At 38.3% G+C, this 144,179-nt stretch overlaps 2 protein-coding genes and 1 pseudogene across 3 annotated transcripts in view; 2 read left to right on the forward strand and 1 right to left on the reverse strand.

Moving 5' to 3' along the window:
* Positions 1-33,763: 33,763 nt before the first annotated feature.
* Positions 33,764-104,554, reverse strand: CCDC50 (coiled-coil domain containing 50). Of its 2 annotated transcripts, XM_011229395.3 has the most exons (12): positions 104,075-104,554; positions 76,763-76,825; positions 75,814-75,940; positions 70,738-70,828; positions 62,420-62,537; positions 57,458-57,985; positions 50,511-50,626; positions 50,045-50,089; positions 49,831-49,935; positions 47,717-47,796; positions 41,638-41,744; positions 33,764-40,136 (listed from the first exon to the last, which is right to left on the reverse strand). In XM_011229395.3, the coding sequence occupies exons 1-12, from the start codon at positions 104,121-104,123 to the stop codon at positions 40,117-40,119; spliced, it is 1,449 nt and encodes a 482-aa protein (XP_011227697.1). In that variant the 5' UTR covers positions 104,124-104,554; the 3' UTR covers positions 33,764-40,116. The 2 variants fall into 2 exon arrangements, with proteins under 2 accessions (XP_011227697.1, XP_011227698.1); XM_011229396.3 differs by lacking the exon at positions 57,458-57,985 and having other exon boundaries at positions 104,075-104,514.
* Positions 104,555-127,834: 23,280 nt separating this feature from the next.
* Positions 127,835-128,656, forward strand: LOC100471451 (annotated as a pseudogene).
* A 2,241-nt stretch (positions 128,657-130,897) lies between these two features.
* Positions 130,898-144,179, forward strand: part of UTS2B (urotensin 2B) — a 16,958-nt gene continuing 3,676 nt past the window's right edge. The window contains exons 1-4 of the mRNA XM_002922828.4: positions 130,898-131,000; positions 135,217-135,315; positions 136,894-136,931; positions 138,181-138,274. Of these exons, the coding sequence (XP_002922874.1) occupies positions 130,898-131,000; positions 135,217-135,315; positions 136,894-136,931; positions 138,181-138,274 (334 nt within the window). The remainder of the gene's footprint in view (positions 131,001-135,216; positions 135,316-136,893; positions 136,932-138,180; positions 138,275-144,179) is intronic.

Genomic DNA, 144,179 nt, shown 5'->3' on the forward strand with positions numbered 1-144,179 from the left:
TCTTTTAGCTACATGCTATTTGCTGTTCTGTGTTGCTGTGAGGCTGTGTAGCTGTGCTCGTTACTCCGTAATGCCAGTAGCGCTTTCTCTTGCCCCCATTCCCTCCTCATTGGTAGTGCCCTTGAATTCAGATGCGGGCATTTCCTAGTGTTCATGGCCTAACCATTTAGTGTGTCAAAACTTCAGTTTCCTCATCTGTAAAGTGGGCATGGGGACAAATAATAGTACAGTACCCAACAATCCAACTAGTATATCGTACCCAATAGTACCCAATAAGAGTGCCAACAAGTATTGTTTGTTGGAAAATTAAATGAGTTGCCACACGTGAATGTAGTTTTCAAATTATGAAACAATATGCAAATTATTTAATTCTTTTCAATTCTAAAGTTGTTTCTTTTAATAAGCTATGGCTTTAAAAACCAGATAAATATACTAAGCATAATTAAGGGTGAAAATAAAATCTAGTAAATGAGCTTTAGTGTTGCCAGGGTCTGAACTAAAGATATTAAGTTTCATCTATACAAAGACATATATATTTTTCCACGGTCAACATTTCTAAATTTGGGGTGTGTCCTTAACTGATGGTCTCTTGTAATGCTGCCACCAAGTGGCATTGGGAATGTGTTCATTGTCTGCCCAAGTGCATGCATCAAAAGTAACCACATTCAACCTCGCAGAACGGTGGTCTGCAGCTCTGAAGAAAGTCCTAGAGTGAAGGGTGAAGCACTCTGAAGAAATGACGCAACAATTCTCCTAACGTTACAGAAGCTGATATTGAGTGAGAAACATCATGGACGTGGATGACTTTGAGTCCGAACACGATCCAGACAAGTCAAACTCCAAATGTGGAGAAGCTTCAGGAAAACTTAACCAATTATCTTATTTATGTTTTCATTTTTTAGGTATGTACAAAGTGATATACAATTTTATAAACTGCCACAAAGACTTAAAAACCTCCAACAATAAATATAAAAAAATGCGTGGTATGAAGGCATGTATTATTTTTTGGCAATATTTTTCTGTTAGTTATTAAACGATAACGAAGCATCTTAACAATCAATGGTGTCCAGATACAATGAAATTGGGTGAATATCCAGTTGTTCTGTTTTGTTTTATTCACTCTCCTGTTACCGTAAATACTTCAGCAGGCTGTCTTAAGAATAAGGCATTCTCTAATAAAATTGTGGCACTATTACCACACCTCAGAAAACGAACACCACTTCCATAATGCCATCTAATATCCAGTGCATATTGAAACTTCTCCAACTGTTCGTTTCTTAAGTTTTTTTTTTTAAACCAGCATTCAATCAAGTTTCATGACTTACCTTTGACTAAAATTGTTATTATTATTAGTACTGTGTACCAACTACTCAGGACAAATTTATTTTTGTTTTAACCTCCAACTCCACTCCCCACCTCCCATCTCCATCTTTTGAGGCATCACTGTTCATTTTGTTTCATCCTGTTTTTATCGTATGGAATTCTTTAAGATATGAAATACTTAGAAGACTTACCAAAAGACTTGTCTCCTGGAATCTGTATTATTCTTTGACTGAGTTTCTTAATCTTTCAGAGGTAAGAATAAATAGAAGATCAGTTCTGAACTGAACTTTGGGATTGCAGCAGGACTAGGTTGCTGTTAAGGAACCAACACAATTGCTCTCTGGAGTGATACATGCATACACCAGAACTTCCAGACATATGCAGAAGCACTGCCTTTTGAAAATTCACAGTGATGTCCCATGAGTGTTTCAAGTTCAGCTAACTGTGTAACCTCCTTATTTTGATGAAATATTCCAATCTTCTTTACTGCCACATTAAAAATGGCTCCCTTCAAATTTTCTTTAGATAGGAATTGGTACTTTGAACATGATGTTCGCATTTTGGAAAAACAGCATTTCCTGATGATTTTTTTTTTGACAAAGAATTTGCTTTTCCATTACTGTATAAAATGATTTACTGCTGGTGTGAAAAAAAATAAACACAGACTTGAGGGAAGCGTATGGACTAAAGAACAAAACAAATTGAATGTTTAAGACAGTATGAAGTGAGCATAGCACATTGGTTATTATGCTTTTATTTATGTTGAAGCCAAAAAAATGAGATGGGGGGAGGACAGCCGAAAGCCACATAATCTAATACCCAAACTAAAGTACAGTGGAAATTATCAAAGTTACCATACTATTTATTATTGGCTGAATAATTTTCTATCAAGTGTGCCAGAACATTTAAATAAAATTGTCTGGCAACGCCCCTGCTGAAAGTCTGTTGAACAGACATCCAAAGAAGGCATTCAGATGGCCAACAGGCATGTGAAAAGATGTTCAAAATCACTTATCATCAGGGAAAGCCAAATCAAAAATCAAAACCACAGTGAAATATCACCTCACACCAGTTGTATACTTCTATTTTAAGGTGTTTCAAAGGAATATTTTTGTCTGCTTCTAGCTCTCAGTAGGATTTTCCATGAGACAGCTAGACAGCTGACTTTTGTATGAGTATTTTTCTGCATATAAAAAAAATAACTTCTCGTTCAGCTGATAGTAAACAATAAGCTAACCCAGAAATATGCAACAGGTAATAATGTCTAAGCGTTGATTTAGCATAATGCCTCTGTTAGATGTTTATACAGGTTTACTATGATAGTTGATGTTTATACAGGTTTACTATGATAGTTTCACAATTCAATTGATATGTTATTAAATAAATGGATAAATTCCATCAACAAACATTCTCTTTTCTTCTGCTTTTACTAGGCACCCAAAATAATAATTTAAAAAATTCAAATATATGATCCTGGAATGGAAGCTTTTTCAGTTATGCTTCTAAGAGCCAATCTTACTACCTAAGCACCAGGGTACCTCAGTGAGCAAGTCAAGTCAAGGCCATTTCTATTTTCTGAGGTTCTCAGTTGCAGAATTTAAAAAATGCCAAAATATGGCATCATTAACAAATTATGTTTATGCTCTAGAAAATTCAATCATATACATGTGATATCTTTGAGATAACATCAAAAATATGTTTTTGAGGCCCAACATTACCAGAGACCATGGATTCTCCAGTCACTCTTCAACTGCCAATGTCTCAAAACTCCTGCCAGACACACATTCATTTCATTAAATACGTTGATTTTTGATTCCCCATCATCTTTTCCTCTGATATAAACTATTCTCATACTTACTGTATGTAACTTTTGTGTCAGTTTCCATGTAAACGCATATCACAGTAAAGTACCAAACGGTGGTGTAATAACATCCACGGCATTAAAAAATCATTGAAATGTATGCATCAGTATCTTGCGCCACACAACTTTTGATAGGACAAATCATTTTATTTATTTATTCATTTATTTGAGAGAGAGAGAACATGAGCAGTGGGGGGAGGGGCAGAGGAAGAGGGAGAAGCAGACTCCCTGCTGAACAGGGAGTTGACATATGGGGCTCCATCCCAGGACCCCAAGATCATGACCTGAGCTGAAGGTGGACGCTTAACCATCTGAGCCACCCAGGCAACCCAGGACAAGTCGTTTTATATCTTTAGTATACCATTTCAATTTTGTGGAGACCACTGGAATTCATAGGAAAATAAACTAGAGTTTGAAAATCCACAAAAACACTGACATTTCATCATTTTTTTTAATTCACAAAAGAAATGTCTCTTACTTCACAAGGTATAGGTCATGATCCAATTTCCTTCTTTGAGCCCATCCCTGTCCATCTATAAACAGCTGATCCCCACTCACTCTTATCTCTCTTCAGCCTCACAAGAAAGTTTATATCAAGTCTAAACATAATCCTTCAAACTGTGCCTTAAATCTTACTCTCCTTCTTTAGAAACCTCACATCATCTTTCTTTTCTGCATCAACAGCAGAGCTGCTTCCTTTCTCTTCACATGTAAATACGTATAAAATCTCTCTCTCTTCTATTATTAGAAAATAAATGTTCTAATTTTCAGGGTTTTCTATCATCCTCTAATCTCCCTGATTTCCTCTGTAACCAACTTCTTTATAAGTAGCTGACATTTTCTCTTTCCCGTTCTGCCCTTACTCCACTGCTATATGAGCCTGTCCCCATCTCTCCGGGGAAATTTTTCTCACAAGGGTGATCAGTTACCCCATCATTCCTAATAAAAAGGAACACATTTCAGCCTTGATCTTACTTTATTTTTCTGAGGTATGATAGAAGTCTGGATCAAACTTCTCATGAAATTGTCTCCTGGAAGTTTCCCACGACACAATTCTTGCCTATTTTTCCATCCACATCTGTGGCTACTTGTCAACCTCCTGCCAGGATTTGACTTCTCAGAGCTACCCCTTGAAAGACAGTGTTTCTCAGACTTCCACCTTTGTTCCTCTTTTCCTCTTACAGTATTTGATCCTCCTGGGTGGCCCCATCTACTCTTTCGATTTTAGTTAACATTGTGCTGACAAAGCACAGATCTATTCTTCTAACCTAGATATCTCTCCAGGGTACCTGGCCCCACCAAATGCCCTTCATAACCTCTCTCTCTACTTATTCAGGGACCACATGTTAGGTACCCCACAGGGTCACTCAATATTTTTTACCATCTCTCCAAACCTCCTCCCTTTTCAGTCAATAGAACCAACACCTCATCTAACCCATAATTCACAAGAATTATGCTTGATACTTCCCTCTTCCTTACCCCTCACTTGACTGGTCATCAAGTCCTGCAGAGTCTCTCCACGAAAGGTCTCCCAGTTCTGTCAGATGCTATTCCCCTGCACAGTCCCTGAAGCTTCAGAACCTTGCCATTTACACTCCCTGCCCAGCTCTTCTTCCTGCCCACAGTTTATATTTACCTTTAATATTTCTACAGCAACACTACTAGGATGATCTTTCTAAAATGCAGAGTTCATCAAGCTATTTCTCATTTCCACTAGTGCTTAAAACAGCTCATTGGCTTCCTTCAGTCTTCAAAATAAAAATATCAACTCCTGGGCATGGCCCTCCACAGTCTGGCACTGCCAATCTCTGCATTCTTGTCTTTTACCACATTTGCCTTGCAGCCTACGTTTTATCCTCCTGAAATGTATATACCAAATACTGACATTTCAATCATATTGAAATAAATGCTCTGAATGAATCCCTGAAAAACTATGCTCTTTCAAACATTTGCACCTCTGCACATCCTTCTCTCCTGACTCAGCCTCAGCATCACCCAGGAAGCTTTGTTCTCTCCTAAGGGACTGGGGAAATTCTCCTGTTGTGTATTCTCATAGCTCATTGAACTAATCTTAGCTATAAGATCATCTTATTGTTTTATGAGAGTATATGTATTTATGGTGCAGTCTCTAGGCAGGTTGATTGGGTGTACCTGGAGGGCATGGATCCTATCTTCTTCATATCTCCATCTTTCTCAATGACTGGCACATATTATGTACTCCATCACTGTTGAACAAATGAATATAAGCACTACTTACTAATACTCCTTTGTAGTCACTCATATGATAAATACATATTATCTACCTAGCCACACAAATATTTTACTTCCTATGGATGTATAGATAGATGTATAAATGAAAAATAAATCAGGGACTTTGTAGACTGGTCTTTCCTACTGTAGACATTAACATCTTTGTCCATAATTTTCTACGTGTGCCCATAAACAGACACCCATGCAGAAAAGTTTCTTACTCTGTAGAAATACAAAATATTATTTTAGGAAGCTCTGACAAAATTATTAAAATGCTTTATGAACCGGAAAGACAGTTATTCTAACTAGGCTCATGGAACATGTGGAACACAGAGATAAAAAATTCTTATGTAAGTAAATGGTACTCAACTGACATTTTTAGATTACAATTCCTTTTTAAATAATACTCTTGTAAAGAGAAACATTACATATATGTCTCTTTAAGACATTATTTTAAAAACCAATATATCTTTGAAGCTTCAAAGAATACAAGAATTAATATTGAGATTCAGTGAAAAATATCTTGCATAAAATCATATAGCCTGTAAACGGAAAAGTCGTAAGATATTAAAATTTTAAAAATTAAGTATATCTCACTCCGTAATTGGGAGTAAGTTTAACTTAATATATTGTAGCCTCTAGGGTCTTTTCTGTCATTTTAAAGCTTCACTTAGACTTGTAAGACAAAATAAAAAGAATAGGGATTCTATGTGGTACCCATTCACGATGGGACTTGTTTATGTTACTGTAATGGGTTTCACAGGGGCAGTTTACACCTCATCTGCTCCCAGCATTAAACTCCTGTCAAGTAGAATCCCAGGGAATACAACTTATGTGCCATTAAGCCATCAGGGTCCCTTAATAAAGTAGCAACCTACAGCTAGATAATGCCAGCCATGGCTTAACCATTCTGAGGAGAACTAAACCACCAGGTCACAGGAAAAAGTACCCAGAAAAGCAAAGGCTCCACTTGCATGTCTCACCCCGCCACTATGAGGGCTCTTTACTCCCAGTAACCTGGTGACACCACATCTGCCACACAGAAGCTGGGCCAAGAGACAGTAAGAAGATGACACGGATGTGTCTACAGCAGGACTACTGACCCCTACTACACCGTGCTGCGTTAGAGTTTCTTGCACTCCCATCAATTCAACGCCTACGATGCTCATTCTTCATAAGAAATGAGACAGTATACAATGAGCAATACATGAAACATTTTAGATTAAGTTCCCTGACTCAGGTCACTAAGTGTTCTTAATTGTCGGAAATGTGTCATACTCCAAGAGAAATTTGATGCTCATGTTTAAATATGATTTTACATTCTAAGGATTCTTATTTATTCATGATAATAAAACAACATCGATAACTTAACTAATTCAATATACAGTTCATAAAACGCTCCCATATATGTTTCATTGATCTCCACAGTCATGTAGGGTTTTTTTTAGATTTTTTTTTTTATTTTAGAATTGTATTAGGGTAAGCGATATCACATTAATTTGAAAGTTCACATACAAACTAACTGGTAGATCCTAAAATTGATCGCATGAGTTTGGGCACCAAGTCCAATGTTCTTCCCACGACTTAATTCTGCAATGTTGTTAATGACACAATATTAGAAAGACAGTAATGGTTTTTTTTTCTTCAACAAAAGTATTCAGAGTAACTATATCGGTTTAGGGTTTCTAAAGATTTATTTATTTATGAGAGAGAGAGAGAGAGAGCGAGCACGCGTGGAAGGGCAGAGGGAGAGGGAGACAGAAGACCAGGAGTCGGATGCTTAACCAACTGCGTCACGCAGGGGCCCCCAGTTTAAGGTTTCAATTGTATTTGCCTTGTCAAAATATGCCTCCATTCCACGAAGAGCACTCAAACTTTTGATGCTGTAAATAAAAAGTAGAAACCACTATTAAAGCATAAATATGTTGAAGAGATGAAGGAAGGGAAGGAGGAAGGAAGGTGGGGGAGGGGAGATCAGGTATTTCATTTTCAAGAAAAGAAATGGTGCGCTAGATATATAAAACAATCTACCTTTAAAAACCTTTAGCTCTTAGCAAATTCTAGGTACAATTCTTTGTATGCAAATATGCTTTCGTCTATTGCAGCCCACTGAAGAATCATCGATGACATATCCTTGAATAAGAAACTATTTATGTAGGAGACAGAAAATAACAGGGCAAAATGATCTAGGGGTAAGAAGAAGCAACTGAATAAAGCAAAAGGAATTTTGGAGGGGTTTATGGAACTCATGGAATCTGCATTGGGCCTTGAAAGATAGGGTGAATTTTGTTTGATGGGAAGGGGAAAGAGAAGGTATTTCCTGCCAAGAGAAAGGTAGGAGCAAACACACACACACACACACACACACACACACACACACACACGTTTGGCAGATGCAGATGCTGCCGCCTAACTAGATTTTAGATTGTGCTTAAGGATTCAGGGGGGTCTGAGTGCTAAATGAGGAGGCACTGAGCAGAAAGCAAATGCCTTTTCTCCTTTGGAAAGCAGTTTTTGTTATCTTCAGCAAGAAAAGCAACACCAGAACATTTGAGCTACAAAAGATCATTGGTTTTCCTGTCTTTATTTTACAGAGAAGAAACTTAAACCTGCTTTCCGGCTCTGGCCTTTCTCTCAGCTCTACATGAAGGCTGGGCCATAGTTACATTCCATTTTAGAAATCCTCCGTAAGAACTTGTGCTTCCTGCCTCCCTGTCATAAACAGTCTGGTCGTTTCCTCCACTGAAGAAATCCAATACTTTCACCTACGTATGTAGGTAGAGCACACCTCAAAGCATATTTGGTTTTTGTTTAGTGTGGGTTCTAATTATATCTCTCTGAACGAGATGAGTTAACGTGCTGATTTCATCCACTCTCATTTCTCTGAGTACTGTTTACGCATCCATTCCCGAAACATTTTCAATGCATGCAGTTCAAGAAAACTGAGTAAATAAAGTCATGTGTGTCAAGAATAAATTTAATTTTTATCTTTTTCATTAGTGTCTTAGTCCAGCACTAAAATCTTTAAGGGAAGAATTGACTATTGTGTAGAAATCATTTTAGAAACTTTAAGTTCCGTTCATTAGATGAGTTCTGAAGTCCTTCTCTAAAAATTCTGCTTTACGTTCCCAAATTTTTCTTTAGAGAAAAATAATTCTCGTAATTGTATCCTAGGCTATTAGTTACTGTGTGGTTCCACCTTATACAGGGATTAACTAAGTTCTAAAAGCAGCACAGAAGGTGAAAACCTCGTATTCCAAATTACTCTGTACGTGTGTATATGTATGTATAAATATTGTATAGGGATGAACTAAGTTCCCAAATCAGCACAGAAGGTGAAAATCCCACATTCCAAATTACCCTATATGTGCGTATATGTCTGTGTAAGTATTTGTCATACTGTGGTAATTTAAAATAGTGCTTACCAAAGACACAGGGAGACAGACAGAAACTCATGAATTATAGAATGAAGAACATATACAGTTTAAAATTAGACATTTAAAATGTCATTTGATGAAACTTTGTTATATATTTAATTATAGAACCCTGCAGTGACAGTACATTAATAAGGAGATAGTACACTGAGAAATTCCTTTCTTTGTATTAAAATTTATTGTGATTAGGCTGATTCGTTTTCCATCGGCTTCTACCTCCTGATTCTATACTCTATTCTGAGACACTGGGGTTCAAAATACACAAACTTTCTTACCCAGACTCCCATGTCAGCTGGCTGACTGAGAAGTTCTGCCAATAGGCAGCACTCAGTGATACTGGAAGGGGTGCAGGTGGAGAGAGACCTTCCTGCCTCACCTCCAACCCGGCCCCATTAGCAGTGATGACGCCTGGTCAAGCCCACAGCTTCTTGCTGCGTTCCCCAAGGCAGCCATGCACACCGTGTCCCTTATCTTCTCCGTTTCCTCTTCATCGCTGGCTCTTGCTGCAGCTCATATTCTAGGCCACCAGTCCTCCCTTTTTGCTCTCTCGGCTCTTCAATGACTGTGTAATGATCTCCTGAATCAAGCAGACTCTATTTGAAATGATTAACATGGTTTCCATTTCCCATCAGGATTCTGACTGATGCTATAAAGGATTCCAATGGAATGCCAGTCTGTAGACACTTTGCCACATGACCACAGAATGGGTATGATGAGAAGAGTGAAAAAAAAGCCCAATGACAGTGTCCTGCCCTTTGGAGCAAGACAATTGTACAGATGCAAACGTGTGCCCAAGCCAGTATGCAAAAGCTTTATTCTCTGAAGTTATCCAGGGAAAAACAAAATTCCCTACGCATCAGTCACTCAGAAAAGAGGAAGTGAAAAAGCAGCAATTTTAGAAGAGCTTTCCACTAGAAACTGGGCCAAAAAAAAAAAAAAAAAAACCAAGGAGGGGGCGTTGAGGAACGATTTTATCCTCGCTTTGAGGGTTTCAACATCATTTTATGCTTTTCAGCTTCAAAAACCACCTTGTTCATTAAAGTTTTATGAGTAATTTAGGTGTTTTCTGCAAAAAGTTACAGAATCTACGATGAGTTTCTGGGTTCAGGGGTTTCCTCCATTAGCAGCCACTTTCCGATTCCTCTCAAAGGGCTCCCCAGAAATGTAGGTCTCTTTCAGCTACTCACACTCTCATTCAGTGAAGAATTAAATGAAAACTGAACACCATGATTTTAATGTTACCTTAAGGATAAAGGCAATGCTATTTTAAATGTTAAATATTTTGGTTCCAGAAAACAGCATGGTACTTAAATGTCTTTTAGAAAGAAAGAAAGAAATAGTACTAATAGCCACCCAGTAAGGTATACTGGAGACAAAATTTTATGGCTACACTCAGTTTAAGCCTTTGATATGTGAATCCTAACAGAATTGTTCTAAGGATTCCAATAAGCAGAGTCATATTGAAACCCCACTGAGTGTTGCCAGCAGAAGTAACATATAACGGATTAAAAGTAATCAAGTATAGTCAAGACCTCGGAAATGGGGGAACATGCGTGGCCCACAGGTGTTAAGAATGTTAGCAGAGCTTTCCCACTCATTGGTGAGTATTCCAATAGGACTAATAGTTCATTATATTGATGTTTCTAGAGGAAGATGATTTATCCTAACAAAATATTTCAGCCTTCTAAAAATACAATAATGCCATTTCACAGTTACAGACGAATGTATGAATCCTTGTCACGTCTCTTATCGAATCTGATCCACATAGAAGCATCACTCTGACTTGACAAATGAAAAACATGAATGCTCCAAGAAGTCTGGACTCAGCAGTCAGAAATATCGGAAAGCTGGGAAATGTGGTCCTCAGTATTCCTAAACACAGAGGGCATACTCAGGTTTAAATTCAGTTCTTTTCAAAGGAAAAAAAAAATGGTGTTTTATTTCAGATCTGTTCCAGAGATGTCAGAGGATAAATTACTTCAGCCATACCCAAGCAAGCTGCTGTCCTGTATCCACAGGAAAATAAAACCAAATTATTGAGTTACATGCATTCCTTTGGAGCTAAAGTCTTCGTTTTGAAAGACTTGAAAAAAATGAATATTTCTATCTAACACGACCTAGAACTATTCTTAGATTACTCACGTGTATATAATAATACAAAAGATGTTGAGGGCACTCTACAAGCTAAAAAGCAATATAAACTTCTAACACATAGCTATAGCAGATGAGCTTCCAAAGGTTTCCAAAACCTTGCCATAGTCTAGAGCAGTAGTTTTCAAAATATGGTCCCTGGACCAAGACCATCAATATCAGCTGAGAACTTGTTAGAAAAGCAAATTTGGGGGCCTCGCTGAATCATACACATCCGGAAATGTGTCTTGTACAAACACATTTCTCCAGGTAATTCTGATGCATGCTAAAGTTCCAGAACCTCAGAGCTAACGGAGGAAGTATATTTAAGGTCAAATTTGAACTTGTACAGATTTGGCTCTCTACTGTGTCACTGAGGCTAAATGATTTAATTTCTCACAGCCTAAATGTATTTTCCAACAAAATTAAAATAACACCGCCTTGCTGTATTATTTTAGAATTTGAAATAATCATAATAGCCAGTGTTCTCATGCTGAAACATGAGCCCAGATATACCCTAATAAAAGAAGAGAACCAAACCACCACTCCCCAAGGAAGTTACTACAAAAATAAAATTCCATGGACACCTGCTTCACCTTGAGCAATGCTGGGGTCATAAAAGTTTAAAAACCACAGAGGGTGCCAAAGACTCCACATGGAGAAGACCATTCTGTAAGAATGCTGAGCATGGTTTATGCATTGAGGCAGAACTCAGTCCTCATCCATTTTGCATTAGTCCTTTGAAGGGTGAATGTACAAGATTTCAGACCATAAATAATTTACCTAAATACCCACGGATCTTCTAAGTATTAGGGTTGTCCTTTTAAATAGGCCAAACCCTGTGAAAATTTGCCAAAGAAAGACAGCCAAGCCCAGCAGCAAAAGTTGTTCCTTACTGAGAGCCAGTAATGGAATGGCAGACATTCGAGGACTAATCTCATCCGTGGAAATGGGGGATTTTCTTATTCTCCTCCCACTGCGTCTGAAGGGCCTCGGAACCTCACCATGGGTTTTCCCAATTGCTTCCAGAACAGACCTAATTTAGGTAGTGTCTAGCTTTACAGATCTAGCTTTTCAGAACCTAATGCTCACAATTTCCACTAGTCATCCTGACCCCACAGGGTTGAGTTTAAGCGCTTTTTCTTACCACAGCGGGGGTGGGGAACGCAGATCCTTTTTCTAGACTGGGGATCTCCTGGTTTGATGGCTCCCAAGAGGTCAAGTGGCTGAAAGAAGGAGCTTTCTCCTCTTCTATGAAGATGCCAGTGGGTTCTTATAAACACTCTGCTTTCATTTAGAGTTCGCTAACCCTAAGACTGCCCTCTCTGTCCTTAAAAGGAATTAGGGCTACAGAATCTAGCTGTAGCGTCCTCAAAGGTCCCAGAAACTGGACATCTGCTTGGAAGTTCCTCAGACCATCTCTGAAAAGCCCCGAAGTTATGGAATTCCAGATAACGTGTAAACCGTGAGGGAGCAAAGAACTCTTTCTATAGTTCACAGTAGGTGTGAAAACACCCAATGATTATCCTAGACCCTTCTGTGGAAGCCAGGTTAGCCAAAAACCCTATGATTCCCTGCCTGATGCCACAGTAGTATATGTTCCTATGGAGGTAGATCTTGGCACATAAAGTACTTCCAGGTCCAGCGAGGATGCCCAGGCTGCCCATTGAGCTGACTATGCCCTGGTAACCCCCAGAAATCTTTTTGCTGACTTTCTCATGAAACAAAGCCCCAGTAAGAACAGAGCCCTAAAGGCCACTGGGAGCGCTGGAGTCCAAGATAAAGGGCACAAAGCTCTCTTAGATCTTCTGGAGCATTGGGGGATGTCATTTGTCCTCTCAACTTAGAGCAAAAGCCAGCAGTCATTAGTGAGTATTCCAGATGCAGCCTGCTGAGAACTTATCTGAGCTGACTGTGAAGTTCTCAACGTGAGCACCAGGAACCACCAGTTAACTCTGGGGAGGTCGATGCCATCAAGAACTGGGCTTAAACCTGTGGTTAGAGATCACATTTTGGTCACAGCTAGAGGACCTCAATTCTGAGACCTCTGGAAACTTATCCTACATGTGGACAGTTACTATTGCTGTACCAGAGAAGCCTTCCAGGGGAACTTGACCAGAGTCTTGGGGAATGTCGACTTCACATGGAGAGACGTGATATAACTGAATATCTATCTCAGTCTCAGGAGCTTGAAGTTAGAAATTTTACTACTCAAAAAACCTCAGGCTAATCCAAGTGTTTTCGAGCCCAGTTAGTTACCGGGGAAGTCTGACAGTTACTGGAAAATCTTATTCTCCTGGAAGTGAGGCACCTGTAGAGGAAATAATTCTGCAAGGCACAGAAACCCCATAATTGCACCAATGACTTTCATTTAGTAAGACCCAAATATCCTCTGAGAACCTGGGACTCTGCTGAGCCATCCTGTGGTCACTTTCACAGATCATTAGTCTTTGGGTCAGACTTAGCATTAACTGATACGGTTACTTCCTTAACAAAGTTCCTGAAACCACCTACTTTGTCAAATAAAACCCCAAAGTAATACATGTTTGCTGTAACAATTGAAAGCAAATTGCAAGAGCTTATAAAGTAAAATTAAGTTTCTTCCTTCTTCCAGTTTTTCTGGAACAATCTGGTATGCATGTATTCATACTCTTCCTATGATATATATATATTTAATTGCTAATTAAATCCTTCTTGTGAAACTAACAACTGGAATTATAGCTATAGCAGATCCAAGATAAATAATAAGCAGCTGGAGGACAATGTACTGGACTAAGCACCTGCACATTATCACCAAGACGATTTTCCAAGTATTAAGTAAATGATATAGATGAGATGCTGCTGTACCAGAGGTACAATTAGCAAGGTATGTGGAACTGTGGAGAATCCCGGGCTGATGGCGTCCAAGAGCTCAGCTTTGTTCATTGTTACCACACCTGTCCTGAGTGTGTAATGACTGGGAGACTTCACAAGGTGTGCCTAATAGTCAAAAGACTCCACTCTATTGGTGTCATGCATGATTTGTGGTTGCCTTTAATTTATCCTGTCATTAAGTGAAATGAACCGGTGCTGAGTAAAGTCTATTCTTTCCCTCATGAGTTTATCAATCAAACCTAAGATCAATTGCCACTGGTCAAGCAGAGTGGGCACTGCAGTATTCATTTGCATTTTCCTGACTACCATTAGGTTTCCCATCTGCATATCTTCTCTGAACAATCTGTTTGTATGTTTTACACTTTTTTCTATGGGTTGTTTGTGTTTTTCTTATTACTTTGCTGGAAGACTTTACATATTAGGTATAGTACCTAATTTACACACAAAAAATCCTTTATTTTCTTCTCACAGTCATATTTTACATTTGTGACATAATTTGATTTTTTTTCATTTAGACTGCAATGTACCATTATGTCTTGTATACCTGTCTTGATTTCTTTCAAAGGAAAGTCGGTTATCCCGTTACCATTTATTAAATAATCCATCATTTTCCTTTTCCCCCTGAGCTAAAATGCAGCCTACTCAGATACTAAGAAAATATACATTTACATTTATATTCAATTGTTTCCTTCTACTCTCTACTCTGATCTACTTATATATTTGTCTATTCCTGTTGTTTCTTTTCAAAATAATAACAGCATTATAGTAAGTTTTACTACCTGGTATGCCGGTATTCCTCCATATTTATTTGTGAAACGCGTCCTCAGTTTCTGTTGGATAATGATGCAAGAGCTTACACCGGGTTCACAAGAACATAATTTTGAGCAAGTCATTTACTCTCTTTGGAACTCAGAAAACTAGATGAGTAGTTCTCAGCGTGTTCCACAGCAGTTCAGGTACTTACACCCTCGTCTTCAGTTCTCTCCTTAGCGTTCCTGGAGATTTCCGACTTCATAACTGATGTCCTGTTGAAACCTTAGTTGCGCTTTCAGTAGAGTCTCGATTATATTTCACCCAGCATCCCAAGTAGCTGTGCGCCTGCGTGCGGAGGGTTGCGGGGAGGGTTCTGATCAGCCAGTAGGCCAAACAGGTAAATACCACAGAGGTTCCCCGTATTTCTAAGTCCCTAGTAAATACAGGGGTTGAGCCAGATTTTGCTTCTTAGCGTGCTCCCTACAGCAGAAGCGTGGCCATCTCTTGGGAGATTATTGGAAGTGCAGAACCTAAAAGAAAAAAAAAAGAAGTGCAGAACCTAAATCCTCACACCAGACCCGCATTTTTAACCAGACCCTTAGGTGATTCATTTGCATATACAAGCTGGAAAAGCACAGAACTAGGTGTTCTCATATATCCCTATAACTCGAACCTTTCAGAAGTCAATAATTAAGTTATAATCCTGGTTTTCCTGATTTTTCCTATATGTCCAACTGAATTAAATCCGGGAACATTCTCCAAGTTAAGCTGAAGACCTTTCTAAAGAGTTAGTAAGAAGGAAGGAGAAAAACAATGATCAGGCTGTCTTGTAATTTTCCTGGTCCATGATAAATAACATATGGCTTATCTCTCTCATTTGCCTGATTATATGCCTTCTACCTGATCTTCCTGCTTCCAGCGTTTTGTCCCTTCTACTCTTTTCTGCAAATTTCTACTCCCCTGCTCAAAAATCTTTAGCTAACTTTTGTCCTCCAGCTCCCACAGCCCTGTTTGAACCTGTACGGTTAAACCTTACCTATTTTACATATAGTTTGCTTCTAAGACTGCATTTGAAAATAGGTTCCCTGTTTAAAAAAGGGGGGGGGGAGAAAAAGAAAATGAGCTCATTAACTTGTGGCATTCTCATGTTTTAGTATTAGTTAGAAAATGAAAGATGGTTTACAGAACTATAAATAGCCGATCAGCATAGGAAAAAAGGTTACTCTCTCTAGTAATCATAAATTGTGACTTAGAACAGATAGTATTTAATTGGACAGCCACATGCAGAGAATGAAACTGGACCACTTTCTTACACCATACACAGAAATAAACCCAAAACGGATGAGAAACCTAAATGTGAAACAGGCATCCATCAAAATCCTAGAAGAGAACACAGGCAGTAACTTCCTTGACCTCAGCCACAGAAGCTTCTTGGTAGACACATCTTCAGAGGCAAGGGAAGCCAAAGCAAAACTGAACTATTGGAACTTCATCAAGATAAAAATCTTTTGCACAACAAAGGAAATAATCAATGAAACTAAAAGGCAACCTATGGAATGGGAGAAGATATTTGCAAATGACTTATCAGATAAAGGGCTAGTATTCAAAATCTATAAAGAACTTATCAAAATCAGCACCTAAAAAATAAAAAATCCAGCCAACAAATGGGCAGAAGACATGAAAAGACATTTCTCCAAAGAAAACATACAAATGGGCAACAGATGCATGAAAAAATGCTCAACATCACTGGGTATCAGGGAAACACAAATCAAAACCAAAATGAGATACCACCTCACACCAGTCAGAATGGCTAAAATTAACAAGTCAGGAGATGAGAGATGTTGGCAAGGGTGTAGAGAAAGGGAAACCTCTCACACTGTTGGTGGGAACGCAAAATCCTCCAGCCACTCTGGAAAACAGTATGGAGGTTCCTCAAAAAATTAAAAACAGAGCTACCCTATGACCCAGCAATTGCACTACTAGCTATTTATCCAAAGAATACAAACATAGTGATTTGAAGGGGCATCTGCACCCCAATGTTTTGGCAGCAATATCCACAATAGCCAAACTATGGAAAGAGCCCAGATATCAATCAACAGATCAATGGGTAAAGAAGATGTGGTATATATACATACAATGGAATATTACTCAACCATCAAAGGGAATGAAATATTGTCATTTGCTACAAGGTGATTGGAACTAGAGGGTATTATGCTAAGCCAAATAAGTCAGTCAGAGAAAGACAAATCCATAAGATTTCACTCATATGTGGAATTTAAGAAATAAAGCTGAACGTAGGAAAAGGGAATAAAAAATAAAATATGATGAGAACAGAGAAACTCTTTAGAGAACAAACTGAGGGTTGCTGGAGGGGAGGTTGGTGGGGGGATGGGGTAATTGGGTAATGGACATTATGGAGGGCACATGATGTAATGAGCATTGGGTGTTATATACAACTGATGAATCACTAAATTCTACCCCTGAAATTAACAATATGGTATATATTAAGTAAATTGAATTTAAATTTTAAAAAAAGAAAAAAAAGGAACAGATAGTATTTTTCAGCAACCAGGCTGACCAGATTAAAAATAATGTCCAGGGTTATGCAGGATAAACGTGTCTCTCAAAGTGGGAGTATACACCATTGCCCCCATTCTGAAGGAAGAAACAGTTATCAAAATTCTTTTAAAATTCATAGTAATTATATTTCCAGGAATTTGTCCTAAGAAAATATTTAATAATGTACACAGATATATAGCTACAGGGATAGTCACCAAAATGTTGTCTCTAGGAAAGAAAAAAATTGAATTGACATAAATATCAAATAAATATGAACTAGTTTAAATTGTTTATGGCAAAATCATATAGTGGAACATTTACATGGAAAGATATTCACAAAATTAAATTTTAAAGAATATGTTACAAAATAATATCACATTTTAGTAAAATAAATATGTGCATTTAGGTGTGTATTTGGCTTGAGAAGAATGTAGATGAGTTGTTATTTTTTGCTCTGGAATTACAAGACATTCCCCCTTCTGTTTTCTTTTCTGTATTTTCTAACTTATCTATATTTTTGTCTTTTAACTAGAAAAAATTAAGGGAAAAAAAAGTATTGTTGGGACACCTGGGTGGCGCAGTCGGTTGGTTAAGTGTCCAACTCTTGGTTTTGGCTCAGGTCCTGATCTCAGAGTCCTGAGATCAAGCCACGCCTTGGGCATCATGTTGAGCAGGGAGTCTGCTTGAGATTCTCTCTTCCTCTCCCTCTTGCCTCTCCTGCTCGTGCATTCTTTCTCAAATAAATTAATCTTTTTTAAAAAAAAGTATTTTAAAAAAATAAGTCTTTAAAAAATAAATCTAAAAAAAAGACAAAATAAATCTTTTAAAAAATCTTCAAAAAGACAGGGTCTTTCTCTCAAGGCTGATGATAGAAGTAAAGCCTAAGAAAAAAGTCACCTTGCCTTTTGCAATTCTATAATTGTTGTTTTTAGATGAAAACTCTAACCTAGCAAATCGCCTTTTCATGCACAGTGATTATCCTGTTGTGGGCGAGCTCAATTATTTGGGGATTAATTTTCATTTAATAAATATGTAACTACTCACGCCCCTTTAAATAAAGACAGAATATAGGGCATTTGTTTCCTTAGAGTTTCCCTGTGCCTGATTTTTGTTCTTTCTGGCACTTTCTAGAACCTTCATCCATGGGTTTCAGGCAACTGTATGTATGCTTTATTCAAACCACTCAGTTTACCCATTTTTAGCAACTACAGTTGAAATTCCAGTGTTAAAGTAGGTGAGAACTATTGGTTAAAGTTGAGAAAGAAGAGGTGTTTTTTTTCATTTTTTTTCTACGTTAACAACCAAGAGAAACCAAATTCAAGGAAAACCACTTCAATTTGCAAGTATAATAATTTTTGTTTTCTCATGTTAACAAATAATACAGTCATTTGAATAAATTAAGAAAAATACAAGTAAAAGGAAAATATATTAAAATTACCCATAATGCCACTGCTAAGGAATGACATCTTTAACATTTATAAGGTTATTGTTCCAGTCTATTTTTTATTCTAAAATGTGCATGTACACGTGGCTTATATAACTTGAATCACAGTGTGCCTATTATTTGATGAGCCTTCATCTTAGTCAAAAGTGAGTCAGGAAGATATTTCATGGATTACTATCTTATAGCGTAAATTTAACGGCAGCAGGATGATCTGCATGACAAGTTGACAAAATTTTATATTTCTTTTGAAAATTTAGACTCACAGAATGGTTGCAGTAATAGTACAAAGAAACCCTAAAATCCTTTCACCTAAATTCCCTAAATGTTCACATTTTACCGCATGCGTTTACCTGTGTTTGTGTTTCTCTTTCACCCTTTCTCTGTTTATGTGTGTGTGTATTACACTTTTTTTTTCAAAACCATTTAAAAGTAAGCTGCAGAGGGGCGCCTGGGTGGCATAGTGGTTGAGCGTCTGCCTTCGGCTCAGGGCATGATCCCGACGTTATGGGATCGAGCCCCACATCAGGCTCCTCTGCTATGAGACTGCTTCTTCCTCTCCCACTCCCCCTGCTTGTGTTCCCTCTCTCGCTGGCTGTCTCTATCTCTGTCAAATAAATAAATAAATAAATAAATAAATAAATAAATAAACATCTTAAAAAAAATAGAATAAATAAATAAATAAAATGCAGATTCTGCTTCCATGGGTTTGGGATGGGGTCTAGGATTCTGCATTTTAACATTCTGCCCCCAGGGGGGTATCCATTCCACTGTTCTCATACCACATTCTGAATAAACAGAATGTAGAAATCATCTATTGCTTATCACTGGATCATAGGTTTTTATTTGAAAATAGAGGTGGAACTGTGGGAGAAGAATCAAGATAAGGAATCTAAGACCTATTTGCCACCAACAAACTGGGTGACTCTGGGCGGTTCCCAGAGCCTCAGTTTCCACAATGTGGACATCAGCTACAGAAGAGTGAGTTCTTTTTCTAGAACATAAGGTATGTTTCTAAAACAAATTTAGCAAAATTCCCCTCCCGCTACTCGTGCTTGCTTGAGTGCTCTCTCTCTCAAAAATAAATAAATAAAATCTTTAAAAAAAAAAAAAAAGGTGGGGCCGCCTGGGTGGCTCAGTTGGTTAAGTGCCTGCCTTTGGCTTAGGTCACGATCCCAGGGTCCAGGGGATCCAATCCCAGAGTCCCACGTTGGGCTCCCTGCTCAGTGGGGAGTCTGCTTCTCCCTCTCCCTCTGCCCCTCCCCCAACTCATGCTCACTCGCTCTGTGCTTTCTCAAAAATAAATAAATAAAATCTTTTTTAAAAAGTTTAGCAAAATTCAAACCTTCAGAATGAACAAGCTCAAGTTGGTCTAATTGCAGTAAACATATTTACTTAAAAATGTTAAATGTTATCCTGCTGAGAGTGCAATCCCAAGTAGCTATCATGTGACTATAAAGAAAATGAAAGCAAAATTACCTTCCTGAGAAAGTGACCCTTTCTCTTTATGAAGTCATGGGCCGAATGAGACAGTAAACACAGAATGTGGCCAGAGTGTCATGATTCAGGAGATTAAAATACCCCTTCTCATACAGAAATGGATACACTACTTTTCTGCCTCAGGCATGGCTTTCAGCAAAATAGACGCTTTGAATTTGGAATGAAGCAGTTTTTCATTTCATTTCCACATCTGGCTCTGAAATGAGGGAAGGCGAAGAAACATCTCTTGCTTGAAGAAGCGCTCAGATTAGTCGTGGCAGAGTTCCCCAACAAATAAATGGGATCCAGCCGGAACGCCCCAAATTCCAAAATGTATAGACGTTGTACAGAATATTATTTCTTAATAATCTGCAAGTGGTAAACTGGAAAAGATGGATTTTTAAAAACAGGAGAGAGAAAGAGAGAGAAAGTGGCTGAGAGGTCATTTAACTCGCCAGAGCCTTCTTCATTCACCTTCACAGTCTTTGGGATCAGCTGTGCTTTTGGAGCAGCTGTCTCTCCAGGGGTCACCTTTTGCCAGCTGCCTGAGTCCTGCTGCTTGGGATCATTCTCCCTGGCAGATGTGGCGGGATTCTTTCTGGCAGATGTGGCGGGATTCTTTCTGCCAGCTCGCTCCTGGGATGGGCTCCCTCCGCGGGCCCTGCTCTCGTCTCACTGGCGCGGCTGCCTCTGGGCCAGAGCGCTCAGTCCTGCCAGAGGCCAGCGTCCCTCGGCACGGCAGGCCCCTGCCATCTCCTGACAGCCCCGATCCCCGTGGCGGCCGCAGCCCTCCCTCCGGTCCTGGTGTCAGATTCAAAGTCCTGACCCGCTTCCATCAGCGCAAACTGCCTCTTAATTGCTCTGGATCAAAAAGCGCTGAGCATGTCAGTTACAACAGAGCGGAAGAGGGCCGAGGAAGGTAGGAGAGATCTTGGCATTTCCCGACGTAACCCATTTCGGGCTGGGCGGATGGCTTTCTTCACGCCTCACGGTCCTACGTGATGAATGGGCAGGTCATTTCCCCACCAGCACCAAGAACACAGCAACCGATTTCAGGGCCTGGCTTATTTATCTTCCCTGATGACTTTTTTCTTTCCTATCATCCATTCCCTTCTGTAGCGAAAGGGTTTGTCCCTAGAACTACCACATATTCCCATTAGACGAGAACCCCTGCAGGCCGCACACCCAGATGTGAAGGAAGTGGCCTCATTTCTCCTCATTCACCTATTATCAGTCCTTTCGTACTTTCCTATTATATCCCAACAACATGGCTAAAAACGGAATTTTCAGAGGTGGAACAGGGCTTCACTACATAGGCTGCTAGCTGAGTGAGTTAGGGCCCAGAGAGGGGAAGTGACTTGCCCAAAGCTAGGCAGAAGCTCTACTTACTAATTCACTTTCTAGCTGATGCCCGCTTCCATTGCACAGCTATGCGGCTAACCAGCCATAGTTCGAGAACGCGATCTAAGACCCAGAGAGGCAATGACCAGGCAACACGCGGGTTAGAGGCCAAGCCTCGCTGGCTCTGCCGCCTGCAGACTCCTGCGTAGCGTGGGAATTCACGGTCTGCATGGAATTGCTGGGAGCGGTAGGACTGTTCCTGTTGGCAAGGCTCTCTTATCCTCACCACAGTGAGGCCTCGTTTATGGACTATTTCTTAAGGAGAAATTAGTGTTCAGAGGAAGCCGATGGGTTCAGGAAGCGCTACCCCCCAGAATATAGCCCCTCGGCATATTGAATATTTTCAGCAGGAGCAGTCTGAGAAAACGGCAGAAATAGGACGTTCACTCTGACCTCCTCTCTTGCCTCCCTTCCCTGAGACGGGTCAGGAGACTGCCATGCGAAAGGTACTCTCCCCGATGAGAAGGAAGGGGGCTGTTCTTATCACTCATGATGGGGAGTTTGGGGTGGAGAGATCTGTACAAACCAACCTTGTTAAACTAGCCCTGATCTTTCTAGTTACCGCTTCACCATTCATTCACTATGCTTTTGTAGCTTAACCCTCTGTCTTGTCGATTCTTCACAGATGTATTATTTCTTTGTCTAAAAGGCATAAAAGCTTCCTGCTCTGATCATTTCTTCAGGTCTTCATACTCTTGCGAAGGCTTCCAAGTACATGTAAAAATTCAGTAAAATTTTATGTTTTTCTCCTGCTAAATCTATCTTTTTAGACCCAGGGAGGGACCCTATTAGAAGGTCAAGGGTAACTTTTTCCTTCCTTACAGAGTAAAACATTTATTGTTCATTACATTTATTTAATGTATTTAAATAACTTAGAGAACAATGGTCCCTAATTTGGTAGATCAGCAGATTGCCAAATTTTGTTTTTCAAGTAAGCAAATTAAAAAAAAAAAAAATCCACTTAACCAGCACATCTTTCTTGTAAACTAAAGAACACTAAATTCATAGTAGAAAGGGTATCATTTGAAAAGTAAAAAATAATCTTTCTCAAAGAGGAACAATAATTTTGCTTCTGATGAGAAAAATGCTGGCATGGGCCAGAGTCAGTACAAATGCTGCAGTCTGCAAGCACTTTGTCTCCAGCTCATCTTCTCCAAGGAAGAAGCAGCTTCCAGAAGCTGTGTGGGGCCCCCTTCCCTCCTGCCTTCCCACGTGAGCTGGGAGAGGCAAGGATCGGGGGCCTTAAACGTGAAGATAATTTCCAAGTCTCTCTGCAAGGCAGCTGCCAAGCTCCCAAGTCTTAACCAGTGTTCTTCAAATCTACCTGCAAATCCAATTTTCCAGAATCAGGATCCCCTCCCCCAACATCATCAAAGGTAGACAATAGGCAAATCTACCAAATGAAATTCAACCTGGAAAAAGAACCAGTCTTGCCCTTTGTTGCAAAAAAAGGGCATTTCTGGGGAAGTCCGTAAGCGTGGCGCACGAGGAAACAGATGGAAAGCTTAACAGAAGATCTATGTGGGCTCTAATTGCATGAACTGTGCCCAAACTTAGGATGGTGACGGCCCTGCTCAGTTCTGTGGAATTCAGGTGGTGCCTGGAGGTGAGTTGCCAGGAGGGACAGAGACGGATGAAAACAGGCAGAGGGGCAATGGGAAGTGCAAAGGCCTGGCCGTGTTTTGAAAGGACACTGATTACCTGGGGGTGTCCAGGTTAGTGGAGTGGAAAGTCAGGGGAGACAAAGTCACTGGCTTCAAATGTCTGAAGAGCTGTCACATCCAAGAGAAAACAGAATTGCCAGAGGGCATAAGAAAGTCAAATGATGGGAAACAAACAGATTTATGCTACAAAGAAGAAAAACTCTTTAACTCTTAATGCCGCCAAGAGAAAATTAGAGAGAGAGGAGAGGAAAGAAAAAGAGCAGCTATTTGTGAGCGGTGGCGATTTCCCTACACTGAGAAATATTCAAAGAGAAGCGAGGTAAGGACTAAGGCCAGATAGTGTAACAAAAGGAAAGAAGAGGATGCTATGGGTTCTAGCCAGGAGTTAGAGATCCTGATAACCCTGCCAGATGACCTTGAACAGCTCCTGGCTTCTTTCTCTGTCTCCCTGGGCCCACCACTGAAGCTTGATATATGATAAACTCAGAGGATCCATCTAGTTTAAATGTTCTGGGTTCTATCAGTAAACACACCTGGTTTTTCTTAATTTTGATTATGGTAACTGTCACTTACTGAATATTTTCTATGAAAAAGGCACTATAAAATTTTGAAGTAGATTATATTATTATCGCCATTTTATAGACAGGGAAATTAAGTTTCAGAGCTGATATGTATTTTGGCCAAGCCCCACAGCCAGCAAGAGTGTCAAAAACCTATTTCAAACCCAAATCTGTCCAATGCTCTTGAACCCCAGGGTGCATGGCCTGAAAACAGTCCAAATTTACTATCTCGAAAGTATTCTTATTTTATTCTAGCAGCCTTGGTTTCGTTGCCAAGTCCTATGCCTAGAAATTGACACAAATTCCTGGTTACCCAAGGATTACCTTGGAGATCAGCATCATAAAATTGTCCTTCCAGAGCTGTTTTCTTTGCTATTAAAGCAAACCTCCGTGACAGCCCCTTCTTTCACGTTCTGGGACTCAGTACCTATGTAAATAACACTTCAGACAACCTAGGATCCCATGTCCTTCACCCCACACTGCAGTCATTTTTCTTTGTACTCCACTTCAATCATTTATTCCTTGGGCTTAAGTCCTTTTCTATATCTAAGATATCCTCCTTCTGACCAAAACAGTTCATCCTTTACAATCCCCCATTTCCCGACCCCGGCACTCTGGTCCCTGTGATGTGTAGGAGAGTTCTTCCCTCTTCTCGCAGATTGTCACTTCCCTGCCCCGGGGCCTTATTCCAAGATCTCATGCTGCCTCACCTCAACCGCTTTCCTTCTGGCCCTTTGACGTTGCTGCACAGGACAGGTACACGTCAACAATGGATCACTTCCAACCAGCCCTGTCTTCTGCTTCCACACATAAGCCACATACCAAGTAGCCATGACAACTGACGCTGCCATAAACGTGTAGAACCCAGTCACGGCTGCCCGCACCATCTACGGTGCTCAGTGCTTCCTAGTCAGTCCTTCCATCCTGTCCCTCAGGCATTTTTCCAGACCCTCACATTTTCCATAAGCATCTAAATCCCACTCCCTGGTGCAGAATAGAACTTGCATCTTATTTCATATGCCTCAAGCTTCCAACCTTGCCCCCTCATTCTCAGCACAGACAATCAATCCCCTTCTAGGACACAAAAGAAAGAAATTACAGAAATTCCATCCACGTCGCACCACCAGATCCAGGTCATCTGCCAAGCTTTCCTTCTGCCATCGTATCACACGTGGTCATGCATGAATAGGTCACACAGAAGAGGTCATTCTCTGATGTGATCTACACGGCCAACCCCTCCTGTGTGTATGTCTGTTTCACATATAGCATGTGGATGGCCTCGTGTTTGGCTCCTCTCGTGAACAGGAACTTTATTCTATCAGTAGTCAATTTCTCTCCATGGTCAAGCTCTTCTCTCTAGTCCATCATTCCCAACAGCATTTAAAATGCTCAAAGATCCCCGAACCCCACATTCCCTTTACTATGACTATGATTACATGGAATTAAATCCTCTGTACAGAAAAGGGCTTGGAACAGAACGTGGCGAAAAGGGTTTGTAATTGTGTTTCGGTGGGTCTGTGGGTGATGTTAATTGATTTAAATTGTACTTACCAATATCCCAAAAATTTCTTTAATTATCATCTAATACTTTTATAGGTAAAGCGTTGTTTTTGTAAAAGTATGATTTTTCCTAACTGAAACAGTGCATCGGTTTTTATATCCAGCCAGTCTAGTTGGAAAAGTGCCCTGTACTGCAAAGTTTAGGCTGTCTTGCCAGCTCTGAGTACCCTCTGCTGGCGAAAGTGGGTATAACATAAAGACAGTTTTGGTGAGTTAAAAAAATGCTTCATATTTATCAATCACTTTGCAGTTTGTTTTCACTTCCATTATTGTACAATGGCTAGTTAACATGTTACAAATAAGACTCTACCTATCTCCATTTGAGCTGTATATAATAGTTCTGTGCTGTCTAAAACAGGAGCCTTTGCCACAGGTGACTCCTGAGCACTTGAAATATACCTCCTTTGAATTGACGGGTCTTGTAAGTGTAAAATACACACCACAGTTCAAGAGTTATAATGGGAAAAAAAGAATTTAAAACATCTAAATAATAATTACAGTGATTACTTGTTGAAACGATAATATTTTGGATGTATTGGGTTAAATAAAATATCTTTTGAAAATTAATTACACCTCTTCATTTTTCACCTTTTTGTATATGGTTATGAGAAACTTTAAAATTATGTATTTGGTTTGCATTGTATTTCTACTTTACAACATGCCATAGATGCTTCATTCTAAAGCTAAAGTACCATTCATAAACATCAAAGTAGGTGGCTAAAAAATGGTTCATGACTCAGCTCATGAAATCATCACGCATACTGCAAGGGGGCATACAAAGACTGGGAAAGTAAAGACGGGAGGAGAGTTTGCTGAGATTTTTTTTTTATCAATTTTGGGTAGAATTATTGATGTGTTAAGTACCGGGAACCACCAGCTTCCCCCACCCCCCACCCCACCCNGGAAGTGCCTGTGCCCCAGTTCAGCATACTGAGAGAAGTCAGTTGCAGCACTGAGAGAGCTTCCCCTAGAGCCTGGCCATGGGGCCCGAGGAAGCAGAGAAAGAGGTCTGTGACTAGGAAAGCAGCTGTGCTTTCAGACTCTGTCAGAGTTAAGAAGGCCTCTTTCCCCAGGCTAGGTGTGGACTAGTGTGTCACGGCCACCGTGTGTGGTTTCAGCTTCTCCAAGAGGGCCCCTGGAGGGTGAGAGGGAGTTGGAGTTGGGCTTATGACAGCTGGGAATTCAATATGAGTAAAGGGTAGTGATGGGGGTGAAAGGAGAGGGGAGCACACCTGCCATGTGACACTCACTGCCCTTCTGAATGGGCCCACTCTCCCCCACTTGCTGCCTTAACAAAAACTGCAAAAACATATGAGACCTTTTTCACAAATCTCTGAACATGAGATGTGTGGCATTCATTTGAAATATTCATTTCTGCAAACATCATCTATAAGCAACTGATAGGTCAAAACACTTATCATCAGGGAAATACAATGAGATACCATCTTACACCAGTCAGAATGGCTAACATTAACAAGTCAGGGAACAACAGATGTTGGCGAGGATGTGGAGAAATGGGAACCCTCTTACACCGTTGGGGGAATGCAAGCTGGTGCAGCCACTGTGGAAAACAGTATTGAGGTTCCTCAAGACATTAGAAATAGAGCTACCCTATGACCCATCAATTGTACTACTAGGTATTTACCCCAAACATACTGATGCAGTGAAAAGAAGGGGCACATGCACCCAATGTTCATAGCAGCAATGTCCACAATAGCCAAACTGTAGAAGGAGTAGAGATGTCCTTCAACAGATGACTGGATAAAGAAGATGTGGTTCATACATCCAACGGAATATTACTCAGTCTTCAGAAAGGTTGAGTACCTACCATTTACATCGACATGGATGGAACTGGAGGGTATTATGCTAAGGGCAGCTAATGAAATTGTTGAACACTACATCAAAAACTAATGATGTACTTATATGTTGGCTAATTGAACATAATAATAAAACAAACACACACACTGACCAAGTGGCCTCTCTGATCTTTATGCTCGACTCTTCCTAATATTAATTTATGCTAAGACTCTTGTCTTGTTGAAATAACTATCTAGGCCCCAGATGGAGCTGTGCCTGCCCTGGACGCCATGTCAGCAAACCAAAATGTAGATAACGTTCACGTCCAGTAAATGCTCCACTTGATCAGAAACGCAGCCAATCCCCAGATGCCAAGCTAACTGTACACTCTGTACTCATTTCCTTGTTCCTTTTCACCACAAATATACACTTTCCATTTATATTCATTCTTTTTTGTATTTCTGACCTTTCATCCATGATCATTTTCCTTTTGCCTGAAGAACACATACATATTTAGAGTGTGACTTTCCATAGAAGTTTTAGTTTGAAAAGTTTATCTCTCAGTCATTTAAAAAACTTTACTAATGGACATTTTCGAACATATATGAGCAGGGAGAACGTTATAATACACCTGACTTACCCATTCCTAATGACTGATGTACGGCTGATCTTTTCTTACCTCTGCCTCATGCACTGCCTACCCCCTGATGTCATATCATTTCAATCAGTGTGTATCCCTGAAACAGAGGGGCTCTGTTTGCAGTCTGATTCCAACATCATCACGCCTAAAAAATCAACACTAAGTCCTCAGTATCAAATATCCAGCCAGTGTGCACATCCCCCCCATCACCTTATGAATTCTATTCTCAGTCTATTTGCAATTAGTTAAAATGGTGTTTGCATCTTCTTCTCTCCTTTCCTCACAAATATACTTCATTTTGGAGAATTTTTGTTATTTGTGTTATAAAGTTTCTCACAGTCTGATTTTGTAGATTGCAACCTTATTTGCTATTTAAAATGTTCTTTAATGCCCTTTACTTCCTAGAGTTTGGTAGACAAATCTAGAAACTTGGTAATTTTTTTGTATTATTACTTCCATTTAGAGGTATATAATACCCAATTCTCTCTCCTTTTATGACACCAAATGTTGGTGTCATTACCTACATCTATTAATTCTTTGAGGGTTGCAAAATGATCATAATCTCATTTTATCATTTTTTTATTTGACTACTAGTTAAAATGTTCTATAAGGGAAATGTATCCTCATGGACTATTCATTTATTCATCAATCAAGCACAGATCTTATGTTAAAAAAAAAACAGGCAGGATAAACGCCCAATTATTCCCCTTATTCACCAGTTTTCATAATGAGTTGGCTTATAACATCTGCCATAGGGAAGCAGTAAGGGTTATTTTAAGAGGATAAAAATGCTTATAAAGACATGGATTTAAACATATTTGATACGCTTTATTCACTTGTTTTTATCTTTATTGACTCACAACCTCTTATCTCTGGCTGGTTAGAGACATTTGACATGACCTTACTAGTCTTTGATAACTTCTTTGCTATCTGGTAAGAAAGATATTCCAATTTTATCTTGTAAATTTAAACTCATACTTAAAACTACTATATCTGTATGAAAGTCTGCTTTCTTTTGGTAGGAAATATTTCAAGACCACAATTTGAGTATGAAAAAATGTTCATTGCTACTAGGGTGTCCATTCTTTCTAGGTTTCTTGGCCCAGAAAAATGGTGGAAAATATTGTTAAAAATATGTATGTGTGGGGGCGCTTGAATGGCTCAGTTGGATAAGCGTCCGACTCTTGATTTCAGCTCAGGTCATGATCGCAGGGTTGTGAGATCGAGCCCCATGTTAGGCTCTGTGCTGGGCATGGAGCCTGCTTAAGATTCTCTTTCTCCCTGTCCCTCTGCCCCTCAGCCCCTCCCTCTGTAAAAAAAAATATGTATATGTGTGTGTGTATGGAAAGAGAAAGAGAGAAGGAGATACAAATTCATATATAGAGAAAATCATTTGAAATAGTTCCCTCTGTGTAATTATATATCAACTGGGTATAATTAGTTAAGTTCATTGTTTCATTTTACTTTGACTTTTAAAGTTTCCTTTTTTATGTATAAAATTTCATTTCAAAATTACTTGAAGTATCTGGTTCTAACATCAGATCTAAGGTATATGCCACTGTGCCTGGGTTCTACACCTCTCCTAGATACGTATTTTTCCTCCCTCCTTAGAGCTAACTTCAAAAATGTTGACATTCCATTTTACTTGTTATAAAAAATGCATACATGGTAGCATCATCATTCCCCCCCCCCAGCCCTTTTCCAGCTACATGGTAGAAAACTTTAATGTTTTCTCTAGCTTGCTTTTTTCATTTAAAAATATACCCTGGAGATCAGGCAATGGCTGAGATTTCCCTCATTCCTTTTGCCGGCTAACTAGTGCTCCATAATTCATTAGTCCCTAGTTATTTATGAAAATAAAAGGAAATAAATTTTCCAATATTGATCTATAAAATGACTCAGCTTTTTAAGAAATTGCCAAGAGTGACATCAGCAAAGTGACCAAGGACACAGTGCCAAGCTCCCATTCCACCACAGAAATATCAAATACACAAGCAGAAATGGTCAGAACCAACATTGTCAGAACTCTGAAAATTAATCAAAGGCTTATACTAACCAAGTGAACATAGATTCGAGAAAACTTAACTTAAAAAAAGTAGGAAAGCATTCGGTATTTTACTTGCCTTTGCCCTATCCCCTATCTGGCTGGGCAGCAGTCTTGAAGACAGCAGCCTGCATATCCAGTGGGGGAACCTATTCCTGGTTCCAGAGGAAACAGAAAAGAATTCATTTGCAAATTATTGGGTATGTCTGTTCTAACCTGACTGGGGGACTGGCTGAAGATGCTTATTTCTGTTTTCTCTAACTTGGAACTCACTGAGGACAGACAAGCAGTGGGTATTATTTGAAAACATTGCAAAAGTGAAAGGACAATTTGCAGACACCTGAGGCAAGACATTACAGTTGAGACATATAATAGACTGCTTACGGATGTCTTAGGGGGAAAACTTGGAGAAAGTTTCTTTGTGAAACAGGAACAATAAAAAAAATACCCATATTTATGGGGGAATTTAAAAAGCCAAGCACAAGTCTGAAGCAAAAAAATACTCAGAAAAGATCTCAGAAGACCTTAAGCTTTGACCTCAGATGGACCTTAGGCTCAGTGTGAATCGAGCTAAGTGTTAAAGGAAGGCTTCAGAACAGAGCTAATCTGCAAAGACCAAAAGAGATTCTTTTTCTTACCTCATGTGTTCAAGAAAATCTCCATCAAACACAAGATGAACAAAAGCTAAGAGAGACTATCGAGACCACAAATGAAAGGAATACAAATTCTGCAGAAAAAAAAAACAACTGGAAAAGTCACTAACAAATTTACTACAACCGTCACCAATCAAAATGAAAAATAAAAACAAAAGCCCTGGGGAAAAGGAAGAACTTGACCTCCAGGGTTACCATATCATAGTTTTCAACTGTCCCGTTTTCACAAGACATACAAACTCACAAGAAACTACATGCTATCGACAAGAGACTCCCTGTAAATATAATGGCCCGAATAGGTTAAAAGTGAAAAGATGGGGGAAAATGAGCTGAGGGGTATACTAATGCCAGAAAAAATAGACTTTCAGTCAAAAACTGCTACAAGAGACAAAGAAGGACATTACACACAAGGGTCAATTTCATCAAGAAAACACAACATTTTTATAAACACATGTGCACCAAACAGAGCTTCAAAATAAATACAGCAAACATTAACATAATTGAAGGGGAAATATATAGTTGGAGACTTCAATACACCACTTTTAATAATGAATACGACACCTAGACCTAGACGATCAATAAGGACAGAGTGCACTTGCACAACGCTGTAAACCAATTAGACCTAACAAATATACAGAACACTCAGGCCAACAACCAAATACCGCTCTTCTCACGTGCACATGGAATGCTGTCCAAGGGAGACTCTATGTTAGACCATAAACAGGCTACATAAATTTTAAAAGATTGAAATCGCACAAAGTATTTTCTCTGATCGCAAAGTAATAAAGCTAGAAATCAAGAGAAGAAACTGAGAGTATTTACAAATATGTGGAAATTAAGCAACACATCTTTAGACAACCAATGGGTCAAAACAAAAATCAAAAGGGAAATTAGAATATACTTAGGGAGAAAAGAAAAAAAAGCAGCAAAAAACACAACATATCAAAACTTATGGGATGCAACAAAGGCAATATTCAGAGGGAAATTTATAACTGTAAATGCACATATTAAAAAGAAAGCTCTCAAATCAATAACCTAACTTTACATCTTGTGGAACTAGGGGGATAAAAAGAAAAAACTACTACAGTGAAAATTATTAGAAGAAAATAATAAAGATTAGAATGTAAATAAATGAAATAGAGAACAGAAAGACAATAGAATCAACAAAACCACAATTGGTTCTTGGCAATCTGCTGGGTGTGGAGCTTCGAGCAGCAGGATAGTGCAGCCAAGAGCCCATGGTCGGCAAAGGGTATAAACTTTCAGTTGTAAGTTTGAGGGGATCTAATATGCAGCCTGGTGACTACGGTTAATCCTTGTGTATTATATACTGGAAATTTTCTAAGAGTGGATCTCAAGCACTCTCACCACACACACACACGGGCCCAGGAAAGCTACCGATGAGGGAGGCGATGGAGGTGTTAGTTTCACCGTGGTATCATTTCACAATGTATACATACATCAAAACGTCACATGGTACACAATACAGTTTTGTCAAAAATAAACAAAAAAAATTCTTTAAAAAACACATGATCAGGAATGAGGCCTTTCCAGTGTCTAGAAAGCCTTTGTGACTTTCCAGACCCCCAGGACTATATGAGGTTCCTCTCCTTCTGGGGCATCTTAAACGAACCTAGCAGCCGTTGACAGCAGGAATTCTAGAAGGTTAGACCTGAAAGAGTACTTAGAGATCACCAACTCCCCTGTGATGTGCTTATTACTATATATAAAAAAATTGAGTTAGAGAGGATAAGAGGTGTCCCAAGGTCCTGAAGCAAGTTCAAAGCCAGGACTAGCTCCCAGGTCTCCTTATTCCTATTGATGTATTTAGTACACTCTGTTGCAGCTTTTGTGTCTTTAAGCGTGTAACCCAGATAGAATGGGGAGACAAAAAACAATCTTCAAATCCTTACCCCTACCCTGTGACTTGTAGTAATCCAAAGACTTCGTAAAGATTTCACCCAATTTCCAAGGTGTGAGGTCAATGTTCTCCTGGCTGCCTTTAAGTGGCTTTCTAGGGGCGCCTGGGTGGCTGTTAAGTGTCTGCCTACAGCTCAGGTCATGATCTCAGGGTCCTGGGATCAAGTCCCGCATCAGGCTCTCTGCTCAGCTGGGAGTCTGCTTCTCTCTTTCTCTCTCACATAAATAAAATCTTTAAAAAAAGGAGGGGAGACTTTCGAGTGTGCCCCTGCTCTCCACACCACATGGCCACGGTTTAACATCAGACTCAGCCACATTACACAAAATCCACACAATCATACCAGGTACCTCCTACCACAGAGTAAAGGGAGCTACTTTAATTGCATATTTAATTTTTTTTAATTGGCCTACAGATATGTCTACTTCTTTCACTGTCAACTTTCATCCAGTAATTCTTTAGAAAAAGAAGGCTGAAATCAACATACCAACTTTCTTCAACACTGCACATCACTGGCATGCCTTATGCATCTGGTAGTGATATCAGTATAGATAGATATATCACAGAGATCATTAAGATTTCCTATTATATTTGACAGAGAAGAAACTAAGGCCTAGAGAATGTGCTCCAGGGAAGCTAGTTCTCTCTTTAAAAATTGCTTAGTAGTCATGAAAAATGGGATCTTATTTTCAAGATACCTCCTAATTTCTGCAGCATCAGTTTCCATATCACAGTTAATCTATCAAAAAAAAAAAAAAAAGAAGAAGAAGAAGAAACAAACTTATAAAAAGTTTAGGGATGCCTGGATGGCACAGTTGGTTAAATGCCTACATTAGGCTCAGGTCATGATCCCAGGGTCCTGGGATCGAGCCCCACATCAGGCTCCTTGCTCAGCAGGGAGTCTGCTTCTCCCTCTGCTTGTACTCTCTCTCTCTGACAAATAAATAAAATCTTAAAAAAAAAATTAGTGGTAGTTGTTATTAATATCTATTTTCTCAGAATCCACGGAGTACCAGGTATAGTGCAGACTTGAGTTGTTGTACTCATGGAGTTTTCAATCATTCGGATTATTCTGTGAGCATCCACTTACCTGTTTTTCTCCCGCATACATCAAACTAAGTCACCAACCCCCACACACAAAGCAAAGCCATTTCCTGAGCATCTTTAGATTTAGGAGTATTTGTTGAGGACTTCAATGTTGTAAGTATCAGCATCAGATTTGGGAAGTATTTGTTGACAATTTCAATGTACTACATACCATCATCAGTGGTTACTGAATGTGGACGGAACTGGAAGAAGAGAAAATTCTACTGTTATTAAACAAATACATATTAGGGTTACTTTACAAAGAAAAAAAAATACTCCTCCTTCCAGAACTTTCCGAGTCCTTGAATGCAGTAAAGAAAACATGAGACCACTGACTTAACAAACGGATGACTTTATTAAGAGAGAAGGACAAGGCTGGTGTTTGCCTCAAACCATCCAGGAAAACAAGCACAGACATATACATACTTTGGTTTAAAAATTATTCATAATATTAATGTTAAACCTGATATTTAAAGAATCAAATGGGACAAAGTGTAGAAAACAAACCATAAAAACATAAGCTTGCATAGGTGAGTTAATGCAGATGTAGAACTGGCATTTAAGGGAGGCATGAGCACTGGAGAGTGCTGACGACATGACCACCTCAACCTCCCAAGACACGCGAAGTCACCAGCACCATGTTTCTCATGTTCCTCAAGGAGGTCACGAGCAGGAACGACTTGGGCTGTGTGAAGGTGAACGAAAATAGACGGTTTCCGTCAGTCCAGTCCAGATGGGTGTGCGCGTACCCACCAGTACTCAACACCAGTCACCTTTAAGGCATCCACAGAGTGTCCCTCACAGTTTCATCTAATCTCTAAATAGGCATGTGGTCTGAGGTGGCCTCTTTGTTTTCTGTCCTCAGACAGACCACTGGATTCCATTAAGGTTCTGTTCAGTTCCATGAAGTAGCTATTTCAAAGCTGCCTTTCCTTCTGGGGCTTGGCTACAAGTTGATAAGCACTTGGGTTAATATCTCACTCATTTTTTAAACATATCCACATTCCAGATGCCAAAGGGCTTCTTACCAAAGAGTGTGAAACTGCCTGGACACTATGCAATTTCTCTCTCAGGAAAGCACTTTTCCAAATTGTAAGACAAATGACAGCACCACCTCTCATTTCCTGAGCAACTTGATTGATATGAGCATACTCTTGTACTTCATAATCCAGCACCTTTTCAAGATATAATATTGTTCCGGGATGGATTCTTCCTAAGGAAAACCTCATTATAGAGAATCCTCATGGTGGAACACCATTTTTATATGCTATCTTCCCACTGTATCTCCTCCTTATCTATAATACTTCATGAAACAAAGATTGGGCTGCCTTTAAGAGGCAGGTGAAAAATATAGCTACATCTGAAAAAAGGGCATTTGGCTTTCAGGTTATAGCAAGAGCTGAAGTTACAGCCTACAGTGATTTCAGGGGCTAATTCAAACAGAAATAAAAAAAATATCTGACATCAATAACCCTCTTACTAAATTTAGTAGCTAGAAACTATTTTAGCAATTATGGTCTGAAATTCAGTGCAACAAAAATATAGCCTAAGTATGCAATGTGTAACGGTATATTCTCTTAGCTGTCTTTTTACTGCTCTTAGTCCTTGCTCTTTTGTGAAGGACATGTCCCTCAAATACCCTGTCTTTCAATTGTCCTGTTCTTTATATATGAACCTCAGCAATGAATAATGGGGCACTAAGATGCACAATTAATTCTGTCCTCATCTGAAACGCTGAAAGCAACACAGCGCCGCCTATCAAGAGATATTCAGAAGGAGAAACCCACCCTCCAATGTGCTGAGAATAAACAACAGCCTATGAAATGCAGTAGGACATGTTCCTAGGCAGTAGTCACAGATACAGAAGGGAAGACGGCGGTTTCCAGCACTAGGTATTTCTACAAATCAACATGATTATGTAGATGATTCTGTCAAATTTATGGCATCAAACACAACCTTATAAAAACACTCTGGTGTCTTCCTTCCCACAGCAAAAGTTCTCCTGGTTAATTTTCTCCTAAAAGTAATAAAATAGAAACATTCTTCACATCAAAGACTCTCCCATTTCAAGTAAAAGTCTCTGTTTTGTTTGGTTTTCTTTCTTTTTTTTTTTTTTTGTCAATGATATGCATTTAAAAACACAAGAGTGTTGGTGAAATCCTCACAAAACAGTAAGTGACTTTGCTACACAATACCACCTTTAGAAGTACCTTCTACATAGTCACTATTGAACAGAAAGACAGTCAACTCTCAATTATGCAGGGAGTGATAGCCCGGAGAATCCGGAGAGGGAACTGAATTCTCACTCTCCTTCCGCCAGCCTGTTTAGGTCATGCCACTGCTCGTTCACAGACTGAGAGGAACTCAATGAAATGATGACTCTCTCAGTGTATAGGTCAGCCATAGCTCAGTGGGAGGAAATCCAGAGTTTCTGATGGCAAGGGTGTCTGGGGATCACCTATGAATTTAAAATGATCTCAATGGAGAGTTGACAGTCATTCACGTAAAGGAAGTACAGTACACTGACCTCGGTCAGAATCAAACTGATTTAAGGCAACACTGCTCCTCGAGACATTGCTTGCAAAAAGTGCAAGCCTCATCAGAAAAGTGACTCTGTAAGAAGTGAAATTTTCCCAGATGACCCCTTGCTTTTTGACTTCTCTGGAACTAAATTTTAGTGTTTCTAACAACAATTAAATGGCAGGAGGAACAACAGCCTTGACTCTTCCCTTTAATAATCCTAAGTATCACCAGGGATAAATGAGACTCTCCGGCCAGGAATCTGGGTGACACTGAGCCCCGTGCAACATTATCAGGATAGCCTCCAGTTTGCGCCTCCCTGACCACGTTCCCTGTTATAAGCTAAAGGAGAAAAATAGGATTCTATCAACAGTACTTTAAGCAGTTATGGCTTTAAGACTAACAGGCACCACCAGCTATGAGGAGAAAATAGGACCACTTTTTCTAGTCGCTTCTCTAACTATGAACAGTAAATAAGGGACAAAGTACTTTAAAAATCTGTTTTTTCCTTTTGGCTGAAAGAACAGGTTTTGGTTATTTTATGACTGTTGCTAAAAAGCCAGTGTTATGAGAATATGGCGCACTACCTGCGGTGAAATCTACCTGAACAGTGTTCCCTTTCACACAAATACTCTTCTCCCAAAAGGGAAAAAAGCCTTTCAGTGCAAGTTCTATTCTGTTCTCAGTCCCTCGGAAAGCTGATTACACCACGGTCTCACTCCCTTTATCTAGAGGGAAGATCTTACATGTAGTCACCAGTTATCTTTCAAGAAAATCACTGAATAAATCAATTATCCTGATATTCCCCAAAGTGATTTTTATACAAAGGCAATACCCATTAAAAATCAAGGCCCTAAGATGTTAACCACTGATGTGGTAAACTGAATGCACCATATTATATAGCAGGTGTTTCCAAAGAATAATTTGGCACCAGACAAAAATTAGAGAATATTTGACAGTATTGAAGAAAAATAATTATCCATTAAAAGTTAATTATATTTATACTGAAAAGTCCGGACATTGATCGAAAGGTGTGGACAGTGTCAGCAATGAGTTTATTCACCATCCAGTTCAGCTGCAGACCACAGCAGAGAAGAAAAGGGGAAAATGGGTCCGGTTCACAATTTTCTAGAGTGAGTTCAGTGGAACACAAGGCCCAAGGTCACACACCCTGGAATATGTTGGTCGAGATCCAAGCGGCCACTGCAAATCTGAAAAGGTTTTCCTCCTGGGAAACATCTATCCGTAGCTTTCTTTTCTAATTTAGATGTTTCTCTATGATCAAAAACCGTGTCTTTTTTGCAGTTCATTAGTCTGTTGCTGGTTGTTGTAAAGTCACTCGAGAAAAAGTAATTCAAAGGTATGCAAAGTCACTTTCTAAAAATCTCAGTGTTCTTTTAAAGCGTATGCACCAACTGTCCAGTCTCTGGCAAAATTATTACATCTAACAACGGTTTCATACTACAAATTGTTTTCAACTCAGAACACTTAATGTGACCCTTGTCTGACCTTGCTTCCAGGCAATGAGTTACAGAAAGTTAGGCTGGGGACAGAGGGTGTACACATCCTGTCACCTTATGATGAGGCTCCATACCATGCTGTGCTCACTCAGCAACACTAGCGTTAATGGGGCCTCCAGAGAAAAGTACAGAAACAAAGATTTCCAAGGCCAGGATGTTAGTTTACATCACAACATGAAAGCATAATACACTGTGGGCCTAAAAATTAAATTGCATGTGTTCCAGTGGTAGAAAGAAGAACAACATGTTTCCACATTTATATAAATATAACAAAGTGAAAAGCAGAGAATACAGTGAGGAATGTTTGGCGGTTCCTTTTAATATAGTTGTTAGTTACTTCTATAGTCTTAAAAGATAATAACTATATTATTTGAATGAGAATAAGAGGATTTAACTAATAAAAGAATTACTCTGATACTCTTTAAAAGTGTTTGCTTTACAAAAAAATAAAAAATATTTTAAAATTCTAATTTTTAAAAAACCTAAAAAAAAAAAAAGTAATGAATTTTCAATACAGCTGTTGAACTGGGTGTCACAGGGAACTATCACCTCTGGCCGCTCACTAAAACAGCTGAAACACTAACATCCAAGGGTTAAATGTTAAGTGGCCTAACATCTTTTTGAACAAGAATATCTCCAGATAGCATTTTACAGTAATAAATATGATTGGATAAAGTACATGAGAAGCAAGACAAATGCAGAATTTTTAAAGTAAATCTGATCATTGTACGAGATAGAATAATAAACATTTATGAAATAAAAATATGGCAAATGATGTTGCCCATTTGCCTATCAAAATAAAAAATACATTGTGTTTTCTGTTCTTTAAGGTTACCACAAAAAAAACTTTTTAAAACATGAAGCAAAATCACAGGGCAGACAAAGAAAAATATAGCATTACTAGAAGTCAACAAGACCTAAGTTTTGGATACTGAAAGCACCCTCTAGAATTTGACTAAGGCTAGGAACTCCATTTCGTCCGCCCTTGCCTATTTAATTCAAGACTCTGCTTTACTGATTTCATCAGGGTCATTCAAAGTCTGGTTTGTTTGTTTTTCTCTTTCCCCACTTCTCAAAAATGACTCATCTTTTAGGGTTTCTTTCTTTCTAGATTATCATTTCCCTAAAACTTGACTCTCAGCTACCTTTCACTCAAGTTTCCGCAATCCAAAAACTTCATGAAGAAAGATCTTTCTCCTTATGAAAGGACCCAAATCCACTGTGAGAAACAATTCTAAATAGCTTCCTGAATATTGCCTGACTTGAAAGACTATCCGGAAAGATACGGCAAACAATAGGCAGTTCCCAGTGAGAAAAGAATGGATTAACATCTTTTCTCTAGTCATCTACGTATTTCTTTCCTAAACAAACACTATACTGGAATGTCAAAAATGTCAGATTCATACAATGAAAAATAATGGAAAGTCAAGCTGAAGGGAAATTTATATATATACACACACACATATATATGTATGTGTATATATACAGCATGATTGCCATTTATGTTAACTAACTAGTATGGGAGAATAAGCATTTCCACAAGGTTAGGAGCTGGACAATGACTAGATCTGTCAAAGATGGCTTTAAAGGTCTTGGTACAAAGGAGTCCAATGCCATGTATCAGTAACGAATATGTAGAGCCAAATACCGGGATAAAGAACCATTTTATCTACTTCAACTTCACATGGAATTAATCTGATTACTGACAGATCGATAAAATATTTTTTGGGAGATTGCCAACAAATACCATTGTTTTTAAGCAAGAGGAAAACTTGTCAATCTATGTCCAGAAAGAATGATGGCATCACCACTTATATAAATATTTTTCCAATTCCACTTTCCTTGGCTCTATATGTAAATGTAAAAGAAGAGAAGGGATACAAAGTTTTTCACTTTTTCACTTTCAGTTGACTTTGCACAGACCTGAGTTAAAATTTCATAGAATTAAACTTTTGCCAATAAATACCAATAAATAGTCCAATGCCCAAAGGCCTCAGAAAGACCTATTAAGCAGAAGCAGAGAAAGTGTCAGAGAATGACATCTGGGCCAATTCTCCCAGATGCAAAACTGCTACAGTCCTGGTGGTCAAAGTAACATGTTCTGACTGTTCCAGGTTTTGGTCGTTTTTCGTTTTTTTTTTTTAAATACTTTATGGTTGTTATTTTTTTTTTTAATTTTCCTGAAGAATACAAAAAGCAAAATATTCTTTCTTCAATATACCATACACTAATGCACGAGAAAAAGCTATTTCTTATATTCTTTTATTCTGTATTGCATCCAAACATTGTTATACTCTGATCATAAGCTCCACAAAATTCTAACTGCTAAATAAAGCCTAGTCTCTAGATACCAGTACTCCATACCTAACAAAAATGACGTTTTACAGACCTTTTAGATACTATATCCCAAGAAGCATATGCAGCAGAGAGGTGGCCAATATTCAGAAGCTAGATTTTCTTGTACTGCCCAAGTGATCAGGAATAACCAAAATGTTTTAAATGAATTAAAATTATTTATAGTCAGAAGAACACTTGAAGATAAATCCCAGAATACAAACACAGGAGGGAAAAATGAGTGTGGAACGCATTCTGTATTATCCAGTAATGCTTGCTACAGTGAGTCCGTTCTCAAGGCAGATTCCTAGGGTTTTACTGCTTATGATGAAAACCTTGGAAAGGAGGAAAAAAGAAGAAACACCATTAAGAAAAAAACCTCAGAAACGCTCTGCTTTCTCCCTGCTCAGGCAAAATCATTTATCTTTATTTCTAGGCATGTTTTCTTTGCTCTTGATTGTAAAACATTTACATACAGAGTGGATGTGTTATTTTAGTATTATATATCAAATGTATGTCAAGGACAAGAAGGCCTCCCCTCCTAAAAAGAAGTGCATTAATTTGAGGGGAAAAAAAATTATGAGCTACTTCCAGTTCAGCCAGCCCTGGTGGGAAGTCGCCAACTGATGGAAAATGCAGTGTATGGGGTTGCTCTGATAATGTCCAACTAATTCCATCTTTCACATAATGTCTTTTGTCTGATCAACACTGGATGAATGTCTGAATGGAGAGGGTTGGGGTAAGGAGAGCTTTCTAAGGCAACCGCCCTCCCCTGGAAATTCTGATTTAATTAGTCTGGAGCAGCACCTGTACATTGATATTTTGTAACGACCACTGGGAAAAAAAATTAAAGAAGTCTGGGAAGGCGATCATTAGATTTGAAAAAGGATAATGAAAACATGACCTAAGAAATTTTAAAAATATGTTAACAAATTACAGACATCAATTAACAGTACCTAATATCTATAAAGTCTATTGCAATGTGCTTTCATGTATTTTATTTATATGATCCTGACAACACTGACACTATTAAAATCACTTCCATTTTTAGATGAGAAAATTAATACAAGAATCACACCTTTTCATTATTTCATTTTATGAGTATCAAAAATACACATAAGTGAATGTGTATGCTTGGAAGAACAGGTACATGCAACTATTCCTTCATTTTAAAGATATGGTACAGAAATAAATTAATTAAAAAAATAAAGATCTAGTACAACTTAGACCTCATATTCTTTCTTCATTTCTTCTGCCCTGATTTTCTTTTGTGTGATGAAAGTTTTGTGTGAATCGTCTATGTATGGGTGTACTCTACTTTTTATTTCTTTTAACTTTTTATCTAAATTCCAGTTAGTTAATGTACAATGCAATATTAGTTTCAGGTGTACAGTATAGGGATTCAACACTTCCATGCAACACCTGGTGCTCATCACAAGTGCCCTCCTTAATCCCTATCACCTATTTCACCCATCCCCCCCTTGCCGATAACCATCACTTTGTTCTCTACAGTTAACAGTCTGTTTTCTTGGTTTGTCTCTCTTTCTTTTTCTTTTCCCTTTGCTCCTTTGTTTTGTTTATAGTCACCCTTTAACAATCTGATGAAAGCAACAAATTCTCCCTGGAGGAAAATGTACATACAAAGACAATCTTGCATTCAACTTAAGGTGTTTTTTCTGTTTTTTCACAAATGAAGAATACTATAATGATTTCCCAAAAGGAAGGATAACTTATTTTGCCACTGTAGCAATCTATAAGACATCATTTGATTTTTTCCACCATAGTATGAAGATTATAAAAAAAAAACCTAAGCTTGATCATACATATGTTTCTTACCTTTATGAGAGGATTCTGATTTTGAAAAATGACGTGTGGAATTATGCTGGTTTGTAAAATGAGTGTAATCCAAATCTTCAGCCTCTGTCATGGTAGGTGGTGGTGGCCTGAAGGGAAGTCAGAATTTAAAGAGATATTCTAATTAATGGTGACTACAACGCCACCTCTCATTGGAATACATGGTAAAAACAATTCAGTAGAAATGCAAAACCACAATGTAGAATTCTCATCTTAGTTCCTCACCTGTTACATAACCTAGGATAAATTATTTTATCTTACTGTTCCTTTACTTTGATATACATAATTCAATAAAAACAACTATTTTCTCACACCTATTTATGAGGCACTGTGCTAAGGACTAGAGAAATAAAGATTAATGAGATACGTGACCACTGCCATTAATGAGAAATTGACTGTGTTTTGGTAGGTTTTATGAAGAAAAAAAAGAAAAAAGGAAAGGATAGAAGGGAAGTAATAAAGAAAGTTAAGAAAGGAGAAAGAAAAAGGGAGAGAGGGTGAGGTTGTCAGGTAAGGAGGAAGGACAGGAAAAAAGGAAAGGGGAGGGAGAGGACACGGGTCAGCATATAAATTCTAGAGCAAAGTCCCTTGATCCACTAGGTGGCAAAGCAGAGCTTAGAGGACAGGACAGTCATATATCGGCAACTTTTCATGCCAAAAGACAAAATGTAAAATACCGGGGAACTTTTGCTAGTCTAAAATTTTAATTATTTAAAAATCATCTTACACAGATTTTTTGCAAACATTTGGCACTGATGAAGAACAAAATCTCTCCTTTTTTTTGGCTGTTGTTTCTCAGGGGAGTACTTAAATGCTGCCTTAAAGCACAGAACCAGATGAGGTAACAGAATATGTCAAATACATAACCATGTTGTAGGATTTTTTTTGTTTGTTTCTTTTTAAGATTTTATTTGTTTATTGGACAGAGAGAGAGAGACAGCCAGCGAGAGAGGGAACACAAGCAGGGGGAGTGGGAGAGGAAGAGGCAGGCTCCTAGCAGAGGAGCCCGATGTGGGGCTCGATCCCAGAACGCTGGTATCACCCCTGAGCCGAAGGCAGACGCTTAACGGCTGAGCCACCCAGGCGCCCCTGTAGGATGTTTTTTGTAACCATATATGCAATCTGGAAGGCATAAGTATACTGCAGTTCAGAAAGTTATGATGAGTTTGGTACAGAGGGTTCTGTCACATACAAGAATAAAGACAAGTGTTCTTGCTGGGTATTCCGAGTCGGCCACAGGTCAGCACAGGCTGTAAACTTGTGTACATGCTGAGGACTGTGCTGGGGTTCTACTCAGATGATCTGAGTTAACTTTCAGGACAAGTCTGCAGGGTGGCTATCACACACATATTCTGGAGTTAGATTAGGTTGGCTGAGGTAAGTGATCCGTCCAAGCTCACACAGTTGTTAAGTGGCAGGGGTGGGGCTCAAACTCAACCGCACTTCAAAATCAGTGTGCTCTTTACTCTACTCTGCTGTGCTACACTGGTGTGTATTTTTATCAGCAGCAGGGCCTGCATTCTAGACTACACACACACACACACACACACACACACGTATGTATCTTATACTTTCAAATGGTATTTGGCTTATATTTTTATATTTTCGTGCTTTTGTTATACATATATAATTAATATATAATTAATGTGAGCATTAACAAATGATATGGTATTTTTGACTTTTCGTATTTTTCACTCTGAACTACTTGTTTTCAAATACTAGAAATTAAATACAGTGTTTCTCTTTCATTTTTGACTAACATTTGTAACATGTACCTTAAAAAAGTAGTGTTAGGAGTTAGCAGGAAGGGTTGAGACATACTATCTGACTCTAGAATTAAGAAACTCAACTTCAAAAAGAAGGTGGTTAAAGAAGTAACTTAGCCCCGGGTTGCCTGGGTGGCTCAGTTGGTTAAGCCTCTGCCTTTGGCTCAGGTCATGACCCCAGGGTCCTGGAATCGAGCCTCGCATCAGGCTCCTCGATCAGCAAGGCGCCTGCTTCTCCCTCCGCTTGCTGCTTCCCTGCTTGTGCTCTCTCTCTGACAAATAAATATATTAAAAAAAGAAGAAGAAGTAGTAGTAGTAGTAACTTAGGCCCAAGAAAACAGGATTGGTAAACAGGACGGCGGAGCTTTGTCTTCATTCTTTCATTAAACTCGTATATTAGGTGATCAAAACCCCCCCAAAAAACAAAAGCCAAATGGGACTCTCAAAAACAAAATACTACACCAAACACAAACAAACAAAAACCCATGATTACTGCCCCATCATCAACTCCTCAAGAAAAAGGATACTAAAGTGTGAAACAACACACAGACCTTCCACAAATCCACTAGGGTCTCCACAAGCTAAACAAATCAACCTAGAATGTTCTCAGTTCTCTTCCTTTCCTGCCTGCTTAGTTTTTTTGGTTTTGTCTTTTTTTTTTTTTTAAAGATTTTAGAGAGAGACAGAGCACGTGCACACAAGCAGGGGAAGGGCTGAGGGAGAGACAGACTCCCCAACAGACTCCCCACTCAGCGCAGAACCAAAGTCCAAGGCTTAATAGACCGAGCCGCCCCGGCTTCCTGTGTCTGCTGAGTTTTGATTACACAGCAAACAAATCTTGGCTTATAGCTTCCGGTGGTCCTATCAAGCTATTTGTTGCACTGGAGACAGTTGTTTTAAAGCTAAGGATATTCACATTCAAAATCAGAAAAAGCTTGCTAACCAATAGTTTATTTCATAGTTTTGGATATGTTAGGAATCAACATGGACGGGACTGGAGGAGATTACGCTACGTGAAATAAGTCAAGCAGAGAAAGACAATTATTATATGGTTTCACTCATTTATGGAACATAAGAAATCGTAGGAAGATTGGTAGGAGAAGGAAGGGAAGAATGAAGGAGGGCAAACAGAAGGGGGAATGAACCATGAGACACTATGGACTCTGGTAAACAAACAGGGCTTCAGAGGGGAGGGGGGTGGGGAATTGGGATAGGCTGGTGATGGGTAGTAAGGAGGGCACGTATTGCATGGACCACTGGGTGTTATATGCAAACAATGAATCATGGAACATTACATCAAAAACTAAGGATGTACTGTATGGCGACTAACATAACATAACAAAAAATTAAAAAAAAAAAAAGAATACCTGTTTCCTATTGTTCTCACGGAATGATTTATATGTTTAATTCAGCAATACAGCCAAATACCTTTCAGAATTCACTCAAATGTCATTTCTTGGGGCGCCTGGGTGGCTCCGTCTGTTAAGCATCCAATTCTTGGTTTCAGCTCAGGTTATGATCCCAGGGTCCTGGGATCAAGCCTGGCATAGGGTTCCCTGCTCAGCGGGGAGTCTGCTTCTCCCTCTCCGTCTCTCCCCACCTCCACCCCCCCACTCATGCTCTCTCACTTTTTCAAATAAATAAAATTAAATAAAATAAGTCATTTAAGAGGCCCTCCTAGATACCCAGACCACGCTATTTATTCTCTTAAAAATCCATGAACTTTTCATCCAAAGCATTAACATACTAACAGTTATTTATACAATTGTTTAGAATGATAAATTTCATTAAAACAAGAAACAGTTCTTTCTTGTTAACTGCTGCTTACTCTAACTATGGGCAATTTTTAGGACTCTCAATAAATATCTGATGAATGACTAAGTAGAGATATATTTCACACTCATAAGAATGCTGTAGGAACTAAATGAGATTTTTTTAAATGCTTATGTTTTTCTAAGGGAAAAATGCAAATAAAGTACCAGGAGTATTATCAGTATAAAATCCTACACTTAAAAGATTTTGGAACTTGGATGAAACTTTTCTCATTTGTAAGTGTCGAAGTTAATTCAGATCACCAACTGACTCCGCATTTCCTTAGACAGGGTAGAAAATCTTGTAATGGACAAAGAAACTGATTTTTGACCATGAATGTTACAAGCTCTACATGATAATTTGTTTTCCCTCTACTACTACTATCACTACACTGAAGTAAATTTCGAGACCTAGGAAGCTCCATGATTTTCAGTCCTTAAATCCAACTCTTTCTGTAAAAAAAGGTAACTAAATCCACCATAATTATAAAATGTGAAGAAAGAAAAAGAAAATGTGAAAGAGGAAACTATAGACTAACCAGAAAGCACATATTCTAATACTAGTTGTACAAAATCTGTAATAATAGGCTTAATTTTTTAACCATGAAATACAGATTTCATAAAATTCTCATTTTTGTTTTCTCACCTATATCTAGATCTGTATCTATACATATAATCTTTCTGTAACTGATACTTAAAGACAAATGTTCCCCTCAAGTCAAAAAAAACTTCGGTTCTACCAGTCATAGGTCACTTTCACTCATTTATGATAGCTATTTTTAATATAGGATCATTTGATTATTCATTCTTCAAAATGCCAAATATTTTTAAAGTAACTGTGACATTTCAGAAACTTGTTTTCAACTTTAATACATCTTTTTAAATAGACATTCCAGATTGGTCTATCATATCTGACATCAAAATTATTAGCATTCTAAAGAGCCCCAAAATTTGGAAGACTGCAGAAAAACCCAAAAGATTATTTTAATTCATTGACTAAAGAAAACATAATAAACTATGCCTATTTACCTACTGAGAAGAGATTAATTACTTCTTATTTTACTTGGATATTACAGGGGTGAAAATAAAGTCTGCCTTAAAAAACCTTTGACATGTGCTTAACTAAAAGTTACAAGAAGAATCAACTTTAAACAATTGATAGAATAGACGACAGTTGCCCTAAGAGCCTTACAAACCTGATGTAGTTTTCTGAAGGATATTTATCTTCTAAAAGCTCAAGGGTTTAAAAATAGAATATAGTTTTGCTTTTTTTTCTTTTTTTTTAAGTAGGTGGGCATGGAGCCAACCTGGGGCTTGAACTCATGACCCTGAGATCAAGACCTGAGCTGAGATCAACAGTCAGGTGTTTAACTGACTGAGCCATCAAGGCATCCCAAATGAATGTGGCCTTTCAAGCACACTAAATATATTCACTTTAAGTCAACAAATCTAGCAGCTTAAGTGTGGTCAGCAAGTGGCAACAGCAGTGTATATTTTTCAATGAGATAAAAGTTAATACATATATTAATAATTAGGACCAATATTCAAAGTTTTAAAAGAGTTTTCAAAATGTTAGATTTAGTGTTACTTTTGTCTTTTTGTATATAATATTCTATTCCAATCAAGTTTTGTTTTGAAAAGCAATGGAAAGCAATAAAGGACAAAAAGAAAAAAAAAAAAGGTTGCTACCCCAGAGACTTAACTATTGCCAACCTGAGGGATGAGGTAGAGAGACAGCAACTGCTCCATTAACTATGACCCAAGACTGTTTAAGAGGAGTCCTAAAGTACATACACCATAGCCACAGCTGTTTGATCTAGTGGGATTCAGAAGAGTTGCCATGTCTCAAGTAAGTGTTTGCCAAGACTTTGAGACTCACGCAGAAATGAATTTAAGCACATGTAAATGTCACACACTCACCATGAAACTCAGTGAAACTTCAAAACCTGATATTTTACTAAGAAAATGGTTAAGCTTATCCCTTCTTAGCTGAGGGCAGTGAATCCAAAGACAAGAACTGGTCCTAACAAAAAACGCATCACTCTTTATACACCCTAGTTTCTGTAAAATTACGATCTTCCTGATTTGACTTGTTCAACCCAATTTAAGAATGGAAATAGGGGCGCCTGGGTGGCACAGCGGTTAAGCGTCTGCCTTCGGCTCAGGGCGTGATCCCGGCATTGCGGGATCGAGCCCCACGTCGGGCTCCTCTGCTGGGAGCCTGCTTCTTCCTCTCCCACTCCCCCTGCTTGTGTTCCCTCTCGCTGGCTGTCTCTATCTCTGTCAAATAAATAAATAAAATCTTTAAAAAAAAAAAAAAAGAATGGAAATAAAGTTTGAGAATAATTCTGCAAGACTTGATACCACCTCACAACTGCCAATTTCTTGATCTCCTCTCCAAAGAACACTCTTCTCAGATAATCCACGTCTCCTTACTCACCCCAAAGTCAAGTTCCTCACTCCCCTTTTCAGGGGGCATCTTACCGTGCTGGCCTGTCATTCTTAGGACGGTGAAGATCATCACTGTCTTTTGACTTTGAGTGTGCCGACTTAGTTGTTTTTGGCTATGGACAGAAAAGAAAAAAAAAAAGGAAAAGAGAAAGAAAAACACACAGAGAAAACAGCAAACGGAAAGACTGTTAGGTTCAGAAAATATCTAAATCATGTCAAACTCTAGTAATTTCAACTTACTTATATTCAGTTGAACAACAATAAGATATTTTTACATATGGCCACTGAGAGATTAAAAAATTAGTCACAAACGTATGTTGCAAGCGGTCAGCGCAGCCAGATGAGTGGGCTAACTACACGTGAACATGCCCCCCGACAGCAGTGTGCCTGGCTACCCATTATGAACATAATAGCTACACAGCAGCTGACGAGAGCATCCAGAGTCTATGGAATATATGTCTGTACTCTTAAAATTACTTCTGAACATCTGACTTGGGGATGGTGATTTTCAAGCCAGGAAACTAAGGAACATTCAATCCAACCTTTTGTGTGTGTGTGTGTGTGTGTGTGTGTGTGTGTGTGTGTGTATGTGTATATAAAGATTTTATTTATCTATTTGACAAAGACAGAGCCAGTGAGACAGGGAACACGAGCAGGGGGAGTGGGAGAGGAAGAAGCAGCCTCCCAGCAGAGGAGCCCGACGCAGGGCTCGATCCCAGAACGCCGGGATCACGCCCTGAGCCGAAGGCAGACGCCCAACGACTGAGCCACCCAGGCGCCCCTCAATCCAACCTTTCTAAGAGAAGAACTATACCAGCACCAATGACAGAATCTAGAAATTAAAGAAGTCCTGATACTTGTTAGAAACGTGGCTTTCCTTTTTCACTTGCCTGACTTGCAATTCTTAAAAATACGTACTTCTTCATGGTTGACCTAACAAAGAATCTGCGTAATTCCCAGGCAATTATTTGTAGCTGAAGGTACACAGCAGAAGCATCTGAGAGCCCCTGTACTAAAATGAAATACATTTGTTAAGAAAAATCCTGAAGTACTAAGAGGGTAAAAGAAGGAGAGACCTATGCATAATTAATAATGCTTCCATTTGTTTTCAGACTTGACAACTGTCTGAGCAACAGAAAACAGCAGAGCAATGCTATTATCATGGTTTCTACATCCTCTTTTTCCCTCTAATCAGTGCTGAGACTGAGACAGAACCAGAGACCCAAGGGAGGAATTTGTTTGAGAGAGAGAGAGAACAGTGCTAAACATCACTATGCATGGATACACACCCTAGCTGCACCCTCCCAGACCTAGCACGAACTCCCTCCCTGAAAAACCTTTACTTTAGGAATCTCCTTCCTCCCTGCAACTCTGCTGTTCTTCAGCCAGCTTGACCTTGTACTTGTTAGCTGCCTACACCGTCCTGTTTGTCCTCCTAAATTATACAGTATTATGAGGAAAATGTATCTTCGTCCTTCCCTGTTAAGTCCAGAGTGCTGCACTGCCCAGAGTAACTAATGAGCAAAGTCTGTGAAACTGGAGTTGCAACCATCACGTACAACAATGACATTACTTTGCAGCAGAATAAACTGCAGTCACTAACTATTTTGTCTAGTGTTTCTGATTAACGAGGGGAAGACGACAGTCCAAGCTCATGCTAGACAGTTACTACACTCTGACATAAGCAGTGGTTGCTGGTGGTATCTGTCGGTCTGCCATGGATCAAGTTAGGTCAGGGAAAGAGAAATAATGGGCACATGATCACGGACGGACAATACAAGCACACAGAGAAAGTAGAGCGAGAAAGAAAAGGCCACTGGGGAAACAGGAAAGAAAGCATGTGAAAATACTACATTCTCCTTTAAGGTAAATATCAGTAAAACTAAGATTGCTCATGACCAGAGGCTCAACTCTGATTGCTCAACCTCAACTGATCTTAAAATGAATGGAATGAGTTTTTCAATCTTAGCAGTTACCTTTTCATAGTTACTTTGAAGAATTAAGATTTTATGTAATGAAATCACTTTTGCAAATTAGATCTGTATATGCAATACAGATAATTTGCATATCCTAAACACAGTTGCAGAACTTACCCCGAAAGCAAAGTCCCTGCTGCAAAAATCAGAAAAACAATAAACAGAACTTACCTTCCAATCAGGGTCATGTTTTCTTTTGTCCAAAGATGATTTCTCCCGCTCCTTGGCCTTCTTGTAAGCTTTCTTTTCTTCAGCCATGAGAAGTCTAGCGATTTCCTAAAGAAAATCCAGTCAATACCATTAATTGCAGAGTTGTGGGCAAAAACTACTGGGACATTTCTAAAGAGTACTGGCTGAACAGACTCATTAACCAATATGAACTCACCTCATCCTGGGCTACCTGAGCTGCTCTCATGTCCACCTGGGTAGCCTAAGGTATAGAAAATACACAAAAGGGTAATTTGAGTCTATGTTGTCCATTTTAAAAAATCTTCCATAAAAATAAACTGGTACTTCAAACCAGTTGTAAATTAACATCCCCAAAGTTTAGTTGGTATACTTTCACCAGCCAGAGCAGGGGCTATTTTTATCAAATTCCATAGCAGATTACTAAAGGATTATCTCAACTCAGTAACAGAGAGACAGGGATATAGAATTCTGTTGCTAATGCTTATTCAGTAAGTAACACTGGACAGTCTATTCCCATTGTCTTGATTTTTCCACCCATAAAAAAAGGTTATCAGTTTATCAACTCAGAGAGGTTCATTATACCTATTATATAATCTCAATAATGATTCAATTCAAGAAAACCTAGTGATTACCACCTAAACTTCTGCATGAAATTTGCTCACCAATATTTCTTCTTCTTGCAGTTTTCTGGCAATTTCAGCATCATACCATTCCTGATCTCTGTGGGCCACTCGCGACGGAGTAGAGACAGCTTCTTTCATCCCTCTTGGCTTCATTCCTGGAACAACTCAATGTAATAAGGCAACTGCACTTGTTTTCTGGAAAGGTGCAAAACTTAAGTTTTTCTTTCGTATCTAACACTGACAATACTGCCACCACTACAGACATTCAGTGCAGGGTGCACCTGCAGTAACGTTTTCCCCTAGGATGAGAAGTGGCAATGCAGATTATCCACACATCAGAACAAAGTTACCCACACAAAACTGCCAGGCAAAAAACTCCCCTTTCACATAGTTTCTTCAACAGCAGAAAATCACGCAATGAACTGTACGTGAGGCTTTTGCAAAAACAGCAAGTGGGAAAAAAGGTGAAGTCATTGAAATTAAAAAAAAAAAAAAAAGTAAAGAAAGTTACAGAGTTGGGAGTTTTAAAAAGGTTAAGCTGTCGAGACTGGAGGAAACAAGGGTCTTCCTTCTACTTAACTCAGCCTTGCATACTTTACTTCAGAGGGAACAGAAATAGTATCACCTGGAGTTATGTGACGGTACCTGTGAGCCGACCAGTGGCTCTACCATAGCTTCGGCTCTGATGGTCAACAAACCCATTTGCTTTAGATCTTTCCTTTAGCTTTGATTAGTTCAATGTTGTTGCTAAATTTTAGGGAAGATATAAGGGGAATACCAGGGAACATAATGAATGACCTTCGATTTCTATTCCTCTGAGGGAAAAGGAACAGGGGGGACTGATGGGGAATTTTGGCACTTTACTTTGAAATTTTATAAGCAACATATATTCCTTTTATAACTTTTAATCAAGTGGTAACTGCTAATGTTTATTTCAAAATTGCAGATATTCCTCCTTTTGTATCCTGTATAAATTACAATTATTCAACAATGTGAATGTATTCTTTTCAGAAATAATAAAAATTTTTAATGTCATGAACAAGATTAACCATCTAGAAATAGTGACTTCCAGTAAATGGACTATTGAAGGGAGAAAGAAAATGTACTCCTGATTGCCTACTTCTTTGTATGAGCGGCTGTCAACTCTAGCCATATATTAAACTCACTTGGGTTGCTTTAAAAAATAAACATAAAAATCTTTGACTCAAACCTCAAAGATTCTAATTTAAGTAGCATGGATGAGATCTGGCCTTCGGTAGTTTGGTTGATTGTTTTAAATCCTAACAGTTGATGCTTGCTTGAAATTGGCATTGAAACTCTTAGTTTACTGTATTATATCCATCAGAATAACCATACATTAAAACAATTTTTATCAAAAGGCCTCATTACACGTGAAAAAAGGAAAGAAAAAAATACAACTAAATTCTGAGCACACGAAAGGAATTTAAGTTATCTGGTGAAGTCATTCTTTGTAGAGCTTCACACCTAGCTTTGTGGTTAATCCAAAAGCCACCAACTCATTTGTCTTCCCCGCAAATACAGACTATTAAACTTGGCTTTCTTAGCTTCAGGCCTATTAGCACCTGTTTATGCAGAATACAGAATCTACTTCAATTTCTCATCATCTCTAGAGCTATTGAATCTTATATTGCTGGGCTGGCCTGGGCTGCTTTAACCCAGATTTCTGAGTGGTTTGGGACAGTCAGGAAACAGAAATATTCCCAAGAGTAGACCATATTTAAATGAAATATAAACCTCCCTGAGTTATCATTAGTTTGGTCTTGACTAGAAAATGATATTTCAAGGAAAATAAATGAAATTAGATAGGGAGCTGGAATTGGACAACGTTGGTGGAAAAGAGGTTGTGATACTATTCTATCTATAGAAAACTGATACTTCTATAAGCAGCTCAAACCCTTACTGAGTCTCACAGGAAAGAGGACACTTAGGCCTTGCTCCTTCCATTTTGCCACCAGTGAGAGAAACAACAGAGTGGGTTGTGCTCAGATTTCAACACACTAAACCTTTTCCACTCTTTTTTTTTTTTTTTAAGATTTGTATTTATTTATTCAACAGAGATAGAGACAGCCAGCGAGAGAGGGAACACAAGCAGGGGGAGTGGGAGAGGAAGAAGCAGGCTCATAGCGGAGGAGCCTGATGTGGGGCTCCATCCCATAACACCGGGATCACACCCTGAGCTGAAGGCAGACACTTAACTGCTGTGCCACCCAGGAGCCCCAAACCACCTCCACTCTTACTCTGCACCGCAGATTCACGGAGAAAATATTTTGTTTTAGTATCTTTCAAAGACACTTAGAAGACATTCAAATGAAACAAATGAACAGACTTAATTGGTTTGAGAGGGTGATAAGACTGTCACATCCGAGCAGTTTAAAAGGAAATAACACATAGATCAATGGAACAGAATAGAGAGCCCAGAAATAAATCTGTGCATATATGTCCAATTAATCTATGACAAAGAAGCCAAGAATATACAATGGGGAAAAGGTAGTCTCTTCAATAAATAGTACTGGGAAAACTGGACAGCTACATGCAAAAGAATGAAACTGGACTTACACTACATAAAAAAATTAACTCAAATGGGTTACAGACCTGAACATAAGTCCTGAAACCATAAAATTCTTAGAAGAAAACATAAGCTCTTAGAAATGATTTTTTTTTTTTTTTGGATTTGACACTACAGGTAAAGGTGACAAGAGCAAAACTAAACAGTGGGACCACATCAAACTAAAACGTTTCTACACAGCAAAAGAAACCATTAACAAAAGGAAAAGACAACCTATGGGAGAAAATATTTACAAATTTGAAAAGAGGTTAATATCCAAAAAAATATAAAGAACTCATACAACTCAATAGCAAAAAACAATCTGATTTAAAAATGGGCAGAGGTTCTGAATAAATATTTTTCCAAAGAAGACATACAGATGGCCAACAGGTACATGAAAAGGTACTCCACATCACTAATCATCAGGGAAATGCAAATCAAACCCACAATGAGATATCACTTTGCACCTGTTAGAATGACTATTATCAAAAAGACAAGAAATACTGAGTATTGGTGAGGATGTGGAGAAAAGGGAACCCTTGTGCACTGTTGGTGAGAATGCAAACTGGTGCAGCCACTATGGAAAGCGATATGAAGGTTTCTCAAAAAATTAAAAATAGGACTACCATGTGATCCAGCAATTCCACTTTTGGGTATTTTTCTGAAAGAAACAATAACACTAACTCAAAAAGATACACGTACCCTCATGTTCACTGCAGCATTATTTGCAAAAGCTAAAACATGGGAACAACCCAAGTGTCCATCAACATATTAATGGATAAAGAAAATGAGGAATATATACAATGGAATATTATTGTTATAAAAAAGGACATCTTGCCATTTGTAAGAACATGGAGGGAAACTGACAGCATTATGCTAAGTGAACTAAATCAGCCAGAAAGAAACAAATACCTTATGACCTCATGTATATAGAGACTCATAAAAAAACAAAATAAAATAAAGGAAAGCACTCATAGATACATAGAACAGACTGGGAGTTGCCAGAGGCAGAGGGGAGGGAGTAGGCAAAATGGGTGAAGGGCGTGAAAAGGCACAAACTTCCAGTTATAAAATAAATAAGCATGGTAACTATAGTTAGTAATACTGTACTGCATATCTGAAAGTTGTTAGGAGAGTACACCTTAAAGTTCTCATCACAAGAAAAAAAAATTGTGCCTGGATATGGTGACGAATGTTAACTAGACTTACTGTGACATTCTGCAATACATACAAATATCAAATCATTGTTTTACACCTGAAACTAATATAATGTTATATGTTAACTATACCTCAGTATGAATGAATGAACGAATGAATGAATGAATGGTTAATGAGTATTTGAGGCAATACCGCTCTAAGTCCCAAATATCTAGTGGGGAAATAGTTTATTTGAACTACTGACATATCACTGGAATTCACATGTCTCACAAGCAAAAAATCTCAATACTAGATTTCTGGACTGGCAGGACTGCTCACTAAACATAGTATGGTCTGCACCAGAGGCAGGAAGAGCTTGTGTAAGTATGTAAGAAGAACTTCAGATACTACATTGGAAGGCTGTACATTTCATTACAGAAAACAGAGATGCTTTAGAAATTTTAAAAGCAGTTAATTGAAGGAAATTAATAGAATGGCTGCCCTTATCTCAGTAGCCTAACCAATCAAAAAACTAGCTTTCAAAAGACCAGGTGAGGGCCGCCTGGGTGGCTCAGTCCCTTAAGCGTCTGCCTTCAGCTCAGGTCATGATCCCAGGGTCCTAGGATCGAGCCCTGAGTCAGGCTCCCTGCTCAGTGGGGAGTTGGCTTCTCCCTCTGCCCCCCACTCTGCTCTCTTGCTGTCCCTCACTCTCTCTCTCTCAAATAAATAAAATCTTAAAAAAAAAAAAAGATCAGGTGAGCCACACTTAAAAGCTGCACATTCAACTCTTTTATTTTCTTTTAGAGAGAGAGAGAGAGAGAGAGAAGGGGGAAGAGAATCCTAAGCAGGCTCCACACTCAGCACAGAGCCCAACGGAGGACTCGATCTCATGACCCTGAGATCATGACCAGAGCCGAAATCAAGTGTTGGACACCTAACTGACAGAGCCACCTAAGCGCCCCTCCACATTCAATTCTTAATCTAATCCTTGTTTGTCTTCTTTTGTTCATCATTCTCCAGTTTAAAACACAAAACCCCCACCAAAAAACACAAATAAAGCTTACCTTTAAATTCTGACAGAATAAGCTAAAAGAAGTACTAATATTGAAGACACACCGATCCCAAGCTTGGGATAAGGTAAAATGCGGACTGATAGATTCTTGGATATCATGCAAGAGTATTTTTTAATAAGCCAGTCTAAAGCTTGGGGCATGTGACAGCAGACAGGTACAAATGCTCTGTGGCCCTGAGAGGCTGGAAGTTAACCTACAGGAAGTAATAAGCTGCTATGATTTACTAGCTCATTAGAGACATTACCCTCAAAGGATAGGATTTTACTGTCCTTTAGAAAGTTAACTGATCTTGTATTTAACTTAGCAATTGTGTTTTGCATTCCTTTTTCAACTGACTATGCAAATTCTGTTAGAACTAGTTTTTTTGTCACCCTGTTAGTTTCTTCATTACTAAAATAAAACTTTGGCCTATGCTAACAACTTTAAGAACTGTGCTTTTACAAAAACAAGAACAGACACCAGTATTTAGCAACTGCATTTTAATGTAATCTTCTCTTCTAGGGGGTCACAAAATCAAATGCCTAAAGTCTCTAGGAAGATAAAATTTGTGAAGTTGAAAACAGAATGACAGGTTAGCAGCACTGTAGCCATTTTAGTACCTGCCTAGCCACACTGTTTTTTAAACCACTGTGGGGGGTGCGGGGCAGAGGGAGTTTACCCCCAATTCCAGTAGGAGGGTTGGGAATCAGTATTTCATTTCATATTAGTTATACTCTTCCTAAGCCTGTTTAAGAAAGCCTCAAGTATAACTAAAAGCCATAAAGATTAACCGGCCCTCAGAGCATACTTCAAAAGTCAGAATCACAGAATCAGAAATGTAGAGGTAGGAGCATACCCTCCCCCATGTTAGGACTCCAACATATCTTCCTACATTTGGATAAGGAGAGTACAACTTATGATATAGATTATATTACTGCTTCCTCTACTCCCCCACAGCTCTTTGTTCAAAGTACATTTAATTTGCAATTGTTTGTTTACATTCATTCTACTTTCTGGCTTCAACTCTGAGCATATATCCCCAAACATAAAGCCCAAGGGAGGAATATTTTCGGCAGATACTCAATACAGTTGCTGAACTAATTTTATGACCAACATCAGAGGAAGAAATAACATGATAGAAGAAACCAACCAAATCAACCTGAATCTGCAACCTAGATACCAGTTCCCAGACCTAGAAGTAGAGGCAGGCTGGGCAGTGATAAGGAAGAAAGTAAGAACAGATGTCTCCATGGTACTCCCCAATAACTCTCATGTCTCCGTAAAACTTCAGGAAGAGTAAAATAGAACCAGGGAGAGGAGTATGGTCTAAGTACAACTTACAGTGGTAGAACCACAAGGAAAACATCACGACAGCAGTTTCCAGATAAGAACAGAGAGAACCATTACTGTGTCAATGAAGGACATCAGAGTTAAGCCTCAGAGACGCCAGAAATTTGAGGCTCAAGTCTTACAGTCACCTCATTCCAAACAAACTCCAAGAACGTACCTGATACTGACGTTTCAGAACAGCAACTGCAGCCTTAGAGTCGAAGACGGTTACAGCTTAGAAAGGAACTTAAGGCAATGGTCTTCCAACTTTAAGTACAGGTCTAAAACAAGTCCAAATCACCAGGAGAAACTACAGAAGTGATCATATGAGATCCAGAAAGCTGCCTCTTTGGGAAACAGCCCAGCTGATTCTGACAAAAATAGCCTTAGGCCCACAATTAGAAATATGCTGTTATAAGAGACTGCCTATTTAATCTCTCACTTCACAAATGGGCAAGATGAGATTAAAAGAAGCTGGTACTTCCAGGCTGGCTGGTTTTCTAGTTAGGCAACTACTACGAAGACAGTGTCAACACATCTGACTTACAACCAGAAATTCAGGAGCTTTGATTTGGTATCTGATTCTTTGGTAGACAGTCTCAGCAAATGAAGAGCTGTATCTGAGATAGGCACCTCCACTGCAATCTGGGGCTGAAAGGACTTTGTAAGGAATTGGTGTATTTTCTTAGAAGGCAGTAGGAGAAAGGTACACACACTTTTCCTCCGAGTATAAACTTGATATTAAGTAGATACCTTTTATAATATTTGGCTCCAGGATTTATTTTAAAGCCATGAGTACAAACTAGAGAGAAAGAATAGGTTGCTTAAGATGCTTATTAAATACATCCGCTTGTATGCATATACATAATACTAGGGCTTTTGAGGTGACTGTCCTTTATTACCTGTGTCATGGAGCTGGAGCCGTTCCTCACTCTCTGAGAAGGGAGGAGTCCTGGGCCTGTGTTTCCTTTCTCTGTGCTCACCTTGCCCATGGTCCCTCCCATATACAGCTTCCTTGCAATGAAGCCCTGCTTTCAGTGAAGACTTGGGTGAAAGTCGGTCTTGGTGTCTGGACTGTTTTTCCCAATTCCGAGTCCGATGGCTACTGTTAGCTTCCCCATCATCAAATCCAGTACTCAGAAACACCTCACCACTGATCTTGGGAAGTGGAGGTCTCCAAAGTCTCTCAGGATCAGATCGTTTCCTTTCACGCTGCTCAGTGTCAATTTGGGAACTGGCCCTCACTTTGCCCAAGCTACAGGATGACAGAAATTTCCCTGATGAACAATGATCTTCTAGTTCTTCCGAGTTCTCCACTGGATGTTTGGGTTTCTTGTTCCTTTGCTTCACAGTGTTTCCATCACTTTGGAGTCTACATGACCTTGAGACTCCAGAACCCAATTCCCTTGCCCTCCTTGACTGTGGCTGGTCTGAGTGGAAGTGGAGGGATGTGAAAAATAGAAATGCAGGTTAACTTAATGAGAGTATGAACTCACTATGCAGGAAAGACAGGGCCCAAGTTTAACGTATTTTAAAATGGAGAAGACTACTTTTTCAACTTAAACTGCAAAGAGGGGACAGGCATTAATTGGATTGGTCCGTGCATACATGAAGGATTCTGGGTACCCAGTCAAAAGCGTAAAAGACTAAAACAAAATTATGTGAAATAAATCTTGATTGATTTGAGCTTGATCATGATTAGGGAGTTAATATAGTACTTCAATATTTGCCAATAACAAAAACCATAGCCACTCAATGTTAAATCCTATTTATAAAACCAATTTGAAACTACTATGGGGAGAAAATAGGGCTTGAGGGAGTCTTATAAAACAGAAAACAACTAAGCCTGGTAATAACTAAGTTTTCTAGGATGAGGCTTTCAAATATTCTTATTGGAAATGACAATAAATCTTTACCAGAATGTTGCTAGTTTCCATTTAGTTTGGAGAAATGACCCAGGTTTTTTAGTATTTCCCTACTCTCTCCCAGAGCCATGCAGTTCAATGTGGAAGAGGACGGAACAGAAAATTTTAAGTGAGTAAATGACACTGCTATCTTTAGATAACTCTGCTCCCAAACTTCCTTAACTTTAGCAGAGGAAAAAATTAAAAAGGGATGCCAAACCAGAATACAGGAAAAGGAAGCACTTCCATCCCTACATTCATTTCAAAAAACTTTATGATACGGTATTCTTTGTATAAAAATACAGTGTGCGCTAACTATACAAGTTCCTAAACGTCACACAAAACAGCACAAAGAAGGGTGCTTTCGTTAGGTTTCACTGAGGCACGAGCATACTATGAAAACGAAGGAAGGACATTACTATGCACTTGCAAGGCATATTTATTTCAACATTTTCTAAGACTCCTAGTACATTCCATAATAAAAACACATCTTAATGCCACAGAAAACTCCTAAGTTAGCTAAGATACGTTCCCTGTTGAAATTACCCAATTGCTGAATTGCACTTGAAACAGCTACCCCAATTTGATGGGATGTAAAGGAAATAATGGACTATACATTTTCTTAATTTTTAGGGGTTTTGTTTCATTTTTTCTTAAGTTTGTTACTGTTAATTGAATAAAGGAACAGAGGAAGGGGAGATATGTGCTAAACGTATCACTGATGTCGTAAGATTTCTCAAAAACTTCAAACTGTTTCCTCTTGAGCTTTCCAGAAGAAAAGGCAATTTGCTCAAAGATGACATCTAAATTAAAATCTGTCTTCTAAAAAGTTTACAAAATTATCCTGCAGAATTTTTGATTAAATTTATTTTTTACGTAAGAGTGAAACAGAATAATTACTCTCTATGATAAAGAAGTACCTATTCTTTTACCAAACTATTAAGTATATCTTGACAATTGAGAAAGAATCAATTGACTACTACTGTGAATTATTAATATAATATTGACTCGCTACTTAAATCTTCACCACATCCAGGAAACAATGGTTTAGTGTTAATACCAGTGTTCCCCCAGAGAGCTGCATGAATGAAGTCTGATTTCCAGCCCCCAAAAAACAAGAAGGGCTTTGTTTCTGACATGGATATGTGAGGCTATGATTAAGTTTTGTTGTTGTTTTTAATTCTTTCTAAAAAGTTAACTGATATTAGTACTTCTACTTTATGTAAGTGTGCTCCAAGAATTAGAACAGAGCTGTCACTATATTTCCACAGAGTTGACAGAAAAAAATATATATGTTGTCTAGTTCACTTGTGATATCTTTAAACCTGGGGAAAAAAAAAGACTGGGATACGGGAATCTGAATCCTTTGAAACCCTATCCAGTTAAGGACTGAGACTTGTATGTTTCTTCAGACCAAGTTATTTGGCAAATATAATTAACTTACTTATAGCCAATGCATATACATGTATATGCACACATACACATATATATACACATTTTATTTGTGTGCTTCCATGTTTGTCTTTCAAAATACGATGGTTTTTGTATAGATATGCAAGATATTGTTATACACACATAAGACTGATATATGTATAAATAATAGTACTTTAGAGTTTAAGTCCTCACCAAAATTACATTATTTGATCTTCTCAACATCCACGTGAAGGATGTATTTTTAAGCTCTCCATTTTACAGATGAGAAAAAGGTTTAGTGTGATTACAGTAGATAACTTCCCAACATTCCAATTGTTCTAAGGAAGGGATGGAACTTGAACTAAGGTCTTACAACTCCAAAGACCATGACTTAAAAAAAAAAAATTATTAATATGCCTATGATACAGGTATGGCACTGAAAGAAAAACACGGATTCACAAATGAACAAAACATACACCACTTCGGCTGATATAAATCTGACGTATGTTTTAGATAATTTCAGATTTGCAGAAAATCTATAAATCATCATTTTTAAGATTTAACCTTAAGTAAAATAAAAGCTAAAGAGAAAACCACTTCTATAATGACCTACTTTAATTATTATGTAATTAAGGCAAAATCATAGTATACACAAATACAGAGAAGTACAATTAGATAATATCCCTATGTGTTGGGAAAAGACCACTGCAAAGGACACAAGGATTACACTTTGTGCATATAAGCTGAATTATAATGTGGTTTCTATGGAACTCAACTTGGTCTCACTCAAAGGCAAATGAATGAGGATCACACATGTTCAGCAATCTACAAACTCTCAACAACAACACAACTGAAGAAGAATTCTAATACTTATATGCATATGCTCAGGGGGTCCCAACTTCACGATTTTTTTTTTTACTTTAAGGTGTCCCTGAAAAGCCACTGAATTCTTAACATATTCTCCTGCCCCAGAGGATGACAGTACTCTGGCTAAAACAACCAGATTTGAGTCCCTATTGAAATCAGTCTAAGGTTTTAACAAAGGAAGGCCAAAATTAATACTTTAGTATACTTAATTACTTGCCATCCTAATGTTTTCATAGATATAGTTTTAAACAGTTACTTTTATTTGCAGTGAACATGATTCCAGAGCAGAAATAAAAATGAAAACAAATGAAAAACACCAGAGCACATTTCTAAGCTTTTAATTAAAGCTGAAGAATAAACTCTTTACCTTCTGGTCTCTAGCAAAGAAAATATATGGCAATATATATATATTTTTTTCTTTTTAAATGATGTAATACATGATTTCATTAGAAAAACCAGCATAAGGAAAATGGCTATCAAAAAAAAGCTGAGCATTTTACATATGCAAGAAGAGCACAAACAAATACAGAATCAACCTGCTTCTTAATTCAATAGAGCTGAGCTCTACTGATAATAAATTTAGAGCATGACTGGTCAAGATTGTACTCAACTATAATAATCCTAGCATCTATACATGCATTCCTTTCCTTCTACTCATCAAAGACAAATACCTACTTCCCTTTACAATGAAATTATAGAGAAGTAATTGATAATTAGCTCATAAGGGACTTGTGGATCATTGACCTTAATAATCTTTACTCTCTAGAAGATGGTTTAGGCTTTATTTAGTTGTTATCCTAAGTCTGGTCTCCAAGCTGAACTACAATAACACTGATACTAGAATTATAAGAAATGTCTTTCCTTTGACACATCTTTAAAAAAGATGGAACAATACTTGCAAATACTCATTTCCCAACACACTTTTAAGATAAAGAATCACCAGCACCACAATTGCCACCACAATGCCATCACCACCACCACACTGCAAAAGCAGGCACTAGAGAAGAGAAATTCAGAAGGGACTTCTCGCCCTCAGGAATTTTTCCATATGGCAATCGAATAGCAAGAAAGCATCAAGGACAAATAATGAACACAGTATCTCAGAATTAATTTTGTCATCAGCACACATACTCATTGGCCTATGTTTGAAACACAAGAAGCACGGAAAGAAGCTTTGTTACCCAACTGACGTATGATGTACCATCTTCATTATTCATGGCACTCTGCTGCTTCGGACACTCCGCCCAAACTCCTTGAGAAAGATCAAGCCCAGAGACTCACCCCCACTTTCTACACCCCAGTTTATGTGCTTAGAATGTAGTACAGCATTCCAAGTGGTTTCAGCACAACAGAATGCATGTCAAATCTTACAAAACCATAGTTGTTTTAACAGCCATAAAGATAGCTCTGGTCATTTAACTAAGGAACAGATGAATTCATTAGATTCTGGGAGAATTTGGCCACAAATCTACACAGGCCCTGAGGTGGATGAATTCATTAGATTCTGGGAGAATTTGGCCACAAATCTACACAGGCCTTGAGGTGGATGAATTCATTAGATTCTGGGAGAATTTGGTCACAAATCCACACAGGCCCTGAGGTCACTGTACAGACAAATTTAAAGGGGTGTCTTATGGTTGAGTCTGAGGACAGAGTAAATCATAATATAGCCATTGTTACCTCCATTTTCATAATAGTAACTATCTCCATAAGCACTGGATCCAGAGGACTCTGGAAAGTGTTTCTTTCGCTTTTTCTCTTCCTGTAACTCCTTTTCTTGCAAAAGACGAGCTATGTCCTGCAAGTAGAGAGAGAATGCTAATCATTATTACCAGAGAATGAACAAACCTTTTACAATGAAACAGATTCCATCCAGTAGCCCTACAAGTCAGTGATTTGATATTCCACTGCCAAGCTTTTGAGGGCTCTGTCCATAGCTTTCCAGACTTTCTGGCATTAAGCTCACACTATTCAAATGCCACACATAATTGCTTACCAGGAGTGGCTCAAGATCCAGATGAACAAAAAAGGGTTTTTTTTTTTAATTAAAATTTAAATCTAACTCAATCTGGAGACATACAAACCTAGTATTCCTAAAGCTGGTCATACAACAGAATTTTTTAAATACTTATTTGGGGGCCCTTTTTCCAAGATGATGATTCAGTAAGTCTGGATGGAGAAGAGTGTAGTAATCTATGAAACTTTATAAATTGTATGTATAATTTAATTTTAAAACTTTATAAAAGAATTCTTCAGCTGATTCTGATTTAGCTTTGCATTAGAGTACCACTGTCTTAAATGAAAAAGAGAACACAGTATTCTTTCTCTCTCCCCCTTGCTCCACCTCAAGGCAGGTTTTTAGCAGTTGCTGAGTGAGGAATAACATGCTGATTCTGCCCCCTAAAAGACTGCCATCATCGTATGAAAACAAAGGTATGTGCAAGTAACTATAATACAATTCAATCATAAATGCCTCAATAAGAGGGTAAAAGTGTCAATGTGAGTACAGAAAGGGCAAATCTTATTTCTGCTTAAGTGAATTAGTACAAGTGTTCGCATTGAGTTAGGTTTTGAATAAAGAACTGGATTCCAATAGGCAAAGTAAGGAGGGAGAACCACCTCAGAAATAATATGAATGTTTTAATGGGCAACAACCAACAGTCCATTAGAACACAGGAGGTGGGGTGTTACAGAGAAAGGTGAGGCTAGAAAAACACTCTGAGACTGGATCATAGGCACTCCTTACACACAATCTCAACAATTCTGCAGTCTACAGTGGAAGGGATGAAGGGTTACTAAAGATTTTGAGCTAGACAGTGACAGTATTCTGAATCTGAAGCTTATTTCCATGACAGACCCACAAAACAGCACATAAACTTTGTTCCATGTACACTTTTTTGGAAAAAAGGTCCCTAGGTATCACCAGATTCTTAAAGACCAAATAGGCAACAGCATTTACTGGTGAAAAAAAACAATCAAAGGTAGTTTGAGGTGCTTACTTTATATTTATAATAAGGAATACAAGAACTGCTTAGATGCTGATATAAATTTTGAAGCAAGAATTCATTACTACTCTCCCTTTTGTAATTTTCCAAATAAATCAAAATAAAGAATATACTAAGGCTGGAAGGCAAACTTCAAAAAAAATTCATCTGAATGAATCAATTACTTTCATGTCAGTGTAGAAACATGACGGATGACACAGCTAGGTAAATCAGCAATGATTATCCACACACTCAGCTTTTAATGTTCACCAAAATGGCCTTACAAATCTGACCTTATGTTAAATGAATACCTAAATTCAAACTTATGAATATACTATTAACAGTCTTTGACTGATTTCTATGCTGGAAGCTTCTCATAAATTTCTGTGAAACGTATGCATACTTTTCTACCTATCAACTACTCAATCGTCTCTCTCTATATATGTACATGTACATACATACACACATACACACACATACATATCTGTAGAGATACACATCTATAGCTACATACACATATCTATTTATACACACATATTACTAGTCAATCTTAAAGTCAAACGTCTTGATTCCTTAATGCATAATTTTAATCAATCTATTACCAGGTATAGCCCTGTGCCAGGTTCATCATATTTGATGCCTTATAAAGTAATGTATCAACCAGTTCAAGAGGGAGAAGTAGGTAACCTGTTCACCCAAAGCTATATTATTATAGTAGAGTTTCCCAAATCCCCATACTTCTTATTGCAGAATAGGAAGAAAATGCAAAACTTCCCTGAGTTGTCATGTTTACTAAGCACTAACACTATAAATGGTTTACTTTACGGGAAACAAGAAATTTCCCTTGCTGTAATGGAGTAAAAATATAAAGGAAAATAACCAGGTCCAACTGCCAGCAGAAATGGTTAAATTAAACTATGCTTTAGAGACCTTATACTTGCTTTCCCGCTACTGAATTTTGTCCTAATGAATACACAGTAACAAGCCGTGTTCTCAGTGTGAAGAACCAGGAAAGAAACAAGGATGATGCCCCTTCTTGACTATGCATTAGCGAGTCAAAGAAAGTGCTTTTCATCAAGGAAAATACCAGTCATGCACCTTAGCACCCAAACCTGTTGCTCTGTTAAGCTCTCAGCTCTTTTTGAGTAAGCTGCCACTGGCTGAGAGGAAAGGCCCCGGAGTCTTGATGAGGGCAAGGATCAGGGCCTCACTGACAAGTGGCTGCTGTGTTAGGGCCATGGCTTCGCCCAAGTGCGTGCCCCTCCCCACTTTGCAGCATTCCTGTGCACTGCCTTCGCGGAGGTGATTTCAGGAGAAAGAACTTCCCCTGAAACAAACTGAAGACGGCAATTAGTCACGATGCTGGGTGCAGCTTAGTCACCCGCGACATAAACAACCTCCTTGGTCCTCTTCAGCTTCCTTCCTGTTAAAGGTTAGTCTAGAATAGCGTTTCCAAAGCTCTGTTCCTGAGAATGCTAGCTCTAAAGGTTCTTCAAAAACACAAAGCACTCAGTGGAAAGCATGTATCACATCTAACTCTTAAAATGCACATTAGCCTAATTTAAAACTTTGGTAGAAGAAAACTCCTATACCCTATATATACTCAAATTTATTTTGAGAAAGAAGCTTCTTACACAAAAAGTATAAACCTTATGGAATTACTGTTTCACAAAACATAACTTGAGAAAACAAATCTAAAAGAACTCATAAGCCCTTCTGAAGTCATTTTCAATTATTTTTTAATTAATCATATTAATCAGGTAGGCTTACTTTGGGCTCATGTGTTAAAAAATAAAAAACAAAAAAGAAAAACTGCTCCATACTTAGAAGACTCTCTGGTAAATACATTTATCAGAATGAAAATTCATCACTGTATCCAAATCTTGAAAATTTGAAACTGTGAGCGTAAGACAGAACACTGTTAAGGATCTCTAGATGCTAGGGAAAAAATCATTATAATAAAAACATAGTTTTATTGATTGCCTTCAACAGGCCAAACACTCTCCTGTAGAGAAACAGGATACATGGTCAATATTCTCAAAGTTCTTACCTATTAAGTTTTAGAAGCAAAATGATTAGCATAATTTAAGACATGCAAAGGTGAGTGCTCTGAAAGAGGTATTATCACAAATAAAGCGCAATGGAGCCCAGAGGAGCCTAACACATCATTCCTGAGTAGATGACAAATTACTAAGCTCCTGGGGCGCCTGGGTGACTCAGTGGGTTGAGTGTCCAACTCTTGATTTCAGCTCAGGTCATGATCTTGGGGTCCTGGGACTGACCCCTGCACCAGGCTCCACACTCAGTGAGGAGTCTGCTTGGGGTTCTCTCTCTCCCTTCCCTCTGCCCCACCCCCTGCTCGTACTATGTCTATCTCTCTCTCTTTCAAATAAATAAGTAAATTTTTTTAAAAAAAAATTAGTACTATTATGTTGGATTCCTTAGGCTATTTTTTTGGTTTATATGATTTTTATATCAGGGTTACTTCTCCCTGAAAGTTTCCACTTCTATTCCTCAATGGTAGTGGAAATGAGGAAATCTTTGGCATAAAAACAATTGAGGAAATCTAAAAATGTGATTGTCAAATGACTATTGGAAAGAAAAAAAAAAAAAGAAAGCCATTCCATTAGAGTGCTACACTTCTTTATCAACTAGCAATTAACATCTAATTCAGTAGGGAACTCATAACAGGTATAATCTTCAGAGGGTTGTAAGACCAGAAAACATACATCTATGGATGTAAAAACATCAATACGACTAAGGTAAGAAGAGAGAATTTTCTCAACCAAAACCCTTCCACTCATTTCCCCTTTCTGGCCATATATATATAATCTTATTTTTAAAGTACCAAAACATAGGGCATTTTTTTTAGTAGCTAAAATGTACTGCTATTTGAGCTATGGTCTAAGTATTACCAACTTACATAAATATTCTTTTAGAACATGAAATTCTAATCACTTTAAGAATGTTATGAAAAAGTACTACGATTCACACTAGATTAATTTTTAATGTAAACTGGTTACTAAGTCTATCCCTGAACAGTTCATATTATAAATGGCTTCAAACTGTTGGACTAGTGCCACAGACTTTTCATAACATGGTCATGCTAATGTTTACTTAAGCAAAAAAAAAGAAAAAAGAAAGAAAAAGAAAGAAAGAAAGAAAGAAAGAAAGAAAGAAAGAAAGAAAGAAAGAAAGAAAGAAAGAAAGTTAGTTTTGCCCTAAAATAGTTGCACATTCACATATATTTGGACCTAGGTTCAAATGACACAAATGTGTATCTACAGAATATTCACACATACACAAACACACACACATATGCTCAAGAGTTTTATTTAAAAATAACTTCAATCAACTAAATACACATTCCTGAGCTTTATGAAACAACAATGATAAATGCTTATGCTGTACCAAAGAAAATGATCCCAATGGAATTAGCCCACTTTTCTTAGTTACAAACTCATGCAGTCCAGTATTCCCAAAGGCTACAACCCTGCTTCAACATGAGCCTAGAGAGAAATGTAACTACTATAGTCACACTATGTAAAAAAGTTAAAAAAAAAAAGAAGAAGAAGAAGAAGAAAGGGGGAAAGGAAGGAAGAAAGGGAGGGAGGGAAGAAAGATGGGGAAAAAATAAGAAAAAAGAAAGAGGAGGGGGAAAGTAGGAGAGAAGCAGGAGAGGGGAGGCTACAATGCTGGTAAGAATATTAAAGATCTTTCTTTCTCTTTCCTTCCCTTTTTTTTTTTTTTTAAACTTTTCTACATCTGTCTCCCTGCATGGAAATGCTAATTTCCTTACATCTGTACTCTGTTAGAAAGCACAATAAAATTGCACCATAACAAAACCAGAAATGGTAATTCACCCACACAGAGTTGTATAACTTCTCACGTACTATGTTGTTCAGGAAAAATACTCTGCCCCAAGAGGAGAGAGGCCTTGGATTCTACATCTGGTTGTTTGGGGGGTTATAAACTACTGAAGAGAGTTGACCCAAAAAATCTTTGAAAATGAGATCTGGGTGAAAATCCAGAAAGGAATTTTCCACAGCCCTGCTGTTCAGTAAGAACTTATTAGCTAAGCAGACTCCACAAGGAAAAAGAAGAGCACAGACAGAGAAAAATTTAAAAAAGAATTAGGACAGTTCATGAGTAACAGGCAATGTTTTTTTTAAGAGTTGGCCAGAAAAACTTCCACTATTATCTCATCTCAGTCTCAGTCTCCTCTGAGAGGCACAGGTACTAAAATAAACAAATATGCATTATCACACATTCTTCGATGACAAGCTCTACTACTGCAAATTTTGTTCATTTAATATTAATAACATTACCAGTCAGCTGAGAGCCCTATCTTTTGTTTTTTTTTTTGTTTTTTTTTTTTTTAAAGATTTTATTTATTTATTTGACAGAGATAGAAACAGCCAGCGAGAGAGGGAACACAAGCAGGGGGAGTGGGAGAAGAAGAAGCAGGCTCATAGCAGAGGAGCCTGATGTGGGGCTCGATCCCGTAACGCCGGGATCACGCCCTGAGCCGAAGGCAGACGCTTAACCGCTGTGCCACCCAGGCGCCCCCCTATCTTTTGATAAGAGAGTATCTCAGCACGTAGGCATCTTCTCATCTAAGGCATCAGCTGGAAAGTCAAAGAGTCTGAATGGAGTTTTTAAGGCTAGTCTCAGGAAATCTCATCAACTGGATTTCTCCTTTAATCTCTCCACTGCACTGGGGAATGGGGCCATCAGAGCAGGTCAAACAGTACTGGAGGGCAAACTAGCTGGGAGGCCTGTAAAGTTAAGGCAATGCTTGAGGACTGCTCAGATCACACCAGACTGGAATACACTTAAGCCTGTTTATTTTCCGCCTTTCTAATTCAGCACACATCTCTTTCTATAAGAGAAATCAGAGCTGTTATAAAGGGCCAAATGGTGTGGAAACAACTGGCAAGAAAATAAAAAAGAAAGAGAAATTATTAACTTAATACATCCCAGAGGCCATACATACATGATCTCACTTAAACCTCACAACAGCCCTCCAGGGTATGTACAATTATCCCGGCTTTTCCAATTTGGAACCTGAGGCTCTACAGGGTTAAGTGAGATGCTGAAAGTCACAGCTAAAAGTTAAAGAGCTACGATTCAAACCCAGAGCGCTCTAACTCCCAAGCTGACATGTTTTCTGTTGTGTCAGAAGCAGTCAGTCAGGGGACCTGAACTGTACAGACATTTCTTTAGCATCTTGTTATAGACTGACTTCTCAAGTCTTAATTTCTTCATCTGAAAAACAGTTAATCATTAAACTGCTTACTTTATCTAGTATTACCATGAGACTACCTATTGTGATTGCTGTTTAGCCTCTACTTGCCTAAATAAAGTGTTTTGGTTTCTCTTGCTTTCCTATTTTTACTGAATGGGGGGGGGGGGATCACAGGACACCAGTAGCATTTATAAGAAGCCAACTTCATTATTCTGTTATTTTTAAAAGAAAAGCTTTCCTGTTTAGAAAATATAATCACTTCTTTCAGTTCCCAGTTTCATCCCCAAAGCAAAGTCTTGACTACAGAGAGGCAACACATCCTGTAGTGAGAAAGAGTTCCTGTGTTGATAGCAGGAAGGATAAAAAGCAATCCCTAATTCTTACTTGGCAGTTCTGGTTATCACAAACTCAGGGTTTGTTTCATAAAGAAACAGCTAAATACACACATACCAGGTGTCTCACGCTCACCTGGCATAGCACAAGGAGTCTCCCGGGAACAAGGATGGCTCTGTGGGAGCAGCAGTACATGCAGGCTACTCTACTGATGGCCCTCGTCCCACCTATTTAACAAGGCCATCACGGGTGCTGGTACCCAGGACAGGCCCAGTTTATGTAATTATTAGTGCCGCCTTTTCGCCCAGAAAGTATTTGAGTATACATACAATAAATCATACGGCCATTCTACTATTAAAATTATAAATCATTTTCTTCCTCAATATAACCTTAATCTGTAGCCAAGAACAGCACAGTTGGTTTCAAACAAGGCAGACAAAGAATCAATACACACTGAAAAGGAACTGTTTGTAAGAAATGCTAAAAGTCCAACACAAAGGCAAGTAAGAGTTAATTGCGAATTCAAGTCTTCTTACCAAAAAAATGCTATTGCTACTTTTAGTCATTTTCAGCTTTAAAAACAAAACAATTTAAAAATATCTACAGAATCAAACAGATGAGTTAGTTCTTTGAGGAAGTGCCCACAGGAGAGTGAAGAAATGAACAACGAAGAGTGAGAGCGATGGTGGCTCCTGGCTTCTCGCTATGGGACCCCTGACTCGTGTTCAGCCTATACTCAGGTCTGCTCTCTCTCAAGACTGTAGGAATAACCCATAGACATACAGCCTGTACGGGGATGAACAGTGTCCCCAAAAAATTCATTTCTACCAAGAACCTCAAAATAGGACCTTATTCGGAAATAGGGTTTTCACAGATGTAATTAGTTAAGAGAAGGTCGTACTAGACTAGGGAGGGTCCTCAAGCCAATGACTGGTTCCCTTATAAGAAAACAAGAGGATACGAAGATACAAGGAAGAAGGCCATGTGACAAGAGAGGCAGAGACTGAAGAGATGCACTGACACGTCAAGGAATGCCAATGACCGTCAGGAGCCACCAGAAGCTAGGAAGAGGCGAAGGAGCACCCTTCCTAGAAGGTAGCAGGGCCCCACCAAAACCTTGATTTCGGATTTCTGGCCTCCAGAACTGTGAGAGAATATATTCCTCCTATCGTAAGCCATCAAGTTTCTGGTAATTTGTTAAAGCAGTCCCAGGAAACTAATTCACATCTTATGTTGAATTATCATCAATTTTTAAGATTTCACTTAGGTTATCCAGGCACAATAAACAGTGGTCCATGGAAGGCAATACTTGGACTATGCACCCCCAAAGACGAGAGCTCTGCCGCCCAGCTGGCAACCCTACCCTGAGCCCGTGAATACTGAAAGCAGCCCTTCCCCTGGACCGGTGTGGAGGGGCGTTATCTAAGTCATACCTCATCCTTCTTCTCCTGAATGCGTCGTCTCTCTGCCTCGATAGCCAGCTTCTCCTGGATCTCCTGAGCAATTTCACAGTCTTGTTGTTCACTAAAAACCAAAAGTGAAAACAGTATGAATAAAGAAAATAAGGAATAATTTTTTCCTAAAAATAACACAACTTACTAAATACTATGAACCCATGCACATTTTTTATCTCACTTAATCCTCACAAGCATGATGCAGAGAGGTTGATATTATCACATCTTATAGATAAAAAAGCTGGGGCCCAGAGTAGTGAAACCATTTCCCTAAGATCACAAAGAAAATAAGTGGCAGAACCAGAATCCGATCCCCAGACATTACAATGGAAAGTCCCATGCTTTTTCTACACTCCTAAGTCACCTCACCATACTGGGGCCACTCTACAGAGAGGCCTGTTTTCTCAAGAATATGCAAAGGAGACACACTATGAGATTAATGTCCACAAATATCCAAATACAGATATGGAATACACAGAAAAAAATTAGGAGAGAGCTCACTAAATGTCACTGTGGTCACCTAGAGGTGCTGGTATGACTTTTAAATGATTGCCATAAATTTTTAAATTAGATGTATTTTTCAGTTTCACTAATATTTAAATCCTTCCCCAGCTTCAGTTCCCAATAGACACCTCTCTGGCTGATGCCAGTTTTCTTAATCCTCAAGCCCCTAAGAAAATCAAATGTTGTAATACTGCGGCCAGCACAATTTGTTTTGTTTGGGCATTTGCGCATGCAACAAAGATTTAAATAACACCTACTGTGGTCCAGGCACTATGCTCAACATTGAGGATACAAACATGAGGAAATCTTCACTCTGCACTTAGAGGCTCACCATACATTTTGGTGGAAGAAACAAGAGAACAATTTTGTTTGGAGAAACAGATCCTTTAAAACAGCACCTCTAAAACAGCAGTTCAAACACAAAATAGGGCTTGGATCTTTCAGAGGTGGCTACAAGTACACATGTCTTCTGGCTTCAGGTTTCAAGAAAAGTCAATGGACAGCTCAAACTCCCAAATGTGATAGCTCTGGAGAGCCAAGCTTTACACAAAACTGTTAGCTAGGAATGAAAGCCAGAAACATGCAAGGAGTTTACTATTTAAAAAGATGCTGGAATAAAATCACATTTGTGACTTATGGATACAGTTTGCTTCCTCAACAAATATATCCTCTCAAAATCCCCCTGCCAAGTGAACTTAAAACACTCAGTAGGGGTGTTTGGGTGGCTCAGTCGGTTAAGTGTCTGACTCTCGATCTCAACTCAGGTCTTGATCTCGGGGTCCTGAGTTCAAGCCCCACATTGGGCTCCATGCTGGGTGTGGAGTCTACTTAAAAAAAAGAAAAATACTCAGTGAATCTCAGTTTTGTACTCAGTGAATCTCAGTTTTGGTGGTGTATTCCATGTTTAACAAACAGCATTTTATAATTCAAAAGTGCTGTAAAGGACGATAATCCTAACTGCGATTCAGGAATTAAAACCCACATCCTCTATTCTGACAAAACTGAAAGGATAAAAATTATTCTAATTCTAATTATTCTCTACAGAAATGAGTCACTTGCAACATGCTTGGAAATAGGCAGGTGCAGGTGAAAGAGGTTGTGCATACACGTGGGTGTGTACACATGTGTGACGCACACACAAGACAGAAAGGCAGGAGGAGAAAGTAAGATGGCACAAGGAAGGGACGGGAATATTCTCAGCATCAGTAGGAAAACCGCCAGAAGGCAGCTGCAGACGTGATTTCTGGTCCTGCCGCTGAGAGCCAGTGAGCCGTGCCCTCTCGTGGCAATTTATCAGCTCTAAAAGTATTTGGACTTAACAACTTCATCTTACACATCTCATATTTTAGGATTCTTAACCACTCAAACCAAAGAACTGAAAAGAAACAAAAATCTACTCAGAACAATTTTTATTTATATATCCCCTTTCATTCACTCACTTTTAATAATTAAGAATTATATACAAAATCATGGTCTTAGTTTTTAAAGACTCTCTACTTAGATCTCCCAAACTCATGTAAAATCTGTACAGGAGTTAGCAACTATTAATTATATGCAGATGATAACAGATGGGAAGAAAGCAGAAGCTCAACAGAGAAGACGAGTCCAAATCAAATGTTAAAGGTCACAAGTGACATAGATGTACCTCCTAGTATAGACAACAGCCAAAATATGAAAGAGCCCAGATGTCCAGGGACAGATGAATGGATAAAGAAGATGTGGTATATATACACAATGGAACACTACTCAGCCATCAAAAAGAATGAAATCTTGCCATTTGCAATGATTTGGATGGAACTAGAGGGTATTATGCTAAGCAAATAAGTCAGAGAAAGACAAATACCACAGGATTTCACTCATATGTGAAATTTAAGAAACAAAACAGCTGAACACAGAGAAAGGGAAGAGAAAATAAGATGAAAACAGCAACGGAGCCAAACCATAAGGGACTCTTAACTCTAGGAAACAAACTGAGGGTTGCTGGAGGGGAGGTGGGTGGGGGGATGGGGTAACTGGGGGATGGGCATTAAGGAGGGCACTTGATGGAATGAGCACTGGGTGTTAAACACAACTGATGAATCACTAAATTCTACCCCTGAAACTAATAATACACTATATGCTAACTAAATTGAATTTAAATAATTTTTTTAAAAGAATAAAAAAAAATAAAGAAGTGAGGTTTAAGCTGAGCTTAATAACTTCAAATCATACTTCCATGAAGGACCATATCCAGTTCACTCAGCCAATTATACAGAATCCTGAGGAAGAAAAATCAAGTGAGAAAGGAATAGTCAACAACTGGCAAATGTGACATTGGACAAGGGCCCCAGGATGCAGGCGGCAAAATGAGAGGCTCCAGTTCATTAATATTTACAGCATTTCACCCACCCAGTGATGTGCAAATATCAAAATTACCAGGGTGTGAAAATCTGAAAAACTTTCTTTCTAACTTACTTACTTCAGCTAGGAATACCTCCAAAACCCTGAAGTCCGAGGCAGAAATATAATACCTGGCTCTCCTCTAATTTAAGACCTATAATCCATCACTCTCCAAATCCTCATTTATATTTAGTGTTTTATCTCGATAATCTCTGAATAATCTCTTTATGCTCACTATCATTACCCTAATTTAGGATCTTAAACCTCAGCACCAGCCTCAGAGCTGCCCTTCAGAGTAAAGCACTGTGAATCCTGTAAAGGGCATTAACTGAGAACTCTAGAATATTATTCTAGCTCTGGTTCTGATCTTCCCTCTACTTGTGACCCTGAACCTCCACACATCTCAAATCTCTTTCTTCTTTTTTTTTTTTTTAAATAGATGTATTTATTTATTTTAGAGAGAGAGAGCACGAGAGAGCGGGGAGGGGAGGGCAGAGGGAGAGAGAGACTCAAGCAGACTCTGCCCTAAGCACAGAGCCCAATGCGGGGCTCAATCTCATGACCCTGGGATCAGGGTCTGAGCTGAAATCAAGTCGGTTGCTTAACCGATTGCTTAAGCAGTGGTCAATTGAAGAGGTGACAAGGCTTGATCTGAGGGTAATGGCAACAGAGTTAGAAGAGAGAGATTTGACGGGTGCCCGGGTGGCTCTCTCTCTAAAATAAATAAATACATCTTTTTAAAAAAATCTTTCACCTATCCAGCCCCCAGAGAAGGCCCCAAAATGAAACCCCCAACAGGTTCTCTGTCGTTTATAATATAAAATCTACAAAATGTGAATTCCTAAAAACGTAACTTACGTAACCTTTTGGTCTAGCTTTTGACTACTTTTCTGGCCTCATGCCCTACCCATGCCCTTAATCACACCCTGTAGTCCCGCAATACTGAACATCATGTAGCTACCATGAGATTCCAGGCTCTTTTACCTCCTACCTTCCCTTTTACTTCCTCTGGCTAGAATCATTTTCCCCAGCTATGACTACACACTTCTAATTAACCATCAGGGTTCAGATAATTGACTGTCTGCATTGGAATGGTTTTCCCAGTCTCTCCCCTCTTCATAGGCATGAAATGTATTCTCCAATTCCCCGTGGCTTGCGCAGGTATCTGTAGATTTACAACCCTCAGAGTTTTATTCTGAGGCCCTTAAAGGCAGTGGCTACATTGATTCCTATCAGTGGTCTCAGGTGCCTTTCATGGTGACAGGTATAGCAAGAGTCAGTAAGAGTGTTTATTTCCAAAATAAGGAAGCTGAACAAACTGATGACTAAAATTCTATGAATAATAGAACAGAAGGACAAACCCTTCCTGAAAGACAGCAAAAATGATACGTTTTCCTGTTTCTTTCAACATGAACTACAGTAAATTGAGGGTCCCTTGAGTTCTTCCTTTACGTTTTCCTCCTCAAAACAATACGTGTGGTAAAATCCACCATTTGAGGTTTAGGGATAGGGCCCACTCTCAAGTAAGAAATGCACTCTGTGCATTTAAAACACTGGGGGAAAAAAAAAACAGTCATTGTGCTGGAAGAGACCTTAGATGTGATCTTTCCATTTGTCTATTATAGAAGGAGACTGAGAAAGAACATTTGTTAGATGAGGAAGTTATAAGAGAACAGAGGGTGTAATTCAGAGCTTTCCAGAAGATTCTGCTTCTCCCTGAAAAGCAAGAGGTTCAAGGAAAGTAAGAGCAGCAAACACTACCAGGAAAGAGTAAAGGAATCCAATACAACTCATAAAGTTCTTTGATAGCCTGTATTTCACTGGATTCCCCCAAACAACCTATGAGGCAAAAGGAACAGAGATTATTTTCCACATGCTATAGAGAAGGAATATAGATTCAGACAGGTGGATCAAATGCCTCAAAGTCATAAAGTTACAAGTGTTAAGAATTCATACCAGAATCCACATGTCCCAAAACCTAGAAAATGTTCCAACAATGAACAAAAGTTTTCAAATCAAAGAAAACTATTGGAGAGCCACTACAGGATTTATAATCAAATAGCAAAAGGCATGGGAGGGACAGACACAAGAACCTTCTTCTCTGCCCTGGTTGCTCACTCCACAGAGAAAACCAGTCCCCACATGACTCCTTCCCAACCCCCAAATCCTCACAGGTCTTTGTAGCGCTTCTGGAGCTGAGCCTGAGCTTTCAGATCTTCCTCCTGAAGCTGCTTAGCCACCTGGAGATCATGTTGGACCAAACGGTTCCGCTGAATGTTCGATGCCAAATGATGCTCAACTGGACAGAAAGATTGAAGAGAAGAATGACAATGTTGTGCTGTTTTGGGCTTATTAATACTATGCCTCAGAATCACTTAAGAAGAGCTTTTCCATTAAAAAGCTTCACATCCATGACTTAATTGTATGCTCTCAATAATGCTATATAACAGGTAGCAGAGGAATTACTCTTCTTACCTTTCCATTAAGTAAAGTGAGGATCAGAAAGGTTAAGTAATTTGCCCTTGGTCACATGGAAAAACAGTGGTAGTACCAGGACTTCCATACAAATACTTTAAGGCCAAGGCCATGGCTCCTTCTGCTCCACAGCTGTCACTCTCTTTATAAACTACATTTTTCAATACTTAATTTTTATATTGACAACATGAATTAATGATTCTCAAATTACATATTCATAAATATGTACTTTTGTATTACACACATAACTTAGATTTAGCTTCCAGAATTACATACATAAATATTAAGAAAAATCCACAATCTAGACACCGTCAATGCCTGGGAAGATGTTCAGGCCCCTCTTCTAGGGGAATGAACAGATGCCAGACAGTGTCTCCCTCCTGTAATACTAGGGCAAGAGAAGAGGTTCAAGTCCCTCTTTTCCTTCCACATACCCACCAGTCTCTTCATCCCTTGCAGCAGTCATACTTCAAAATAACCAAAACTTCATTCTCCACCCAGGTGACATTTGCCTAGATAAATTCCTTAGGATGGATGGACAGTGTGGCCTGGGGACTCTGTTCTCTCCTGCCTCGCCCTAAGAAACCTGCCTCAAGCTACCACTAAAAAAGAAAACAGAAGGAACATAATGAGCGCCGTTACTCACTCTCTTGTTCCTGCAGGCTGTGGGCCAGGGTGTGGTCCTCTAAGACAGCAAAATCTCGGCACACTGCAGAGGGTGAAGGAAGAAAAGCAAACAAGAAGGCTCATTCGTAATATTTTAATATATTAAAAAAAAAAAAAAGAACTGTGTTTACTTCAAAAGTCAATTCAAATATTTTAGGATGATCAACTTTATAACACGCAATGCTAAACAGGGCCTAGTTAGTATAAAGTCTTCATTCACAAAATCCACACAGTACCTGCTCAGCCAAGCACAGGGTGCCACAAAATAACGGTTAGCTCTGGTCCCTGGCCTAACTATATTAACCACAGATCAGAACCCAGAGGTCCAGAAATTCTAATCCACATTGTTAAGAGAGGGCAAGAACTGCTACCATAATATAAGAGACAAGAACGTTCTGCATACTGCAGCTGAGAGAAAACGGAGTTCCTGCATGGTCAGAGGAGTTAAGAGCCATCTCGCCTTGGCCCCAGTCATCTGGGGTCGAGGGGATCCTCTCCCAGAGACTGACAGCTATCCTGGTGTTCCTAAGGAAAAACATACCTTTGTTAGTCCCTCGGGTAGGAACAGATCGCTACATCAAGGATAATCACATTCTTTAATGGGTCCACACCCTCAGACATGAGTCAGAACTGGCTCCCTAGGTCTCTCTAAATGTAGAGCTTCCTAAAATGAATCTGCACACCAAAAGAAAACGGGAACCTTAGAACATACAGAAATCTGCCCCTAATGTTGCCCTGATTTGGAGATGCAGGCAGGAGCACTCACTGGCCTATCTTTTCAGAAGCAAATGGGAAGAGATGGTCTCCAAGGTCCATTCTACCCGAAATTGCAATTTAAAATAAAAAAAAATAAACTCCTGTTTCCACACAAGCGTAAACATAAAACAATACTTACGAAGGACTCTTATAGTATAATGTGCTTTTTATTTGTTTGCTTAAAGGACATGTAGTTTAGGGTGATAACCTTCTTACTCTATTCCAAACATGTAACTCACATTAAAAAGGGAAATCCCTCAAAGCCACTATAATGTATAGGACTCAGAAACCTGTACCATAGGAGTACCAGAGGTTATAGATTTCTTTCTGGAGCTTTGGATTTGCCTATGAGGACATTTAACTACAATGGAATAAAACACGTCTTTGCCATTCTTAGCACTTACACATGCTAACATATACATTCATGTAGCCCTGTCCCTGAGAAATAATGCAATAAAAAAGTAGGTAGACCTTCGACATTAAGGTTACTCCAAAATGGTTTTTACGAATCATTTCTGCTTGAGAACCATATAAACTATACATGACCTGCTTACCCCTTGTTCAAATGCAACTGTGAAACTAGCAATTCCATAGAAAGTCCTGTTCTCTTACATCAGATATATTCTTAGCAAATTCTTACAACTGTGACCTAGATCCTCGTCTGTATTTCACAGAAAGAAAGTGCTTTCAAAATGAGGTAGTTAACCCTTTTGATTAATAGGTGAGGAAAATGAGCCAGCAGGAACAAAGGACTTATTAAGGCTATATGTAGTTTGTTGGTTACAAGGCCAGAAGTCAGTGTCTGAGCCAACAAGAGCTCTTTCCTTTCCTGACACTATGACAGCCCTCCTGGACTTCAGGCAAACCAGGAGGCTGGAACAGACTGAAGAAGGTATTTGATATTGACCAACACGCATTCCTTAAAATGCTTAGCAATTAATATTAATTGATTAAATAGCTAAGACACGTATGATTTAATTCACACCAAACAAATATTCAGAATCAATTAGCCAAAATGAATGTAATAAAATCTTGTACAAAAGAATGCTATTTTAATATGTTGCCTTACTATCTGAAATGCTTTTATTATACTATAAAAGTTTATGTCTGTATACCTAAGTCAGTATTAATTTTAGATTAAGATTAGATTAATTGTTGAGATTAATATTTTTCAAATCATGGATGGCAACCTATTATTAGGTCATAAAATCAATCTACTAAGTCTAGAACAAGGATTTAAAAATGAATAGGCTAGAAAATAGAGTATAACATACACAGTGGAGGAAACTATGGTATGGAGAAACTTTTTCAGTTTCACATACATACACACACATACAGACACACACACAGGTATATATGATATATATCAGGTCACAATGTAAAACATACATCATCCTGTAGGTTACAGTCAAAAAAACTTAAAAGTCACTTCAATTTATATTATCAGGACAGAAAGTTATGTCAAACAATATATTTTATATATTTTTAATGTCATGCTGAATAAAATTTAAAAATTATAAAATCATTGCAGTTTTCCATGTGGATAACCATGTGAAGAACTGCAATAATTTTATAGGTTTTCTTTTAGTCAGTACATTAAAAACATAAGGTTTATGGATATAAACACCGGTAGTAGAAATATACGTTTTTAATATATAGCACTGACACAAACTGAATTTAGAATCGTGCTCATCTACAGAGAGGGGCAAAGGGCAGGAGTGTCTTTGCTATATCAGATGGAGTTCTATTGCTTTACGAACACAACAGAGAAGACTAAAGCAAATAAGGCGAATACTAACATCTATTAAATCTGACCAGTAAGTTTGTGGGTTTCTGTTTTGCTTTTTGTAATTTTATATATATTACATTTTAAACTCTATAATTAAATAAACTTTTTAAAAATCTACATCTTTAATTCCATCAACAGCATATACTGCTAAATCATAAACATGAAGATACTGACATATCATAACAGGTACAAGGAGCTTATGAATTACTGGTTACCGTTAACAACAACTCTTCTCAAAGATTTCTTAATATTTAAACAACAAGAACAAAGTATATTCAACTATTGTGATTTGATCCTAAATCTTCTTACAGCATATATGGGTTAGGGCTTGAGTTAGAAGAGAAATCTGGAAGATCTTCAATGACTACAAGAAGTGCACACACTCATACACAGAGTTGTACTCTCAGTACACTGAGTTAGCACCTCAGAGTTTACTAAGAACTTCCAAATACATAATCTCATTTATACCAAGTATTATGTGTTCAATCCAGTTTCTTCTGCGTCCACTCTAGTTCCCTTCAAGATGTGCCTCTATATTCTCTGCAGCATGCCTCTACTACAAGCTGGAAAAACAATCACACATCCAGCCACCTTTGTAATTCTGTAAAAAGAGTGGCAATTACAGAAAAATTTCACAGCCAAGGCAAGTTCACAGCCTAGATCTTTGCTCCTTCCCGACTCTACTTTCAAATAAACAGTATAAACCGTATTGAGGGTAAACAGCATAAATTCACCACACCACACCTGCCCTGCAGGCACATTTAAAATATATCTATCACTGGACCCTGAATTCTTATCCTCCAACTTCTCAAACTTTCTCTCTCCTATGTTCGTTCACTTTCACTCACCCAAATTTCAGGCTGATCTTACCATTAAGCCACCATCACTCCCCTTCACTCCTATTCAGACCTCAAAGGTCCTGTAGCCTCTTCCCTAAAACCCCAAACATCTTCCCCACAATTAGGGCGCGGTAGCTAAATCCCTTTTGAAAACTAATAACCACGCAACTCTGCCTCCTTGCTTCTGAAGAGGATCAACAGAAACACACACATTTATCCTTCAACTCGAATACACAACTGCCTCGCCAAGCAGCCGCAAACTCTTCAGGGCAGGGACTTGCGGGACGAATCTCCGCACTTTCCACACAATTAGCACTAGATGTAACATGTAGTAACACTTCAAGAGATATTAACAGAAAAAAAAATGAAGCAACACTGATCAACAGAGTCAAAAACCAGTAAAAGTTCCATACACAAAAGAAGAAAATAATTTTATGAACAGAATTAAGCTTGTTGTTATGACAGCATCACAGAGACTTAAAAAATTTTCAAGTATTATTTAAATAAAAACTAGAAACCTTTCCCATTCCCATTAAATGAAATAGAGTGTTAGTGATTTTTTTTAATCCAGATATATATAAGTATATAATGAATTAGTTTACATTAAGCCAAGCAAATCTCAGAAATAAGTGGGGTTTTTATATACATATATATATATATATAAATACACACACACATACACACACTCCCCCATCCATTTTCAAGAAAAAGATGATTTTCATTCATTTATGATCTCCCTAAATAAATAAATGACATAGCATGTATCTAGTAAACACATTCATTTGACAAACATTTGCTGAGCTCTCTTTTAGGATAAATAAATCATCTCCAAGCCATCAAGAAGGTAGAGATGACAGAAAGGTACATAAACGTAATATAATTTAATAAATGTTATAAAGGCCTATAGAATATTCTTTGAAGGCATAAATAATGGAGGAGTTATGCTTCTTGAGAATTGGAGGTAAGTATAAGGAATGGGAGTGACTCAAAGGTATCAAGAAACCTTAAAGTAGCTAACATACAAAGCCAATTTCAAAGGAAGGTTAAAATTCTTAAGGGGAAAAGGGATAGGCATTCTCAGTGGAGAGGCCAATTAACTCTTACAAACCAGAAAAAGAGTGAAGAAGCCATTCCCCTTCCGTCCTCTTACTCACACCCCAAAACTTTCTGAAAAAAACAAATCCAGTGAGTCAATCTTTACAAGCTTCCACCCACATACAGATGCCTGGATTAATAATACATTCACTGGAAACTATTTCTTTCAACTATGTCTGTATTGCCTTTTATGTTCTGGTATAGCTTGTGAATTATTCTATTTTTGCGTAAGTGCTATTAGCAGCAGATGGAATACATACTCATTAGGTGAGAGCAGGGATGATATCTGTTTTCCTTTGTTCTGTACACATGAAAACAGCCTCTATGAATGAGGATGATATCCCAGACACACATTTTGTCTTGAAAGTTTGGTAATGACAGGCAGCCAAAGCTGATGCTGATGGAGTGCTCTGCTGGTAACAATGCACTTTCATATTTATTCCTCCTAACCGTCTGAAGGTAAGGCTTTATCAATGTTCCCATTTTATTTATGAGGAAACTAAGGCTCAGAGAAGACTTGGCCAAGATAGCCCAACAAATAAACAAATGAATTGGAAACCAAACCAAGCTCTTCTGACCCCAAATATTTCTGCTCAAAGAACTCCTGGAAGTAATGAGTCTATATTTCATTATGTCAGAAAAGAGCGATATTATTAAATAGTAAGTAAATAAGACAAATCTGCTTAGGTTCTCTGAAGTCACGGATACAAAAGAATTTAGGTAAGGCCGGTACATGTACTCAGAAGGTGGATTCCAGGTCCCAAAATAGAGCAATAAAAATGGGACATCACTTATTTTGTCTCATTATCTCCCAAAAATAAGTCTCTAGCAATCAGTCTGTGTTCACTTCTGAAAAACAAGAGCAATAAAAACTTCTTTTCATTTACAGTGTTTCATGGGTGATCTACAAGAAAATCCCTCAGCTATGAGTATGGTGGGAAATTCTGAGGAAAATCTCCCTTTGGGATCTAACCACCTCCCCCCACTCTCCATTCAACATCAATGAGTCTTCCCTCCCTTTGCAAAGATGGTACTAATGAATTTCAGACTAATGTGTCCAAGAGATGTTGAAGACAATTCGAATGAAGAAATAACATATGTAAACCCTTACGCCTTTGTTTGTTGCCCTACAAAAGGAAAGTCTCCCTTATTTATTAAAGAAGAGACTCTTTCTTTATTTAAAGCTCTAATAAAATTGCCTGAGTAAAAGAAACATGGGATGCAGGAAAAACTGTAAACAGTTATCATCCTAATGACAAGTCCTCGACACTTTCATCCCCAACAAAGTTTATATACGTAAAGACTAAGAGTATACCAATATCACCACCACTAATACCAATACCAAAATGAAACCCTACCCCCAGGACCACCACCATCAGCCTGGGAGCTTCTTAGCGATGCCCACATAGGGACTGTGGACACTCTCTTAACCATCTTCCCCAATACTGAGTCCCAAAATAGTAGACATAGCTTTGAGTCACGGACCACTTTGACAACTGAAACTTCCCTTTCAAGCAGAAGGTTGAAACAAGGAAAATAAGATCTCACTGATGTTTGAGCAATTAATTTACCAGAGAATAAAGGGTAACTGAAACCTTTGTTCCATCTGACTTTTAGTGTCCTAGATGTCCATCCTGTTAAAATTAACAAAATCTAAGTACTGTATGACAGAAGGAGGAGAGTGGCACATAATTTTGGCTGATGCAAAACTGGTAAACGACACTGGCATTCCATCCTCACTTACTTTGTTCCTAGTCAGAGTAGCCAATGGCAGGCCTACTCTTCTGATCAAGTCTCCAAATCCCATATACTATGGTTATTCCATCTGTCTGGAAGGCAGAGGATCCTTCTGAGAAGAGACCCATAATATAATTAAGTCAGATTCACTTTTCTGTAATATTTATCCTTGGTATAACTGCCCCCCTTACTAAACAACTTGCAAAGTGCACATAGATTTCTGTAATTTCTTTATGAAAGAAAGACTTTCATCCACATTTTGTACAAATGGTTGAGTCAAGTACTATTAACCAGTGTTTCAACTGTTTGGGGATTTTTACGGTTGTTGGTTTGGGTTTATGTTTTAGTTGGTTGGTGTGGGTGTGGAACACAGAGAACGGGAGAGTCTTGCAAGTCTGAAGGAAGCTTAGTCACCATAACACAGATTGTGTATGTCTGCCTGAGGCACCTTCATTGCCTAAAAAATTCATCATCAACTTTCAAAACCCTCATTCAAATGTCATTTCTCTATTTACCCAGTTGTATAGAATAAAACCAAAACCATCACAACTGACTCTCACACACCCAGCAGATTCACTTATGCTTTTCTCCCCCCTGGTGATTTCACAGCATATAGTAAATATAGTACTATAGCCCTAATCATATTATAATTACCTTTACCCATCTGTTTCCCCAGCGTATATTCAAGATCTTGCCAGGCAGGAAAAATATTATGGATTATTTTCTCTCCAACATTTATCACAATGCCTGAGATCATGATTTTTAAATAAATACTTGTGGAAATGAGGGCTCCCAAGAAAAATGATGACTAATATAAATAATGATGTACAATGAAATATTGCATTTTTTGCAGGTATGAGCCATCCTCACCTTCCGGCTCACCTGAAACAAGGTTGGGGAGCTACGTGTCTACCCACATTACTGAAAATGACAGTAAAGGGGGGGTACATGGGTGGCTCAGTCAGTTAAGTGTCTGACTCTTGATTTCGGCTAAGGTCATGATCTCAGGGGTCGTGAGATCAAGCCCATGTCAGACTCCCCACTGAGTGGGGAGTCTGATTCTCTCCCTCTCCCTCTTCTCTCACTGCCCTCTCTCTAAAATAAATAAACCTTAAAAATAAAGTAACAGTAAAGGGTTTCTGCTTCCATCACCCAAATTTCGGATATATTATACATATTATAATGGATAGAAGCTGATAGAATCCTAGAATATCTAAAAAGGTAATACACTCAGACAGATGGTCAATTGTTGGTCTCTTCAGAGCACAATTAAACACATAATTCAACTAATGAAGAAATGATGGCTCTGAGAGTTGGAATAATAATGCCAAGGATCACACAAATAAGTGGTATTTCTAAGATGAGACCCCCAGACTATGAAAAAATGTGTCTATACATGAGGATATATGTCAACCTAAATAACCCAACAGGATGTATAGGACGTACACGGCATTTTGAAGCAGAGAATGCAATCTGTACTAAAGTGCTGTAAGGAATTTTCAGAATCTTGGAGCTAGTGTCCTGAGTCATTTGAGAAAAACTTCCTCATGTCTTCAGAAATCCTGTACAGTAGCAGACTGCCAAACAGTCCTGAAAATTAGAAAATGTTAGGAAATCAAGGTAAATGAAAAACAGGTCAAGGTTGCAAGAAGCAAAAAAAAAGGGGGGGGAGGAATCTTGAGGGATCTTTGTAACAGGAAAACGTCTTCCCGGTGAATTACCCTGCCACAAACATTACTGAAAGATAGAAAGCTACGCTTTTCATAAAAAGCTCTGCAAGGACCAGAACAGTGTAACTGAAGATCTACTGCAAAGTTCTACCAAATACGTGGCCTGCTAAAGCCACCGTTTTGGTGAGAGCACCGAACTGTTTTAGAGTGTCAAGAATCTTAATCTCATGTGAATATCTCTAAGAATAATAAAGGCCCTGGATGACAGGCTAGGTTCTCTTAGTTTCTTCAAATATTTTTACACTTCAATCACTGTTCATAAAAATGGGCTGATCCATCACTTTCTTAAAATTATGAAACTGATTATCAGAAAGGACTTCAGCAGTTGTCAAGCCCAGTCTTATCCTGTCCAAATAACCATCCTCTTAAATATTTCAGCCCCAGGAAGCCCATTTCCTTTCAATGCAGTCCCCCTGTAAATAACTATAAGTAAAATGGTCTTCAGAAGGACAAAACCTGCCAATCTATAGAGCTTATCCACGGATCCTATTTCCAGCCTTGAGTAGATGGGGGTGTTTTGTATAAACAATGGCACTCTGAAATCTGTTGTTTTATACATCCTGTAGATGGCTATCCATGTGGCTTATCATACGAACTAGGCACAAGTAAAGGTACTCTCCATTATATGGGCTGATCTTGTGAGACTTTCTGACTACAGGTGACATACCTGGACTCTTCAACTCCATAAAATATTAGGAAGGATAAACATCAAAATCCTAATACTGATTATGTACTAAAGAGTTACAATGTCACTCATTTTCCTTTTTAAGCATTTCTATATTCTCCACTTTATCTACCATGAAGGGTAGTCTTATTATTTATAATCCTTTTAATAATATTTTATAATAAAATATGTTTTTAATCTAATTTTCACATCTAAACAATGAAACAACAAATACTAGGAAAAAATGAGCTGCACTAGCAATGTTTCCTTGATTCAGTTTAATTATACTGTTTCCTTAAGGTTACAGATCAGTGTTTTTTTTGTTATTGTTAAGAAAAAAAGTATGCTAGCAAATGTAAAGTCTACATAAGGCCCCAAATTTGTATCTGATCTCTCTGAGAACCAAAGCAAGTAGGGAAATACGAAAGTTGCTCAGTTTTCATTGTCTAAAAAAGACAGAATACCAGTTCTTCACTGAATAGAAATGTTTTACTAGCAGCAAACATGAAACTAAATTGTTATAATGCTAGAACTTAAATAGGAAGCACTAAGTTATATAATGGACATCATCAATAGTTCAAGCATGAGTTTTAAACACGTGCCTACACACACACACACACACACACACACACACACCCCTTCAACAAAAACACAAGACTAAGCACACTAAAGAGACATTATAAAAAGTAAAACAACTGATTTAATCCCAACATTTCACTCTGTTGCAATTAAAATCGGTTTCTGAGTTATTTTTTTTTCCCTAACCCCCCAAATTCAAAGTTAAATGAAAACACCGGTAACCCAAACCACTTGTTTGGCAAGTAGATATATTATAGTTGACCACAGACACATTAGATTGCAGGCAAGTGGGTTTTGAAAATGCTGAGATAATGTAAGTCCTCAAATCAGAAGTACTACTTTAATATCACAAACCATCTACATCATTATCAGAGACCACAGAGTAACTGGGTAACTTATTGGAAAAGTGAAAATGGCTGAGTCAGAAATTTCCATCTGACAGAGCAAAAGACTGAGGGTGAGAGGAATAGTGAGAAAGGGGGAGGGATGGTAGGGGAGAAACAGAGCAGTATTTACCCATCCTGGTAGAACTGTCAGATAAGACTTCCCATAAGGAAATATCTGACTCGAGTTATCATAAAGGATAAAAAATACCCACAAACACAAACAACCTCACAAGCTTCCTGTATTTGCAGGCATCAACTTTATGGACTGGTACTCTAAAGCCAAACTCTTGTGTTGGCAGTAACAAAAAAAGCTACTCAAGAAAAGTTACAACTCAGACCTTGCCTATTTTCAGAAAAAGCCAATCTAGATACTAACGCAAATCACTGAAACTGAGCTTCCTTTCTTCTCAAGAAGCATCCCATAATCTCAAAATGAGCTCATCCTAGTGGTCATTTGGTCTGTCTTCCCAACAAACTGGTGCTTGGGTTCTGTCCTTACATTCCCACCAAGTGATCATGAGTGAGGCTCTCTTCAAAACCCCGTATGATGTACATCCACACTATCCAATGTTGGAACAGATGTTAGAAAGATCTTCTTAAACTAGACCAAATCTGTATGTTCTATTAATCCATCATTAATCTATCCACTAGGGTCACAATGTTTTCCCCACAGTGTACATGATAGCCACTACTCACATGTATCTATTTCTTCAACTTAACTAAAATTAAATTTTAAAAATTCAGTTCCTCAGTCTCACTGGCAACATTTTCAGTGCTAAATAACTATGTGGGGCTGATGCCTACCACTTTGGACAGTGTGGAACATAGAACATTTCTACCATCACACCAAGCTCTACTGGACAGCACTACTCTAAACAATAATCACAGTGTGATGGATAGGTTACTGTTAACTTAGACAACTGCACCACTCAGTAGCATTTGAAGCCACGTTCGTTAATCTTTCGTGGTATGTGGACACAGACATGTGCATATGTACTTATATTTTAACCAACAGATGTAACTCACTTTACCAGTATGGACAACGAAGGGTTTTGAATATGTTATTGGTTTTGTGTTAGCCACTGATCTATCTTCGAAGTTCTTGTATAGTATTTCTCGTTTCTTTTACTTCAACTATAAAGTGATGGTAGTTTTGCTAACTTCAGCAGAGTGAAAAAATCAAAAGTTGCTCTACATTTATCAAACAACTACTTTACAGATACATGTCACAGAAACAAAGCGAGCAAATCTCCACTTAGAAAGGAAAGTGAACAGATTTTTAAAACAGTTAAAGGAATTCAATTCTGGGAAACACACCTGCTACTGAATAAATCCACCAGATCACTGATACTTGCTTAGCAAACACTTACTGAAGAACTCTGCATTCTGATTAGCAAATGTACATCTGTGAGTCTCAAAAGACCTTGAAAATTAAACTGATCAAAGGTGAAGATTCTCCTAAGTTTACTGTGCTTGGTGCACTCCTTAGAGAACAATTACATTTTACGCGGATACTCCACTTCAGAACAATTCAGAAATATATGAATTTACACAGCAGCTAAATAAGTAATTACTTTTAACATCATAAAAATGATTTAAAAGAAATCACTTCTGCTTTAAAATGATTCACTTTATTTTTTAAATGGATTTAATTTCCTAACTGAACATAAAAAGATGACTATCAAAATTACACTTAGAGGGGCACCTGGGTGGCTCAGTCCATTAAGCTTCAGACTCTTGGTTTTACCTCAGGTCATGACCTCAGTGTCCTGGGATCCAGCAGCGCATTGGGCATTATGTTCAGCGTGGAGTCTGCTTGCCCTCTCCCTCCCTTTTTGCTCCCCTGCCTCAAATAAATAAAATATTTTTAAAAAATTACATTTAGAAAATATGAAACTCTTTACACAGTGTTTTCTGCAATACACAATCCAGAGCACTTGTATTCAGTGAATACTCACTGCATAAGGATGCAGTATAGTGTAACTAAGTACTCTTACTCTGATTACAGTCCTGGTTCTAACACTCACTAGATGAACAATCTTGAACAAATTAATATAATTTACCTTTGGTCACCTGAAATATGGGCATGATAGCAACCACTGTAAGTACCTGAGCACGGCAGGAAATCTGTATTTTTTTTTTAAGTATTCACAAAATATTCTGATGGAGATAGTCAGACTTTCTATGTAGAAAACAAAAGACCCTTGATAACCATAAGCAGTACTCAAAATGTCCAAAATACTTAAATACCCTTAGATAAGCAGTAGCAGACAGAATTTTCAAAGCGGTTTTTCACGAAGAATATCCAAACCGTAAGAATTTATTGCTCTTATTTTGATTGCATGTATCCCTACAGAAACTCCAACCTTCTGCTGTTCCACTATTTGAATGGCACTTTTCCTGGCACTTAAACAAGCCCTCAAATGGTTTGGCAGTCCTCAGATGGTTTTGGTTTCTCTGTTTGCCTTAGCCTAGAAAGAAAAGCCATCCATCTCCTTAAACCCCTGTAGGATAAACCCAGTCATGCCCATTAAAACCCAAAAGATCACATCCAACCCAACTTAAGTACAAGTTTACACCAAGGAAAGAAACCATTTTGGTTTATTGGCTTCATATGACAAGAGAGTTTCCTTAAGTACTAGCTACTGCAAATTCTATTTACCCTGAGTCAGATATTTCCACTTTCAACTTCTCTTCTGCAAGGAGATACTACAGCTAGCACTTTCTTTCCTATTCAGATTAGTAAACACATTTCAATTTCAGAAAATCAAGAGTAAGGGGTGCCTGGGTGGCTCAGTTGGTTAACCGCCTGACTCTTGATTTCGGCTCAGGTCATGATCTCAAATTATGAGATCAAGCCCCAAGTCAGGCTCTGCTCAGCATGCAGTCTGCTTCAGATTCTCTTCTTTTCCCTCTGCCCCTCTCCCCTCTCACTCTATCTCTAAAACAAATAAATAATTTTTTTTAAAAAATGAAGAATAATACTCAAAACTTCCCCCCAAAATTTTGTTTCAAATAGCAGTCATGGGATAAGCAGGCATGGTAAAAAGATTCTCTTAGAATCTTGCCCCCATAAAGCAAATTGTACTACTCACAGTTCCACTTTGGTAACCATTTGTCAGAACTCTACACAAAATTCCAGTAATCTTAGATCATATAAATCTAAAAGTAAGAACAAAAAACAATGGGTAAATCTTGAGATTTGGGGAATTTTACTCTGATACGCAGCTATATGCTCAAAAATTGGTCATGTTTACTGACCAGAAATGTGTTTTTCTACAAGATATCTTGAGACCATGGGTACATTCTTAGAAGTTAGGGGAATGCCTCCCCAGAAGATCAAGAGAATTATCTTCCTAATTATAATACAAGTAGGCTTACGTTTAAATCAGATTTCCTAGAAATACCGTCTATACAGAAGGAAGCAACCCAACAGTAAACTGAAAGAAGTTAGCCTACACTTCAAAGCACACCTAGAAAATCCCTACCCTGATAACAGGGAGCTGTGCCAAGAGTTTAAAAAGTTATTCTGTCAACCACTTTGGCTTCCTCTGTAGTTCATCAGAAGGGATATTTATTTGAAGATTTATTTATTTATTTTAGAGAGTGTGCACACAAGCAGAGGGAGAGGGACAGAGAATCTCAAGCAGACTCCACACAGCACAGAGCCTGATGCAGGGCTTGATCTCAAGACCCTGAGCTGAAATCAAGAATCCAACATTTAACCAACTGTGCCACCTAAGAGCCCCTATTATTATTATTATTATTACTATTATTATTTTATTATTGAGAAAAATCTGTATTCACTTTAGTGGTATTTAAAAGACAGATGTGCACTTTTGATGGTTCCCTATTCCTAAAGAAAGCTGGAAACAGAGCTACTGCTATGGGAAGAAAGAAGCAAAACCTGAAGCATAGAGGCAAATTCCAATAAGGAGAAAGCGGAGATTTCTTCAATAATACAAAAACAAAGAATATATAAAGTAGCAACATTATTCTCTTTTGGACTTTTCCTACTGTGTGAAGAGTATTTCAGAGGGGAAAAAAAAACCCAAAAAACTCTGGAGTGATACAGATCAGGATTCAAATATTGCTTACTTGACAGCTGTAAGACCCCCCGGCAAGTTATTTAATCTCTTTAAGCCTCAGGTTCCTCCTCTGTAAAATGAGAATAAATGTTTTGAGAACTAAATTAGATAACTGAAGGGCCAAGGAATACACCCGTCACTCAATAAAAGGAAACTCAATAAATGAAACCTATTGTTACTGGCAGCATCAGAATTAAGGAATTCTTAGGTCCCACAGTTATGTCCCATTAAGTATTTCTTCCAATCAGGTCCCTTAACTAAGTCACTGATTAACACAGATCTAGTCACTTCTCAGGCATAGAATGTATAATAGAATATGCAATCACTGCTTCGTCTTATGATGTGTAGAAATGTTTCCTGGCAAGGAATTAAACTGTAATCAACAGCTTACTACATTTCTATAGCTCTTTCTAACCTATGTCCAACTGAAGGAGAATGCTTCCTACACATAGTATGGGCCTGAGTCAAAGGAAAATCAGTATGCCTAAAATGTTTAATAAGCTCCAGCACTTCAAACTTTTTTTTTTCAATTGAATGTCCAGAGTTAGAAAGCAAAGTAGGATTATATAAGAAAGTCATATAATTAATAGTTTAATCAACATCAAGAATGATAGAAGGGTAAACTGTTGAGTATAGGTATAGCTGGACAAAATATAAACCCACTAACGTAAATTAAAAACAGTGCATGCCTAAAACTAGATGGATTTTCCTAATTTCTATTCTTTGAGTTGCTCTAGTGAAGGCCTTCTGCCAAATCCACATGCCATTCTGGTATCTTTACTGTAAGAAATATGGATATGTCTTGCCCAATGTATAGAAATATGGCTTTACTGTAGCATATAAGGAACATACAAGTACAAAGAGCCCTGTTCTTAATTCCAGACACCTGACAGAATTTTAGTTCTGCTTCTCTCAGCAGCTCACCAAGTGACCTCTAACAAGTCACTTTCCAAATCAGAACCTCAATGTCCTGAGCTGTAAGGAAACAGTCCAAATTAAGAATTCATCCAACTTGGGGAGCCTGGGTGGCTCAGTCTGTTAAGTATCTGCCTTCAGCTCACGTCATGATCCTAGGGGCCTGGGATCAAGCCTCAAGTCTGGCTCCCTGCTCAGTGGGGAACCTTCTTCTCCCTCTGCCCTTCCCCACACCTCCCGCCTGCCAACCTATGCACACTCTCTCTCAAATAAAATATTAAAAAAAAAAAAAAAGAATTAATCCAACTTAGACATAGGGTTGCATGAAATGTACCCGATCCAGAGTAAGTGATACACACTTGTCTCTTGGACACAAGCATATCATCTAAAATGTGATCATCACAGCCTGTATAAAAGACTACCCTATAGAATGACTGTTGTGCTTTCTCCTGCGCCAAATACTGCTTTCTGGTGGTTTAACTATTTCCACCATACAAAATGGCAAATCTGCTTTTATTCATCTGTATAGTAGCGTCAATGACTAATAAATCTTAAAATAACCTTTCATTTAATCTGGTGCCTTATTAAAAAAAAAGTAGTTTTTTCCTGTTTCAACTAGCAATTCTGACAGAGCCTTCAGTATCTGGGTAAAATGAGACCATGTTATCAGTCATTTATTGTCCAATGAATATAAACGTGAACTGTGTCATTAACTAAAAGGCTTATGCGGGGCCAGACGATCACAGCCCAGGAAAGTGAACACCCTCTATATTCAGAACTCTTCTTAGAGATTACCTAATGTTTTAAGTTCAAGTGGAATGTGTTCTTAAAATGCTTTGGATTTCTCTCCGCAATGCTACTGAAACTGGCTTCATTACATTCTACAGTAAAATTGGTTATCATGTAATTCCCCTGCAGAGGAAGTAAAAGAAAATCAGGGGCAGCCTGCATCTTGTGAACAGGAAGACAAGTCATCCAAATCCTTTCTGCTCTACAGGATTTACTTGCTTCACTGTTTTTTTAAGGAGTCAAATTATTGTGGTGTTTTTTGAAAAAACTAAAATAACAGCTGCCTATAAATGTATAAATTTATTTTTTACAGCACTGCCTGTTTTGAAAGCAGTGTTAACTCCTAATATATCATATGAAGCTGAAAGAGACTAAACAGTGTGCCCCAAGTTAGAAAACCATTCCAAAATAAGCACAATTGGACATATCCATGTCCAAAGTCAAAACTCTTGAGCTCTTGCTCATGCTTTCCCACCTTCTTTTGATCACAAACCACTCCAAGTTTACGATCTGTACATCCATCTCTTTAGTCTCCAACCCAAAACTTTCAGATCCTTCACAATTATCTCCCCTTACAATGATGAACTTTAAAAATACGTGTTATGCTTGATCTGTTTAGTTAAAACTTTATAAGAACCTTGCTCCCTCTATGTCAAAATAAATCTAAGAGAGAAAATGGAATGGAACTAACACCATCTAAGAAACTTCACTGGATTCTCTAGTAACAGTGACAAAATGATACCATATAACATTCCTGGAAAATATGCACACATTAGCATAGTCTTACATAACTAAAGTCAATCCATAAACAAATAAGCTCACGGCCTGCAAAGGAAACTACCTACCTTGTGTTTTCAGGCCTTGATTTAACCTCAGTACCAATCAACATCTTACAGAAATTTGACAAATGGAAAAAAATACAAGAAGTTAAAGCAACCTGTTCCTAGTCCTCTATTCCTACCCCAGTGAATTCATGCAAATGATCATAGCTCTTAATCTAGTGTCATTAGTTCAGTTAGCTCTGGTCAGTCTGTCCACTGAGTGTACATAAGCTGTCAGATAGTCTGACAAGTTTTCTGGAGTATCTCCCATATGTAAAGATCCCCAGAAAATACTGAAATCAGTCAGCCACCAGTCTCATGTTGAGAAAGAATGAGAAAATGGTATGCGTTGCTCAAGGAAATAAGTAGTTCAAAGTGGGGTGAAGAAATCACAGAAAAGCAGCAGGGCAGACTTAACAGAAAAAGAGCACTTGAGCAAGGTCTGGTGGGGGTGAGAGGGTGTAGAACTAGGCCGGATTTGGATAGTGTTGAAGGGAACTCCAGGCAGAACAACAGGGCTCACAGGAACTACAGTCTGAAAGAAGTGAAAAAGTCAAAGTATTACAGGGCAACTTGAACAATGTCATCAAGAGCTTGACTGTACACCACTACATTTTACAGAAACTTTTCATCTCCATTTCTTCAGTTCATTGTCATCACAAGTCCATGTATTAGGCACAGTAAATATCACCTCTAATAAACAGATAAGGAAACTAAAGCTCAGAGATACTGAGTGTTATCTCTGAGTTCTTACACCTAATAGGTGGTAAATAGGAGATGTAAAACCAGGTCTTACAAGTCTAGGTTCAAGGTATTTCCCTTTAGAAAGAAGTCAGTCTGCTGAAGTTAAATTTTATACTGTAAGTCTGATTTCAATTGGGATGAATTATTTAATGTATCAGTAAACTAGAGCAAATACTGCAAAATAGTTCTAGGAGGAGCTCAATTACTAAAAAGATGCATAGAGGAGGTTTACAGAGAAAAAATGTAGCTTCCTTCTATATTTAAAATAAAAAAGAAAATGATAAGCATAGTACATATTGCCAAATAAACAGGAATCAGAAATATCTGCATTTCTTACCTCCCTTCAATTGGCACAAATCCTTTCAACATCTGTTCCTCACATTTTGGGGGGAATATATGGAGAGAACCCATAAGTAGGGAACAGAAAGAAAACTAAAAAAAAATAAAATAAAATTTTGATAAACCCAAGTATGAATAGCTGAACGACACCCTAATGATTTCTACTCTACAATCTGGAGAGCAAGTTTTCATTTTTTACATAGCAATCAATCATGAAACAGAAAACAAATTTAGAACATCAAGACAATCTGTGATAGACTGGTATCCTTCAGGTTTTAAGTGCCAATGAAAACTTCACATAACCAGAAGAGGCTTTATAACAAGGATCTCACTCAGTCATGACATCCAACTGCCCATGGTATTTCAGCAATGTCTCCTTTAGTTGGATGATTACCAGTATCCATCTACTCTGGTGAAATTATTAGAAACGTCCTTTTTACTCACAAAGTGTCTGGGTTTAGCCTATAAATTCTTTGGCAACCCTGTGTTTAAGCCTAGTAGTTATCCTAGTATGAGGAACTTGAGAGTCACTAAAACCACGTTCCTGGACTTCAGGGATGTTAAAAGTACAGTAAACTGGGGTCTATCCATAGCTCCCTAACCATTTTCTAAACCTCCAGTCTCTCCTCTCCAACATACACACATAGCCAAAATGACCTTCTGAAGATAGGCTCTGCAAGCTCTAATGGGGAAACTACAGGAAAAAAAAAAGAAGAAGAAGAAGAAGAAGAAGAAGAAGAAATGCTTTGTGGGTCCACTAAAACCCAATTTGAAATAATAAGGTTTGACCACGGAAACCTGGGAAAACAAGAGAAGCAGACATGTCAAGTTTAAATCCAGCCATCACTGATAGGATAAGGAACCTTTTGTAGGCAAAGCCAGAAAGTGATCTATAAATAGACAGTGAGAATGGGCAGTTCTTTCCAAAGAGCTGTTGGCCCAGATGTTAGACCAAGCTCAAGAAGTGCAGATGGGGCGAAAACGATCTTAATCAAGTCTCTTCTTTTTCTTTCTCTACTTCAGGTTTCCCATATAGACATTAAGGACTTTTTGACACTATTTGTCAACCCTAACATTCCATATTTTACAGACCTTCATAATATGAAAGAAAAAAACATTTTAAAGCATTTGATAGAAAAGTGCTACTCAAATATTAATGTAATTAATGCAATAAAGTAACTCATGGATTCTTCTATATTAAAAAAAAAAAAAAAAACAGAAATAGAAACAGAAACAAATGTTGTTGTTGACTGGGAGGCAGTGAAGAGGGAAAGATACCCTTATAAGCCACTCACACTTTTTATAAGTCCTAGAGTAAAGTTAATGGAAAGTGACTCAGCCTTTATTACTCAGTAGAAAAACAAAAGCCAAAAAAGTCCAGTGGAGACTCCCCTGGTATTTAGTCATTGAGGAGCTGTACTGAGACTGGAAACACTCATTATACACTAAGCCTTCAAAGCAGAGTGGTAAATCAACGTAGGTACTTCTGATAGAAGTTTCTAAGAAGACGAAGTAACACTTCCTTCAGGCAAATGTCAGTAACACATTTTGAAGAGAGCCAGTCATAAGCAATTAGTTAAAAATCATAAGCAACCTTTTTTAAAAAGTTCAATCTGTTTACTCATGCACTTCACTCATGAAACCCCACAGACCCTTACTCAGAGGTGGCATATGACATACTCTTATTTTACACATGGCTTCTATCTAGAGAATCAATTTTGAAGTACCTAGAAATATATATGGAGTGTAAATTTTTTTCTCCCTAAAAACAAAAAAAAGAAAAAATCAGGATATGTCTGTATTTTTAAAAGTCACTACAAATATAAAATACACTATCATAAGAGTTTAATCAGCAATAGTCCCCAACAACACTGACATATTAAAGAAACGTTAACAGCTGATGCTCATAGTGATAATTGAAGATCAAAAAAAGTTAAATAGGAAGTTTTTTAAAGTTTCATCAAAAATGGTCCAAAAAAACCCACTATTTGTTCCTAAAAAGTACTAGATAATAAAAATTTTAAGCTTTGCCTGTCACAGGTCCCTGCCACAATTACTCATCTCAGCCTTGGTAGCGTGAAAACAGCCGCAGGCCATATGTAAACAATGAGCACAGTTTTGTTCCAATAAAACTTTACTTTAAGAAACTGAAATACCAATTTCATAGCATTTTCATGTCACCAAACCTTCCTCCTCTTTTTTTTTTTCAATCATTAAAAAATATAAAACCCATTCTCAGCTCACCTGCTGTATGAAAACAAGTGATAGATAGGCTGCATTGGCCCATGGTCCATAGCATACAGACCCCTACCTTAGAGGAACAAATTTCAACAACTAGAAAGGGAAAAAAATGCTGCTCATTCTTGAACACTGACAAAGAAATGAGGTGCCACTGTAAAAACTTGAGAAATTCGAGTAGGGAGGATTCCTGCACTAGGGTGTTCACAGTATTCTCAGTCAGTATATTGCAAACGCCCATTGTGTAAGTCCAAGTGTATAATCTGGGTATAAAAACTACAGATTCCTGGGACCATATCCAAGAGATTTAGCTGGTATCTAGTAGGGCCAGGAATGTGTTTATGGTAAAGCTCCCAACATGAACAGTCTAATGTTGCACAAAGGTTTAAAAACCATTGACATTTGCAAAATATACATCTGATATAAAACCTGATTCCACAATATATAAAGAACTCTCAAAACTCGATAAATAGAAAACAATCTATTTTTTTAAAAAGGGGCCAAAAGCTTAAAACACACACTTCAACAAATATATAAGAATGGCAAATAAGCATAAGACAAGAGGCTTAACATCATTAGTCATTAGGGAAATGCAGACTAAAGCCACATGTGTTGATTATACACCTATGCTAAAAGTAAGAAGAAAAAAAAAAAAACCTGACAATGCAAACTGTGGGCAAGGATCGGAGCAATCAGAACTCACACAAATTGCTGGTGGGAATGCAAAATGGTACAGCCACTTCAAAAAATAGTTTGGCAGTTTCTTATAAAGCTAAACATACACTCACCATATGACCCAGCAACCCCACCATAGGTGCTTACCCAAAAGAAATGAAAATTTTCTTTCACCAAAAAAAACTCTATATGCAAATGTTTACAGGGACTTTATAACCACCAAAAATGAAAACAACCCAAATGTTCTTCAACAAGTGAATGGATAAGCAAGCAGCCTTACAGCCAAACACTGGAACTTAACAATAAAAAGAATCGTTAACTACTAATACATACAACATAGTATCAGATATATTACGCTAACTGAAAAAAGCTAAACTCAAAAAACTACTTGCTCTATGATCCAAATGATATGACATTTTTGCAAAGGAAAAAACTATAGTGGCAGAAAACAAATCAATGGCTAGTGGGAGACAGGGAAGAAAGGTAGAGAAGTTTGGGGGTTATGTAACTGTATTGGTCTTGATTGCTGCAATAATTATAAGACTATACATTTGTCAAAACTCAAAACTGCAAATTAAGGATGAATTTTTACTGTATATAAATTATACCTCAGTGAATTTGACTAAAAAGAAAAAAAATACTGAAATAACAAACAAAACTCATTACACCTGGTTCTGGTTTATGAGAAACTTTTCACTGTTTTTATGTCAGTGAATGGTTACCAACTATCATATGCATACGCAGATACTATGATGTATGTGGGGTTTTTTTTGTAAATGAAAAGATGGCAAAATAAATGGTTGGGCGTGGGTGTGCGCACGCGCGCACGTTTGTCATGACTTCTAACGGTAATATCTGGGAACTCTTTTGCACTGATTTCTAAATTCAAACACTTGGAAATAAATGATCTAAACAATCCCTAAGGTCCTTCTGCATATATAAACCAATTATCCTTGTAGGTCTTATTCAAGATCTAGGGTATCCTAATTTTATATCTGAAGGCACAGGATACCTTTAAATGGGTCATCAGTTAAAAATATTAATTCAATAGACCTTCCCACTAGCTACTTTTGAAACTGCAAAGATTTGTTTCCCCCCATGACGCAGAGTGGTTCATTTTAAAAATATGCTCCTGTACTTAGAAAACTAGGATTTCAAGCAGAGTTTACTAAAGTTTTGTGGTATCTATAAATGCTTTCTATATGAGCAGAATATCACACAGCTTTTTATCACTAAGGCAAATTCATTTATCTCAATAAAAACTCCCATACCCCTGACAAGGACTGTGGAAAAACCACAGCCTATGGTTTTCTTTGAGTTTATTTCCCTATATGTTTTAAGTGTCCAAGCCTTTAAACTTTAGCCCCATCAGGCTGAATACAGCAGAGAAGACATGCATTTTTTTTAGACAGAGCATTGAGGCAGGAGTATGACCTCCCATAGTTCACTCAGTAATTTATTTGACGAATCAAAAATAAAACCTTAAAAAAAGTTTTAATTAAAAAATAAAATAAAGCCTATATTAACTCATTAATATTCATATCAAACATTATCTCTAAAATAACATCAAAACATCTCTGAAATTGTCATTATTTTCATTCTACTGTTCGAAACATAAGACAGTATTAATGAAACACATTAGAAATTAATCTTTGCATCTACAGAATAATTTAAAAGAGAGAGATGACGAGGGGAAGGGGGAATAGGAAGAAAAAGGAAGGGAGAAGGTGGGAGAGAATGGAGAAAATGGGAGAGGAGGGAAAAGGCAGAGAAGGAGAGAATGTTTGCACCTTTAAATGTTTCTAATTCTAGTCCCAATGTGCTAATTCCTAGCTACTTAACCTCAGCAGTTCCGTACAACTCACTTCCCCATCCTAGCCCTCAGATTTTCCTCTGGAAAATGAGGAGGTTGGCTTAGATTAGTGGTTTTTAATGCTTTCCACTCTGAGACCATTTGATTAAATATCAATTAACTTTACAGTTTCACACATGGAAGAAGTTGTCCTTTAGGTACCTGTTAGTTTAAAAAAAAAAAAGTTCAATGACTTAAAAAACAGTTCATTAAAAAATCTTAATTTACAAATGACAGCTCTATCCATTTTTTAAAACTCATTCAAGCAAGAAAGTCTTGCATCCTTGCATACAGCAACAAACTGGAAGAGTTTTTCCGTTATGTGAGAGGCATTTTGGGTGTGGTATGAATGTAGAGGGTTCTTTAAAGCAACTCCTTGAACTCTGCACAACTGCCTATCCACTCCGGTGAAGATCACGTCCATACACCACGGGGCATGTTTATTGTGAAACTACCCTTGCGCAACAGGGGGTGCACAATAGAGAAACCCTTTTTTTTAAACATGTATCTAAGATTCTTTCCAACTTCCAAATTGTGAGATAAGTGCTTTAAACGTATTACTCCAATAAAAATCAAAACCACAAAAGAGCATCTGTTAGGTGTCTTCACTAAAATTTCATTCTTTTAAATGTTTTTTTTTAATTTTATTTATTTGACAGAGAGAGACACAGTCAGAGAGGGAACACAAGCAGGGGGAGCAGCAGAGGGAGAGGGAGAAGCAGGCTTCCCGCTGAGCAGGGAGCCCGATGTGGGGCTCGATCGCAGGACCCCAGGGTTCATGGCCTGAGCCAAAGGCAGACGCTTAACGACTGAGCCATCCAGGCGCCCTAAAATTTTATTCTTAATAATGATTACCTCCAACGACAGAAGGAAGAGCATAGAATTCTTTTTTTTTTTTTACTTTTTATGTTATATGTATCTATATAAGGTAAACTCTATTTTTAAAATGCACCTATGAGAAAATTAACATTAGGGAAAAAAGATGAAAAGTTTTTATATAAAAAATAAAATAAAAAAATACATTTTTTAATAAATTTAATTCTGGTATTGTGATCTGTGATTCCCATGGTTAAAAGGCATTATCCCTGGCCTTTAAGAGCCTAGACTCTGAGAAGGAATATAAAATATTATTTTTAATATATAATAATATATAATAATAATATACTGTGCCAGAGGTATGATTCCTGAACCAACCGGGAGCATTTAATTCATTCATTCACTCACATATGCAAATATTTGCTGAATATTTTCTGGCCATGTGAAAGGCCTGAAGCCAGATGAGGGTAAAGAAAGATAAATAAAGATACAAATCTCCCAACCCAAGTAAATCCAGCCATTGTCTCCTTAAAAAACAGTAACCAAAAAAACTTGCTGTAGAATTTTGAGGAAAAGAGAAAGTGAGTTTGCCCTGGAGCCGGATGCTCTACGTCTCACAAACACTGCCTTCACAGTACATGCCTAGTGTGCACCCAATATGCTTTAGATCTCTGCGAAAACTTGCTTATCTTACTGCACCAGACCTAATTTTGTATTTTTCCCCAAATTCTGGATTTGTGCCATTAATTTAACTTAACCTCATTATGCCACCAGGGTGTCCTGGACCTAAAATGAATCAGTGCTTTCGAGACATATTTCTGAAAATGTATTAAACTTCATCTTTCACAAAAGAAAAAGATTTTCTTTCAGAATAGCTAGCTGCTTTTACTTCAAGAAGTAAGTCACTAGGTGCACCGATTTCAGACACGCACACACACAGAGTTAGCCAACTCGGAGATGGTGGAACTTTCCATCTGAAGACGAGTACAAACACATAATACATAATGCATTTCTTACTGCTGTAAGAGAAGAAAAAAGAAGGCTGGCACTGGGAACTGACGGGAGGGTTGGTGTATTGTGCTAAAAGGCTATAAATGGGAAAACTCTCTTGCCTATAAAATTACAAAGGAGTTGGTAAAAGTTTAAAAGGGTCTAGAAATGTTGACAGACAGGCTAATATTAGCTCTTAGACTAACACTTTAAGAGCCAAAACTTTCTTAGACAGGAGAAGGGGCAAGATTATGATGACAAGTGAGCCACTCCAATTAAGTAGTGATATGGGAATCTAAGTGGAGAGGGCAAAAAGGAAAGTGAGGGGTCTGGACTGTTGCATCAGAAAGAAAATTTGGCAAAGAAGATAAAATTGACCAAAAATCTAAGTTTGTCAACGGAAGAAAAGCACTCATTTTTAGAAAAATATATTCCCAACTCTGATCTAAACTAAGAAACCTACAGAATACTGTTGGAACCTGACTATACCTTTATTTAACATTCGCAAATTGCATGATCCCTTTCAATTATACATCCACTGATTTAAAAAACAATGGCTGGAATTATTTCAAATCTTGCTGGGTAGAAGCTCAAATGTTTCAGAAGAAATAAAGGACTATTCCTAAACACTGGCAACAGTATTTCCATTACAAAAAGTATGTGTGTGTTCCAAATATGCTTTTAAACCAGAAATAATGATGTGTGTTGACATTTAGATAGACTTAATTCCTTTCACCTACATATAAACTCAAAAGTGCCCTTTTGTCTCCTATCTTAAGAGATTCCTAAGGTAAAAATACTGCTGTAACTTTGGGTCTTTTTAAAAGTGTGTCCAAATGATGAATATCTTTGACCACCTTAAAACTAAAAAAGCACTGGATTTTAATCTAGAAAAGAAAATTTTAAAATATTAAAATATTCCCTGATGTCAGCTGTTACCCAGGACCTCTGCTGAGATGTTCACAACAAAGGTCACAGGGCTCCCCCAACCCCTCCCAAAGAAAAGGCAGTGGGAAGCCACAGACATCCACTGCATTATTCTTAATCTCTACTGGAATCCACCCTATGACCCCAAATCGTAATTGTATATGAATCCACCAAAGTTTAGATTGAAAAGAGAAATGGAGGAGACAGATTTTTAAAAACAGAGCGTCAAAATCTACGCCAGGATATTAAGCAATTTACCGCTAAACTTCCTTTACAAACTTGAGTTGGAGCTTCGGTATTAAGAACAGTCTCAATGTGTATGTTTTACCCAAACATGGGCACCAGCTTTATTCTCTTTAAATTAGGGCTCAAAGACATTGTCAGGGAGTTACTGGGCCATAATTAAGAGTTATATTAGAGAAAGATACCCTTTATTAGGCTTGAATACTTCCCAGATCAAAAACTACACCACCATTAGGAGGTTCCTAGCCTAACACATCATTTCCTTGGAGGACCTTGGAACCAGAAAAGTCAGATGCTCACAGAGACAATGATCTCAACAATTCCTGACCACCTTCAAAATCAATCAGTATTTAATACTAACTTAATGAAAGAGCCACACCAATGTCCTTCCCACTTTACCATGTCACACAAACTGGATTGCCAAACACCACATTATGCAAAGTGAAAGCCAATCTGAATGCGCTAAAATTCCAGAGTTTAGGAATAGAAACATCTTGCATTTTTAGATGGAAAGTGTTGTGTTTTTTTTTGAACCCCTTGAGAAAGAATGTATAAGAATAAATCATTCCTCTTTCATGTCTTGGTTAGAAACCAGAAGACCTAAGAGTCAATATAAATGCATATACAGAAAGTGAGCTTCAAGTTTGTTCCAGGTCACCGACAGGTAACACGGGGCTGGGTAAAATCACTGCACCACATGATTAATACTTCGCTTGTTGTGTTTGAACTCCAGTGTTCACTCTACTCATCACCCTTCCCCAAGGAAGCATGACACACTACACAGGGTCACTTTTTCTTAAGAGACATCCAACACACAGACATCTGTCCATGAAACTCCTACCCACAAGGCTAAGTACAACCAGACAATCTCAGAGACTAGGACTTTTAAAGTGCAGATCTGCCTTTCCTCTCACTCGGGCACCGGACTTGACAGTGCTATGAAAACTACATTTACATGTGAATACCTGAATCTTCACCAAAGCCTTGCTGCAAACTGAAAGGTCGAAAGATCTCAGGCCTAAGCTCTAACACCCTTCAGGAACAATAGGACAGGCTGGGCCCCATTAAAAATTCTACATAAAACCAGCGACTCTACCTCCTAGTATTTCGAAATCTGGGAAGGAAAGCAGTCAAGCTTACTTGGTTTTTTGGGATGGGCCTGAACACCCACAAGAAGACCATCAGAGTCAAATCAAGTTGTCAATGAAACATGCAGTTCCAAGAAAGCAAAAATTCTTATTTTCAATTCCACATTCCCAAGACACCCCAGGCCACATTGTGCAGCTGAAACAAATGACACTCACAACAAAGACAACCTCTGAAAGCCTGGATAGCACTCTGGGATTTCCACACTTACTGGGGCCAAAGAAGAGCCAAAGATAACTAAAGGTTAAGGTGATCCAGCACCCAAAATTTCAACAAAAAAATGCTAGATCTTGGAGCAGTCAACCAAGAGCAAGGGAGGGAAGTCAAAAGGCTACTTGCCAGGGGCTAACCCAGACCAGTACTAATCAACCATAATTTCCCAGGACATCAGTATAAAGAGCCTTTAAAAATCAAGGTTACCAGTCAGTTCCCTGTTTCCCCTTGCCCTGCTTTTCCTAAGAAAATGCTTATAGCAGCTTCCCATCAGCCTGCTCCCGCTGGAGAGTGCCAAGACTAAACTTTTAAACCTTGAGGGAGGTGGGAAAGTCAGCCAGCCAGACGCTGGNTGCTTTTCCTAAGAAAATGCTTATAGCAGCTTCCCATCAGCCTGCCCCCGCTGGAGAGTGCCAAGACTAAACTTTTAAACCTTGAGGGAGGTGGGAAAGTCAGCCAGCCAGACGCTGGGCTAGGAAAAGTGGAAAGAAGGAGGGAAAGAGTCAAGTTTCAAAACAAAGGCTCCACAAGGAACTGAACGTCAACCCCTCCCCGCTTCCTAGCCTTCAAGCCAGCTAGGCTGGGCCTCGATTTTTAAGGACACAAATAAGTCAGATTTACCCAGCTCTTCAGCGCTTTGCTCTTCGCCAGAACATTTGCACAACCACTTGATGAGGGTGCTGCTATCCTCTCTCCCCCCATTTCCTCGCACGGGAGAAACCGGGCTCAGAACGTCATGACTCTCCCAAGGTACCAAAGTAGAGCCTCAAGTCAATTCTGTCCCCGGCCAGGGTACCGGGGCCAGGGCACCTGAGGGGCCCGCGCGAGGGCCTCGGGGGCCAAAAGGACGACGTCCCCGCCCGGAGACAGCCAGTCTGGGAGAGGGGAGGGGCCCCGCGCGCCTCGCGCCCCGGGCCCTACCTTCCTTGACTCCGGGCAGCTTGGACTGGTCGATGGTGACTTCAGCCATGTTGGGCCAGGGTCCCGGCCGCCCCTCGCCGCCCGCTTCCCCGCCGCCGCCGGCCCCGAGAGCGGCCCCGCGCGCGCAGCAGCAGCGCCCGACGCGGCGCAAAGTCCGGCCGGCAGCTCGCGCCGACCTGGGGGAGGAGCGGCAGGCGCGGAAGGGCTAGCGACAAAGGCGGCGGGAGAACCGTCCCGGCGCCCCAGGCTAGCGGCCCAGCTACCCCGCCGCAGCCACCTGCTCTCGCGCCCCCTGCCCCGATCGATACCAAATATCCGGAGCCCGGAAATGGACCCGGGCCGTCCAGTACGGAGGGAGAGAGGAGACAGAAAGGCAGGCGGGCAGGCGTGCGGGCGGGCCTGGGTGGGGAGGGGGAGGGGAGCTGCAGGTCTGTAACCACAACTGCGAGTGGCTGGCGAGCGAAGATCGGCGCCCGAGGCCGCCTCCCTGCTGCCTGCTTTGTGCGGTGCGACGCCCCCGAGGCTGGGGCCCCCGCTCTGCCCCCGCCCCCGGGCCCTGCCTCCCTATCCACGGAGGGTCGCGTCTGTCGGTGGGGCTTTTGTGTCCTGAAGGCCTCAACAAAAGGGCCACATGGGTTACCCAGAACATAATCGGTGTTGTCACGCGCGTCTACAGCATTCTGTGCTCTGGTTCCGGGGCTGAGATTTCCTGTTGCCTGGCTCTGTCTCAGGCATTCTTTGCCTCCTGGGATTAGAGGAAAGCTAACATATGGACGCGGAAAACCTCTAATACAACCTACGGAGCTAGACAACAGCCAGTTTAGAGAAGAGAGCGTTCACAGCCAGCTGGGGGAACTGAGTCATTCATTCATCAAAAACGGCATGACTGTCTACCAAATGGGATGTTAGGTACCGGGGGTGATAAAACGTGTTTCAGACGTTTCAAACATTATGTGTCTTATGGCATGTCACATATTGGACTATAATTGTGACATTTTCATCTCCCAAAAATAGACATCCTGTCTGCATCTTCTGGCAACAGAATTCTCCCTCCCTTTGGGACTCTGTCCTCAGCAGTGGGCTCCTCTCCCAAGCGAGTGCAATCATAGAACCTCCCTACCACCACCACCACCACCGGCACCACCACCCACACACTTTCATCTAAGGATAGGTATGTGACCACGGCAGGTCAAGCAGAATACTTCCCTGGGATTATTGCGTAAAGAGGAGCAAGGACTTTCTGTTTTCCATGGGGAAGCTTTGCCCTCACTAGTAAACAATGAAACCAGACTGCAGAGCAAAGATAAGAGAGATAAAGAGGGCACGTTCTGATACTACCATAGCAAACCAGGTCCCTGGAATAGCTGGGATTCCTGCAGCTCCTGGATTCTGGGATCTACCTCCAACTTCCTCTCAAATTTAAGCTAGTAATTTTACTCTCTTAAGCTTGTAAAAATTGATTTTATTTCATTCATAGCTNCAAACTTCCTCTCAAATTTAAGCTAGTAATTTTACTCTCTTAAGCTTGTAAAAATTCCAACTTCCTCTCAAATTTCCTCTCAAATTTAAGCTAGTAATTTTACTCTCTTAAGCTTGTAAAAATTGATTTTATTTCATTCATAGCTCAAAGAGTCTCAGTCTGACGGCCACATGGAGGAGGTTTTATTTGGACGGGACATTTAAAAAACAGGCAGATGTAGGCTAACAAAAATTTAGGAGAAGACTTTCTAGGACTTTCTAGGCCAGAAGGTGATGAACTATGGCTCACAGGCCAACTCTAGCCCACTGGATTTTTTTTTTTTTTTTTTTTTTTTTAGGGGGAAANTGAGAGGGAAAGAGGGAGGGGTGGGGAGAGCCTATTTGGGTAGGCTCCCAGCGCCGAGCCTGAAGTTGGGTTGGATCCCTCCACTTTGATATCATGGTCTGAGCCGAAATCAAGGGTCCTGCCATTCAACTAACGGAGCCACCCAGGAGCCTGAAGTCTACTGGATTTTAATGACTGCATTTTATATGCTTAAATGATTACATTTTAAGTGGTTATGTCAATGCAATGTAATATTTTCAATTTTGCCCCTTAGGTCTCAACATCTAAAATATTTACCATGGGACCCTTTTCAGAAAACGTTTGCTGACCAGTACTAGGCAGAAAGAACACTCAGTAAGTTAAATGTTTGAATAGGAAGGTGATACTATGAAAAAGGTGGTTTTATGGTGATTTTTAGGTTCCTTGCCTTCTAGTGACTTTTTTTTTTTTTTTTTTTTTACTTTACGGTCATAGAGAATATTTGTAGTACATATTTTCGGTTTCCCTCTCCAAATCCATATTCTCCACTTCTCTGCCATGCTCTGCCCTGGGAGCTGACATTTATGAATGCATCACCAGGACCTCTTTGCCTTGTGCTTCCTGTTGAGTTGGACCAGTGGGAAGCACCGTCAGATGATCAAAAGGAGGGAAGAGAGAAATACCAGCCTATAAATTACACTCTTCTCCCCACTGAACTAGGCCAAAGTTTTGACCATACCCTGGCCTTTCTTATTACAATGCCTGTCCCGAAGACTCTTTTCCATGGCTATTGCTCTCATGGGTCTCTAATAATACCATTTTCTTCCAGTGCCCCTTCAGGTCTAGGGTTGTAAAGGCTTACCACCATTGCTAGCTCCTAGAACTATACCCACACCCCTGCAATAGTCCTTCATTATATTCTTTTCAATTAAACCATTTTGAGTGTGGCTTCTGTTTTCTGCCTAGACTCTGACTGATACGGTAAATAAGATATGCCAAAGAATCACTGCTTCGTTTTCCTTAAAAACTCACATTTCCGCCCTAGAGAAAAACAAATAAATACATCATGTCTACTGTTTAGGGAATCAGCTGCCTTCAACAGAAAAATAATGAAAAGTGATCAGAAGCTCCTTTCTGTTGCTGGACCAGATGACCTGGAAATCCCCCTAAAGTAAGGCTATCCTTCCCCACCTTCACCCTTACTCTGTATCTACCCTGACCTGAGCAATTAGAGCTTGAGGTTACAGGATCAGCACCATCCAGCACAGGACTGAAATAACTAAATATCTTTCGATGATGTAAAAGGAAATGAATGTATAGTGAATTCCGATAATTAATTTATGTATTTTAATGTCCTGAAATGTCAATTTTGCAGTAAAAAGAATCAAAAGATAGGCTTCCCAGAGGAGGTACAAATCCCTAATTTTAAGCAGATCTCAAACAAGCAATTCAGGGTTAACTCACAACTCAGATGCCACAGGGAAAAATAAGGATTTATTTATAAGATAATATCAAACCACTAATTGAGTAGATCATTGTAAAGTAGAGTTATACGATACATTTTCTACGTGCAGAGAGTTAATTTGGGAATAGCAAAATATGTGTATTGGAATGGGGAGAGCTTGGCCATAAGAAGTCAAGTCGGGAAACTAGAACATTCAAGATGCGGCCAAGTGGTAGATGGTGAACTCCATGAGGGCAGGGATTTTTCATCTGTTTTATTCACTACTATCCCTAATACCTAGAACAGTAGTGCCTGGCACACAAGAGGCACTTCGATAAATATTTTTTAAATATGTAATTAATATAGCTATCCAATTGTATTATCAATAAGAATCTCAAATTAAAGGAAGGCCAAAGGAAAGCAATATGGTCAAATGAATAAGTCACATTGGACCTTGATACAGCAAGAAAGAGGACCCACAACATTACACATGCTCCTAGAAAGACCCCCTTCCTCTTCTCAGAACCCAGTGCTTTCTACCTCACCACCACAACCTACCTAAGAAAGCAATTCCCCCCAAAAGAGGCTGTAATTAGAACTAATTATTCAACTTCCACTAAGCAGACAGTGTTAGTCGGCTAGGGCTCTCATAATGAAATACCATAGCCAGAATGCTTTAACAACAGAAGTTTATTTTCTTATGGTTCCGGAGATTAGAAGTCCAAGAGCAAGGTGTTGGCAGGTTTGGTTTCTTCTGAGGCCTCTTTCCTTGGCTTGCACTTGGCCACCTTCTCACTGAAACCTTGTTGTCACCTGAGAACATTGTTTTTCCAGCAGCCCTCAAAATTAATGGGTTTCTTCGCAAATGCCCTATACCGCACTGGGCCTGGAGGTGCCAAGGTTGTATTCTTTTTATCTTATTGCCTCTCCTAAAACATATTTATCCCCCATTCTTCAATATGTCTAGCCTCTTTGAAGCTCATACCTTCAGACTCCCTACATCTCCTATGGTAGTTATTTACATACCCTGGGGTAACTTCTTGTTCCTTCAAGATGATAGCTTCTTTCTCATTGTGTCCATCATCATGTAAATTCGTGATTTTAATGTCTACATAGACAGCCTTTCTCCCAACCTGATCTCTCTTTTTCTTAACTTCCTTATGTCCAGTGGTTTTTTACCGCACCCCCATCTCAGCCCAAAACTCCCAGTGTCATTCACTAGAATTTGGTATTACTAAAAACTGTGCTCCTTCATCACTCTTGAACAGCTATTCTCCACCTACCATTTCTATCTCCCCAACTCACTCCTACTAATACCCCAACTCCAACAATTCTTCAACAACAGCAGAACCTATCATCCCTTTGCCCTACCTCCTTGGTACTGATTCTCACTTACCCCTATACTTCTATTTCCGTTTTAACTAGTCTATGGCCTATTTTTGTAATCACTCCCTACAAGATACTCTCACTTCCCTTACCTCTGTCTTCCTCTTTTCTACTTGCACAGCAATATCCCAACCATGGCCAGTTGCCATAAATTCTATGTATTTCCTAGACCAATTTCTTATGCTACGAGACACTAATTTCACATCTTCTTTCCAACCTATATGGTCCCTTCCCCCTCTTTACTCTTAGTTTCTTAGATAGCTAAGAAAATAAAAGCATTGAAAAGAGGACTTACAACCTCACACTTTCCAAATCTATCAATCTACTTGTCTATCTCTCCTTATAAGACTAACACCTCCATTGTGCACTGGATCCTTGGGTGATATTCAAAATATTTAATGACCAGAATGACAGAAGTACAAACATGGCAACAGAGCAGGTTGTGGATCGTCCCCCAGTTCCGTTGGTTTCTGGATGATGAGAAGACCTATGGAGTACCAAGGAGGACATGTGGTCTAGGTGGGCGTAGGGGCAGTCAGGGGGCTCAAGACAGAATTAAATTATAAACCAGCCTGAAAGTGTTACTGTTTTGGCTGTCATTATGTCTATAGTTATTCACATCTGCTGAATATCAGTCTTGATTACATCCCATCCTCTCACTTTTTCAAGGATATCACTCTCCAACAGTAATCATTTTTCCTCTCTGGTAAATACTTTACAACAACATTCAAACATACTATAATTCCTGCACCTTAACAAAAACTTCCTTTGACCTAAAATTCCCCTTCATCTGTTACTATGTTTTTCTGCACCTGTTTATAGCAAACCTCTCTGAAACACTCATCTACTACAATGAGCTCTTCTTGATACTTCCCCATCCTTTCTTGAACCCATTCCAATCATACTTTTTAGGCCCACCACTCCAAAAGATAATTTTTTTTATTACGTAAACAATGACCTTCATGATGTCAAATCCTGAGCTCAGTTTTCAGCCCTTCTGTAATTAACTTATTGTTACTATTTAATAGATATGATCCTACTTTCCTTCTTGAAATGTTTTTCTTGTTTTGTTTTTGGGGTTTTTCTTATTTCATTTTCTCCCAAGGGCCTTTTCCCTTTACCAGTCTCTCTTCCTGGAAAGCTCCCTACCCTTGCCCCACCCCCGGCCAAATAACTATAGGATGTGCTTCTCCATTTTTATTCAGGTATCTGCTCAAATGCCATTTTCTCAGAGAGGCCTCCCTGACTTTATCTAAAATAGAAACCTAATCTCTGTCTTTCCATATCTTGCTCACTCTTTTTTCTCTCCAAATCAGTTACCTCTGCCCATATTATATGTTTAAATGTTAGTTTATTGTGCCCATTCAATTTACCAAGAGAAGTGGAACTTTGTCTATATCAATCGCTACTATATCCTCAGTACATAGAATAGTGTCAGCACACGGTACCTGCTCATAAAATAGGTGTTGAATAAATCGTTGGATAAAGCATTTGGTAAAGAATTATTAAGGCAGATCATGACTATGCTGATCAAACAATATCTTTTAAAAAGTAAGTTTAAAAAATATTTTATTTATTTGAGAGATAGAGAGAGAGAGGGAGCATGCATGCACGTGCAAGCTGGGGGGGAGGGTGGTGAGAGGGAGAGGGAGCCGACAGGGAGCTTGATCCCAGAACCCTGAGATCATGACCTGAGCCGAAGGTAGATGCTTACCAAATGAGCCACCCAGGAGCCCCTAAAAAGTAAGTTTTTTAAGAAAAATTTGTTTTTCAGAAATGAGTGTTAAGAAAAAACCAAGACCTTAATAGATAGTAAACATAATTAAAAATTTTTAGAGAAACAACTGGGTTTAAAAGACAGAGAAATCTTACTTTGCAAGAGGAATCTTGAGCTTATACCATTGTATCCTAAAGCCTATCTTTTGTTTAAAGGCCTTTCGTTTATTGCAGAAAATATATTTCTAATGTGGAAAAAAAAAAAAAAGATTGTGGACACCATTGTCATTTGGGAGGTGTTCCCATGGCTGCCATGAGAGTGCAGGCAAGAAACTGATGAAGAAGGTGAGTCTATATGGAGCCAGGGCAAGAGAGTCTCATCCAGAAGACTTGGCAGGAGCTAGGGTAGGATGTCAACCGTTTTCACATTCAGGGTTATTAAGCATACTGGCACAAGTACTGATTAGTGCAAGGGCATAACATAAGGAGAAACATGAACTAGCACTGAAAAAGCAGAGTTCAGTAGTATGAGCTATGGTAGTAAAATGTGCCTAACCTCTGGGCTTAGAGTGCTGGAGTAATTATACTAAGTTTCACAAATTCATATACACATCAATGATTACATGCAGACTGCATAAACTATAAATCTCTCATAAAGCATATTTCTATGTTTTAAATGAACACAAGTACAGTTGTGATAAATTTATTTGCAATTTGTGAAAATTAATAAAGGGAAACCTCACTAAAATGCAATGGGAAGAACAGAAGGAGGATCGCAAAAAGGGGAGCCCCATCATTCAAATGTCAATTACAGGAAGAAGCCTCAATTACAGGCCCCAACAGAAGCATAATCAACAAGAAAGAATCATCAATTACAGACCTCAAAAGGGAAAGATGTACATTGCATCTCCTACAAGAAATCAACTACCCTTGCAAGTCAGCCAGTGAGAAACCATCATTACCCTGATCTCTTGCTTTTTTCCAACAGACTTTCATCCAAAACAACCCCTCCCAACTTCCTTCTTCTTCTCCACAAAATAACATTCTTCTCTTTTGTTTGTGGGACTTGCCTATGGTTTTTCCATAGCTTGCATGTTCCAAGTTGTAATTCTCTGCTATTCCTGAGTAAACCCATTTGGCTGATTAAATAACTGGCTATTTTATTTTTAAGGTTAACGAGGTAATCACTAAGATCAGTATAACTTCTTATGACTATGTATATTTTTCAACCAAAGGTTAACAGCAATAAAATTATGTATGGAGAAAGGTCTTAATTAAGAGGAGAACGTCAACCTGGAAAAGACTGGAATCTACCTTTAAAGATGAACCACACTATCAGTTTTTCTGCAGGAGACCCATAATTTAGGACATTCTTTCTACATGTGATTTTTTCCCATGATACCTGTAACTAGAAGGGCAGGGCTATAAGTTCAAATTGAGAGAAGGAAAAAGGATGAATCTCTGCAGCTCAAGCCATCAGCAACGTGATAACTTTAGCAGATTCTTAGGTAAACACATTGAGGGAATCCCTGTCCTATAACACATTTGTGAAATTTCCTCAATATTTTGCATGGCTCTATGTGGAGAACGCTTGATGTATAAAAAGGATTCAGTGCTAGAAAGAGGTATACTAACAGTATGAAAATGTGAATTAAAAGAATACATATCAATTACAGTGTACCTCTGAGGGAAAGAAGTAGGGGATGTGAGGAAAATGTGTCAAAGGTTGTATCTGCAAGAGTGATCACAACATCATTTCCTATCATATATGTCCTCCTGCAAAATGACACGTAACCCCAATCAAAGTGTGGAGTCTAATTCTCCTCCTGTTGAATCTGGGCTGGACGTGTGGTGACAATGATCAATAAAATGCAACAGAAGTGACGTTCTGAGACTTGTAAGTCCTGGCACTAAGAAGACTAGGCAACTTCTACTTTTATGCTCTGAAAGAAGTCAGTGGACTTGTAAGAAATCTGACTGTCCTAATATCTCTATGTTGTGAGAATCTCAACTAGTTATATGGAGAGGCTAGGTGAACGGGAATAAGGATGCCCAGCCAACACCTTAGTGGAGCTCCCAACAGACAGCTAACACCAAGATGATTGCCAGGCATTTTCTTCAAAACTCAGTTCAGACATTCTAGGTAAAGCCATGTAATTGCTCATAGAAATTGAAGATGATCTAGAGTAGAGAATCATTCTGTGTTCATGGATTGGAAGAATTAATATTTTAAGAGACCAGTTGTCTCAAAATTGATATATAGACATAATGCAATTCTGTCTAAAATTCCAACAGATTTTTTTTGGTAGAAATTGACAAGCTGTTTCTAAATCTAATATAGAAATGCAAATGATTAGAATAGTCAAAACAATTTTGAAGCTCAACAACATTGGTGGACTTATATTATCTGTTTTAAAATCTAAATATAAAATTACAATAATCAAGACAGTGTAGTATTGGGATGTGAAAGTATTTCAGTGAAACAGACAATCCAGAAAGAAACATATATACGCATTTAATTGATTTTTTCATAAAAATGCCAAAATAGTTCAGTCTTTTCAACAACTGTAGGAACTGGAGCTCATACATTAGTACTGTGAGTATGAAATTTTACAACACTTTCAGAATACTGACAGTGTTTAATGTTAAATACACATGTAACCTATGACCCTTCACTTTCTGTTAAAATGTGACCTGCAAAGAAAACACCACTTTGTATTTGTTTTACCATATTTCTGCTTCATTTTCCTTTTCTTTATGCTCTTGCTACCCTTGTACCTCATCAAAAAAGTGTTAGCATATAATAAGTTTTGTCAAAACTTCTGTTTCCTAATGGCCCCAGGCAAACATAACTGATACAAAAATTGGCCCTCAAAAGCCCATCCTCAAGACGAGGTTTTGGGGTTGGATCACTCATGTTGGAGCCAACTCAACTCACTCCATTGCTAATGTTAAGTGGAATGGCAAAACTTCCTGACCTGAAATGGAATTACAATTATCCAAGCTTTCACATTTGGTTAAGTGGAATGAAGTGTAAGAATAAGGAAGGGCATTAAGAGGTCAAGTGGCAGGACTTGAGTGGCTCAGTTGGTTGAGCTGCCTCTTGATTTCAGCTCATGTCATAATCTTGGGGCCATGGGGTCCAGCCCCACGTCACACTCCTTGCTGGGCATGGAGCCTGCTTGGGATTCTCTCTCTCCCTCTCCATTTGCCCCTCCCCCACTTGTGCTTGCTGTCTGTCTCTCTCTCTCAAACAAATAAAAAATTAAATCTTTTTTTTAAAAGGGGGTCAAGTGGCTATTACATTTGATCAGTATAGAGACATTTGTAATTATAAAGTTGCAAAAGCTGCAAAAAAGAAGTGCAGACTTGATGGGTCTCTTAAGACAAATGAAAGAAATGGGGGTCCCTGAGGTCAGAAATGAGGATATTTGGGAATCTGAACCTCCTAAATGCTCTGATCTTTCAGCCCCAGCAGAATCAGCCCTTCCTACTTGCCAGAGGAAAAGAGCATAACCTAAAGACCATGCAATAATTACTCAAAACAGTGACTTATAATATAACCACTGGTGTCCTTAGGATTCATGCTTACCATTCCTCATGGTCTCCAGGGCTGATACCAAGAATCAGGTGTTGGTACAACCTGAGTAGGGAAGTACAAGCCTAAGAATTTGCTGGTGTTCTTTCTTGAAACCTGACAATGATAACGGCTTACGGTAAATGAAGTCAAGATGCCAAAGTGTCCATGCTTTGTTATTGAGGAATTTGTCAGAAATCTCAGGGAAGAAGAGAGGTTGGAATGACAACACCTGAGAATTACTACCTAAAGCCCAAAGAATATTACTTTTACTAAGGCAATATGAATGCACAGGTGAGAAAGGCATTGACATCTTTGAAAAGTTCAGTGGTAACATCATCAGCGGGAGAGGATGCTATAAAACTAGGCTGATTAAATACATGTGAAGAAAATGGGATTCTGCAATGGCCAAGTACAAAGTTAGTATGCAGAAATTCTGGTTTGGTAGTCAGAGGAGCTTAACCATCAGAGAACTGTGCTGATGGCTAACAGATTATTATTTTCCTAAGGGATAACAACAATGGACAGTTGTTTTATATATATAACAGAAAGAGAGAGAAGGAAAGAAGGTCGGGGATGTCTGACATTCAATGCTACATTGGAAAGTCAAAGTCTTTCTTTCAGTTTCCATATCTTAAGTCTATTCACAGAGCTAGGTCCTATTGACTGAAAGAGAGGCTGGAGACCTGAGGGCAGATAAAGTACATGTCCTCCAATCTTCTCCATAGGGACTTGCAGCTATTTGACAAGATAGCTTGTCTTGGGTGATTTTTAAAAGACATATATGCAATTTGGACTGACTCATAGGGATCTGAAATGCCATATTAGACCACTGATGGGAGAGGGATCTTTTTTGTTGTTGTTGTTTTTTGTTTTTTTTTTTTTTAAAGATTTTACTCATTTATTTGAGAAAGAGTGTGAGCGAGGGGGAGAGAGAGAGTGCACGAGCTGGGGGTAGAGGCAGGGGGAGATGGAGAAGGCGACTCCCCACTGAGCAGCAAGCCCAACAACCAGGCTTGATCCCAGGACCCCAGGATCATGACCCAAGCCAAAGGCAGACGCTTAACTGACTGAGCCACCCAGGTGGCCCAAGAAAAGGATCTTACAGAGGACAGATGCTAAGTATAGTTTCGATCCGAGTCTGTCTCTTAGTGGGTCTACTGTGTCTATAGACTAACCTTGTGGTTATTTCCAAAGTCAACAAATGTATACAAAGGATGGATATACTTAACAGGTGGCAGAACTCTTAGATTCATTCTCTGACCTTTAGAATAAGAGCCAACTGGAGGTGCCAACTGGAAGCTTCTGCATCTGCCCTCCCCCTCTACCTTAAAGGTAGAAAATAAGAAGCAATAGCCCATTCTACAGTAATTGAAGAGATCTGAGCCACCATTAAAGACTTAAGCAGCAGTTAGTTACCAGCACGTTCTTCATCAATTCATCTCTGACCTCTGTAAAAACCACTTGGATCATAGTGGATGATGGACGCTACTATAAGCTTAACCAAATTATAACTCCAATCACTGCTGTTTTGCTGGATGTCAAGAACTGTGAAGGGTCTGAGATTTTACTCCCCTGGCAAGCTAAGAAGTTAGCCTGCCACAGTTTCATGGATGCTGGCAGAAAACATGAGATTCCTGAGTTGGAGACAAATGAAATTTATGACTCACAGAAATAGCAGCAGGCAGAACATCAACACTTACACCAGTTCCTCAGGCCCTAACTCACACAAGGTGATGCAAAGAGGGCCAGGTGTTTCTTCACAGTCAGTGGGGTGTGTTACAAGAGCAGAATCTCAAGCTTTGGGATCCTGAATCTTTTGTAATGGGAAGTAAGCCTGCTTATCCTTTGCCTTGATGGGAGATATTATTTCTCTTATATTGGAATGTAAATAAGCCTGCCATTTGCCCTGAAGGAATATGCTTTTTTCTATCCTTCAAAGCTGTTGGCTATAAAACAACCTTTGAAAAATAGTCTAGAACAAAGGAAGTCAGTGCCCCTCTGCTCACAGGATATGCAAAACTGTGGGGTGCCCACGGAGAATTGACTCCCAATAGCAGATGCATTATCTTTGAAGCACATTAACTAACCTCTGACATTTGCTATGCTATTATCAAATTAGTGATTACCATGGAGGATCAATACAGCTTGCCTTTTCATCCATGGCTGTGTTAACTGTCCTACTTTTTTTGCAGTATTGCCTTCAGCACTGTACCTCACTCCTCAGGTATTCTGACCATGATGATTATTCTCACATGCTGCAGAATATCCTGGTGGTCAACTCTACAGATGGCAACGTTCTGATTGGTTTGATAAGCCAGACGTAACAAGTATCCTCAACACTCTGGTAAGACATATGTGTCAGAAAGTGGAAGTAAAGCTCACAAAGATTTAGGGGGAAATGTTCTTAGGGTCTGCTGATCTGGGGCACACTGAATCATGCCTACAAGCAATGGTTAGTAACTGGGGATGCTTTTCCCTTCAGGAGACATTTGACAATGTCTGGAGACATTTAGGTGTTCAAGAATCAGTGAGGGGGGTGGCATCGAGCGGTCAGTAAACCAGGGGTTGAAGTCAAGGTAACAACAAAAGTGGGTAGAGGCCAGGGAAGCAACTAAACATCCTACGATGCACAGGCAAGGCCCCTCACAATAAAGAATTATCTAACCCGAAATCTCAGCAAAGCCAAGATTGAGAAACTCTCTGTTAAAGTAATAATCATGATGTTGCCCTTGGTAAATTCTACACAAGAGAAAAAGATATCGTGTACGTGGGTCCCTCTGAATTTTAGCGGTAACATTTATGGCAACTGGTAATACTATGGAGAGCCTTTCGTGAAGTGACTTAGAGACTGCACATATTTAGTGTAGCCTTCTACAGTGAGGCCCAAACTCTAGTGCAACCTCCTTGCCGCTTGCAATGTATTCATGCGGCTCCGCTCTACTTGTATCCTTGGCCCTAGCACTTGCTTTCTTTCCGACCCACAGGCATTTTAGCAATAGCTCTTGCCGTTACCAAGGGGATAAGGGCCCAACTATTTCTGCTTGTCCCACCAATGCAAACAAAAAAGGACCTATGTAAGGTACTGACTGACAAGGAGAGACCACTGCAAAGGCTTATTGGTGCAATGAAGTTGGGGAGGCTCTAGCTTCGTAACTGGATGCTCTGGGGGCCGAGAGGGGAATAACAGCCTGCAAGTGCAGGGTGGTTAACACTCCAGAGGGTAGAGCAAAGAGAGAGGGAGATGAGATGGGGGCAGCAGAAAATCTCCTTACCCTTCCAATTTACCACGGACTCTTCTAGGGTACAGTGATTCCCTGCCGCCAGTCCAGGTCATTCCTGCAGGACTCCGCAATCAAACACATTTTTGGGTGAGACAACAGCCAGCACAGAAACACATCACCCTGTACTTGGTTTCCCTCTTTCATGCTTTACTTTTCTTTTTCATCTTGTGCTTCTTTGTACCGCAAAGGAGGCAAAATTGTAGCTCTGACTCTCTTAGGGTTTTTGACTGGGAGTCAGAATTCGATTGACGTATTCACATCTACAGGAGAAAAGCATAAAGATGTAAAATGTAAATTTTGCATGACAGAGAGCCCTCATAAGTAAATGAAGACCCAAAGAAGCAGTTAGATTGAATTCCTGTCTACACTGAATTGGACAAAGAGTAGTAAGTTGTGAAAACGTGACAATGCAGATGGGCTTGGGCTGGGATAGTTAATTGGGTAAAGAAGTGACTAGAAAGATAAATTTTAGTTTAACAAGATTTATTTTTGTAGATTTCTTTCAGTGGTAAGAATGTCAGTTTTCTCCTGATATTGGAAGGATATTTCCTATCTGGGGTTTAATCTCCTGCTTTCAGGTAGGAAAAGAGGAGCCACCACACCCCTCTTGCACCTGCTGATTTCCAAGTGCCTTTAACTCTAAATGATCCTTATGTCGAAGTGGCGTATTTTGAGGTGGTACATTCTGCCATCCTTTAGTACCTTCCAGTAAAGCATCAGATATAATTTTGTCTCAGGGTTTCTTTTTGGAAAAACTTGGGCTAAACCAGGGTGTATTAGAAATGTGTATGGAGGGCGTATGGAGCTGTGGTGAGCAAGGAGACTGTAGAGGCAGGTTGAGGCCAGTCCATGGAGCACCCTCAAAGTCACGCTAAAGATTCAAAGGAAACTCAGGTTCCAAGAATCCAGGATTCTGTATTCACACAGAGAGGTAGGAACAGAATTCTGCATCGATAAAGTGACTGAGCGCCTGTCCACGCATTCATTAGCTAATTAAACTGGGGAGCAGAGTTTGTTGATTCTTTCTTGTCACGTAATTCCTAGGAATCTCTTCTTCGTTTTAATTATGTGGGGTGCACTCTGCTTCCTGTCGGCAACCCATTCCTCATGTGCTGAGGAGGAAAGGTCTGCCAGAGGTGAACTGAAGCTTCTTCAAGGAGTTAGTTAGTAGGAAATCTGCAGCAACCTTAAGCATGGAAATTTCTCCTCCTTACCAGAGGAGACTTCTGAGCACTCAAGCACTGAAGAACCCCCAAGCACATCTTCTGTACTATTATCAGTATCTCTATGACACTTTGGGCAATTTCTGAAGCTAATGTGGAAACTGGTTGCTATTTATGTTTCCAATGTAAGGTTTTTTTGGGTAAAACAAGAATAGCTATAAACTAACAAAATATATGACTAATAGACTGTTTGCAAATTGTAAAATGTGCTAGAGTTCCATCATCATTCTGTCTAATTTATAGACAGTGAAACCAGTGAGCGGGTTGATTTTATCTCTGAAGTTAACTTGTATTTCTTATGTTTTAAAACAAAGTAGTCTTTCTTTATTTTATGGGGTAATGAGGGAAAAGATAAACGATATAAATATATTTTATGTTTGGTGAGTTTCCTTATTGAGGTTAAAATGAAATGTGAATATTATATTCACATTGTGTTCGTGGTTTCTTGATTTGATTTCTGCAGAAGTATACCTTGAGACAATGATTCAAATGAGTAGTTTATTTGGGAGGATCTATCAGAAGAGATCTGATGGGGAGAGGAGAAGTGAGCCTGGGAAAGAAAGAAAGCCCAAACAGTATGTTATCAAGTGAATTACCACTGTGGGCAACTGGAGCATAATCCACTAGGGAGCTTGGGGTGACGGTGAAGCACATACTTCGCAGTTGTCCCAGTCAAGGTCAAGGAAGTCAGCATATTTATTTTCCACAGCCCCGTCTTTCACTGGTTGAAGTCTGTTTCAGGGAGCTCTGCTAGATTTGTTCTTAAAGCCATCAGCCATCTCTCTCTTCTGCAGTTTTCCAGTGAAGGATCTGGTACCAATTTGCATCTAAATAAGTGTGCTCACCCTAGTCTATGGCTTGTTAGAGTGAAAACTGTAACTACAAATGGTTTGAATGTGGATCAGGGTCATGCACATAATACTCCACGGACAACTGCTCACTGTCCCATCAGCTTGAAACACTAGAAAACACTGGATGTGGAAGAAGAAGAAATCAGGACTCACCAATTGTCAAGACTTTCATGGGTAGTGCATCAGAGATTGAATTTAGTCATTATGAAGCTTATTGGTGGGTCCTTTCCCTTATGGAATACAGCTTCTTGAATGATGTATTCCTCGTATCACTTACTTCACTGATGGTCATAATGTTGGGGATAAATAGGCACTTGTGAATCAACTGTGAGGGTTTTTTGAAAGGGAATGTGATCTTAGATACTACTGTCCAAATCTTGTCTTAATTCCTCTTAGAGGGATGTAAGTTGTGCCTGATGGGGATATCTTATACCAAAACTATCTATAGAACTGAATCTCAGCAGCCACTAAAATTGATTATTTCTGTGTCCTCCAATTTCCAAGGACTCTCTTCCTCTCAACTCACACCTCTTTGCAAGGCTCCAAGTAGTGGTAATAAATCTGAGTTCATCCTGGTATAGTAGTTAATGGACTTAAGAGCAACTGAGCTGAAAAGTCATACCCAGGCAGGAGTTAAAAATTACACAAGTCAGGTAAAAACTTCATAAATAATGACTCCACCTAATGGTTTGTGTCAGAGGAAGAAATCTCATTACGATAATGGCATCTTCTCCCTAAAGCACTGCTCTTTAGATTGAAGTTCTATAAATGTATCAGTATCACCAAGAATTTAGTTAATAAAACTCAATCTCTATCTTCATTCATTATTTAATGTATTGATAATATAGAAGTTCTCTCAGAGTGAAATCTTGAAAAATATTGTGGTGAGAAATGAAAGGAAATTTGTGGAAAGTGAGGTAGACTTGTGAATCATCTAGGATTGAGGAAAATGGATTATGCAAGCCAAGGATGTTTGAATTTATTGTTTTTCATTCAAATCTTCAGGCCATCAGCTAGAATGAGACAAGTTCTCCTGCTGGCTTGATTAAGTCTTATGTTCAAATTAAAAAATATGTTTGGTCACCCAAAATGACTTGATGGAATTCACCTAAAAAAGAGGAGATGGCTCAGTTAAGGAGAGGAAGGTGACATATTATGGGTAAGCAGGAAGTGACTCTTATAAAAGAAAGGGAAGGAAGTGATAGACTCAAATGCATCCAAAAGATAGATTTACTAAGGGAAAGGAGTAGTCATTCAAAGTTAAACAAAGGAGTGACTTTTTCATAATTCATCAATGAATTTTTTGTGAGGTCTAGTACTGTGCTAGATATTATATTGGATGGGCTAATGTACGAAAATAATCTTGAATTATCTTTTTTTTTTTTTAAAGATTTGATTTATTCCTTCGACAGAGAGAGACAACCAGAGAGAAAGGGAACACAGGCAGGGGGAGTGGGAGAGGAAGAAGCAGGCTCCCAGCAGAAAAGCCTGACGTGGGGCTCGATCCCAGAATGCCAGGATCACACCCTGAGCCAAAGGCAGACGCTTAATGACTGAGCCACCCAGGCGCCCCTCTTATTTTCTTTTTTTAAAATAAAGATGATTATGCATGCTACAAATAGGGAATAATAGGTGGTAAGAAAGTGTTCAGCAGAATATTACCTTGGAATGTTCAAGGGGAAGAGATGTCGGATATAATTAACCTCAACATTTTACGTGAGAGTTGAAGCCCAGAGCTTGGAAGTACCAATGTTATGTGGCAGAGGCAGAAGGTGTTAACTTTTTCTTAACTAGGTGACCAAAGAACATTTAACCTGGCTGGAAGACAATGTAAATATTTCTTTAAGTGCATTATTATGATGACTGATGTTTTCTTAAAATTAATTTTCTTAGTAAATAAAGATTATTTAAATGAGGATAATCAATGGTAGAATTACTATTCACTCTAACTAGCATTTGCAATCACAAACTATGTGCCAGGAACCATGCTAAGTATTTTACATCTATTTTTTCACTTAATTCCTACCACAGGCTGGGAGGTATATGTTATGATGAACAATAAGGAATTATTATCCTTATGCTCAAGTAATTCAGATTTAGAGAGAGACCCACACACAGATCGAATTAGTAACATACATAATGCAACAAGTGCAATAACACAAGTTATATTACGCCTTTAAGTATAGGAAGAAGAAGCAATTAATTCTGCCCTAAGAAGACTGAGGAATTCTTAATTGGAAAATATAATCTTGGACCTCTGACTTTTTCTTTTTTAATGAGTTTCCCAGGTAGAATAATGAAGGATAAGGATCTTTTAGGCAATGGGAACTGTGTGACCCAAAGAACGGTCTCTTGAAAATATTCTCCTATCTCCACTGCATAGTGAGGCAAGTTCTAAATCAGCTCTGAGTAAGAGAAGGGAGAAAGCTGAAATCAGTCTCAGAGAAGAGCTAACAGGACTCCCAAGATTAGTTCCTAACAAGAGTCAAGTCAGGAAAGTGGCCAAATACAGATGTATTCTTCTGTGGGTTAGACACCTTCTAAAGGACAGACCCTTTAATCTGCAGTCTAAGTCCAAGAGTCACGCACAAGGAGAAAAGGCATGGAAGTTACAGGGAAGCTCTTCATTTGAAGAGATTCTCATAAAAAAAAAAAAATCTTTTTGATCCCACGTCCTCTGGAAGAAGCCTTGATTCAGACCTTCAGTGAATCTGCAGGATGCCTGCCAGTTTCCTTTTCTGACATCTCTTAGCTTCAACACTGTTCTTCCTCACAGTTATTGACATTCTCTCTCAAGCATAGCAAGCATCATTATAGTTTATTGCCTGGCCTCTACACACATTAAGGTGTTCACATATTAGTTAATTTGCCTATTACATCAAAGTCATGTTTGGTTCCCCTTCACCTCACTTGCTCAATGACACCTATTTCCTCTATTTAGGAGAAAAACAATAGAAATATGCTAGTCTTTGCCTTCTCTTGCCCTCTCTTCCTCTGAGCACTGAGACTCAGAATCTGTAAATCTCAGCCCTGCCTATTTTGGAAACATTTGTCTTTCATCTTCCTTGAAATAGCCTTATTCTGCGTCTAGAATGGTCAGTAGCCTTCTTCCCTTTAGCAGGTGGATTTAAAATAGTCAAACTAATGGAGGTACCCAAGCACAAACAGCACTACAAATGGACGATTACTCTACTTATTTATTCATTTGTTTAATCATTAGATATTTTGCTAGGGGTTATTATGTACCAGGTCCTCTTGTGGTTGCTGACAATATGGTTATAAACATGGAAAACAGAAACCATGACATATCGAATCTGATAGTGCAATAAAGACAGATAATGCACAAAAACATGCATAGTAATTTTAATTTTTCAGAGTTGAGACATGGGCTAATCAGGAAATGTACAGTGCAGTGAGAGTTATGACAGGTAGACTCACCTAATCTGGAAAAATCAGAAAAATTGCTTAGGAATTTTAACCAAGGCTTAAAATGGAATACGTGTATGTGTGTGTATATAAGTAGGGAGAGGGAGTGTGCCTCCCTGCAGACACAAAGTCCTTGTGGGAGAAAGTAGCTTGACATTTTTGAAGCATTAAAGATCATTGTGGCTGAACTGTGGTAAGGGAAAAATGGGTCTGGACAAAATGAAGATGTAGATAGAGGCAGGTAATGCAGGACCTTATAGACCATGTTATGACTTTCAATCTTTATCTTTAGTGCAACAAAAAAACATTGAAGGGTTTTAAGTAGGAATATTACAGACTGGTATTTGCATTTCCAGAAGAGTACTCTAAAAGCTTTGTGGGGAATGGGTTAAAGAGGAGCAATGATGAGTATAAGGAGACTTGGTAATAATGGTATGTCAGTAGTGTAGGTGTGAGATGTTGGCTTCCTAGTCTAGAAAGGTGCCAAAAAGATAGAGATGGAAAGATTTGAAAAATACTTCAGAGGTTTAATGACAGAACTTTGCAAATGGATAGAAAAGATGAGGAATGAGGGAGAAGGGTTCTTGAATGAATGACTTTGTAAACGGCCATGCTGCTCACTCAGTTGGTAAACTTTGGAAGAGAAGTGAAACATTAGAGTGAAAATGAAGGATTCACTTTTGGGTGTGGTTGAGAACCTTGTAAAAAAATCCAGGTATGGTACTCAAAAAAGAAGTGAGGAGAGAAGCAGACATTTTGGAGTTACTGGCATATAGGTAGCGACTAAAGTTATGCATTTCCTAGAAGAGATTGAAACATGGTAAAAAAAGAGAACCTAAAACAAAACTCTGACAAAGTTCATCTTTCAAAGGTCAGAGGAGAAGGAAATGTTAAAAGAAACTGAAAAAGAATGGCTAGCAAAGTTGGAGGAAACCAGGGAGTTTTTCAATGAGAAGGCTATTGGTCAACCAAGAAGATTCTGAAAAAGATAGTCAGAGAGAGGAGAACCAGAAAGGGTTCATTGGGTTTGCAGCAATGAGATTCTTGTAGAGGGCTGCTTTGTAGAGCTGGGAACAGGATGGTAAAAGCAAGACTGAAATGGGCTGAAGTAAATATGTGGGAAAGAGACGGAGGAAGGAAATTATTTCTGGAAGTTTGGCCTTGATGGAGAGAGAAACTAGGGAAAGGAGTGGGAAGACACTGTGAGTAGTCTAGTAAAGTTTATTTGTTGTTTAAGATGAGTGAGAGAAAGCTTTGTTTAAATAATAGTGGCAAATGGAGGTTCTGATCCCTGATGCAAGATCTTCACACAACTATCTCCACGGTAGCTGAAGGAAGAGGATGAGTTTAGAGACATTTGCTGATGGCCAGGGAGTCTACCCTTTAAATTGAGGCCTAACCCTTTTTCTCGATAGTTTCTTCCTCTGATCTCAATTCTAAGAGTCTGGTTTCCTGCTGCTTAATATTTGTAGACTTAGAGAATCTTTTTTCTTACACAGACAATGCTAATAGATCCTGGATTTTGTAATCCAGTTTTCTCTCACTTTCTGTTCCCATAGACTGTATTTTATATGATTTATTGCCCAGTGGTCTCACCTCAGTTACATCTTTGAAAGACGTTCTGTTTTGCAGCATGTGTTATAAGGGAGGAACCTCATGTTTGAATCTTGATTTTTAAGCCTCCAGTCTGACCAGAATCTAAGCCTCTACTCACTCTTATTCAAACACCTTCTATGCTTTCAACTGTTATCAAAAGTGCTACTTGAAAACAGACTAAACTCCCATATTACAGTGTGTCTATCCCTGGAAGTTTCTGTTGCCTTGCCCATCTACTGCCGTAGAGCCCCTTCTGAATGTTAATTCCTACTGGTGTTCAATATTAGGTGTATATGTAATTATGATTATTACTCTTCCCTGGATTCTGCCAGAGAAGTCTCTATATCTCATGGTTTTTCTTAGTAAAGAAGTGACAAAATATCAAAAAAATAAACAAATCCTAAGGGTTGGGTATATTATTGCAAACCTTAAAGAAATAGAAAGGTTTATAAAGGAATACGACAAACAATTGTATGCCAAAAATTACATAACCTTGACGCAATGAACAAATTCCTAGAAAGACAAAAAGTACCAAAACCAAATCAAGAAGGAGAATAAACCTATAAAAATAAGAAGATTGAATTAGTAGTTCAATAAAGTTTGTTAAAGTAGTTAAAGTTATTTCATGAAGTAACAAGAAAATTACAGAACAATATCCCTCGTAAATAAGGATGCAAAAACTTTCAATAAAATACTAGCAAAAAAAAAAAAAAGTACTGGCAAACCGAATCTAGTAACATATACTAAGGATCATACAAATGGGATGTATCCCAGGAATACAAGGTTTATTTAACTTACAAAAATCAATCAATATAATACATCACATTAATAGAATAAAGGACAAAAATCACATGATCATCTCAATAGATGAGGAAAAGCATCTGACAAAATCCAATACTTTTTTATAATGAAAGCACTCAACAAACTAGGAATTGAAGGGCATTTCCTCAATCTTATAAAGGCACCTGCAAAAGAAATCCAGAACTAAGGTTGCACTTAAGGTGAAAGTTTGAAATATACCCCCCCGAGATCAGGAACAAGATAAGTAGATCTGCTCTCACCATATCTAGTATACATTGTACTGGAGGTTATAGCTAGAACAATTGGCAAGAAAAAGAAAAAAATGTACCTAGAGGGGAAAAGAAAGAGTAAAACCATATTTATGGATGACAGGATCTTCTATATAGAAAATCCTAAGGAATCTTCAAACAAGCAAACAAACAAAAAAGGTTAGAGCTAAAAAATGAAGTTATCAAGGTTTCAATAAATAAGATCAACATGAGAAGATCAATTATATTTTCATACCCTAGCAATGAACAATGCAAAAGGTAGATTAAGAAAACAATTCCATTTATTATAGCATCAAGAAGATAAAATATTTAAGAATGAATTGAACAAAACTAGTCTAAGACTTGTTCATTGAAAACTATAAAACAGCTGTGAAAGAAATTACAGACATAGACAGTTAGAAAGACTGTATTCATGGATTAGAAGAGTTAATATTTTTAAGATGGTTATATTTCCCAAATTGATCTACAAATTCAGTGTAATTCCTATCAAAATCTCAATTGCTCTTTTTATAGAAATTGGCAAGCTAATTCTAAAATTTATATGAAAATGAAAGAGACCCAGAAAAAGGACAAAGTTGGAAGTCTTACATGTTCTGATTTCAAAGCTTACTACAAAGCTACATTTATCAAGATAACATGGTAGGGGTGCCTAGCTGGCTCTGTTGGTAGAGCATGCAACTCTTGATCTCAGGGTTGTAAGTTAAGCCCCAAGTTGAGTGTAGAGATTACTTAAAAATAAAGTCTTAAAAAAAAAAAAGTAGTATGGTAGTGACATAAGGATAGATGAACTAATCAATGGAAAAGAAGTAGGAGTCCAGAAGTAAAATCACATATCAACAAAAGGTGCTGGGACAATGAGATATCCACATGTAAAAGAATAAAGGTGGACCCACACATCACACCATATACAAAATTTAGTGTGAAATGGGTCAAAGTCATATATTTTAGAGCTAAAAGTATAAAACTAAAAGAAAATGTGGTCATGAGTCTTCATGATTTTGAATTAGGTAATGGTTTTTAGATATACTAAGAATACACACACACACACAGAAAAAATGAACAAATTGGACTTTATGCAAATAAAAACTGTGCGTCAAAGGACATTATCAAGAAATAAAAAGACAAGCCATAGGATGTGGAAATATATTTGCAAATTATATGTTGGATAAGGGATTGGCATCCAGAATATAAGGAATTTGTACAGCTTAATAATAAAAAGACAAATAACCCAATCTAAAAAGTTGTAAAGGTATTTGAATAGATATTTCTACTTTATTTTGAACAAACAAAGGCTTTCTGAACTCTTTGAAATGAAAAAAAAATTCATGCACACACTGATCAGAATGCTCTGATCAGAATGCCTCTACTTTTGCCTTCTCCCTTCTGTCTGCTGTTTTCTTTCACTCATTTAACTGTACATTAGGAATTCTACCAAGAAATAACGGGGTCAGATGGAGTTCAAAATGAAATTGTTTAATTTTTTTACTCACTGGAAAAAAAGCCCAACTGTTTAATAGAGTCAGAAAGTAATTATTCAAATGTATTTGAGTCACCATATGGACTCTGATTATCTATACTTTCCCTGTCACTCATTATGAGAATAGTTAAGATATAAATGAATCTTAGAGTTATCTGTACATTATAATATAATGACAATGTCTTCATTGACAAAATAGAAATGTTATTTAGAAGCAATCACTGAGATACAGACTAAGTGATCAAGAGGATTGCTTTTGCAAATTCGAAGCAAAATGTTGTAAGTTTACTTTAAAATCGGGATCTGATCAGAACAACCAATCACTTTCCATTTCTATGTTTTCCCAATTGTGGACAAGAGACAACGTGGGTAAGTGTGTGACTCTGAGGTAGATCTAGGCTTCCTTTTGGCTCCATAACTTTCTTCCTTTGCTGTAAAAGGTGAAAAATCAAAATAACTGTGTAATTTTTGAGGGGCTACTGTAGGAATTAAATAAGATACTATATGTGAAATGCTTAGAACAGGGCCTGGCATGGATGATTGCTTAATTAGTGGCAACAATAACCTTGCTATGTATTATTACTGTGTATACTAATGGCTCCAGAAACAAAAATTCTAACTTCCTTTATCTGTTTAATGCAATCAATCCTGAAAATTTGTTTTTATTTGAACAACTAATTAAATTATATACTCATGAGAAGAATTTAATAAACTATTTTGATTATTAAGAGAGGGAGATAAAGATTTAGTTAAGGATCTTTGTGGGCTTTTTTCTCAAAGTAGATGGAATGGTCATGGATAAGGAATTTATTTTTTATCACTTTGCCTACATCAGCTAAAATATGACAGAAGATTCAGGAGGTTACAAGAGATTTCCTGAAACAAATGTTTGTGGAACAAAAGTCATACATAACATTTTGTTTAGAAATGAGTCATCAGAGCTCTCTCCTCCAGCCATCCAAGACTCTGAAAGGAAAGAAGGCTAAGGGGAAGGAGGAGGCCCCAGCCCTGTTATTGTAAAGAAGCAGGAGGACAAGAAGAGGTCAATCCCCTGTCTGAGAAAAGGCCCAAGAATTTTGGCATCAGACAGGACATCCAGCCCAAAGGGGACCTCACCTGCTTTGTCAAATGTTACATCCGGCTGCAGCGGCAAAGGGTTATTCTCTATAAATATCTAAAAGTGCCTCTTGTGATTAACCAGTTCACCCAGGCCTTAGACCACCAAACAGCCACTCAACTGCCTCAGCCGGCCCACAGATACAGACCAGAGACAAAGCAAGAGAAGAAGCCTAGATAGTTGGCCTGGGCTGGGAAGAAAGTTGCCGGCAAAGGGATAGTCCCTGCTCAGAGGCTGCCTATCCTTCAAGCTGGGGTTAATACTGTCAGCACCTTGGCGGAAAACTAGAAGGTTCAACCTGGTAGTGATTGCACATAATGTCAATCCCAGGTGTCTTCCTGCCTGTCCTGTGTCACAAGATGGGGGTCCCCTACCGCACTATCAAGGGGAAAGCCAGGCTGGGGCATCTGGTTCACAGGAAGGCCTGTACCACTGTCGCCTTCACACACGTTAACTCGGAAGACAGAGGAGCTCTGGCTAAGCTGGTGGAAGCCATCAGGACCAATTATAATGACGGATATGACGAGATCTACCATCACTAGGGAGGCAACGTCCTGGGTCCAAACTTGGTGGCTCTCACTGCCAAGTTGGAAAAGACAAAGGCTAAAGAACTGACCACCAAACTAGGCTGAGTGGATGCTGTTAAATTTTCTGTACAGAAGAGTAATAAAAAGTTCTCTTTCAGTCAATTAAAAAGGAAAAAAAGAAAGGAAATGAGTCATTAGTACTCAAACTTATCAGAGAAGGCAGTTAAATTAAGTTGCCTCTTAAAAAAACAAAACTAAAAAAACAACAAAAAAAATTAAGTTGCCTCATTTAAGAAGGCAAAACTCATGGGAATTGGAGTTCCTCATGCTATTTAACATCAAAATTTTTAAAAAATCCAAACAATCTTATATTCAAAAATTTTTTTTTAATTAAGAAACCATGAATTGAGCATGTCCTTAATACTGACTCATACTTTACTTGCATTTCATTTGTTATTTATTTCCAGGTCTTCATTTTGGATTATTAGATTTATTATCAATATATTTTATATATGATTCATCAGATTATTGGTGTATTTTCTATTTTGTTTTTACTTTTTCTTTAATAATTACTTGCAATTATATTATTTTTCATCATGGTTGTACAGTCTTTGTTCACTAAGTAATACTCATTTCCCATTTTCCATATTGACATACTTTTAAAAAATTAAAGTTTAAAAACTTAATCCAAATAATTTATTAAATAAGTAATGATAGATGGTATCAAGGTATGTTTGAATGATGGAAGTTTTTGAAACACTGTGGTATGATAAACTTTAAGGATCAAGTTGCAAAGACATTGTTCTTGATTTTTAGGTTCCAGAGAAAACAGACACTTAAGGAGGTGCAATTATTCTTTCCATTCATTTAGCTTGATACCTAGATAAAAAGTTTAAGAGCATTACCCATTTTTGCCTTTAAAGGACCAGAAATTTCAGTTAGTGCTTATTCACAAATCAATATGTTTTCACTTATTTTCCCTTTGAGGCGCTCCGAAATTTGCAAATCAGGACAGAAATGTCTACAACAAGAACTACTCTCAAAGTATTCACAATTTAATAGCCGAAGTAGACACACAAAACACGTAACTGTAAGAAAAGGAAGAATGGATTTGGAGTGATGATAGATATCAAAGCATTTTTGTGGTAGCCCAAAGGAGGTAAAAAGAAAAACTGTTAGTCTGAAAGCAAACAAGACAGAGAGAGAGAGCCAAAAGACTAAACAGAGCTGGTGACATTGGATCAGGGGCTAAGGAATGAGTAGGTAAAATGATGGCAGAATGAAGGAGTCCAGGTAGAGAGAAATAGGTCAGCAATGCTCTGAAGTGAGGAAGTGCAAGATATATTCAGGAATTGAAAGCCTTCTGTGACTGGTGCAGAAGGACATGTAGTGCAAAAGAGCCTGTGAAGGAAAGCAAGCCTGAATATCAAACTAAGTAGTTGAGACTTCATTCAAGGAATTTATTAGAGCAACGGGTTCAGGAAAAGTTGGGTCATTGCACTTCTTCCATATCATCACGTGCTGCCCTTTATGCAGAGGGAACAGAGTCAGTTGTAGAGCTAATGCATCGAGAGTTCTCCTGACAGAAGAAGTAAATGCCAAGGCGAGAGGTCATTAGCACATCTTCGGAGCCATAAAATTGGAATTGTGGATATACTGAAAGACTTTGACTTAAAAAGAAAACCGTCGCAATTAAAGCAAGTATTAAAGAGTGTAATTGACGGGACATTTGCCAACTTTGAATTAATTAGATTTAGCTTTAATCTCTAGAAGTGCTGGTTGCAGCAAAATGAAACCATCCTTCTTCAATGTAGTAGGACATTAATGTTCCCATTATGATTCATTTCCAATTTGAGCTCTTCCCAACTCAAATCTATTTGGCTAGTTAAAAATGAAGCGGTGGTTACAAATAACACGGGCTATTAGGAAGACCTCCATGGGGCTCTAAATCAGTCAAATGAAAGGCATTGCTCCTATTTCATTGTTAGGAAAATCTAACCAACAGGTTCTACGTGGCCAGTTTTTGCTCTGTGCTTGTGCATGTGTCTGAGTGAGTGGGCATGCATAGGAATGCCTGCTTTTAGTGAAATGGGCAGGTACGAGATGTATCGATTGGGTTCTTCCTGTCATTGACCAAGTAGCAAACCTGTCAACTCTCCAAGTAGTGAATCATGTTGACAGAATGCATTACGCTTTATAAGTTTTTTTCTTTGTCCAGATCATTTGTCGTTGAAGCACACTTGCCACCTTTTAAAAGTGATGCCTGCAGCAGTCCAGAGCCACTGAAGTATTCATCTTGACCTGGCGGGTCCAGTTTCTCTGCTAGCACAGAAGAAGATTTTTAACATGAACAAGATCCTTTCAACTACTCTTTGCTTTGGACTCCTAACTTTGTTATCTGTAATGATTTTTTTGGAATTGGTGCATGGACGGCCATATCTTATCCAAGGTATGTACACATGAATCTAAAATCCTACAAGATGGGTAAATAATCCTTATCTTCCTCTTTGCATTGCCTTGATTTTTCTGCCAATATAAAAATAATACTTGAAGGCATTAGTATGATGTTATCATTAAATACCCCTTCAGAAGTTGCTGCTTTAAATTAAATGTAATCTGTGATGCTGTTCTTCTCAAGTAAATTAATTTTAACCAACATTGTACTAAATTTATTTTGACCACACTTTTTTTTTCTAATCATGGGGAACATTCTTTTTACTTCGACTCTATGACCAAAGGTAGTGAATGTATAAGTAGTAATACAATCAATTAGCTAATATGTGCATATTTTTAAAGTACATTTGGGGAAAAATAATATTTTACCCAATGAGATTATAAATAAGTTACTTTTGAAAGGAGAGTGGCTCAGAGAAGAACACATTAGGATGGAAGTTTGTGTTTGCAGACATTTGGAAGTAATAATGCATGCGGAAATCTACCTAGTATTTTCAGGAGGATGATGCTGTCAGCCACGTTATGCATTGACTGCATTTATTAGATTTCTAGCATACTTAGGGTACTTATGTTAAATGAAATAATTTAATCTATGACATCTACAAATATTTACCATATAAAGTTGGAGAAAATAAGTTTCTGCTCTCGTAATATTGTAAACTGTATTGAACTTTCTTTAAAATTTTCAATGCATTTTTTGTAGTGGAAATAGCTCTTCATCTGAGAATCAGTAGAGCTAAATTTAATGTTGATTTATCAGGCAAACAACTTCATTGAAACTTTTATATATTTATGTTTGAAAAATAGTAATTTAAAATAGTGCTCTCTATTTTCCCTTCCAGCCTGAGATTTTGAGGTAACTGTCATCTAACTGAACCCCTTGATGGGAAGCAAAGAGCCTTTTGTCTTACATATGAGAACCAAATCAGAACATAGTACATTTGGTTTACATGATATTGGTTTGAGAAGAGGGATCAAGTTTCTCCCTTTTAGGTGGAATTCAATATTACTAGACCATGTTGCTTCAAATGCAGTTTTAAAAGTCAATGAAAGAGCAGTTCTTTTGGCAGTGAAAACTAAAGTGCATAAATCCTTGTTATTTGTTTATAGGGATTTTCCCATTGAAAAACAAATTGTCCCGGAGACATAAATAGAAGCTTGGGAATCAAAAAGTCTGGATTTTATCCATGGTCCACATTTTGTCTTTGGCCGGTCAAAATCACTGCACTTGGTGGACCTCCACTGCTCTTCCTGTGAAATAATGAGATTTTCAATGTGTTCTTACCATAGTGCAAATGTGTGAGGAAAAATGAGACCATTCATTGAGGACTTCGCAAAATTAGGATGTCAGTTAGTGGTATATGTAACGTCTGATTTCACGTGGATGTGGGTTACAGCAAAATGCAACTCTAAAGCATTTTTCTCGATTAAATTAAATAACACCTCTGACCACAGAATACCACACACTGATATCCTTCTATCACTGGCAGCATATTGGAAAGGTTTCTCTCTGGGACTCCCTTGGATCTGTTGCCTTGTATGTAAATGGAAAAGATTAAATTACTAGTAAGGTTATTTTCTGATCTAAATTGTCTATGATTAGAGTGAAACTCTCTCCATATACACGTTTGTCAAAGCAGCCAAACGTTTGACTTTTTGTGGTCTTTTGACACATTTTTCAAATAAGCATTTATCTGCTGACAGAGTACAAGGTTGGGGTTACCATCCCTTGCTCTTTCTGTGTAAGACAATATTCAAGACAAATGGCACAAGCTTTCATTCCGTGGGGGCTCTAGAAAAGCTTGGCTTGATAGGTAAAGCTGACACTGAGCAGACTGCCTACCACAAAAGATTGAAGAATGAGTATCATGACCCAGAAGACTGTGGAAAATTCATTAATTTTTGGGTATTTTATCATTTCGGGGGGCTTTCAGGCTTCTTTCTGGTAAAATTTCTCCTCTGTCTCCACTAAAATGCCTCAAATTTCAGCAAAAAGCAAGGAGACAACAAAATCTTTTGATTCAGTGTTTTAAGTAATAATGAACCAGTATTATCTGTGTATTTACAAAAGCATTCACTCTGTCACATCTGGGTAACTTTGCCATCCTTTGTGCTAAGGGTGCAACTACACTCAGGTAATTTTTATTCAAACATTTCCTTTATCAATATTAACTTTAAGTTCAAAGACAGAAACATAGTCAAAGTATGTATAATTTTTCTCTTAAAAAGCTGTATCTGTTTTAAAACTAAAAATGAAAAGAAAAAAAATACTTATTTTCTATAATATTTCTTAGACAATTATCTTACTTAACTTTAGGAATAAAAATATTTTAAAACATTTTTGAGGAAATGATTTCTTCAGAGATTCCTGTAGATGATGGTTGCCTTAAAAGGTAGTAACAAGACATTCTGAGGACAGTTACACGAGTGTAGTTACTGGAAACAAAACTGGTAAAGAAAGGCAAATAGATAAATTTTCTTTTGTGAAAAATGTTCCACTTACATATGTAGAAGTGGATTGTGAATTGAGCACATAAAAGCTTCAGCTCCACACTTTCCTTGTTACTTCCTTCTAGTCTTAGACTTTCTCTAGTTAAGGCAATGAGTCAGTTTCTCTTATCACAGTTCTGTTTCTGAAACAAGTAGGTAGCCATTATCATCTGGCTGTAAGATGTACCTTATTTCTTTTTCAAACTGAAACATTTTAAAGTTTATTATTTAACGTTTTCATAAACAACCGTAGTAACAATTACATTATTGCATGGCCACGTCTTAAACTAAACTCTCTCTGAGGGTCTTCATTTAATTGATGTTAAGCAAAAATTCCATTGATATTCTATTAGTGTTTTAATTGATCAATAGAGAAAAAACAGAATGTCACAGATAATTTCTATGTTTATGAAGTAAAGGAAAATGAAGAGCTGAGCACCAATGAACTACGTTTGGTCAGTGTGGAAACAATGCTCTCACTTGCTCCAAGTCGTCCAGATGCTTCCTCACCAAGGCTTTCTCGTTCCTTTCATTAGCCTCTCAGTCATTTGAGTTCATCAATAAACATTTTGTAGACACAGGAAAGGCAGATGATTTCACGGAATAATATAGTCAAGCCATGAGCCATTTCTGTAGCTAAAACACTTCTAAACTTCAGACTCGCAAATCTAGCTTCTGCTCACACTGCCAGCTGGTATGAGGAGCGAGGAAGTGGAGAGAATGATCCGATAGAAGTTCTATGATAAAGGTTTGATTTTTCAGGCCACCTCATGAAAGTCTATTTTGTTTGTAATACACTAGTTGTTATTTCAATTGTATTATTTGTTAACAAATATCTTGCTGAGTCTTTATGTTTTATAGCTTGAGTAAAGGCTATTGTCCTGATTTCTACTCCAGAATAAAAATGTTTATAAAAAATTTGGGTGTGGGGTGCCTGGGTAGCACAGTCGTTAAGCGTCTGCCTTAGGCTCAGGGCGTGATCCCGGCGTTCTGGGATCAAGTCCCACATCGGGCTCTTCCGCTGGGAGCCTGCTTCTTCCTCTCCCACTCCCCCTGCTTGTGTTCCTTCTCTCGCTGGCTGTCTCTATCTCTGTCAAAAAAAAAAAAAATTGGGTGATATTTCTGTTTTTAAGTGCTGAAAGAGTTGAGCATCTGATCAATGAATGGGTTGGGAGGGAAACTGACAAAGATGGAAAGATGTCAATAGGGAGAACATAGACATCATACCACCACTTCCACAGGTTTCCTTGGAGGGTTAAAGGCAATCTCCAGAGAACAAAATGGCTCATATTTAAATGTGTATAGCAAATAAAATCTTAAAATAAAAAAATACTTATTTTTTCTTAAAAATATAACTTTTAAATTTATGATTTTTATATTAAACATAAGAGTAGAAAATTTCAACAGTGCAGGTAAAAAAAAAAGAAATTTACCTATGATTCTACCACCTAGGAATGATGGCAGGTAAATTTTAGGGTGTTGCCTTTCAGACATACTTTCTGTCTCTCTCTCTCCCTCCTTCACAATCTCTCTTTGAGTGCTCGTTTACATTCAATGATTTTTTTAACAGCCCATCTTTTGGGATTACACACCTTTCTCCACACCCCTTTTATTGGTGACTGTAGTATTAATAGTTACTTGTAAAATGTATTTAATTAGAAATACTTTCAGTGACACAGATTGAAATTGGAGGTTTTATTACACTGAGGTGATTATTGCAGGAAATGAATTGTTTCCAGATAAAGACAATACAAATCCCGAGGAACTACTGCTGGCTCTACTGAATAAAAAGTTTGGTTTCCAAAGACCCTCCAACATTGGTGAGTCAAGAATTTATTCTGTCTTCTGACCTGCTCTTTCTAAATGTTTATTTATATTAAATAAAATAATAACTACTCCCTTTTATGATGGACTGATGGCTTAAGTGTTTTTATTATTTCATATTCATACTAAAAGCAATAGCATTATGAACAAATATTAAAATCGTATTTTCTTCAATTAGGAGGTCCTAGTGGGATCGGTAACCATCTAGTTACACAATAGTGATCTTTACTCATATTTTCTTCTTATCTATGCAACTCTTAACTGGTACAGGTTATATATATATATATATATATACACTTTTTTTTTTACTAAATACTTCACATCTGTTCATAGGTTTCCACTAAAAATTTCACAAATTAACTGCAGTCTCATAGCAGTTAACACATTTTGCAATCAAATTCTCCCAATGTGGGAAATGATTGGAGTAGAGACCACTGGGAAATTTAGGTTACACCAATTGAGATTTTTTTTCTTTGAAGAACAGGAGAATCTAATTTACAATTACATATCAGAATGTTCTCCAAGAAATGACAAATACTGTCAGAAACTTAGTAAGTGTAGTCTGAGAGAAAATGTGACAATATGTTAATGTGGTACACTCTCAGAAAACATCTGGTCTTCTAAAGAAAATGTCTATTCATGGGACAATGTGCTGACTACAATAATGTCTTAATAAATACTTGAAAAATACAAGGTTTTAAAATTAGAAATAAGATATTCTCATTGAAGAAAATAAATGAAATTATAAAAAAGAATTGATACCCAACTTGTAAGGGAGGGAGTTACTATTCATACTTTGGGCATTTCTTTCTCAGTTGAATTATATAGATGCTTGTTTCCCGCTGTTTTCACTTAATATTGTTTCATAAGATTTCCTTATGTCAGTAAAATAGTTTATTTCTAAGTAATAGTGGTTGTTAGAATTATGGTCTATTTTATTTTACATTTATTTTTTTAAAAGACTTTCTTTAACAGAGAGCGGAGGGGGGGGGCGGCGGGGGTGAGCACATGCCCAGGCAGAGGGAGAAGCAGGCTCCCTGCCTACGCTCAATCTCAAGGTCCTGGGATCACGACCTGAACCGAAGGCAGATACTTAACCAACTGAGCCACCCAGGCGCCCCAGAACTATGGCCTATTTTGAAAGCTTTGTGCTTACTGCTAGAAATTAGGTATTTTCTCATTACATAACTGGTTGCAATTCAATATTATAGGCATTGAGAAAATATTTGGGTTTTATATTAGGGATGATGGGTGGTCTTAAATCATATGAAAAAGACCTTTGCTTTCCACATAAGATACTGAATGTGGGGGCGCCTGGGTGGCTCAGTCATTAAGCATCTGCATTCGGCTCAGGGCGTGATCCCAGAGTCCTGGGATCTTGTCCCGCATCAGGCTCCCTGCTCCACTTCTTCCTCTCCCACTCCCCCTGCTTGTGTTCCCTCTCTCACTGGCTCTCTCTCTCTGTCAAATAAAAAAATAAATAATAATAAAAAAAAAAGATCCTGAATGTGTGTCCTGAAATAAATCAAATATTACTTGCAATGAAATTTTTCATATACAAATCTATCTTGCAGATAGAGAACTGGCTGACAAATTGGAAGAACTTAACCAGGTGAGAATGTGAAATACTTACATTTCAATTTTAATAATAATTATAAGACATTTTCTTTGGCCAAGGTTTGAAAAATTATTAGTATTATACTGTAAAATTTTTTTGGTCCTGCTAGAGAAAGAGTAAAGTAATTCACTAGAGAAAAAAAATAGTCAAATTACACTTAAAAAAAAAAAAAACCAAGAAAGAAAAGAAAACCAAAACAAAACTATAGCTGAAGTGATCTTGAGATAAAATGTGTAGAAAATCTGGATTCTCATCCCAGCTCTCCAATTAGCTAACTATAAGACCATGTACAAATTAAAAGTCTCTGGATCTTAATGTCCTCATCTGTAAAATGGGAGGCTATACCTAGATTGGTGATTTTCAAAATTTATTATTATTTTTAAATATGGAAATACCTTTTCCCAAATTAATTGGATGTGGTCCTAGTAAATGAAGCATATGAAGGCCCCTGGTTGGGGGCCCAAAATGTCACCTTCCCCCTCTGTTCTCAGCCCTCCTGACAGGGAGAGCCTTAGCAGCCTTGTTCCCCCACTGCTTGACATGCTGGGAAGAAAATCTGAAAGTCTCCAGATTAGATGATTTCAACACTTGTCTACATACGTGCATGCAAATCCATTATGATGCAAACCGTGTGGCTGTTTGGGAGAGAGAATCATGCCCCATCATCCCGAGCGGGTCGGGCAGGGACACCCTCAGTAGCCAGGCTCAACTCCGGTAGAGTTAGGTCTTCAGGGGATGGGCAGAGAGCTTGCTAAAAATTAACATGGGTTGAATTCCAGGTGAAAACCCTAGTGCCTCAAAATACTTCTCCCTTCCTTCTGGAAAGGAGAAATATTTCAGGAAATTCAAACATTTACATAACTCTTTGGAGCTCCTTGAAAAGGACTGCTCATTATAGGTGACATAAAATCCAGTCCAGCAACACAGGCTGTGTTTACAGGCTCCCCATTAATTAACACCCAGGACTGACTTCCTTCACCATAAACCTGTTTTTTCCTGATCTCCTGTTGAGTCATGTACCTTTCCCAGCCAGTCTCTAAATACGAGTTCCCTCGGAGTTTTCTATTTAATTCTTTTTGTTTATTTTCTTTATCACTTTTTCTCCTTTTCCGTTCCTTTTTTTCCTCCTTTCTTCCTTTTTTCCTACTCTTTTCCTTTCTTATTCTAATTATTCCTCTTCTTCAATAGAAAGCAGCATCATTCTTATTAAGATTAGTAATTTTTTATATTTGATTTTTAACAGTTGGAAAAGCTCAAAGAGCAGTTCATGGAGGCCAAAGATGCCGAGATATCCTATGCTATGGATGGTCTATCTTCTTCCCATCCAAATAAGCGAGGTAAATTTTAATTTCAAAGCTTTAAAATTGACATCTCAAAGATTACTTGTGCAATTATTACTAAGAGGGAAGAGATTGACTTGACATTTCTTAATCCCATGCTGATTATCAAGATCAAGGTCCATATTTTAAAAAAATGCCAATGAATATGTTCCCATATGAATATATGTAAGCTCTGTGGTGTTTACAGGAGGGGATAGTAAGGTCATACATACCAGATTTAAGTAAAATAGGCCCTTATTGCTAAAAATTGTGACCTACCCTTGCTACTTTGCTTAAAGACTGGAGTTGGGAGAATCACAAATTGAAGCAATCATGTTTTAAGTCAATTCAAATTTAGAACATCTTTATTGAAGTAAAGAGAACCCTCATTGCTCTAACACTTGGTTCAAGGTTTGAATCATAACATTTAATTTTAGAAAGATTTGTCTTTTGGATCCTTCTTATTTTTTATAACATTTCTTGGGCAATTCTTGTTTCTTGCTGAATTAGTTCTTATATTTGAAAAAAAATTATATGTATATTTCTCCATTCATATAGTGATGTGAGCCTTCCTAAGCCTCACTTTACTTATTTACATTTTCTTCCTCCTCCCAGATTTGTCTTTAACTTGTGCGAAAACTTATTTCACAATGCTACTAAGTAGAAAGAGGATGCACTGGTATTATTTAAACACTTAGCATATACCAGACATTTTATACTTTCATATGTCAGAATATTGTGGGTAAATACATAGGGTCTAGAGCCAAACGGCCTGGGTTCAAATCAACATTGACGTTTCCTACCTGTGTGATCTTGAGCAGTTAATAACTTACTGTGCCTCATTTTCTTTGCCCCCCAATACAAATTATAATGATAATCTTTATGAGATTGTCGGCAGGATTTGATGAGTAAATATTTGAAAGGCATTTAGAATAATGCCTGGCATATAGTAAGTACTATGTAAGCCTAACTTGTTTTTTATGGTTTTGATCAATACTATAATTATTATTTTATTTTCATCATAAACACCATAGGATACCTATTACTATGCTTATTTTATAGATGAGGAAATTACATTTCAGAGAGGTGAAATTATATGCCAAAAATAACCCAACTGCTTCATGACTCAGCAAGTGGGCCTGAAGGAGAGGGCAGTAGAAGATGAATTGGAAGGGAGAGAACCTTCAGGTTTTTAAGGACTTTAGCTTCTATTGGGTACCATATGGGACATCATTGGAAACTTTTAGCAAAAGAGTAATATAAGTTTTAACAGAACCACTCTGATGCTTCGTGGAAAATACACTGCAAAAGATGGACAAAGGTAGAAGCAGAGAAACCATTGATAAAAAGAATTTAGTGGTTCAGATGGTAAGTGGTTGTAGCTTGAATTAGGGTGGCAGTGGTGAGTTGATAAGAAGGGGTCTGATTCCAGATATAATTTGAACAAAAGAATCCTCAAAATTTGTTGTAGGATTACATGTGGTTTGTATTTTTTTTAAAAAGGGAAGGCATCAAAAATGATTCCAAAATTTTAGTTTTGAGCAACTAGGAAAAAGAGGGCAATTTCTATTTAACGAGCCAGAGACAGCTGGAAGAGGAGAAAGTTTGGTGGTATAGAAAGATTGGTATAAAGATTTATTGGGCCTTCCCATCATTAGCATAGCTTAGGCTATGATATGGTACCAGTTTTAATCCAAATCTCAGAGGCCTATTATATAATAAAGTCAAACGCATGTTGTACAACCCTATTCTATTTTCTGGCTATATCATCTAGAGGGTTGTTATACGTTGACTGCCCCTAATATTGCCAAGACACAGGAAAGGGATAGAGGACACATACTAGCTCTAAACTGCCTGAGTTCAGAACTCAGTTCAGTGACAGGTGTCACTTCTCCTGAAGTCCATTGGCTAGAATTAGTCACATGGGCTGCCACCAAAATATTGGCAAGATAGGCTGAGAAATTTTAGGAAGTACATACAATACTAGGGGAGCACTGCCTCTACCACATTCAATCCTTTGATCTCTCCTTAACCATATAGTATACTCAACCGATTCTCATTAAAGACAATTCCAGATCTCTTTCACTGACTGAATCCAGAACAAAGAACAGGCCCTCCAGGACGAGATACTTACTAGTCTTCATCAGCTAAGAAGTGGCTTCTTCCTCTTCATTCACAGACCTGTTAGCTAAAAAGACAAATCCAATAATTGGCAGAGGAACAAGGATGGGATAATCACAACCAGTAATCCCTTTCATAAAGGAAACAAATAAGACACACACAGAGTGCTGCTCTCCAGCAATTCTGAAATCTCACTGGGCAAAACTATAAAGGTCTCCTACCCTGGGGATGGGGACAGGTGTTTTGACTGTAGTCGGTCGTATCTAGGAGGAGTCATCTGCCCATTGTAATGTTTCCACTGGCTGCACTGTTTGAGATTTTTCTTTTTCATTTTTATCCCTGGACACATCTTACATGCTACTTGGGGATTATTCCCTTCTCCAGGTCTCATCCTACTTTTGCAAAGATGGAGGCCAAAGGTTTATCTTGTCTTTAAGTGTTAAAGATATTTTTATTTTAGGAGTTATGGTTTGACAGTGATGTTCTTTCAAAAATTTAGAAAGCTTCTCATGTACTTGCTCCATGCAAATACTTTTTAAAAAAGCAATTTTAATTATTCTTCATTCTCGCCTCCAATTTAGTCGCAGTTGCCTTGAAAGTATCTGGAATATATCTTAAAGACCACACACTCAATCTGATTTTTGCCCTGAGTTCTTTATTCCAAGTGCTATTTACAGAGCCTCCGTCACTTGGGGTAGTTTTAAATCTCATAGTGTTTGGGATCTAGAAGAAGTTAGTTCTTTCAACATTTCAAGATCTTACATTTCAGGACTCTCTTTATTCCCTTTGTATTTGTTGTCAAATTGTATTTGGGGATAAATTAGGCAAACTACATTAGCAAACTAACCTTACACTCTCAGTGATGTAGCTTGCTTTAAGATTTATTTTTTGATTACTTGAAGCCTTGTGGATGTTGGTCATTTTCCTTTACTCCTTATCCACTCTACGTGTCCCTGTAGTAGAACAGGAGAGAAATGGAGGTAAACACACTCTTAACTGCCAAAATTAGGTACACGATCTTAATCTAACTTATCAGGGTCAGGGAAGCACCTGGGAAATGTAAAAAAAAAGTACAAGGAACATTTGGAGTGTCATATCCCTACCACAGACATTTTGAGCTTGTCATGCCATGCAGAAGAGTATCTTCCCAGTATAGAAGCCTCCTTATGCACATTTTGCAATCTCAGTTACCTGTGGTCCACCATGGTTCAGAAGCAAACGACCCTCCTTCTGACATATCAGCAGAATTCTGGTCAGCAGTAGCCTAATGCTACATCATAGAGCCTGCGTCATTCACCCCACTTCATGTCATCACGTAGGCATTGTATCATCTACATTATCACCAGAAGAAGGGTGACTAGAGTATAATAAGATATTTTGAGGTAAAGAGGTCACATTCACAAAACTTTTATTGCAGTATATTTTTATAATTGTTCTAGTTTAACATTAGTTATTGTTGTTAATCTTTTCCTGTGCCCGGTTTATAAACTAAACTTTACTGTAGGTATGTATGTATAGGAAAAACATAGTGTTTGTAGCATTCAGTACTATCCGCAGTTTCAGGCATCCTCTGAGGGTCTTGAAACATCTCCCGCAGATAAGGGGGAACTGCTGTAGTGATCTGAGTAGACCATTGAATATATAAATTTGAAGTTTAGGAAAACAGCTCATATTGGAGGTATAAATTTGATAGTTACCAGCATATCAATATTGCGTGGTATTGTGATCAGACCCTCTAAGGAATGACTCTAGATATAAAAGAGAGGATAGCCAGGGCTGAAGCCCAGGTGATTCCAAGGTTAGAGTTTGGGCAGACAAAAGAATCAGCAAAGGAGGCTTAATTGGAGTAGCTACCAAGGAAGGAAGTGACAAAGAAAGGAAGACTGCACTGTTTCCAGGAAGTAGTGAAAATATATTAAAGCTATAATAGGTCCAGTAAGTTGATAACTGCAACTTTCCTTCTGAATAGCAATGAAAGATTATTAATGGCATTGACAAGAATTGTTTGGTGGACTTTGGGTTAAAGAGAACATGATAAAACAGTATTTTTATCATTTGCCAGGAACCACGGACAATAGACACTGCTTTTGAGAAATTTTGTTCAAAAGGTAGAGAAAATTGGGATATTAGCTAGAGCAGTTTGAAAGCGGGTCAAAGAAACATCTTTGTTTTTTAAGCAAGGTGATATTAAAACATATTTATATGTAATTAGAATAAAATAAATATTTGTGGTGATAAACATATGAAGTAGATGCCCAGGTTAGGTCACAAAAACAACCCACATTATATTTAAAGCGTGGTTCTATTGCGTAACTAGGAGTTGTCTACCATGAATAACATTGTGTGAAGATAAAATGGACCCAGAGATCCAGCTAATACAATAGTAACTTATACTTACTGGGGAATATTATATTTTGCTTTACTCATTTAATATATAATTGATAGACACCTGCTGAAGTCACTAAGAATGGTGCTGTCTAATGTGATAAAATACATCTTCTCATGATAAAAACAAATTAGGTATCAAAGGAACATGCCCCATCATAGTAAAGACCATATATAACAAACCCACAGCTAATATCATATTTAATGGAGAAAAATTGAAAGGGACTTCCTCTGAGTTTGGGAACAAGATAAGGTTGCCCACTCTCACCACTTCTATTCAATATAGTACTGGAAGTCCTAGCTAGGGCAATTAGGAAAGACAAAGAAATAAAAGGCATCCAAATTAGGAAGGAAGAAGTAACACTGTCACCAATTGCTGATGATATGATCTTATACATACAAAATCCCAAGAAGTTAACCAAAAAACTAAAAAAATGATTTCGGTAAAGTGACAGATTATAAAATCAACTTACAGAAATCAGTGGGATTCCTTTATACTAACAATGAAACATTGGGGAAAAAATCCCAATCACAATAGCATCAAAAACAATTAAATACTTAGGAATAAAATTTAATTGAATTATAGTTGATATACAATATTATTTTAGTTTCAGGTATTCAGCATAATAATACAACATTAGGAAGTGTTCCCCAGGATAAATCTATCCACCATCTGTTACCATATAAAGTTTTTAAATATTTTTAACTATATTCCCTATGCTGTACATTGTATCCCTATGTCTTATTTATTTTATAACTGGAAGTTTGTAATTTTTAATACCCTTCCTCTATTTCACTCCCTCCCCTCTGACACTGCCAGATTACTCTCTGTGTCTAAGAGTCTGTTTCTGTTTTGTTTTGTTTGTTTGTTCATTTGTTTTATTTTTTAGAGTCTACATATAAGTGAAATCATATGGTCTTTGTCTGACTTATTTTATTTGACATAATACCCTTTAGGTCCATCCATGTTGTCACAAATGGCAACATTTCATTTTTAATGGATATTCCGTTGTGTGTGTGTGTGGGGGGTATTTGTGTGCAATCTTTCTATCTATTCATCTATCGATGGACACTTAGGTTGCTTCTATATCTTGGCTATTGTAAATAAATAATGTTGCAATCAACATAGGGATGCATGTATCTTTTTAAATTACTGCTTCCATTTTCTTCAGCTAAATACCCAGAAGTAGAATTGCTGTATCATATGGTAGTTCTATTTTTAATTTTGGAGGAACATCTGTACTGTTTTCCATAGTGGCTGCACCATTTTGTATTCTGACCAAGAGTGCATGAAGATTCTTTTTTCTCCCATCTTTGCCAACAGTTGCTATTTATTTATTTATTTATTTTCATAACAGCCATTCTGACAGGTGTAAGGTGATATCTTATTGTGGTTTTGATTTGCATTTCTTTTATG

Source organism: Ailuropoda melanoleuca, chromosome 1 (genome assembly GCF_002007445.2).
Source record: "Ailuropoda melanoleuca isolate Jingjing chromosome 1, ASM200744v2, whole genome shotgun sequence".
In the NCBI taxonomy this organism is placed as follows: Eukaryota; Metazoa; Chordata; class Mammalia; order Carnivora; family Ursidae; genus Ailuropoda; species Ailuropoda melanoleuca.

Coding starts and splice junctions, on each gene's coding strand:
- CCDC50 (XM_011229395.3), bottom strand. CDS start 104,123: ATGGCTGAAGTCACCATCGACCAGTCCAAGCTGCCCGGAGTCAAGGAA. Junction 62,538..70,737: donor TTCAGGAGAAGAAGGATGAG/GTATGACTTAGA, acceptor CTCTACTTGCAG/GACATAGCTCGTCTTTTGCA. Junction 57,986..62,419: donor TTACTATTATGAAAATGGAG/GTAACAATGGCT, acceptor ACTTCCACTCAG/ACCAGCCACAGTCAAGGAGG.